The 133,237-nt window shown below is 45.2% G+C and overlaps 22 protein-coding genes, 1 long non-coding RNA gene, 1 other non-coding gene and 1 pseudogene across 37 annotated transcripts; 15 read left to right on the top strand and 10 right to left on the bottom strand.

The window, feature by feature from the left end:
• Positions 1-558: 558 nt before the first annotated feature.
• Positions 559-5,810, bottom strand: LOC117864408 (uncharacterized). The gene is made up of 16 exons (XM_034748510.2): positions 5,653-5,810; positions 5,112-5,548; positions 4,310-4,486; positions 4,085-4,209; positions 3,875-4,010; positions 3,614-3,763; positions 3,450-3,503; positions 3,254-3,349; positions 3,099-3,158; positions 2,921-2,995; positions 2,777-2,830; positions 2,229-2,330; positions 1,459-2,145; positions 1,144-1,275; positions 955-1,062; positions 559-821 (listed from the first exon to the last, which is right to left on the bottom strand). The coding sequence occupies exons 2-16, from the start codon at positions 5,520-5,522 to the stop codon at positions 672-674; spliced, it is 2,517 nt and encodes an 838-aa protein (XP_034604401.1). The 5' UTR covers positions 5,523-5,548; positions 5,653-5,810; the 3' UTR covers positions 559-671.
• A 3,379-nt stretch (positions 5,811-9,189) lies between these two features.
• LOC117864058 (kinesin-like protein KIN-14H) lies at positions 9,190-14,580 on the top strand. The gene is made up of 17 exons (XM_034748038.2): positions 9,190-9,544; positions 9,665-9,907; positions 9,988-10,132; positions 10,289-10,398; positions 10,490-10,609; positions 10,728-10,931; positions 11,083-11,292; positions 11,377-11,451; positions 11,553-11,699; positions 11,839-11,983; positions 12,087-12,196; positions 12,673-12,831; positions 12,922-13,124; positions 13,372-13,453; positions 13,659-13,763; positions 13,845-13,949; positions 14,034-14,580. Exons 1-17 carry the CDS (start codon positions 9,509-9,511, stop codon positions 14,211-14,213), a joined length of 2,379 nt encoding a protein of 792 aa, XP_034603929.1. The 5' UTR covers positions 9,190-9,508; the 3' UTR covers positions 14,214-14,580.
• A 1,861-nt stretch (positions 14,581-16,441) lies between these two features.
• On the top strand, positions 16,442-17,923 carry LOC117864059 (thioredoxin-like protein CXXS1). Its single transcript, XM_034748039.2, has 3 exons — positions 16,442-16,669; positions 17,112-17,234; positions 17,528-17,923. The coding sequence occupies exons 1-3, from the start codon at positions 16,562-16,564 to the stop codon at positions 17,684-17,686; spliced, it is 390 nt and encodes a 129-aa protein (XP_034603930.1). The 5' UTR covers positions 16,442-16,561; the 3' UTR covers positions 17,687-17,923.
• Positions 17,924-19,236: 1,313 nt separating this feature from the next.
• Positions 19,237-20,398, top strand: LOC117864260 (uncharacterized protein Os04g0629400). The gene has a single exon (XM_034748293.2). The coding sequence runs from the start codon at positions 19,791-19,793 to the stop codon at positions 20,169-20,171; it is 381 nt and encodes a 126-aa protein (XP_034604184.1). The 5' UTR covers positions 19,237-19,790; the 3' UTR covers positions 20,172-20,398.
• Positions 20,399-20,697: 299 nt separating this feature from the next.
• LOC117864259 (helicase-like transcription factor CHR28) lies at positions 20,698-27,413 on the top strand. The gene is made up of 11 exons (XM_034748292.2): positions 20,698-20,883; positions 21,547-22,281; positions 22,393-22,547; positions 22,649-22,726; positions 22,812-22,886; positions 23,298-24,369; positions 24,817-24,947; positions 25,227-25,448; positions 25,657-26,148; positions 26,238-26,447; positions 26,921-27,413. The coding sequence occupies exons 2-11, from the start codon at positions 21,720-21,722 to the stop codon at positions 27,023-27,025; spliced, it is 3,102 nt and encodes a 1,033-aa protein (XP_034604183.1). The 5' UTR covers positions 20,698-20,883; positions 21,547-21,719; the 3' UTR covers positions 27,026-27,413.
• Positions 27,414-27,640: 227 nt separating this feature from the next.
• Positions 27,641-31,329, top strand: LOC117864854 (helicase-like transcription factor CHR28; annotated as a pseudogene).
• A 945-nt stretch (positions 31,330-32,274) lies between these two features.
• LOC117865852 (probable protein phosphatase 2C 41) lies at positions 32,275-35,613 on the top strand. Its single transcript, XM_034750094.2, has 6 exons — positions 32,275-32,509; positions 32,658-32,833; positions 33,245-33,487; positions 33,566-33,842; positions 34,872-35,026; positions 35,127-35,613. Exons 2-6 carry the CDS (start codon positions 32,795-32,797, stop codon positions 35,265-35,267), a joined length of 855 nt encoding a protein of 284 aa, XP_034605985.1. The 5' UTR covers positions 32,275-32,509; positions 32,658-32,794; the 3' UTR covers positions 35,268-35,613.
• Positions 35,614-39,803: 4,190 nt separating this feature from the next.
• On the bottom strand, positions 39,804-41,121 carry LOC117865604 (mavicyanin). The gene is made up of 2 exons (XM_034749824.2): positions 40,454-41,121; positions 39,804-40,332 (listed from the first exon to the last, which is right to left on the bottom strand). The coding sequence occupies exons 1-2, from the start codon at positions 40,557-40,559 to the stop codon at positions 39,998-40,000; spliced, it is 441 nt and encodes a 146-aa protein (XP_034605715.1). The 5' UTR covers positions 40,560-41,121; the 3' UTR covers positions 39,804-39,997.
• A 110-nt stretch (positions 41,122-41,231) lies between these two features.
• LOC117865196 (mavicyanin) lies at positions 41,232-42,153 on the bottom strand. The gene is made up of 2 exons (XM_034749337.2): positions 41,849-42,153; positions 41,232-41,740 (listed from the first exon to the last, which is right to left on the bottom strand). Exons 1-2 carry the CDS (start codon positions 42,009-42,011, stop codon positions 41,424-41,426), a joined length of 480 nt encoding a protein of 159 aa, XP_034605228.1. The 5' UTR covers positions 42,012-42,153; the 3' UTR covers positions 41,232-41,423.
• A 3,746-nt stretch (positions 42,154-45,899) lies between these two features.
• Positions 45,900-50,014, top strand: LOC117864251 (histone-lysine N-methyltransferase ATXR2). Of its 3 annotated transcripts, none has more exons than XM_034748285.2 (15): positions 45,900-46,129; positions 46,401-46,476; positions 46,586-46,671; positions 46,767-47,074; positions 47,303-47,460; positions 47,590-47,621; positions 48,018-48,136; positions 48,465-48,552; positions 48,778-48,826; positions 48,924-48,978; positions 49,088-49,157; positions 49,247-49,313; positions 49,397-49,473; positions 49,568-49,624; positions 49,712-50,014. In XM_034748285.2, the coding sequence occupies exons 1-15, from the start codon at positions 46,034-46,036 to the stop codon at positions 49,823-49,825; spliced, it is 1,452 nt and encodes a 483-aa protein (XP_034604176.1). In that variant the 5' UTR covers positions 45,900-46,033; the 3' UTR covers positions 49,826-50,014. The 3 variants fall into 3 exon arrangements, with proteins under 3 accessions (XP_034604176.1, XP_034604175.1, XP_034604177.1); XM_034748284.2 differs by having other exon boundaries at positions 45,901-46,129; positions 49,244-49,313; XM_034748286.2 differs by having other exon boundaries at positions 45,903-46,129; positions 47,348-47,460; positions 49,244-49,313.
• A 178-nt stretch (positions 50,015-50,192) lies between these two features.
• On the bottom strand, positions 50,193-53,350 carry LOC117864252 (peroxisome biogenesis protein 22). The gene is made up of 9 exons (XM_034748287.2): positions 53,051-53,350; positions 51,727-51,957; positions 51,588-51,635; positions 51,449-51,505; positions 51,263-51,364; positions 51,050-51,115; positions 50,836-50,937; positions 50,610-50,729; positions 50,193-50,511 (listed from the first exon to the last, which is right to left on the bottom strand). Exons 1-8 carry the CDS (start codon positions 53,192-53,194, stop codon positions 50,616-50,618), a joined length of 864 nt encoding a protein of 287 aa, XP_034604178.1. The 5' UTR covers positions 53,195-53,350; the 3' UTR covers positions 50,193-50,511; positions 50,610-50,615.
• Positions 53,351-55,681: 2,331 nt separating this feature from the next.
• Positions 55,682-57,431, bottom strand: LOC117863137 (cyclin-P1-1). Its single transcript, XM_034746734.2, has 2 exons — positions 56,686-57,431; positions 55,682-56,154 (listed from the first exon to the last, which is right to left on the bottom strand). The coding sequence occupies exons 1-2, from the start codon at positions 57,081-57,083 to the stop codon at positions 55,812-55,814; spliced, it is 741 nt and encodes a 246-aa protein (XP_034602625.1). The 5' UTR covers positions 57,084-57,431; the 3' UTR covers positions 55,682-55,811.
• A 2,214-nt stretch (positions 57,432-59,645) lies between these two features.
• Positions 59,646-67,413, top strand: LOC117865620 (uncharacterized). Its single transcript, XM_034749843.2, has 20 exons — positions 59,646-59,951; positions 60,062-60,150; positions 60,745-60,851; positions 60,937-60,991; positions 61,278-61,366; positions 61,520-61,586; positions 61,667-61,729; positions 61,861-62,031; positions 62,130-62,223; positions 62,318-62,397; positions 62,504-62,576; positions 62,661-62,704; positions 62,835-62,902; positions 63,317-63,402; positions 63,486-63,643; positions 63,730-65,038; positions 65,527-65,816; positions 65,903-66,121; positions 66,207-66,363; positions 66,791-67,413. Exons 1-20 carry the CDS (start codon positions 59,840-59,842, stop codon positions 67,096-67,098), a joined length of 3,639 nt encoding a protein of 1,212 aa, XP_034605734.1. The 5' UTR covers positions 59,646-59,839; the 3' UTR covers positions 67,099-67,413.
• Positions 67,414-67,779: 366 nt separating this feature from the next.
• On the top strand, positions 67,780-71,415 carry LOC117865621 (zinc finger BED domain-containing protein RICESLEEPER 2-like). 3 transcript variants are annotated; one of them, XR_011898833.1, is made up of 4 exons: positions 67,780-67,904; positions 68,195-68,551; positions 68,745-70,959; positions 71,060-71,415. XR_011898833.1 is itself a non-coding variant. In XM_034749845.2 (4 exons), the coding sequence occupies exons 2-3, from the start codon at positions 68,197-68,199 to the stop codon at positions 70,862-70,864; spliced, it is 2,475 nt and encodes an 824-aa protein (XP_034605736.1). In that variant the 5' UTR covers positions 67,781-67,904; positions 68,195-68,196; the 3' UTR covers positions 70,865-70,868; positions 71,060-71,415. The 3 variants fall into 3 exon arrangements, 2 of the variants coding, with proteins under 2 accessions (XP_034605736.1, XP_072151317.1); XM_034749845.2 differs by having other exon boundaries at positions 67,781-67,904; positions 68,745-70,868; XM_072295216.1 differs by lacking the exon at positions 67,780-67,904 and adding an exon at positions 67,935-68,105 and having other exon boundaries at positions 68,745-70,868.
• Positions 71,393-72,925, bottom strand: LOC117864853 (NDR1/HIN1-like protein 10). The gene has a single exon (XM_034748934.2). The coding sequence runs from the start codon at positions 72,163-72,165 to the stop codon at positions 71,521-71,523; it is 645 nt and encodes a 214-aa protein (XP_034604825.1). The 5' UTR covers positions 72,166-72,925; the 3' UTR covers positions 71,393-71,520.
• Positions 72,926-73,051: 126 nt separating this feature from the next.
• Positions 73,052-75,231, bottom strand: LOC117865622 (peroxidase 1). Its single transcript, XM_034749846.2, has 4 exons — positions 74,796-75,231; positions 74,512-74,700; positions 74,043-74,211; positions 73,052-73,681 (listed from the first exon to the last, which is right to left on the bottom strand). Exons 1-4 carry the CDS (start codon positions 75,090-75,092, stop codon positions 73,257-73,259), a joined length of 1,080 nt encoding a protein of 359 aa, XP_034605737.1. The 5' UTR covers positions 75,093-75,231; the 3' UTR covers positions 73,052-73,256.
• Positions 75,232-79,318: 4,087 nt separating this feature from the next.
• On the bottom strand, positions 79,319-81,134 carry LOC117863154 (polyubiquitin). Its single transcript, XM_034746751.2, has 2 exons — positions 80,985-81,134; positions 79,319-79,942 (listed from the first exon to the last, which is right to left on the bottom strand). The coding sequence occupies exon 2, from the start codon at positions 79,940-79,942 to the stop codon at positions 79,481-79,483; it is 462 nt and encodes a 153-aa protein (XP_034602642.1). The 5' UTR covers positions 80,985-81,134; the 3' UTR covers positions 79,319-79,480.
• A 331-nt stretch (positions 81,135-81,465) lies between these two features.
• On the top strand, positions 81,466-84,065 carry LOC117865781 (APO protein 4, mitochondrial). The gene is made up of 3 exons (XM_034750019.2): positions 81,466-81,821; positions 81,990-82,270; positions 82,668-84,065. Exons 2-3 carry the CDS (start codon positions 82,011-82,013, stop codon positions 83,392-83,394), a joined length of 987 nt encoding a protein of 328 aa, XP_034605910.1. The 5' UTR covers positions 81,466-81,821; positions 81,990-82,010; the 3' UTR covers positions 83,395-84,065.
• Positions 84,066-84,835: 770 nt separating this feature from the next.
• On the top strand, positions 84,836-85,054 carry LOC117866026 (small nucleolar RNA U3). The gene has a single exon (XR_004642726.1). It is a non-coding gene; the product is annotated as a small nucleolar RNA U3 (small nucleolar RNA).
• A 468-nt stretch (positions 85,055-85,522) lies between these two features.
• Positions 85,523-91,836, top strand: LOC117862624 (CRIB domain-containing protein RIC10). The gene is made up of 6 exons (XM_034746126.2): positions 85,523-85,541; positions 85,645-85,730; positions 85,872-85,972; positions 86,082-86,163; positions 86,839-87,494; positions 87,639-91,836. The coding sequence occupies exons 2-5, from the start codon at positions 85,673-85,675 to the stop codon at positions 87,075-87,077; spliced, it is 480 nt and encodes a 159-aa protein (XP_034602017.1). The 5' UTR covers positions 85,523-85,541; positions 85,645-85,672; the 3' UTR covers positions 87,078-87,494; positions 87,639-91,836.
• On the bottom strand, positions 90,676-91,632 carry LOC117862622 (uncharacterized). Its single transcript, XM_034746124.2, has 3 exons — positions 91,193-91,632; positions 91,020-91,094; positions 90,676-90,921 (listed from the first exon to the last, which is right to left on the bottom strand). Exons 1-3 carry the CDS (start codon positions 91,484-91,486, stop codon positions 90,754-90,756), a joined length of 537 nt encoding a protein of 178 aa, XP_034602015.1. The 5' UTR covers positions 91,487-91,632; the 3' UTR covers positions 90,676-90,753.
• Positions 91,837-94,499: 2,663 nt separating the features above from the next.
• Positions 94,500-95,680, top strand: LOC117865582 (ABC transporter I family member 1). Its single transcript, XM_034749804.2, has one exon. The coding sequence runs from the start codon at positions 94,831-94,833 to the stop codon at positions 95,506-95,508; it is 678 nt and encodes a 225-aa protein (XP_034605695.1). The 5' UTR covers positions 94,500-94,830; the 3' UTR covers positions 95,509-95,680.
• Positions 95,681-97,300: 1,620 nt separating this feature from the next.
• LOC140223362 (uncharacterized) lies at positions 97,301-102,017 on the top strand. Its single transcript, XR_011898765.1, has 4 exons — positions 97,301-97,531; positions 98,320-98,424; positions 101,115-101,272; positions 101,617-102,017. It is a non-coding gene; the product is annotated as an uncharacterized lncRNA (long non-coding RNA).
• A 4,647-nt stretch (positions 102,018-106,664) lies between these two features.
• LOC117865503 (homeobox-leucine zipper protein ROC2) lies at positions 106,665-113,640 on the top strand. The gene is made up of 11 exons (XM_034749732.2): positions 106,665-107,257; positions 108,181-108,446; positions 108,931-109,048; positions 110,565-111,209; positions 111,322-111,423; positions 111,526-111,726; positions 111,820-111,994; positions 112,087-112,358; positions 112,444-112,539; positions 112,643-113,057; positions 113,167-113,640. Exons 1-10 carry the CDS (start codon positions 107,162-107,164, stop codon positions 113,015-113,017), a joined length of 2,346 nt encoding a protein of 781 aa, XP_034605623.1. The 5' UTR covers positions 106,665-107,161; the 3' UTR covers positions 113,018-113,057; positions 113,167-113,640.
• A 167-nt stretch (positions 113,641-113,807) lies between these two features.
• On the bottom strand, positions 113,808-127,997 carry LOC117865504 (uncharacterized). Of its 10 annotated transcripts, XM_072295221.1 has the most exons (20): positions 122,443-122,548; positions 121,204-121,265; positions 121,030-121,118; positions 120,645-120,949; positions 118,713-120,530; positions 118,456-118,602; positions 118,015-118,106; positions 117,823-117,919; positions 117,585-117,628; positions 117,376-117,464; positions 116,632-116,723; positions 116,407-116,553; positions 116,161-116,308; positions 115,988-116,064; positions 115,382-115,453; positions 115,157-115,208; positions 114,898-115,021; positions 114,650-114,816; positions 114,346-114,540; positions 113,808-114,147 (listed from the first exon to the last, which is right to left on the bottom strand). In XM_072295221.1, the coding sequence occupies exons 5-20, from the start codon at positions 118,839-118,841 to the stop codon at positions 114,077-114,079; spliced, it is 1,743 nt and encodes a 580-aa protein (XP_072151322.1). In that variant the 5' UTR covers positions 118,842-120,530; positions 120,645-120,949; positions 121,030-121,118; positions 121,204-121,265; positions 122,443-122,548; the 3' UTR covers positions 113,808-114,076. The 10 variants fall into 10 exon arrangements, 1 of the variants encoding a protein (XP_072151322.1); XR_011898834.1 differs by lacking the exons at positions 113,808-114,147; positions 114,346-114,540; positions 114,650-114,816; ... (10 more) ...; positions 118,015-118,106; positions 118,456-118,602 and adding exons at positions 122,685-127,371; positions 127,483-127,749; positions 127,839-127,997 and having other exon boundaries at positions 119,651-120,530; positions 122,443-122,542; XR_011898837.1 differs by lacking the exons at positions 113,808-114,147; positions 114,346-114,540; positions 114,650-114,816; ... (10 more) ...; positions 118,015-118,106; positions 118,456-118,602 and adding exons at positions 122,685-127,371; positions 127,483-127,749; positions 127,839-127,997 and having other exon boundaries at positions 119,651-120,530; positions 120,645-120,900; positions 122,443-122,542.
• Between the last annotated feature and the right edge of the window lie 5,240 nt (positions 127,998-133,237).

Genomic DNA, 133,237 nt, shown 5'->3' with positions numbered 1-133,237 from the left:
TAACTTATTTTACAAAAGATTTAAATGCCTAATAAATTAAATGCAACTTTAGAAAACCTTAAATCCTTAAACACAAGCAATTAAATTCTAGCAAATTCTAACAAATTTTATTAATTATCGAAGTTTGAAAATTAGGGTGTTACAGAGGTGGCGATGGCGGCTACCGCCAATGTCAAAGATAAGAATCACACGACAGTTGAATAACCTGAAAAGATAATTGGAAATAATTTTTTTACCGAGGCTACCGTTGTGTCAAAGGTAAGAATCGTTCTGAAATAGACGTCAGAAAAATGACGTGACAAGATAATTGGAATTTTGTACCAAGGCCACCGTGCACGTCATTATATGGACCCGCCTGCCTCGAGCAGATTGAGTGCGATAATATAAACATTTTTTCTTCTTCGATTTTCCAAGTGAATCGAGAAGGAACAAGGTGCCGACTTCTGTCCGTCTGGTAGCATCAAACAGAAGAACCAGTAAAAAAAATCATGCCTCGTAAGATGCTGCAGTGCAAAGCAGGACGAATTGCAACCCGTTGAAGACAGTCACACGTGGCACTGAAAAATAAGATCATCCCGGCCTTTCTCATAGAATCATGGACTTTGGTATAGAAATACATGAAGAGTCAAAAATTTGGCCACTGGGCTACATGAATTGCCAAGAAGCAGCTCTCATTTCCAGGCCTTGCGGCCCCTGAACTGATTCCCGGAGCGCTTGCGCTGCTGCTTCTTCTCCTGCCGAGAACGTGCTGCCTTGGCTCTAGTTGCAGCCAGAGGCATCCTCTTCTTGTGTTGCTTCTGCTTATTGCTCAGTCCACCAGTCTGCAAGACAGCAGCCATGCTATCAGTCATAGGTATAGGAGAACAAATGATCAGATAGTAAGCAAAGATTTGACAGAACTGTGCAAAGCCATGTTATCAACAAAAACAGAGATGCAGCAGCCTAAAATCTTACCTTTTTCTGTTTCACAGCTGCCCTCGCTACGTACTGCCCTCTATCCTCTCTTCCAGCTTTCACCATCGCTAGTCTTTCCTCTTTTGACATCTTTCTTCTGACGTGAGCCTGCATTATAAAGGGTATGCGTGTCAAGCATGTACGTGGGTGTGTCAGTGTGTCCGCGTGCGTGAGAGAGGGAGAGAGCACCTCAAGCTGAAGTGGATCAACACGCTTCCTACTGAGCTGGTCAGAAGACGGCATCTTAAAGGTTGCAGATTTCGTGTCAACACCCTTGATTAGTCCATGTTGAGCCAAAGCCAGCTTTGCTTCTTTCTTTGCCTGAAACTCAAAATTTCCATTAAGACATGCATAATCAATCTAACTATATCTGGTAAAAACAGAATGCAAGCAAATTTATATTTTAGACGTAAGTAGCTTCTCTTTCAATACCAATTTTTGCCAACTTTACAGTTTGAACACAACTATTGGAGATATATTATTAGCCATCTGAAAATCACATACCTTGAGCTCTTTGATGCGCTTAAAATCTTCATCCGATAAAATTTTACCAGTTTCATCTGATGAAACTTGAGCATTCTTGGCTCCTGCTAACTTCTTCAGCGCACGAAGGCTTGCATCAGCAGTATTTAGCTCACCAATATAATCACTCAACTTCCTCTTCTGCACCTTAGAGCCACTGCCATTAGACTCATCTTCCTCATCACTGTCTTCGTCCTGGTCTGAAACTTCATCCTCTGAACCATTTATGCTTTCCTTAAGTTCATCATCATCATCATTATCCTCATCAGACATATCAGTATCAGCATCCATATCAGAGTCATCATCTAGTTCTTCATCAATTTCATCACTATCATTGTCAGAGTTATCTTGACCCTCATTTGTACCATCTTCATCAGATGCTTCATCATCCTCTTTGGTATCTTCAACGGCATCAAGTTTGTTTGCATCAGAAGAACCCCCTATATTTTCTTCTGTTCCAGGAGGGGCAGATGGCATGACTGTCTCATCATCAGAATCAAAAGCATCAGACTCATCGTCTGAGTCTTCCCCTTCTGATGAAATGTTTTCATCTAGCAACTCAGCACCAGGCACATCGCTAGCGACAGTGACTTCACCAAATGCTTTGGGCCGAGCCTTTGGATCAACAGGACGGCCACGATCTTTCTTGACTAACAATGAAGGGCAGATCTGAAATTCAATTAACAGATGTTTAGCGATAAGGAATTCCAACATACAGAAATACATCGGAAATTTGCAAGAAAGGACCTGACCTCTCTGAACAAAGTGATCAGCGAACGAGCAGCAATGGAAACAGCTTTCTCATGGGACTTTTTGTATAAAACGAGGTCTTGAAGCAGATCCTCATTCATCATCTGCAGGTTTCCCGGATGAGTGGATAAAGTAAGCAAGATAAGAGCAACAAATATAATAAGTGTACATTATATCAGCAACAGCACCAATAAAAAACTGTCCACCACAAAATTGGCAATAATGGCAGAAAACCACTAACTAAAACAGTTCAAAGGTTTATTCCTCTCCATTACTGACATGATTAGAATTTCTAGTAGCACAAATGTTGCAAGCTTTTCAGTCTATCAGTCATTAATACAAAAAACAAACAACTTTTTTTTTTCAAAAAATGACCAATGTTCCCTCTGCTTGTCTGAGTCTGTGCTGGACACACGGAACTCGTCGCATACAAAACACAACTAACAAAAGCAGTAGAGTTCAGTAAATCCAGCGTCTTAAGGGATGTCGGACCAGTAGCATTGCAGACAAGAGTACAGTTTGAGGTATCCAAAAGGATTAAGGCACCTACCAAAGGCATCCTCATGCAGATCTCTCTCACGACATTCAAGCCAACAGCAATAGCCTAAACAAAGTAAAGTCAGTACATGCTCATGTAATCATGTTAGCTTGAACAGCACATATGATCCATATGCTGAATAAGAGTCATGCAAACCTCTGGTCGAGATCGGTCATGCACAAACTGATTTACTATCTGCTTGAACAGTGGTTCAACAGCATCCGGAGGTACCTAAAATTTAAACATATATTTTTTGCATTTAGAAAAAAATGTGAATAAGTGAAACCATTAGATGCAAAAAGAATGAACTTTTGAAGCAAGACATAAATTCAACCATATCATGGCAAGCCTGAACTGCTGCAGCAAGTAGAGTTGTCACATCTCGTTGATGAGGCTGCAGCATAGGTATAGAAAAAATATACCAGAGTTACTAACTAGGCGGTGTTTCAAAGGTTGGTGCAAACAAAATACAGAGTTAAATTAACATACTTGAACATATCTTTGAAGATATGGGTAGAAGTTCAACAAAACCAAGTGATGCAGCCCAACAGTCCTCGCAATAACTTTTAACATCATCATTCTTACCTGCAAGGAAACAGATTTTCCTAAGCTTTAATTTTCATTAAAGATAAGGTGGAAGAAAGTATTGGCTATGTTACAATGATAAAAAAACAGAGAGGATAACCTCAAAACGTTCATTGCATTTCTGCAGCCGAGAAAAAAGCTTCTCAGCAAAACCCTGCCAACAAAAACATGAACATTTTCAGCATAATAGAAGAGCGCATTTCAGAGATAACAAGTGGATATGCCATCTATGGTGATAAAAGCATGAACAGAGGATTAACGCACCTGGGCATCCTTTAAATACGTCAGGGGTGAATAGTAGCTGGAACCAGCATCCTCAACAGATTTCCGCTGTTGCCTTTTCATGCTACGAATAACACGTTGTAATTTAGCTTTCTTCTTTTTCTTACTAGCAGCTGTACCCTTGTGATTTGCCTGAGAATTCATATGCCAATAAAAGATTATGCATCAAATCAAAATGGGCAAAGCAAATCAAACATATCTAAATACTATCAGTTGAGGCATGATGATAACCAGTTAAACTACCTTATAAACATCCTGTTTGCTAAGAAGAACTTGTGGGTTTTTATCTGCTTCATCTTCACTGCTTGAAGCATCACTGTCATCCTCTTGTTCAGCATTTTCATATCCAAGAAGGAATGAAATAGCAGCTATCATAATCCTGCATAGTCAAGACAATCATTTAGGTAGGGAGCAGCTAATAGAAAAAATCCATGATATTCTACCAGCATGTACCTAGAAGAAGGATGGAAACAAGCATCGCATATTGCATTTGTTGTGCGTTCATCAAACCAGACCCTCCGACGGTGAAGATCACACAGGATAGTAAATGCCCTCTTTGCCCGCGACTCTTCTTCAGCCTGAGAAACAGGAGGCATAATTTAAAACACAAATACATACATGTTTTCCAATATGCTAAACCTGATAGTACTGATCATGCTCTTGCAAGATGTAGCAAACCTGTAAGAATTTAAAAAGGATGTTCTGCAATTTACGATTCCTGGTATCATTCTTATGTTTCTGATTCATCCTCCTGATACTGTGTACAATATGCGAAAATGCTAGCTTTTTCACAGCTCGATCTCCAATAACCTGAAGCTCCACGAATAACTCCACTGTGTCCTCAAGATCAACAATCTAAACATTTTTTCCAAAACAAAAGAGAGGGATGGCATAAAAGGGGATCAGATTTCACTGTGACAAAAAAAAAGTTCAAATTAATCAGTTAACGAGCAATGACAAGGTGAAATATTTTCACCTAATTAATACCCATCGAAAAAAATCTTGTTTGGGACACATATTTTCCCATTGCTTAGTTGAATAAGGGTACTTAATGCTATAAGTCTAGCAGAAGTCACCTAAGACTATATCTAAAGGTAGTAGAGCCCACGTCTTTTAATGACAATCAAAGATCTATTGATGTTAGACCTTCAAGATACAGAAAAAGGGCAACAAGATATCATATCAAATAACGGAATTTTCTGTTTTGCAGATGATAAGAATGACTAGAAAGGAACATGAGGTTATCATTTTGCAACATCAGCAGGAATTATACTCAGTGGAAAGCCATTAGCCTAATTTCTTGCTATATATAAGCCAACCACGAGGACATCTAACTCCACAAAATTGGGCCAATTTATTTCGTAATACTAAACATCACTTAGCAAACAAAATGCCTAACCATCATCAAAACAAAAGAGCCTAAATCAATTGGATTTTGATAAAAAAAAAATAATACCAACGGGTAACACCAAAATATTACCTTTCGATTCACCAGAAGTATTAGCGCCTGCACGAGGTGCGCCCGGAGCCCCGGCGGCAGCCCGCGCGCGTTGGTGTCGAGCAAACCCCCAATCTGGTCGGGCAAGTCGGCAAGGTCATCAGGGTAGAACGGCGCGACGTGGGCGAGGAACAGGGCCAGGTCGCCGAGCTCCTTCGCCACCTCCCCGCCGCCGCCCGAGGAGGAGGTGGTGGCCAGCGCCGCCTGCTGCTGGAAGAGGAACACCGAGGACTCGAAGTGGCGATGGAGCTGGCGGAGCTCCTCCTCGTAGCCCTCCGGGTCGCGCTTCATCTTCGCCTGAAGCACCGGGAGGTTATGAGGCTGGCCAGCCCCGGTGGACGCGGAGGCGGAGGCCGCCTCCGGCGTGAACGCTGGCGCGTGCTTGCGCGGCATCGTCGCGGGAAATTTAGTCTGCGAGTCTAGGTTTGCAAAAAAGAGAAAAAAAAACGTAGTTAATACGTAAAATACATAATCAGATCCGAATACAAATTTCGCAGAGCGGGAAGGGAGTGGGCGGGTATACCCTTGTCGGATGCTCGTCGCCGGCGAAGCGTCCGACGAAGAACTGTCAAAGGGCGGCGCCACTCGCCCTGGCGTCGCCGCTAGGAAGGGAGGAGGAGCAGGGGAGTAGGGTTTTTTGTTTCCACGTCGAACAAGCCCACGGTCCAATAATTCGTCCACATCATTCAGTAGCCAACAGACAACAAAGCAGCAAAGCAGGAGCAGAAGGCCCATTTTGGCCCAGTGCTAGAAAAGGCCCATTTTTTCTGAGAGGTAAAAAAAATAAAGCTTAGTTTTCTTCTTTTTTTTCATGTCTTCTTTTTTATTCCATCTTTCTTTTAGACACCTTTTTCTTTTAATACTTCTAATAATTCATTGTTTCATAAATGTTTGCCTTTCAAAAATTCTGAAATTCTTGATTCAAAATTCGTGCAAGCTATTTGAACAATTTTTAACATAATTTGCAATGTCGGAATGCTGAAAATTTTGTGGAAGTAGCTCATGTTGTGACGCGCAAGCATGTGTCGCCTAAACGAAGGGCAGTCGCCTGCCAAGCTGCTCGGCCAATTTTCTGGGCGTCCTGATGCGAGCCTAACCCCGATCGACATAGGGTGAAATAGGTGATGGACTGATGGGTGATGCATAGGGATGGCAATCGGGTCGGTCAGGATTTAAGATCCGCGGGTTTCAGACCCGACAGGGGTGGGGGTAGGTTTGGAATTTCCTCCACGGGTCTCAGGTTCGGAGACCCGACACATGGCGGGTGCATGGCTGGGTTAAAGATTTCCCCCGCGGGGGCCTATAGAGCCCCGAATTTAGCTCATGAAGCACAACGGTTGCTGCTGCAACGGTCTAGTCATCACTCCCATGCATCGGCCGACAGTTCCCACATGCCCACACCTCCCTCGCACGGACCTGCTCCACGGCCTCTAGCCCTCCACCCCTTTCTCGTCTCTCACCCGCTCCCCCCTACCCCTGCCAGCCTCCACCCCATCCCCACTCCCCAGCGGTGGCGGCGACCGGCGCGTTGCCACAAGCCTCAGCCGCGCTGCTCCTGCCCCGCTCGGGTGACGCGGCTGCACCCGTCTTCTCCATTTTACCTGCCAGCTATCGCTTCCCTTTCTCCCCCATCTTCCCACTCCACCGCATCCCCAGCGGCAGCAACGGCGGGTGGCAACAGCGACATGGACAACATCGCGAGCCCATCAAGCTCTGCGATGCAGACTGCGCGCCCACCAGTGCCGCCAACGCCTCTCACGACATCTTCCTCCGCCAGCCCATCAAGATCTGCAGTGCGTGTGCATACCCGTTGCTCCCCCTTCTGCCACTCTCGCCATCGTCCGTCGCCTTTGTCGACGGCTCAGGTGTCGGGCCCCATCGGATTCAGGGGTGGGTGAAGTTTTTTACCCATTTGTTGTTTCGGGATCAGGACGAGTTTGTGGCTCGGGTTTGGGTCCGTGGAAACTCCACCTGGTCCGATCTGCCCCGTTGCCATCCCTACTGACACACTGGACACGCACCGCCCGTCCGTCTCATCTCATGGATGGGCTTGCTCCGGGGCCCTATGGTTCGTTCGCGTTTCAGCCTCTCAGGCGGTGTCACGCCTGGGGTCCTCGATCGGCGCACCTCGCGTCCGCCCCACTGCTGCGCGGTGCGGTCGTTCAACTTCTCCCCGTGCCCGACTGCCCGTGCTCGATCGACCCCTGTATCGATCACGATCAACCAACGGTGCCATGCGCTGCGCTTCCTTGCCCCCGCGCGGCGTTCGGTGCGCCCGCGCCCTCAGAGTTGGGAGCCCGGGCACGCGCGCGGTCACCGTCGCCTTCGTCACCGGCCAGTGACCCCCGCGGCAGGCAGTGTCACCGGCAGCTGCTGGTGATGTATGCATGCATCCCTCACCGACTGACCTGCGGCCGGGCTAATCCTAATTTGCACCGCATGCACTGCACGCGCCCGATCGGTGCCGTGCGACGCACCCCACACCCAACCCGATCGTGCGCGACGCGCCTCCGCCGTGTCGTGGGTGTGTGTCGGCAGGGGGGGGCTCGTCGGGGCGACGGGTCGGTGCGGTTTCCACGGCGCTTTCCGCAACCAAACGCGCGCGCGGTGGCCGCGCACCCTGCTTGGTTTCTCCGCCGCGAGGTGGTGCGTGCTCGTCATCGCGACTTTCAGGTTCGAATCCCTGCTTTACTCCTGCAGCGATCGGCGAGCTGAAAGTCAGTCTGTCCGGCGTCAGGAACCCTTTTCTCGGAGAATTACCACCGATCACGATCAGAGTCGGCAGTGATCGAAGAATTTAGGGAAAAAGACTCAAAATGGCTTCACTGGTGAAGCTAAAAATAGTAATTTCATCTGGCTTCCAGGTTTAAAAAATAACTTCACGTTAAGTGACTTGTTTTGTGCAAAATAGGTGAAGCCGAAGTCTAAGATAAATCCTAAAACTTTTGTGATGCAGGAAGGTTGTAACCAGAGTCAACTCACGTCTCGAACAGTCAGGACTCAGGACCATCCTTTCCTGCGTGAAGTACACGACAGCACTAGCTTCACCTGCAAATCAAAGCAGCATGTAATGTGGGGGCCGCGCTCAGCTACTGCCCTGAACTGGATTGCAAGTCACACTATTATACACATCTAATGATGGTGGCGCGGTGCCCCAATCCAGAATCCGAGTCGCTAATCATTGCATCCCAGCACTGATACTTGGACAGTACTTAAAGCACGCACGTACGGCATCCTACTACACTTTTCCATCAACTCGTGAAGCTTTCAGAATTCAGAGCTTCATCAATAAGAAAAGGCCTCTCTGAAGGTCGATCTGTGTGGCCCGTGTTTGGATTGGCAACGTCGGTGATTTGGAGAAAACCTTCGCGTTTTAACCTTTCATTGCAGCTGAACTGACGGACAAACAGGACGATCGCCGGTCACCAACCCCAAGGACGCCAAAACAGTGAAACTGGCGTGCAGATCGCAGATGGGGAGTAAAATCCAGACCCCACAGGCTCCTAACCTGAACAGTACACTGATCTGTCCCCAGCAGTGAGCAAATCATCAGAAGATGCTAGTTAAGCACTTAAGCCCCCGACGCCACGAGACAAAAGGCAGCGATTAGCAAGCCGCTAATGGCGCCACGGCGTCTCGTCGTCGTCATCGTCGTTCTCGTCCGTACAGACTACAGTGAAGTGAAGTGAAGTGAAGTGACTGAAAGACGCCGCACCTTCGCGCTGCTGAGGACTTGCCTGCCTCTTCTCTCTCGCCGGAGAGCAACGTCGCAACACGCTCGGCCCGGCCCATCTCGAGGCCCGCGCTGCGACTCGGAAGTTGACCGTTCATCGAGATTGGACGTGCCGGAACTACCCGTCGCGTGTGAACGAAACCCCGAGACCGCCACGGGCCCAGGCCGGCCAGCCACTGTTCTGCCCCGAGCGCCGGCGGCCGGCGCGGAGTCACAAGGCCACCTGCCGCGCCGGCCCGCACCACTCCCCAGTGGCAGGGGAGTAAATAAACCCGCTCTGACACATCGGGCCGGGTACCCCTTGTCGTTTCGGGTTCAAAATATTTCGAAAAAGCTCCGCCGCCTCCCCTCCCCTCCTCCCTCTCCCCTTCCCTCGGCTTCTCTCGCTTGGATCCGAGCCAACGGAAAAATCCCTGGAAATTCGACGGTGATTTTCCTCCAGGTCCGTTTGAGCTCATCGGCTCCGCGATTCTGCTGAGGTTTTCCGGAGCTTTTCGGGCCCGGGGCGCGAATTCGTCGGCGCTTCAAAGCCACGAGATTCTTTGCCGTCGAGTTCACTCCACCCCGCCCCAAGAAAGCTCCACCTCCCCCACCGCCGGGGAGAGGAAACCTAGCTATAACCCCTAATCCCACCAGTAATCCCACCATGGCCTCGTCACTGCCGCCTCGCAGCTCCTACCTGGTGATTTTCCCCCTCGCCTTCCCTGCAAAACTTCTCTTTGTTCCTGGGTTACTATTCGCCTCTGCGTTGCTTGGGATTTGAAATGCGGATGTCGTGACGGTGGTGCTGCTGTTGCCGCAGAAGAAGGAGAACGCGGGCACCGCGCGGCGCGAAATGGGGTTCAAGGTGACGCCGCGCCGGAACGTGCTGTCGGCTATCAACAACGGCGAGGCGAACGGCGGGACGCCGTCCGCGCCGGCTGATGGCGGCGGCGGCGGCGGCGGCGGGGCGGAGGCGGCGCCCGTGGTCGAGTTCAGCGGGAGGGAGGACGTGGAGAGGCTGCTTGCCGAGAAGATGAAGGGCAAGAGCAAGAACGATTACAAGGTTGGTTTTGAGGGGAATTTATTGGTGCGTTCTTGTTGCAGATTTGGAGGCGTTTTCTTGAATTCGTCATATTTCTGCAGGGGAGAGTGGAGCAGATGAGCGACTACATCAAGAAGCTCAGAGCGTGCATCCGGTGGTACATGGAGCTAGAGGATGGCTATTTGGTTGAGCAGGAGAAACTCCGGGGTGCCATGGATGCTGAGAACACCCGTCATACCGATTTGGGTAATAAATCCTAACTCTCATTCTGTTTGGCTGAGTTCATGGGGAGGAAAATTGAGCCTTTCTCAGCCTCTCAGCGCATTGTACTAAAGTATCTGAAGATTCTGAATTGTTGTCTGCGCCACGGTATTTATTGATAGAATTCAATTCTTGTTGTAGAGGCCCAGCTCAGCACTGCAATTGAAGAGTTGAAAGCTGCTAACTTGGACTTGACAAGACGATGCGAATTTCTAGAGGAGAGCTTGAACAGGGAGAAGTCTGAAAAATTGGTGAGGGATACTCTTATGTCCTTGTTGCCTGATAATTGATATACTTCCAGTTCTGGTTAAAATTTTATTTACTCAATTTTGTAAATGGCAGATTGCTGTGGAGTCCTACGAGAAAGAAAAGCAGGAAAGAGAATCAGCTGAGAGTTCACGAGATGTACTGACTGTAGATCTAGAAAGGGTCACTCATGACGCCAAGCGGTTTAGCGAGCAGGTAATGGTTGACATAATGTGTTCCCGGGAAATAGTTAACCTGATCTTATGGACTATTTTTTACATGGTTTTGTATCCTGAGACCTATCTGTTAACATATATATGTCTTGAACTGCCAGCTAAAAATGGTTCAAGACACGAACAAAAGGCTTCAAGAATACAACACCAGCTTACAACAATACAACAGTAATCTTCAGGCTGATGCCTCAAAGAGTGGTGAGACTATCTCAAAACTACAAAAAGAGAAGAGCGCCATGATGGAAACTATGGCCGCTCTAAGAGAATGTAACAACTCAATGAGCAGCCAGCTAGAATCTTCTAGAGTAAGTACTTCCATGAAAGATTTTTTTACCAACTATTTATTGAATTTTGCATGTTTCCCTAATGAAAATCATGGACAGTTCAATGGATTTGAATGATATGTGTATCTCAGCATGAATTACACACATATGTATTTTTTTAATATTCTCTTAGGCTTCTCAGCAAGAGTCCATTAGGGTGAAGGAAGAACTCAGGAAAGAAGTGGAGTGTCTTAGAGCTGAGTTGAAGCAGGTTAGGGATGACCGTGATCATTCAGTTGCTCAACTGAACAATTTGAACCTTGAACTTGCTATTTGCAAGGAACAAATTGGTAAATCTTCAAAAGAATGCGAAGGCTTGAGTACAAAAGTATCGGCACTTGAGGTTTGTAGCTGCAGATTTGTAGTCATATCTGTAGTGCGTAACTGTTGGGCTACTGTTGGGCTTAAAAGTATTCTTTATTATTAGGAAACGTGCAATACACAACAAGAACAGATTCAGACTTTTCGGAAGCAGCTTGCAGTGGCAACACAGAAGTTGAAGGTTAGAAGTTGAAGCATTTGCTACTAGTTTTAATGATAATTCTATGAAACAAATGCATTGTTCCATTTTTTATCGTTTGAAACAATTATTCATCTATGCAGCTTGCTGATGTGACTGCAATCGAGGCGATGACAGGATATGAAGAGCAGAAGGAGAAAATAAAATACCTTGAGGAGCGTTTGGCACATGCAGAGTCTCAAATTGTTGAAGGTGACGAGTTGCGGAAAAAACTACATAATACTATATTGGTAATACTTGAAAGCATATTATCTCTTTGTTAAGCTGTTAGTTATTAGTATCTCTTCTTTGTAAATACTTTGGATGAGCAATTGAAGTATTATTGTATATGCTGCACTCTCTAGGTATTGATTGGCCTCATATTTGCAGGAATTGAAAGGAAATATCAGGGTTTTCTGTCGAGTTCGACCGCTTCTTCGGTTTGATGGTGATTCAAATGGTCCAGAAGGAGCGTCTATCTCTTTTCCAACATCAGTAGAATCTAATGGGCGTGCTATTGATTTGATGAACCAAGGTAAATTATGTCTTCAACATGGTTTTTTTGGGTCGCCTACTTAGTTTTATATGACGATACTAATGTGGTGTTCCTTTGTTGTTATTTTTTTTTCCTTATGCAGGCCAGAAGCTTTCCTTCTCATATGACAAGGTTTTTGACCACAATGCTTCACAGGAAGATGTGTTTGTGGAAATATCGCAATTAGTCCAAAGTGCACTTGATGGATACAAGGTATTAACTTTGAATCGCTACATGGTGTGCTGATGGATAGTTACAAGTGTTCATCTTTAATGGTAGCAAACATCCTTCATTTCCTTCATGTACAATGGCAACCATATGTGTGAACTGTTAGCCTTTTGAGTTTCTAGTGATGCGGTACTCTCATTGTGTTTTTATTCTCTGAAGACATTCTAAATGCTTTTTTAAATTGATTCCATATGTGGTAATTTTTTTCATATCAACTTCGACATATGGTAAGAAACAAACCATATTAGCATTATTTCACATCTTTACAATTGATCAGCCTTATGCTTTAATCTTGTGTGTCAAAATATTATTACATAATCCATGCACAGTCAAGTTACTACATCCTTGTGAAGCTTTCAGTTCATATGGATTGTCACTTATTTTTACAAACTTCTTGGTATAGCTGCTGTATTTTTTTATTTATGAAGTAATTTCTCATGTTTAACGCCTTTGCAATACAGGTATGCATATTTGCCTACGGTCAAACCGGATCCGGTAAAACTTATACAATGATGGGCAGACCAGTCATTGATCAGAAAGGCATAATACCTCGTTCTTTGGAACAAATTTTTAAGACAAGTCAATCTCTAGAATCTCAAGGATGGGAGTATTCTATGCAAGTTAGTATCACACAGCTATTTGGCTTATAAATGCTGCATTAATTTGTGTTGTTACTAACACAAACAATGTATATCTCACTCATTGTGTAGGCATCAATGTTGGAAATATACAATGAGACAATTCGCGATTTGTTAGCACCAGGTCGCCCAAATAGTTTTGAGATGACACCCAGTAAACAATACACTATAAAGCACGACTCTCATGGGAATACAACTGTGTCTGACCTTACAATTATCGATGTCTTTGGTATTGCTGATGTGACTACTCTACTAGAGAAAGCATCCCAGAGCAGGTGGTCCTCTTTGATTGCACATGTGTATATGGCCCTTATTTCTTGTTGAGCATTGGCATCTGTTGGTACTTGTTTGGTTAAATGGAACAGACTTACTGGTGCATTGTTTATTTTGTGCAATGGGTAGTGTCAATATATAGTGAATTGCAGGTTTTAATTGTTCATCTAAGCTGTTTTTTCCCTACATGTCTATTTATGTGATTACATATCTCTATTGCATCTAATGTTGTCTTTTGCATTTTAACAGATCCGTGGGTAAGACCCAGATGAATGAACAATCTTCTAGGAGTCATTTTGTGTTCACACTAAAGATATCAGGATCAAATGAGGTATGCAAAGTCTCATAGTCACAGCTTGAAGTGTACCAGGAACTATGTAAGAAAATTAATTTGACTATCATGCCAAGATCTACCAAAATATAGTGTGGTTTATGCTTCATTTTCTTATGGATGTTAATCCTTTTTTAGATTACTCAGCATACTAAATAAACATAAATGATCGGAATATATGCCTTCTTTTTTCATTTTCTTGCAGAACACAGGCCAACATGTCCAAGGGGTCCTTAACTTGATCGATTTAGCTGGGAGTGAGCGCCTTGCTAAAAGTGGTTCCACCGGTGATCGCTTGAAGGAAACTCAGGTGTGCACGCACTTCTTATGATTTCCAATATTCTCAGTATTTGACAGTGGTGTGTAATCATGTTTCTTTTTCATGTTTTAGTCAATCAATAAAAGCTTGTCAGCTCTGAGTGATGTAATCTTTGCGATTGCAAAAGGAGATGACCACGTTCCCTTCAGAAACTCAAAACTTACGTACCTATTGCAGGTTAGTGACACAGGACATCTACTTAAAGTTGTATGTTCAGGAGTCCATTTCAAACAATTTCTTAGCTATAACTTGACTTTGCAGCCTTGCCTTGGAGGAGACTCGAAAACTCTTATGTTTGTCAATATTTCACCTGAGGCATCATCTGTTGGGGAGACGATATGCTCCTTGAGGTTTGCTTCAAGGGTGAATGCTTGTGAGATCGGGATACCAAGGCGTCAGACACAAGCCCGTTCCTTCGATTCTAGGCTGAGTTATGGGTGAAGTCGTTGTAGCCATCACTGTAATGTGATATATAATGAGTTGGTTTGTGCCACATTTGGCCACAAAGGCGATGTGCTGATGTGCAACAGAAATCTTGTAACCTGTACAGTGTAGGCAGTGGAGATGTGCTGAGAGCAGCATATGTTGGAGCGCTGACTTCTTGTCACGCTTTTCCTTTGGGTGTAGCAGATTTGAGTAATATTAGTTGTGACGGCGGGTTCATAATTGAAACTACGTATTTTTTTTTCTGCCAAGCAGAATTCAGCTGCTGGCTTATGGTAATAGCACAATACTATGCTAATATGCTACAAAGAAATCACTTGGTACCTTGTAACTTATGAAATGTGCAGTGCACCGATTTGTTCAATCTTGAACACGTTTATATTTTTTTTCATTTCTGTTCGGTTGCTTGGGTCACGAGTCATGAGTGCTTGTTCTTTGTGCTGATGGGTTGCCTCCACAGGATAGCGCAACAAAACTTAAGTATTGCATTTGAAGCAACCATATTGTCTTATCATGGAGGAATCTTTTGACGAGCTAATGCTAGTTTCATCAGTAGCTCTAAGTTCTTTTCCTTTTTCTTTCTTCCCTTCGAGATGAAGCCTCCGACCTCCCTCCAGTTCCTCTGGAAATCTTACTAAAAAAAAAAGTTCCTCTGGAAATCTTGAGCTCACCACGCGCGGCCCATCCTCGTCCTGGGCCCAGGCACACGCGCAGCTGCGGCCCAAGTTCAAGCCGCGCGTTGCAGCGTTGTGAGCTCGTCCGAATCCGCGGCGGCTTCTTCCCCGGCGGCGACCGGAGGCTTCGACGGCGCAGCGCCCTGAGACCTCGAGCGCTCTCCCGGCATCGATCATGTTCTGGATCGAAGCCAGCAGGCGGCAGCCATGAGCAGATTCCTTTTCTTCTATGTCACTGTCCAGAATCAAGGTAATGACATGGATTGTTTTGGGTAGAATTGCGCTACATTACGCGTTCGCCTTTTATAGGAGACAACATGGAAAGCTTCATTTCTAAGCTTTACAGGACTGTTTAAACAACGGTGATGGTATTTCTTATAGTGTACGCTTCCTTGCAACTACGGACAGGGGTCGTTTCATCCTGAATCAGTCATCATGTACGAATGTACGATTGATTTCGACATTCCATGCTTGTGCAACTATGGGTTAATCTGTTTTTTTTCAAACTCAATTATTGCTTATATAATACGGAATCATCCATTAAGCGCAGGCAGGGGTTGTTCCCCTCCCCCATCTATTTTGGATCTTAGCCGTGTCTGCACTAAGGATGCAAACACCGGGTATGGATTGGATAGGTCTGTCGGATCATCTATGCTTACGTTGCATGAAGTTGAAACTACTAGAAGCAAAACAAGCATAAGGAAGATTCTGGATTTGTGTTTCTGCAGCAAGTTAGAGGATAGGTTCAAGGTGCCTTGTCTTGATTCTTTTATTCCCATTTCGTGAAGAACTTTTCTTATTGGCAAAAGCACCCAAAGTCATACTGATATTATAGGATGGAGCTTTATAATACTCCAGAGACCAGAGTTATTATTCATTGGATAATTCAAGTTCTATTCAACATCAAAATATACTAACTAAAGGAAAGTAAGAAACTAAGAACCTATGTACAATACTCATCTCCATGAGTTTTTCTTGGGGAAAAAAACACAGCTGGAAACTTATTTTCCTTGTCTGTAGTTCTTATATAGTCCAGAAAATGATACTTTTCCGTTTCTAAACACACTGGGGTCCGTGAAGTGGCACTAAAGTAATTCTAACCTCGTGAGGCCCATGTTTTTGGTGATGCTGTGTGCTATCCACGCGGTGCTATGTGCCATCTTAGGTAAGCAAGCTGCTTTTTTCTCCTCAGAGGAAGATAGCAATGCCGACGCCGCAGAAGAATGATGTCGCACTGCCAGCAACACCCTTTGATGTGGATTTGACTATGATGGACGCATTTTACAAGGATGTTTAGTTAACAAGATCGAGTTGTGGGCTTACTTTCCATCATTCACATGATAGGCATTGTATTAATATTTCTGCCTCACATGTTCTCACCTGATAAGCATTGTATTAATATGCTGTCATTTGTATGCTTCTGTTATTTTACTATGGATTTTAGAATACCGCATAGGATCCTCCCAGACTCCAGAAAAATCAGATCAGCCAAAATAAGGCTGGACCCACCATCTGTAGAATATATTCCCATGCTTATCTTAGCAGAGTGGATTGGCACACCTTTCTTCCGTAGACAATCTGTAAATCTTTTTCTTGCTGGGGAAGGGGTCAGGGAGGAGGAGACCAAGAAGAAGAACAGAGAAGGGGGAGAAGCTTGTGTTCTCAGGCCATATGGAGATCCAGCAGCCCCGGGGGGTTGGCAATTCGAAGGTCGTGAAGGTTCAGAGCGAGGAGGCATGGGAGCTATTCACCAATCAAGCAAGCAACGAAGGCCGCCCTGTGGGTTCCCCTGCTTTCCCTTTCCTCCCCACCTCTCCTCTTTGGCCTGGTTCTTTTCTTCTTGTTGAGATTCGGTTCAATTTTCAAAGTTCTAATGATGCTCTCTGATGTTGTGGGCTCTCAGTTATTTCCAGTTTGGTCCATTCTTTGTTTCTGTTTACGATTGTGCTAGAATGATTGATGTATATCACAACGCGTTGCTTTTGTGAGATTATACAATTTTTATGCAACTTGGTTTTTGGCCAAGCTCCTTGTTCTTCCTTTTGTTGTTCGTGTATCTGTTACATCTTTTCCTTTGGTTATAGTGGGCAAAATCAGTAGAGTTGGGGATAGATTAGCCTGACGGTCGGTGCTTTGCCTTTCTAGTGAACAGCATCCAGATCCTGTTTTTCCATCCACACAAAATTTTAACCATAATAAAATTATCCTCCATGCCATGCAGGTTGTTGCCCATTTCGGGGCATCATGGTGTGTGACGTCCCTGTCCATGAACTACAAGTTTGAGGAGCTAGCTCAGACCCACCCTGAGGTCTTGTTCCTCTATGTGGATGTTGACGATCTACAGGTAATCACTATTTCTTCTTACTTGTCTTGTGTCTGGGCTTTTTATGATCCAACCTCTAAGGAAAGAAAGGAACTTGCTCCGTCACATCACATTTTTCTTCCAAGAAATAGAAGCACGGGGTAAAAGCATAAATTGATGCTTGATATAGAATCTTTAAAATTTCTTTAGGTCTTGAGGATCCCCAATGTTTTATTTTATTTGGATATTATGATACAAACATATAGAGAAACTCACTCTTCTTCATACATGTCTGAAGAAAGCCTGATTAAGCTACACCACCATGGTGAATGCAGAGTGTTTCATCCAAGTACGGAGTGAAGGCCATGCCGACATTTTTCCTCATCAAGAACAAGGAGGTGGTTAGGAAGATGGTTGGGGCGAATCCCGATGAGTTGAAGAAGCTGGTGGATTCTTCTACTGATCCCTTCGAAACTCAAATAGTGGTGGAATAGACATTCGTTGCCGTCATGTCCTCTGAAACTGCTCTGTGACCGTGAGCACTACCTGGTCAGGTCTTCTGAAATGCGTCTGGATGTTCCAGACTGTACATTGTCGCTCGTGCGACTCTGATGGCTGTCGATTTGTAGCTCAGTAGTCTTACCTGTTGATCCTGCAACTGTGAACGCAGTGGGTGTGACTCTGAATCGTTGCTTGTGTTTGGGGTTGAAAAATAAAGGTCACTTCAAGCACACTTGCCTGTTACCATGATATGAGGATACATGTCACTTTCAGATGGCAGTGGTTGATTTATTAGCGCCAAATTGCTCTCTTCTGACAATGGTGTATTAAATTGTTACCACCTCTGCAGCATTGCAAATGTGCAAATCCCCATGATCAAGCCCTTGTTCACTTGGGAAATTTGGGAGGTGCCAAATTACTGTAGCAACACTGTAGCGTTTCGTTTGTATTTGTGAATTATTGTCCAAATATTGACTAATTAGGCTCAAAAGATTCGTCTCGCAAAGTACAACAAAACTGTGCAATTAGTTTTTGATTTCGTCTACATTTAGTACTCCATACATGTACCGCAAGTTTGATGTGATGGGGAATCTTCTTTTTGCATAGTGCAAAAGTTGGGAGTTTGGTGGGAAGTGAACAAGGGCCAAGTGTGATGCAATCCCAGATATGCTGGTAGGTACTTATCATGTGCAGAGTTAACTTGTAGGTAGGATTATCATATTTGAAGGCGCCAGTGCAACTGCAGCTTTGCTATCTGCATCAAAAGAATATACAACAGAAATGGACCTGACCAGAGGCACCACATCTAACCACCCTAGGATAATGAACAAAACTGCAGGCTGTGCTGTGGCCCAATGCAACATGTGAGCAACTATTGACATGTCACAGGTTGGCTTCAGCTTTTCGCTCAATGATACTCTTATCTTCGTCCGGGAGGCGCTGAAGAAAAAGATGGAAAGGAAGACGAGGAAGGAAAGGCAAATCATTGCTGGGGAGACACCATGGCATGTTGCCATGGCACCATGGACTGTGTTGTACAGTGCTCTCTCCATGATCTGTGGCTCTCTGAAGCTTCACTCTTACTGTCGCCTTGTCCAATATACCCCCGGTTTTACTTGTGACCAGGAGTGTCGGCAGAGTTAACTACTGTTGCTGACAGGCTCAGCAGATGGTAGAAGTGTGCTTTTGTCGCCTGATAATCTCTGCTTGCTTTCTGCAATTCTGCTGGTATCAACTGGCACTTGATCACTTGAATCTGTCAGTGTCGAACATACCCCTGCAGAAAATGATTTTATGTTGCAGTAATCTGACCTTTCTGTTCTGTTATACAGATCAGATAGCACAGATCAGGATTCAGGCTGATGACCACACTGACTGCTGAAAGCCTGAAACTGAGCGGCACTGAATAAGATAAAAAGTGCTTGCCACACAATCAAGCCCTTGTTCTCTTCTCACAAAACTCCCAACTTTGACACTATGCAAAAAGAAGATTCCCCATCACATCAAACTTGCGGTACATGCATGGAGTACTAAATATAGACGAAATCAAAAACTATTTGCACAGTTTTGTTGTACTTTGCGAGACGAATCTTTTGAGCCTAATTAGTCAATATTTGGACAATAATTCACAAATACAAACGAAACGCTACAGTGTTGCTACAGTAATTTGGCACCTCCCAAATTCGCGAAGTAAACAAGGGCCAATTTCTCGTGATTGTCTGTTAATTGCTTATAATATTGTGTGTACTTCGGTAACAGCAACTGACAGTTTCTTCAAAAAAAAAACAGCAACTGACAGAACTTTTTCTCACGCTATCCCGCTCTCTCTCTCCTTCACGTGTAGCCATGCACGAGCGCTAATCCGACAACCAGCACCAACACCAAAAACAAAAGCGAGGTGGCCGAGTGACCCCTTCTTCCTCTGGACTGGACCCATCTCGCCATCACTCACTCTCCAGTCTCCATATCTTCTCTGCTCTCCTGCATGTTCTTCTAGTGAGAGATGAGAGTGAGTGGTAGCTAGCAGAGGTCGAAGAAGAGAGCAAGAGCAGGGAGGAGGAGGAAGACGACGACGGAGCAGCAGCTGCTTGCCTTCCAATGTGCTGCTACGTGGGCAAGGCCACCAAGATCTTCCTGTGCCTCGTGGCGGCGCTCCTCGTCGCGGGCCTCGTCCTCGGCTTCGGCCTGGCCCGCCACACGTGGGGAGCCAACAGAGCCCAGCCAGACTGCCACTGGCCGGACTGCCAGCAGCAGCCGGCGGAGGAGGGCCCCGTGTACGGCGACCCTCTCCTCCCGGCCACCTCCGGCGCCGCCACCACGCCGCCGACCAACCCGCTCACGCAGCCTGCCGTGGCCGCGTTCCCGGGGGTCGCTTCGTCCTCCTCCTCAGGCTCAGCCGCCGCGCCGCCCACGGGCGTGCCCTACTTTGGGCCGCCTGGGCCGTTCGTCGTGGGCCTCGGCCCGGCGGCTCACGCTTGACACTCATGAAGTCAGGAATATGAGTGGGAAAGCGAGTGGGGTTTTGACCATTTTTTTTTGTTAGTTTTCTGGATTTTAGCGTCTGAATATGATTTGTTTCCATTTTTTGTATTTCCACTTGTTTTTGACTCGTTTCGGTGTACAATTGGGTAAATTACTCGGAGTCTGTATCCGTTGTTTGGTTCGATACAGCTAGTACGTATTAAATTATCACCATACTTCCTTCACTTGAGTTTCTCCGGTTTATTTTTTTGGGACTTTTGCGCTCTTGCTCCAAACGGTCGTGCAAATTTCGGCGAAATTCCCGTGAAATTTCACGTACCACTTGAGTCGTTATCCGCCGTTCCGTCGCCTCCCACACGTTTCCTTCCGCCGTAAGCTTCGAAGACCGTTTCCCGTTCCCAGCCAATGAAAATATTTTCGTTTTCCCGCTCGAGTGCTCCCACTGACAAGTGAGCCCGAGCGTGCGGGGCCCGCGCCGCAGGCATACAAAGCTCTGCAACGAACGCCGCGCCACCCTCCCAAATCTCCTCCCCCGGTCTCGGTCGCGCACGCCCGCCTGCCGTCACGCACGAACCGCCTCGCCGGATTCCCCTCGCCGCGATAGATTCTCGCCGATTCCGCCGCCACGTGCTCCGCAACATCCGGCGCCGCGCCGGCGTGCAGTCGCCCGTCGATCTCCGCCCGCGCCCACTCGCCGATTTCGGAGCAGGTAACAACGATGCTTGACTTCGCTCTCCGTAGTGTCTTTCTTGACTTGTGGCTCTTGGTCTCCTGGACGGAAATATATTTTATTATAATGGTTTCTTTGGATGTAAGTGCTTCGATTTACGGGAAATTTAAACGGTATTGATCCCGATTGTGATGGAAATGCGGCGGCTTTGCGCCGATTAGGTCTTTGGGATTGGTTGGAAACGGGAGTTGGGGAAGGTTTAAACGATCGTGGGTTCGATTGGGTTTGCGAATTCCGCAGATGTTGCCTAACGGGATTATACTGGTTGATTCTTCTTGGTTTCTGTACGTTCGTCAGTAGCTCTGTAGGTTCACGGTTTGTACCGATGCTTGGCAGGGGAAATAACAATCTGCTGAAGTTTTCCTGTTGCTGTTGTGATGAATCTACTCCGCCTGAACATTGAGTCTTGACCCTTACAAAAATTCGGCTCCTTTCATTTCGTTTTCTTTTTGACTAACAACAGGGGGAAAAAGACATTTTGCTAACTTCTTTGGAGCTGGCATCTTGCACTTAACTAGCCAAATAAATTTCTTATTGTACAAGTGTCTTTTTGTTATTAGAGTTTCACTTTAGAATTTGCATTATTTCCAACCCTGACACGTGTAGCTGAAATTTCGTTTGCCATCTTGATGCCACTTGCAGGCTAACTGCTGCCTGCTGAGATCTGTCACTGAAGCCTGGTGCATTATTTGTTCCTAGTCACAAGTCATTGTGCAGGAGACTGTCCTCAAGCGTGTTGATGTTAATTAATTTGATTAATATCTGGTGATTAAAGCTAAGCATAACAGAAATTCGACAAAGCATATTTAACGTGCATGATTGTAAGCAATATGGACATTATTGACTTAAGTTCAGATAGTGAGGGAGACATCATTGATCTGTCTTCTGATAGTGACGGCAACAATGAGTTTCACTCATGGAGAGAAGATGATACCGATTATGAGGATCCTGTTAGTCCTTTTGAACTGCCTCTTTTTCCTCTCAGCACAGCACTTGACCAATACGATAATTGGCAGATCGCAAAAAAAGAATATGATGATTGGTTTAACAGTAGAAATGCTTCATCCTCTTATAGCCCTGTTGAGAATAGATCAACCACTGAAATGAGCAGTGGGGTGAGTAATGATATCAAGAGGGATATTCCATTATCAATAACATATGGTTCTGCAGCAAAATCTGAACCCTTCCATGGTCCAAATGTTGAACATCAGTTTCCACAATCTTTCACCAATGGAAACTTCAGTCCTCAATCATTTGCATCCAATCATTCAAGTTTAGGTGACAACAGAATCAAGGAAGAGCCTGCTGTGAAGTTTGGTGGTTTTCAAAGATGCACTGCGAATGGAAATGGGATGTCTTCATCTACAATACCAACAGGTGCCATTTCATTTACTATCCATGAAAGATTTTGATTTGAGCAATACTACAAAAATGATTTATATTTGTGCAAAGTGTGGATATTAAGACAATGCTGTCTTAAACTGTCAGATGATGTCTTTGTATGTGGAGGTTCGCGTTCACATAGGATCTTCCCTCCACCAATGCCACCCAGGACTTCTGTTAATGATGCAAAAGATGATGATGACATAGAAAAAAGGCTTTTCGGTTTAGATGAGAGAGCTGTATATGAAGAAGCCCTGAAGGTATAGATATTTGGTTGATTTATATAGGCATGGCACCTTTCCATTTTCTTATTCATTTTTTAATCATACTTGTATGAACCATGCTAATGTTCCCAAAACAGATGCAGCATATCATTCAGGAAAAAAGGGAAGAAGATCTGCCTGAAGGTGTTATGTCAGTATCACTGCTTAAGCATCAGGTAACCTTTTCTTTTATCTCAGTTATCCAGATATTTTACTTATTCTGGAGGCCCTCTTCACTTTCATGTTCTTTTATTTTGAAAGAAAATTGCATTAGCTTGGATGCTTTCGAAGGAGAATAGTTCACATTGTTCAGGTGGAATTTTGGCAGACGATCAGGTATGTTTTACTTTTCTACCTTATTCAAGTAGCTTTTATTCTTCCTGCCAGATTCCTTTAAACTTCCTCCTGTCACAAATATAATCCCATTATGACATCAACAGTCTTCAATGTGTAACTGACAGCAAATATCATTATGACATCAACAGTCTTCAATGTGTAACTGATAACAAATATCTACATATTATCTTAAATAGAAAGAGTTATATATTATGAAAGCACATTTCATGGTGAATTTATTTAGATCAGCCTTATATTATCAATGTATGTAAGTTCTTACATATTGGTGGTCAAAGCTATTCTTACATTTTTTTGGTCAAAGCTAAAGAAAGTTTGGCTTTGGACAAATTTTAGATGGACTTATATTTGTGATTGGAGGAAATATCAGGCAATTAACTTTCTATGATACAGGGTCTTGGGAAGACAATATCAACGATTGCCCTTATACAGAAGGAGAAGGTTAAGCAGTCTAGGTTCATGACTGCTGGTTCATACTGTACAAACGCTGTCCCAAACATTGATGATGATGATGATGTGGTCATTGTCATGGACAAGAAAGAACTGAAGGTTGAACCCTTGAAAAAGCTAGATGATTCTGCACGATTGAATGTTTCCAGCAGTCTTAAGCTCTGTGATGATGATGTGGTCATTGTCATGGACAAGAAAGAACTGAAGGTTGAACCCCTTGAAAGGCTAGATGATTCTGCAAGATTGAATGTTTCCAGCAGTCTTAAGCTCTGTGATAGTCAGTCAGGTGCTGCTACTGATATAGTTGAATCAAGGAAGAAGACCAGAATGAGGTCCTCTGCATCAACCTTGAGGTCCAAGACTAGACCAACTGCAGGAACATTAGTGGTGTGCCCTGCTAGTGTTCTTAGGCAGTGGGCTAATGAGTTGTCTGTGAAGGTCACGGAAGGCGCTAAATTGTCAGTTTTGGTTTATCATGGAGGTTCAAGGACTAGAGATCCAAATGAGTTGGCAAAATATGATGTTGTTGTCACTACATACATGACCGTGGCAAATGAAGTGCCTAAAGAAAACTCTGATGATGAGAAATATGACATTGAAATGTCTGGAATTTATCCGGAATTTTGTGCTGGCAGCAAAAGAAAACGACTACCAAAAAAGCAAAGCAAGGCAAAGAAGAAAAATAAACCTAGCAATTCAGATGGTGGCCCACTTGCCAGGGTGAAATGGTTCAGAGTTGTGCTTGATGAAGCTCAAACAATAAAAAATTACCGGACTCAAGTGTCAAGAGCTTGTTGTGGACTGATGGCAGAAAGGAGATGGTGCTTATCAGGAACACCTATACAAAATAAAATTGATGATCTATACAGCTATTTCTGTTTCTTGAAATATGAGCCATATTCTAAACTTAGTTCTTTTAAAGATAAGATCAAGTACGAAATTACTAAAGATCCAGTTCGTGGATATAAGAAACTTCAAGCTATCTTGAGGATAATTCTACTGCGGCGCACAAAAGGTGAAATAAAGTAACTCAACCATATATAATATCTGTCAGCATTTTGTACTTCTTAGCTACACCACGCTTTAATGCTTTTGCCTACAAAACTTACTAATTCCCTACTTAATTTGCAGTGGCTTGCAACCATGAAGCTTTGTTTGGCATCTTTGACTCTGTTTGTGTTTCAGTACTTAGTTTTTCTGAAAACGAATTCCATTTGTGTGGCGTATATCTTTATTTTTCAAGTTTTAGTTTTTCTGAAAATGAATTCCATTTGTGTGGCGTATATCTTTATTTTTCAAGTTTTAGTTTTTCTGAAAATGAATTCCATTTGTGTGGCGTAAATCTTTATTTTTCAAGTTTTAGTTTTTCTGAAAATGAGTTCCATTTGTGTGGCGTATATCTTTATTTTTCAAGTTTTTTCAGTTGTGATATTTAGTATTAACATACTCTTGAACCGTTCAGAAACGCTAATAGATGGAGAACCAATCTTAAAACTACCACCGAAGACAATTCAGCTGAGTAAAATAGATTTCACCCAAGAGGAGCGAGCTTTCTATTTAACACTTGAAGAAGGCTCTCGACAAAAGTTCAAGGTACCTTCAACTTAATTGCTTAAATCTGATGCCTGTTTTTTATTTGCATTCATGGTGCATCATATTTATCTAGTCTCAGCAGTATACTTGATGTATGCTCCTTATATTTGCATTCACTTTACTGACGTTAGGTCTAGCAGTTTATAATCAAATAAGAATAGCTTACATATTGAATTATCCCATTTCGGCTTATAATTTCCCCCCTTTCAAATTAAGGTTCAGTTGCCCAGAATTTCAGCACGAAATGTCTGATGCTTATTTGTTGTCTTTGTGATACAGGCATATGATGCAGCTGGAACAATAAATGAAAATTATGCAAACATCCTTGTGTTGCTGTTGCGGCTTCGGCAGGCTTGTGACCACCCTCTTCTTTTGAAGGGGCAGGAATCAGATCTTGTTGACACTAAATCTATAGAAATGGCAAAGCAACTTCCTAAGGAAACAGTGACAGATTTGCTTGAAAAGCTGGAAAGAGGTCCTGCAATTTGTTCCATATGCAGTGTAAGCAATTAGATCACTCAAAATTTGTTACATGCACAGTTTTTGGAATATTTTTTATGAAGCAAAATAATTAAGTTAAACAAGAGATATGTATGTCAGTGTGCGACGAAGCATTAAAGAGTTATTGGTTTATTTGATTTTAGCTTAAATGTTATCTTAGCCCACAACTTCTTGATCAGGACAATAATTTGATTTCTCCATTTTGCAGGATCCACCTGAGGATGCTGTTGTCACGACATGCGGTCATGTTTTCTGCTATCAGTGTGTACATGAGAGCTTAACGAGTAATGGACATGTCTGCCCCTCTCCACTTTGTGGGAAGAAACTAAGTGTTCGATCTGTTTTTACACCAGCAGTATTAAAGCTTTGTACCTTGCCAAAGTTGGAGCTTGATGTAATATCTAGTTGTTCCACTGTGGATGACAAACCATATTCAATCTGTGAAAGCAGTTACATCTCCTCGAAGATCCGACAAGCAGTGGACATACTTAAATCAATCATCACAGTGGGGGATGCTACCGAAGCAATTCCAAGCGAGATGGCCCCTGTTAAGGCAATAGTCTTCTCCCAGTGGACTGGCATGTTGGATTTGATGGAGCTTTCACTGAATAGCAGTGGCATACAATTTAGGAGGCTAGATGGAGCAATGTCTCTCAACTTGAGGGAAAAAGGAGTGAACGAGTTTAAAAATGATCCCAAGGTACTTTCCTGCATCCTATCCTTTTCTTATCCAGTAATTTTTTGCTGACATTTGATAGGTAAATATAGATAATCATTTTCATTCTTCAGGTGAGAGTAATGCTTATGTCACTGAAGGCTGGCAATCTGGGTCTAAATATGATAGCTGCTTGCCATGTGATTATGCTTGATCCTTGGTGGAATCCTTATGCTGAGGACCAAGCTGTTGACAGAGCACACAGGATTGGTCAGACCCGTCCTGTTACTGTTTCGCGGTTTACAGTAAAGGACACGGTGGAAGACCGCATTTTAGCTCTGCAGGTAATACTTTGGCTCCTGCATTTTCATTTCGAGATCATGGTATTCTTTCTTTTTTTAATTAGAGGATACATGCCTCTAATCATATCATATGCATGTTTCTCTCATTTCAATATAGTTTTGTAATCTTGAGGTGGTCAGCCAACTTTTAGCCAATACCACCAGTACTTCAATTTCGTGCCACATCTTGTATTAGGAAATAATGATTGGCGTGAAATGATATAGCAGCTACAATGAACAATGAAATGATGATGAATGTGAGGCTAATAATATATATTGAAGCAGCTATTATCTATGCACATCATATGCCAGTGTCGATCTCTTTGTTTCCAAAATGATTCTATGTTAGCTAGAAGGTTTATCCATGCTATTAATCTGACACTGCGGATCAGTTCATCGGCCATCTTACCATTGTTGTTTTTGTCTTCTGCCTTTTCCATGTTTTTATTGACAAATTGTGTATATTTCCCTCCCAGGAGAAGAAGAGAACGATGGTGCAATCTGCCTTTGGCGAGGACGGTTCCAGTGGCAATGCTACCCGACTCACCGATGAAGATCTCAGATACCTCTTCATGGTGTGATGGCGGACTTGTAATCATTCGTGGGGCTGATGACTTTTTTTCTGTGACAATCTTAACACATAGGCTAGGTTAGAGTTTGATGGTAGTATCTGGCACTGTTATTTATGCAAGTAGGCATTTTGAAGCTGAGGTAGTGTATGCTTATGCACCTCACCAATGGCCGATGCTCCAAGCCCACATTTGCACTGTTGTTGCAGTGGGTGGACAGTGTAGCGTTCTGCTGGTTTTCGTAGTTGTGAGAGAGCTCTTCCATCCGAAGGAGAAGATTTGTACATGGATGTCATATAGATATCGTTGCATTTTTGTTCTTTTTTTAGCCTAGACACGAAACCTGTAACTGCTAATTGTGGAACAGATGCTTTTTTTGTGTGATAATTGCTCTAGTCAACTTCAACTGTTACAAGTCGGGCAGGGCCTTATCAGGGACATTTTCTTTCCTGTTGACGCAAATGCAATCCTCAAGTTACCAATAAGGGCTGGAGGGGAGGATTGCTGGGCATGGGAGATGGAGAGGCACGACAACTACTCTATCAAGTCGGCATACCGGCTGCAGGAAGACGTGCGAGACCAACATGAAGGTAACCAGTCTGAACCAGGTGGTTCGGAGGAAGGGCAATGGAAACTGGTTTGGAAACTAAAGTTAAGGTGTTCTGGTGGCGTGTTCTACATGACTACCTGCCGGCAAGGAAGGTACTCCATGTAAGACACATTGAACCTACTGCGCATTGTGAAACATGCGGGGCAGATGAAGAATTGGTATGGCATGTCCTGTTAGAATGCACTGTGGCAAGAATGTTCTGGGAGCAGGCAAAGAAGATCACTGGAGTGAAGCTACCATGTCTCCGGCCGGATTCATGGGCGAGTGATTTGCTACAGGATAATGTATGCTCAAGGAAAGATAGAGCAGTGATCATATGTGGAATATGGTCACTTTGGATGCTGAGGAACCGGCGTCGCCATGGTGAAGCCGGGCTGCCAATTCGTCAAGCAGTTATGCGGGTGCGTGATACGGCTTATGATCTATGGCAACTACTCCACCCACAGAAAGAGCAGGTGCCGAAGGTGTTGCCTAGATGGAAACCACTGGAGGAAGATTGGATCGAATGTAACTTTGATGGCGCCTTTTATCTGGATGGAAGTGGAGCAACAGGAGCTGTTCTGCGAGTCACAATATGGCTGTTTTCAGGGAGGTTCGGCGAGATGGTATGATCTCTGTGTGGATGCACTAACCATGGAAGCGTCAGCCTGCAGAGATGGTTTGATTCTCGCGAGGAAACACGGCGCCACAAGAGTGGTATTTGAGACGGACTGCCAAGAACTTGTGCGTTTGTGGTCGTTGAAAGATGAGCAACGATCGTCAATTACGGCGATTCTCAGGGAGATTCAAGAGCTTTGTAACTCTCTAGTTAGCTTCTCTTTGTGTATATGCTAGTAGAGTTTGTAACTTGGTAGCTCATGTGCTGGCCAAGCAGGTTTCTAGTGTGTGTGATGGGCGAGTGGCACCAAGCCCCGTCATGCGTACATCGATACCTCGAGTCAGATTGTAACCATGCTCTTGATCAATGAACGAACTCCCTGGTCTCAAAAGAAAAGAAACTTCAACTGTTACAAGCGCGTGTCGTGTTCGTGCTCGTTGCATCTCAGAACAAAATTTTCGCATTCCATCGTCTAAAAAAGAATATGAACACCAAATTTTTAGCCACCGTGGCAGCGTACGCGCTGGCAAATACGATCTGATCAGGGTGACCCGCCGCGATCACACCTCATCACCCTTCAAGGCTCCAAGTTTCCTTGGTTGGTTTCCCGGTTCTCGGCCGCCGCATTCCCGTTTCAATTTTCCGATTCAAATCGTCTCGTCCAACGGTACCCCACGCCGCCAACAAATACCTCGATCGATCACCATTCACCGATCACTCTCCATCATCGAAATTCCGCCCGTTCGAACTGTCCCCAGTCTGCAACCGCGCCGGCCGCCGGACTCCTCCGACCGCTCCTTTGACGACGAGGTAAGCCGCCGGTGCCAGTTTCACTATGTATGGTGGTGGTGGACTGGTGGTGGTGCCATTATCGGGTGACTTTCCTCGACATGGTTACTCACGGTAGATTAATTTGAGTGGTGCCATTATCATGGATACTGTGTGTGTCTGGTACTTTGTTTTGGTGAAGGAAATCCCATCATGTTCTGCACCCTAACTTTTAAAAGTTTTCAGCATAGTTGGCGATTACTTGGTTCATTTCTGGTTGTGATAGTTTTTTCATTGATCTAAGTTTGAACTCTTTCCATATAGAAATGCTCCTTGATGGCGAGCCAATCATAAAAATACCACCAAAGACAATTCAGTTGAGTAAAATAGATTGCACCAAGGAGGAGCGAGCTTTCTATTTATATCTTGAAGAAAACTCTCGTCAAAAGTTAAGGGTAATTGCCAGTCTACATACTCTACTATATTCTTTCAATAAGTAGTCAGTAGTTTTCCCCCATCCTGTGTTGTCTTACATGATAAATGTTTCAGTCCAGCAAGGTTACGTACTTACGTCAGAATAGCAGTCCACATGAACATGAGTTATGGAAGATGAAGTGTTGATGAGCATGAGCTAGTTGCCCACATTAACTTTATGAAAGATAGGTTTCGCATGCAGTTCACATTTAGGTTAAAATTGATTCTACATGTTCAGTTCAAATTTCTGTTTCCAAACTAAGTTTCAGTTGCACTGAAATTTCAGTGTGCAATACCTGATGCTTGCATGTTGAGTTCATTTTACAGGGACGCTCTAAAGAGTACATGCAGAAAAACTATGTGCACATCCTGGCGTTGCTGTCTCAACTTAGGCAGGCTTGTAACCACCCTTTCCTTCTTAAGGGGAAACAATCATTTGACCACTCTCTAGGATTGGCAAAGGAACTTCCTGTGGAAGTAGCGGCAAATGTGCTTGAAAATATGGAAAAAGGTGCTGCAAAATGTACCATGTGCAGTGTAAGCAAATAGTTCACTCAGATTCGTACATGCAAATTTTGTCGCCTTGGAATAACTGCAAGCTCACTTATTCTCGGTATTATTTTGTTCTTGCAATTTGCCAATAGTGTCTTTGTTTCTGTAGGAACCACCAGTGAAAGCTGTTGTTGCAACATGTGGTCATGTTTTCTGCCGTGACTGTGTACATGATAATTTAATAAATAAGGAGGTTGAAGAGAAGGTCTGCCCCGCTCCTCCACATTGCGGAAAGGCAATAAGCCCCGAATCTCTTTTATTAGCTTATGCTTTGAAGTTCGTTCTCTGGCCTAAGCTGGAGTCTGATGCAACAAGTTCCTTCACATCTGAGGACCAACCATTCTCTATCTGTGAAAGTAGTTACGGCTCTTCGAAAATCCGGGCCACCATCAACATACTCAAGTCGATCATCAACCCAGTGGACTGGCATGCTGGACTTGCTAGAGCATTCACTGAGCTGCAACAATATTGAGTTCAGGAGGCTAGACGGGTCCATGCCTCTGAACGCAAGAGAAAGAGCAGTGAAAGAGTTTAATACTGACCCAGAGGTTCGTTTCTTGCCTTCTACTCTCTTTTTTTTTTCCGTTTCCACTGCTAATTATTTACCTTTTTAAGTTTGACAAAGTAATCCATTTTCATTCTTCAGGTGGGAGTGATTATTATGTCACCGAAGGCTGGCAATCTTGGTCTGAACATGGTAGCCGCTTGCCGTGTGATCATGCTTGATCCTTGGTGGAATCCCTCAGCTGAGGACCAGGCAGTTGATAGGGCACATAGGATCGGACAGATCCGTCCTGTGACTGTCTCCCGTTTAACCATCAAAGACACAGTGGAAGACCGCATTTTATCACTGCAGGTAATATTCAGTTTCATGTAGTCTCCTAGCGCTCCTTCCTTAATTCATTTTTATCTGTATTTTACAATGTGGTGATTAAACATTACAAACTTTGAACAAATTAACGTGCTTATAAAATGTCAAACTTCAGTGCATGAAAGTACATCACCAGATTTTTCAGTAAAAAAATACTTTATTATATCAGAGTTTATCAAAACTAGTGATCTAATAAAGTAAAAAAGCAAAGTAATTGGCTCAGGGTTTTAAAAATATCAAACAGAGCATAACAGTGGAGTAGTGATAAAATCTGTTTAGTGCAGATATACCATTTTACAAACTGATGATGAAATGTGTACTCTTTGTTTTGCCAGGAGGGAAAAGGGAAGATGGTCCAATCTGCATTGGGCGAGGACCAATCCGATGGCATTGCAGCGACTCGGCTTACTGTAGAGGATCTCAAATATCTTTTCAAGATATGATGGAACCATGTAAAAATGCAAGGATCCTTACTAGGTCATGAATATTTATTGCAACGATAAATATGCAGGCTATAGGTTACCAATGATTATTACAGTCCAATAACTTTGCTAGTTATGGACCTGAAGTTGTGTAGTTCAAGGTCATCATGGTTGATGCTTAGCTGAAGCCCACTTATGCATTGCACCAGGTTGTTGAACAAATGAATTAGAGCATGGTGTTTTGCTTGCTATTTGTGTGTGATCTTGTCATAGATGCTATGGAAAACTTTGTTGGTCGTGTCCGTGGAGTTGTGCTCACAAGGGTCACAGTTAGTGATGGCAAGACGTCTAAGTTCTGGCAGTGCTCATGGTTAAATGGGCAAGCACATAGAGACTTTTTTTAGATAGAGTGTCTAAGTACCTTGAAAGAAAGCAGTTTACAGACACAATACGATGAAGCCAAGCAGAGCTTGATCAGCACGAGAGCACAAAGGACCAAAGAAAAAGAAACATTTAAAAAACACACAAACAACTACCACACGACACGAAGCAACAAAATGCAACAAACAACTACCACACGACACGAAGCAATAAAATGCAACATAGAGACTTTGCACCATCCTTATACAAGCTGGCTTGGCGCAAGAGTAACTCTGTCTGTGACGACATACAAAACGCGAAGTGGCTCTGGCGTATGTCAACGGTGGAGCAGATGGCTGAGTTCCCTGCCTTGTGGCACGCAGGAGAGTAGTGCTCTGCTCACACGCTGTATCGTCTCTCTGAAACTCCCAAACTGAAGCTCGCGTGTGGAGAATCATCGCAGCCGCAGCGGCAGTTCCGTTGGGCTGTGGTTTGGGTACCCGTTGGATCATCTGGTCGGGTCAGGGGCAGGGCCAACCCGACCCGAGACCCAGAATAAATAAGGTTTGTTGGCTAGTGAGTGCGTCAGGGTCAAACTAGTACTTTTGGGTTGACCCGTTCCAAGCCACCCGCACACCTAGCGGCGACGGCTGGGCGACGACTCCTGCGCCACCACCAGTGGCGACCTGCAACTGCAATCCTCGACCCACCTCACCTCCCTGCTGTCCCCCTCCACTCTCTCCTCCCTCCCGCCCGCCTTTCTTGGCTTTCTTCCTTGCGGCCACGACTAGGCCGCCGCCCTGCGCCGGGTCTTCGCCGGCGACGAGCACCCGCGCACCAGGTATGCCCGCCCGGCTGTGCGAAACCGAGCACCCCAACCCTAATTAAGCTTGTTTGTAACCGGATCTGACTATGCGTAATTAAGCCTGATGCTCTATCTGTATCTGACTTCGAGTTTTTCTTGTAAAATTTATCGGCTGTACACCCAGGTCCTGTACGGGCTCAGCTCCTGGTCCCAATAGAGGTGTCTCGGTGGCTGTGGGTACTTGCGAATTCGCCCTCTCCTTTTTGTTTTATTTTTAAAATTTCAGTTCCTGGATTGGAACTGAGAGGGAATTACCAAGATATGGCAAGGTTATGCTGCTTCGGCGCCAGTTGCTCGGAGGTAATCCGTTTCTGCTGGCACATGCTTTGTAAATGTTTTTCGCCATATACTAGCATCTATGGAATTGTTCTGAAGATTTTGTCAATTAATTATGTATTTTTTGTGGTACTAGTAATCACTAATCACTACTACCTCCGTCCCAAATTATAAGTTGTTTTAACATTTTTAGATTCATAGATTTTGCTATTCACATATATATATATACGCTATGTCTAGATGCATAGCAATAGCTATGAATTTAGAAAAGCCAAAACGACCTATAATTTGGGACGGAGGAAGTACTATTTGCTTGTTGGAACACAATATCATCACTAATTCTTCACCCTCCACCCGGAGCTCTAACAATTGCCATCTATCTCATGTTAACACTCCAACCACATCACTCGTGCTGATTATTCTGCTTCGATACAGTTCACCGGACATGGTTCGACAGCATCTGGTAAAGGGAAAGGCTGTCAGGGGCAGGTCAAGGTCTGTTATGGCTATAATCTTGTAAGAGGGATGACGAATCATCCGATGGAGGACTATCATGTCGCCGATCTTGTCGATGTGAAGGGAAACGAGCTTGGTCTTTTTGCTATTTTTGACGGCCATCTAGGAGATACCGTTCCCGCGTATTTACAGAAGAACTTGTTTCCAAATATTTTGAAAGAAGTAAGTTTTTAGCTTTTTTTTCAATGAGGATTAATTCGCCAGCAGTGTGGTGATCTTATTCTTATCGGGCTGTTTTAGGAAGAGTTTTGGACACATACAGATAGAGCAATCACAAAAGCTTATGAAAAAACAGACCAAGCTATTTTGTCGCATACTCCGAATTTGGGACAAGGTGGCTCCACTGCTGTAACTGCCATTCTTGTAAACGGCAGGAAGTTATGGGTAGCTAATGTCGGGGATTCAAGAGCCGTTCTTTTGAAAGGTGGTGAGCCCATACAGATGTCAATAGACCATGATCCGAATGTTGAGCGCAGCGTAATTGAAAATAGGGGTGGCTTTGTTTCGAATATGCCAGGTGTGCCCTCAATTTTTTACTCTTTAAGCACGGTACCTTGATTTAAATGATTGGGGTGCCTGGTCAATTTTTCAATGTTTGGTTCACTGGTCTCATTCAGAGCATTTAAACATCTCAAATGCACAATCTCAGTAATTATTTTTGATGGTATCTTAGTAAAAGGCTTTTAGGTATGGGAAAATGCAACAGGTGCCTACAAGCCAAGTTCAGTGACATGATTACTTTATTTTAATCTTTACAACAAGTCATATGCAAATGTTTATCGTACAACAACATGTGGTTAACTTATTATTGAGATGGTTAGAAGTAAGTTTTGCTGTAAATTCAATGTAGCAAGTCATATTTAATAAAAGCACTCGTTTTGTAACAAAAAGGATGCTGCTAACAGCTTCATGATGCATTGCACGTCAAAATATCTGAAGTATGGCAGTAATCAATGTCTGCACTTTCTCTTAAGGTTCAAAAGTAATTCTTGTGTGGTTACCAGAAGGAATCATTTGAGATTGAAAAACTAATTTTAGCACTGACACATACTAGCTAATTTTAAGGAGTTCTAAATCCTAAGTGTAGTGTTATATTCTTAAAGTAGAAATACTGGTCCAAAATTTTTTCCCTAAACAGGATTAGTGTTCAAAAGGCTGAAAGGTTCCTAGTTTTTTTTGTGGGGGCTGGTAAATTGCAGCAGAACAAATTCTGGGGGTAGATGGTATACTAGAGGCCTATGACATCTGTGTGCGCTCAACTCATTGGTTACTGAAACAGCATTAATATTTGGGGATAATAGCTGAACTCATATATCATTTTACCTAGAAAAAAAAATGAAAAGCTACCATATGTTTTAGCTTCCAGTATAATCATTATTGCAGGAAGATCAGATATTCTTCTTTTGGAAACTCCATTGTAATTCTTATCCTTTAGTAACTCTAGATAAGCAATTAAGCAGTAATATGCACCTTTGAAAATAGGCAGAACTGTGTGATTTTAAAGTTCTTGTTTACAGCATATTGAATCTAACACTGTAAATTTCAGGAGATGTTCCCCGAGTATGCGGTCAGTTGGCTGTCTCCAGAGCTTTTGGAGACAGGAATCTAAAATCACTATTGAGATCAGAGCCCGATATAAAAGTCGAAGACATAGATCACACGGCGGAGCTACTTGTCCTCGCGAGTGACGGCCTTTGGAAGGTGTGGGTTGTTATTTCGAAATTTCCAAATGGCCAGAATAAGATCAGAAGCATATCCATGGCTGCATTCTTAATACTTTTGCTTTTATTGACCGTGACAGGTTATGAACAATCAGGAGGTTGTCGATTTGGCCAAAAGGTACAAGGATCCATATGCAGCTGCCAGGCAATTAACTGCCGCTGCGCTAAAAAGAGAGAGTAAAGATGACATATCATGTATTGTTGTTCGGTTCAAGGCGTAAATGGATTGCAGGCGACTGACGGAGGATTTTCATCAAGAGCAGAGAAGGAGTAAATTAGGCCGACGGTAGTGGTAATCCAATGGATGAATAATTACAGGGGGCGTTGGTGTAAATGATTTGTTGGCTCCAGTGTAAGTTCATAGATAAATGTATTCTAGGATTGTTTGGCTTGGCAATTTCAAAGGTACAGGTGTGAAGGCCCGAGAGCTATCTAAATATAGCTATCATTTGTAAATAATGGTTGCAGATATTGGAAGTTTACCGTGCTCCATTGTGAATTTATGAGAGTAGATTGAGCAGAAATTTGGATTAGTTCTAAAAGAAAGAATTGCAACTTGCAAGGTTATATGATCGGAAGGTTGTACAGGCGTGTTCTACTAAATTAAATCCTAATGAGGTGAAACAGGAAAGAACTGGATCTTCATTCTGCGTGGAAGTTTGGAAAATCATGAAGGAAATGGATAGGAACTTGTGAAGATTCTCGATATAATGGTCTTCTAAAACCTACGAAAGGAGCTGCAAACTGAGATCTCAACAGAAGCTCGATGGGATAATTCTCACGCCGCTATAATAAATAACTAACTGCGTGAAATTCAGGCATAACTCGTACTAAGAACTAGTAATTAAGATCATTTATACTGTCTGCACTTTCAATTGCACACCAAAAACACAGTAAAATCTTCGTAACTGCTGAGGTGTTCTCATTTTCTGATAGAGGCCATGTTGAATGTGGCGTCGATATAGCTGACGAGAAGGGCCTAGAGGTAGAAGGCGATGACACTGCACCTCGCGGAGCTCGTCGGCGTGGCGCGGCCCCCTGAAAGCACCGGCACAGGAAGCGCCTTGTTCAGCTGCTAGTCTCCGATCGCTGCATGAGCTAAGAGGGCACGATGGCGACTGAGTTGCGGAAGGAATGTAACTAGGACCACGGTTCGTCAAGAATATAAACTGGTTTTGTGATTGCCAACTACACTTAACAATCAACATTTTGCTCTCACAATGTCATTGCAAGGTTTGCTATGTGTCTATATCGAGTTATTGACATAACTAATAGAGGAAACACATGCCTTGTGAGTAGTATAAAAGCTCATGATTTCGAAGTGACAATATCAGAAGAAGGCAGTATATATGTACCTGTAGATTTAGAATGCGTTCTTCAACCGTGCATTTAGTGAACAAGCGGTACACATTTACAGGATGGGTCTGACCAATTCTGTGTGCTCTATCAATCACCTGTTTCTCTACAAAAGGGTTCCACCAAGGATGAACCATGATCACATGGGAAGCGGCAGTCAGGTTCAGACCAAGACTGGCGGCCTCCAGAGACAATAGAAGTACTCTCACCTAAATATCCGAAATGAATCTCGACATCAGTTATATTGGTAGAATATCTATAGGTAACAGTTAAGGCCTCTTCAGAACACAGGAATTTTACTGGAACATGGTAAAGTAGTTCACTGTTCCAAATGGGGCCTAACTAAGCAAATGCAAAATTCAGGTACTTACAAACCTCTGGGTTTGTGTCAAAGTCTCTCACTGCTTTTTTTCTCGGTTTGACTTCCATCCCCCCATCTAACCTCCTGAATTGTATATGATGACCAATCAGTTGAAGCTCCAGCAAGTCCAACACTTCAGTGAAGCGAGAGAAGATCAGCGCCTTCTCAGGAGCTGTTTCACTTGAACCTGATTCCATAGCATTATCACTCTCAATAACGGCCTGTCCGTTAACAATGGAGTTGAGTATATCCATAATTGCCTTGATCTTAGAGGATACATAACTGTCCTCAAAGATTTTAGAACATAGCTTTCTAAGATCCTTCCTTCCAATGTACGCAAGAGAAGGATGGTTACAAGCCTTTTGAAGTTTTGCCAGCAGTGCTGAAGGTGTTTCCGGAGTGTCTTTTATCCAATTGCTCCTTCTTGTGTTCTTCAAAAAATAATATTTCTGTAGTATGAACACCAAATCAGATACATTTGATTTCCTAAATTCTGGATAATGGAAACTTGCTTTGACAGATTAAACGTTAAAAAGGGCACTTATTTGAAAGATTATAGTGAATGTGAAGGCGTAAAAACTCGAAACCTACCTTGACCTTTTGCCGACGGCATTTTATAATACACCAATAGAGATCTAGCTCCTCAGGGGTGAAACATATTTCCCTCATATGAATAATCTTTGGTGGTATCTTTGTGATTGGCTCTTCGTCAATGAGTGTTTCTATACGTAAACAGTTCAGAAGTACATCAATGCCAGGGACAACAAAACCAGAAAAGAACCAAGATACAGCCATAGGTACCCGATGAGCACATTGCATTAACGATACACATACAAAATCAATACGTGCATAGTATCAAAGTATTAACAAAATAGGCGACTTCAACAATGCCCTCTCCAGTTTTTCCAGCATTATGATCTATTTTGTATTGTGAGGGAGGAAAAAAAAACATATTTGGAGCTTAAAGACCAGCTGAGAAACTGGTGAGGTTCATGTAATCATCTATACCATGCTTAGTCCATAGGAAAGCAGAATGTGTATAGGTAGACCGGAATGCTCCATAGGGGAGATGGTAGATGGTACAATATTAATATACAAAACTGCAGACATATGTACATGTTCAGTAAAAAAAGACTGTTTCACCTTTAATGTGGCGTAGACTTGCATCTTCACGTTTCTCACGGACAAGACTTGCATTAGCATCAGTTTTCGTCTCCAACAAAGAGCTGAACCGGATGTTATTAGAATAAGGTTCGAATCCCAAGAAGCGCAAGTAGCTGTTCAGATGTTCCATCTTGCCTTGCATGGGTGTTCCTGATAGACACCATCTCCTTTCCGCTTCCAGTCCCCAGCAAGCTTCCGCATTTTCAGACGATGGATTTCTTATAGTATGAGCTTCATCAAGCACAATTCTGAACCATTCTACCTCGTCAATGGGGTGATCGTTGCGCACGGCTCCGTACGTGGCGAGGACGACATCAGCCTTTGCCAGCTCTTCTGGGTCTACAGTCCTTGAAGCTCCATGATGAACCAAGACAGACAACTTAGCACCCTTTGTGACCCTCCGAGCAAATTCATCTTCCCATTGCAGAAGAATGCTTTTGGGGCAAACCACAAGCGTTCCTCCTGCCGGCATGCCGCTGGATCTCAAGGGTGCGGAAGACTTGAACTTAGACTGCTGAGGCATCTCCTTGAGGATAAGGGCGATCGATGTAATTGTCTTCCCAAGGCCCTGTTACAGGTACAGCAGGGATAACTCCCGGTGTGGCCAGTGCAAGAGCAGGGCAATCATTCATAGCTGCTAATTAACATTGTTGCGCTACTAATATTGTGGTAAGCTGGAAACAAACAAATCAGAAATGACCTGTTCGTCCGCCAGAATTCCACCGGCGCAATGTGGACTTTTCTCCCGGAAACGCATCCAAGATGATGCCTTTTTCTTTGAGATCACCACGGGAAGTGTACATGCCAATGAGCAGGGCATCAGGAATGAACAAAAGAAATAAAAGCATAGCGACTGACTAGATCTACCTGGTGCTTCAAGAGTGACACTGTCATGCCGTCGTCAGGAACATCTTCTTCTCCTCCTTCCCCGCACTCCCTACCTATGCACTCCCTAACGATGCACTGCGTGACAATTCAGGCAGACAACGTTTTAGTGATTCATCTCCTACAGCTTTATCTTCTCTGATGGCCACCTAGCATTGATAATTCATATGCTAAAAAAAACTACTGCTCCGTGGCGGCAATTTGTGTGCGCCAACTAGATTAACAAGAGCCCAGAGGTCCTGTACCCGGAGGTATTCTTGGTATGCAGCTCTCTCGTGAGGAGAAAAAAAGTCCCCTTCGTCGTCCTCGTCCTCGTCCTTCCCCTCCATTTCTTTCGCATGGAACCGTATGCTGTGGTTGGGGCTTGCGCCGAAGCCCGCCAACTGGATCTGCCGCTGCTGGCCGCCATTGGCACTGGCATCACCTGACAGTTTCACTACAACATGCAAGGAACGGGATGATCGTGTAAGCGACATGAGTGACAGTTTATGCCGGCACGGCGGCAGCGGCACACGGTATCCATCACTAACATTTCCACTACCGACATCTCAGCTTACAGGCGGCGGCGGCGGCGACGAAGTCCGGGCGAGCTGGCAAGGGCGCGGCGTCGGGGGCGGCGCTTGGCTCGCTGCTGGGCGCCTCCGGCCGCGGAGGGAAGCGGCTCTGGAATCTGGCGCGCTTCGACCGCGATGTGGGGCGGCACCGGCATCTCCTCAAGTACTCCTGTGCTCGCACCGGTTGCGCGCGGCGTCGCCCCTTTATAAGCGGAAGGTAGCGCAGCGCTGCTCTTTCCGCCTTCCAAGTTCCAAGAAAGCCTCGCGGGCCGAGGCGCCGAGGAGACGGTAGCGTCGGTAGCGCTTCGTCTTCCACGGTTCCACCTAGTCTGCTGTACTATAAAAGTTTGAACGAATTTGACTAATTACCCGCCAAAGCATAACGATTTTCTAACATGTATATCATGAACTGCAATTATTTCGACACTTTTGCGACGAAAATTCAATCTCATGAATTGCAACACAGCGGGAGCGTCAGAAAAAGAAAATTTTCAAGTCCTAACTCCACAACGCATCAGGAATCCGGATACACAGTTACACACAACACACACTGCGAAGAGCTATTACTGGACACGGAACGGCACGGCCGGTGCAAGTCCAGCCACACAGATCACCAGCAAAAACCAAGCGCTCAGAATGCAGCAAGCAAGGCTCCTCCTACGCCGAGTAGTCCGAGCGCCAGCTTCACCGCGACCCCCGCCGCGCCGGCCACCGGCGCCGCCGCCGAGTTCCCCTCCGGCTTCGCGGGGCTTCGCACGCTGGAGCCCGTCACCGTGATTGCCACCTTCTGGCCCCGGGCGCAGTGCGACCCCGTGACGCACGAGAAGTACCACGTGCCGGGCTCGTCGAACGTGAAGCCGGTGCCGCCGCTGCTGTCCAAGAACACCTTGCTGCCGAGGTTGCACGCCTTGTAGGCCGCCTCCGACGACAGCTGCGCCACGGTGTGCGGCGGCGCGTACTTGAACACTGCATACCTCGCCATGCCGCCGTCATCGCCGGCGTATGTCGTCTCGATCAGATAGACAGATACAGCATAGAGCCAAAAAAATTCGCCGACATAGAGACCAGGATTCGTGATCAAGCTCACCGACGGTGTCGCCGACGCTGACCGGGTGTGTGGCCGACCAGTCGCTGTAGTTCCCGCCCACCGACCACTGGATCGTGTAGTCGAAGGCGGCGGCGAGCGCAGACATTATATTCTCGAGCAAGCAATGGAAGAGGCCGGCGCTCGCTGCTGCAGAGGAGTCAGGAAATCTGCGAATTTATGGAGCTGCACGTCGGGTGTGCGGTTCGATGACTGGATCGTGGATGACGACGACAACGGAGTTGGAGCTTTGGCGGCTTGGCGGCATGAAATATCCCATTTCCGTTGACATCAACAGGATGGCACGATCATTACGGTATCTGGTGGTTTGATGCTCTGATTGAGTCCTTGTCATAGTTCCTTTTAGGACAGAGAGGCTAGTTCAAACGGAAATCTCAGTTGACGGGTCATCGTATTTGTACTCGTATATGCATAATACATACTCGTTCTGCGACTGCCAACGATTTGATTGCAAGTAATTGGGGTCGGAATTTCTCCTCGTTCTTCCATGTTCGAGTTGGTTTGCCTTTCCCACCAGTATCTTTTCAAGTGAACAACAGTTGTTCCTTGTTCGCGAGAACGCCTGAACGACTTCCGATTCACAAATCACCACCGGTATTGCAACCTGGTTTGGTTTTCAACTTGGCGTGGATTTCGTTGCAGCTGGGGGTGGATTAACCGAGTCCAAAGCTTGGGTTAAATCACATTACACGCTCCATCCGCTTGCCAACACAAAGCCATTACGCGCGTCTACGAGACCGTGTTGTACACATGGCGAGGATGATCGAAATACCAATCCATTGAGTGACAAATAACAAATTAACAGTACACATATTGCGTATGCGCAATTCTCTTGCTTATTCGAAAAAAAAAACATATTGCGAAGCGCCAAAGTGGCGGGCAAGTTGGCAACCGTGCTACTGGACGCGCAACGACCCACGGCCCAACCAACACGAAGAGGAATCTCGATCGATCAGAAGGCGGCAAGCAAGGCTCCTCCGACGCCGAGGCCGAGCGCCAGCTTCGCTGCGAGCCCGGCCGCGCCGGTCGCCGCCGAGTTCCCCTTGGGCGTCGCCGACGAAGCGCCGTCTGTGACCGTGATGGCCACCTTCTGGCCCTGGGTGCAGTGGGACCCCGCCGCGCAGGCGAAGTACCTCGTGCCGACCTTGTCGAACGTGAAGGCGGTGCGGCCGCCGTCGTCCGACGACAGCTTGCCGTCGAAGCTGCACGCCTTGTAGTCCGCCTCCGACGGCAGCTCGTCCACGGTGTGCGGCGGGCCGTACGTGAACACTGCACCCCCGCGCCGTCCGTCGCCGCGTCACGGTCAGATGCAAACACAAAACGGAGCCAGAACAGGTGCAAATTAAGACTGCAAGGGTTATCCGTTCGTGAGCTCACCGACGGTGTCGCCGACGCTGACCGCGTTGGAGGCCGACCAGTCGCCGTAGTTCCCGCTCACCGACCACTGGATCGTGTGGTTCTTGGCGGCGGCAAGCTCGGCCACGGCGGCTATCGCCACGAGGGCGACGACCAAAGCCTTCGCCATCGCCAGCGCGGACATTCTCGGGCAAGCTATGGAAGAGGCGCTCAAAGCAGCAGAGGAGTTGGCGAGATGCTTGCGGTTGCAGGCGACGACGACGGCTAGCACCAATGCCACGGCCAAATGGTGAAGCTGGCAAGCGAATATATGGTGAGCGAGCTGCACGTCCGGTGGTTGGATGACTTGAGGATTTTGGATGACGACGACGACGAAGCTACCATTATCATATTCCCATTTGCTCCGCAACCAACAGGATGGCAGGATTATGCTACCCAACGGTTTGATTGGGTCTTTGTGATGGTTCATGAGCACTGTAGAGGTTAGTTCAAACAGAAATCAGTTGACGAGTTATAAATTGCATTTGTACTCGTTTATGCGTACTATACAATAGGATTGGAAATAGTTGGGGTCGGAGTTTATCCTTTCATTAACAAGCTAGATGTGTGCTTGTGCAGAGGTTGCATCTGCGTTTACTACCTCCACGGGTTGATTCATCTCGAATGCCCAAAAGACAACTGGGGGATGCTGGATACCCTACTAATCTATAGTATATCAGTTTGATCCCTTCCTCAAACTTAAAGTCATGAGCTGAAGTTCTGAACATATCCACGCCCAGGCATTATTAATTACTCTACTGGAATTATGATCAGAACCACAGAAAATTATGATACTATACCATTTTGATGCGACGAATTTAAATTTGACCAGAAGCTACTAGGACCCTTTCTCTGTTTTGTTATTCAGTGTTAAGAAAAAGTACCATTACACGTGCAGACATTTGGGTACAAACTCAGGATCTAACGTCTGAAATCACCTATCCAGGAAGCTCATGAATGCATGAATGGTTTCTCTGTCTATACCACTCTAAAAAGACACCAGCGTCCGCGTCGCCAAACCATGATGTCTCTGCCGGGCAGAGCCACGGGCGACTCTCGCGGCCTCGCCTCCCCAACGGGCAGATGCAGCGGACAGCGGCGGAGGTGGCGCGGTGTCGGCGGAGCGGCCCGTCGGGGCTGGAGCAAATCTTGATGTCGGCGACGGAGGGTGCCTCGAGCCCCGCGAGGAGATCGTCGAGGGCATGGTACCGGTGCTGGTGCCGCTCCCCATCCCGGACCTCGGTGGGGAGGAGGCGAACGCCTCGTAGAGGGCGAGCTCGTGCTCCCCGCGTGGTCCTCTGCCTGGAGCCGTGGAGCGGCTTGTCCAAGAGGCCGGTGTCGTCGACGAGCGGGCCCAGCTTGTTGGGGAAGGCGCGTTGGCCGGCGACCTGGTGCTTCAGCGGGCGGCGGAAAAGAAGCAGCAGCGTGCAGGTAGCAGTAGCCCTGCAGCAATGGAAAAAAATTGTGTGGGGACGGTCCCATACTCTTCCGCGTGAGGACCCGTTCCAAATCTTTGCCGTGTGGACACCTGGACGAATCGGCGCTCCTGCTTCGACACTCGCTCGAAACTCTGCTCGACTCAGCTTTGTACGGGGAGAAACTCAGCTTGCGGATAGGTACCGCATGATAAAGGAGAGAGGGCGTGACCTCACCATGGCGCAGGCATCACTACGGTCATGGGCGACTCTTCCTCGTAGTTCTGTAGACGATGTCCTTCTCCAATCTGCTGCTCAGGTGTACAAGGAGAGGGGTGCAGCGGCAAAATGGAACAATGGCAACGAGGGCACTCAGTTTTGGCGGTTAGGAAGGAGAGGAAGTGGAGTACAGGGAGGGGGCAGCCATGGATGTGTCAGAGGGGAGGTCGGTATGGAGGAGGTCCTCCTGATCTGATTTGGGAGAGACGAGAGGGATGGGGGCTGCGACAATTAGGGTTTTCCGCGAGCTGAGTTTCTCCCTGTACAGAGCCGAGCGGAGCAGAGTTACCCGCGAGCGAGCGTCGAAGCAGGGAGCGCCAATTCGCCCAGGTGTCCACGCGGCAAAGATTCGAGATGGGTCCTCACGCGGAGGACTATGGGGACCGTCCCCACACAATTTTTTTCCGCGCAATGTATAGCTTGTGGCTTGGGCAGTGGAGAAGATAAGAAGGCCCTGTTTTGTTTGACTGAAAGATGAGCGGATAAGTAAGAAAGAGAAAGGGAGGAAAAAGAAAAAAGTAAGAAAAAAAAGAGAACAAGAAAGCAGGAAAAGAAAACGAAAATATTAGTCTAATCTAAAATTATTGGTAATATTAATCATATTTATTTTATATGAAATCATATTACAAATTGAGAGAAAATGTAGATCACCTATGGGCATATTAGACATTTAATATATTACATGCACTAATGAAAAATAGAAGAAGTCATTTTGCCAAACTAGAGATCTGGTAGATAATTTTAGAATGAGATCTTGTAATATAAAATTAAAATAGATCTGGGGCATGTAAGATATTAGAGGGGGCATGTAAGATATTAGAGCTATGTGACCCATATCATCAACCAAGACCACAAACAGATAGATCCAGATTAACTGGATTGTTTCAAAGTACTCCATTCTCTTTTGATAACCTATTTTTAAAATTTATTTTTTCTCTTCTAATAGTCTTATTTGAGTTGTCTCGGATGAACATGGACGGTTCTCGTGCACGGTTCTCATCTAGAAAAAATACCACGTGCATGTATATGATGACATCAACACCGAGAACTTCTAGTGTAATCCACTAATGAGGAGTATGGAATGGCATGATTAATTGGATAATAAGCATGGTCCTTTTCCAGTTTCCTGGGTCATTTTGCCAAAGTGAAATAGGTATATCAAAAGCAGTGTTTTTAAAATGACAAGGCAACCTATGATGAGCTGTGTACGCCTAGCGCCGCCTAGGCGACAAGGCGGACCTATTAGCCAAGACGAAATGGGTCCGCTCAGGCGACGCCTTTGAAAGCCTGATCAAAAGAATGGAGGGAGTACTTACTTGGGTCTACCATGGTTTTTAAAGTGGTAAGGCGTGATAAGGCGACACGCCACCGCTCATACACCTAGGCGCTTAAGGCGTGAGGTGAGTCGACGCCTTACACACATATACACATACACCTACCTGTAAAAAAATAAATAGAGGACTAGTGGACCTAAAGATGGAAAGAAGACCCATCAAATTAGCCCAACTCCCCCACCTTATCCCTAGGCTCCCAACCTCCTACCACCTTATCCAGTACTCCTCCCGGTCCCCTCGACTCCGCCACCGCCCACCCCTGCCTCCTCAGCCGCCCATCCCTGCCTCCTCCGCCACCGGCCGTCCGCGCCATGGCCGCGGGCTCTCTCCATCCGATCGAGAACTGCCACAGGCCGCCTCAATCACGCACCGCACAATGCAAGATCGGAGGAGGAGGAGGAGGAAGGATAGGAGGCGGTGGCATGACTCCGTCCCTCCGATGGTGCAACATTGAATTCGGCGGCCAAGGCGACGGATCGTTAAGCAACGCCGACGCCCAAGTGAGACTTTAGAAACCATGTGGTCTACGTTTTTAGACAATCAAATATCACTTGTGGGCACGAGCGCTCACCTGTAGTAATGAAGCTAAGAAATTTGTTTGATATAAGTCCATTTGCATGCATGAGCGCTCACGAACGTGTGGCAATCAAACTACCTAATCTGTTTTAAATACATGATATTTGAAATAATATATTCTTAGCAACCATGTTCATAAGAACTGCCTATCCATTTTAAATATATCATATTATGATAAGCTAGGACGTTTAAACTAATTGACTTGTACGAATAAGTACTGTTATAATTTACTCCATGATAATATGATATTTATTTAATCATGATGTCAGCCCGATGTACAATTGTACTCGAGTCATCCGAAACCAGAAGGCTGGAGGTTATTTGAGACAGAAGGATCACTTTACGCTTTCGCTGCCTAAAGGCGTAAGTTCTGGTGATACGTCTTCATGTGGAGAACGTGTATCTGCGCGCTACCAATTCCGTCTGCTTACCTCTCTGCGTCTGCTGGTGCTGGAGGCTTGAGCTCAAACCCCAAAAACCCCAGCGACCAAAGCGGTGGCGGCGCGGCGGCGAGGAGCTGACAATCCCGCCGCGAGAAGCTCCGATTGGCACCAACCGACGGTATGGGTGGGAGCGGCGTCAGTCCGTGCGATCTGGACAGGGAGTTCGCGCCCCAAATCGCACAGCTCCTCGCCACGCCTCCTCTCCAATCCGCCCAGGTACTTCTTTCCGGCACTTCCGAGGCTACTAGGACCCGTCTGGTTGCTTGAGAATTCCTTGATTGAACAATCCCGTGCCGCGATAGTTGCTAGTTTTATCGAAAGATGGCCAATTTTAGGCTCTTCGTGGCGTCGGTGTGATATCGCAGGCTTTGATGTTGTTTGCTGTGAAATTGTGAGAAGGATCTATATTTGGGCGGTAAAGTCAGTGGTTTGATCCAGTGCTTATGATAGGGGTTGTACGTAAACATGCTGCCTTTTGTTTTCTCAGGAATACTATGATGAACTCATACGGTCCAAGAAGCATGATGGCATAAGAGTGAGCTACAGTAGCAAGCATGGGAAAGGTATTGATTGGTTCTTGAGAAATTACTTTAAGGGGACAGCAATCCAGTATGCTTGTGTAAAAATGGCATAAGGTGAAAGCCTGCAATTTCAACAAACTGGTTCTTGCAGGTGTTTGTGCAAACAGGGACTTTGCTGAAGAGGACCTTATTCTAAAGGATCAAATGGTGGTCGGTGCTCAGCACAGCCTTAACAAGGTTCTCTCATTTGATCGAAAGTAACTGTTTCATTACGGATTTCAGGTGAATTGTTTCTCTGAAGTGTTATGTTGGTTTTATGTGCCTTTTTGCAGATTGACTGTGTTGTGTGTAGTTACTGCTTCTGCTTCATTGGTTCTATAGAGTTCCAGATTGGGCGTAGATTGTATTTGCAGAGCATTGGTGCTAGCATTGACAGCACGTCAGAGAGACATTGCCACGGAAGTGATGTCGGGTCAAGTACCGGTTGTTCTGGTTCAACAAATGGAAATAGTAATGATGTGCCACAAGGGGTTGTAATGTCGCTTATGGATGGTGATACATCACTGCCTTTCACTGATCAGTTCCGTTTGCCATCAGTTGTTGCTTGTCCTGGTGGATGTGAGGGAGAACTCTACTGCAGGTTTGTGTTCCTAAAATTAGCAAAACCCTTCTCTCTTTGCAAAGTGATATTAGAGATGATTATGTAGGCCTGAAAACTAACTTCTCTTCATGAAACATATGACATCTATTCTTCCTCACATATTATAGTCACATTAGACCTTCTTGCCTCATCGGAAACTTGTGTCTATAGAACATAAAACATATTCTTTGTTATTTCTTGGATACTTCATATTTCTTATAAATGTAGCCTTGAGAAGGAAACGTGGTTCATTGATATTGAAATTTCGCACAGCCAATCATGTGCGGATTCTGATTGGGATTCCTACCACTCTTTGCTGTGCACTGGATCCAAGACTGAACCACTACGGAGATCTGCCCTTCAGAAATTTGTACAGCATGCTAATGGTAAGTCAGCACTAACTATTCATGGATCTGTGTCATTATAGCACAATGCCCATTGTTCATTAGGATTTGTGATGGTAGTTCATTTAGGTTGTAAACCTATTTTCTGATGATAAATATTCTTCATTTCAGGAACCAATGATATTTTCTTGGTCGCTGCCAAGGTAAGTGACAGAAATATGCATAATATCTAGTATCTAGGCATCCAAACATCACATCTAATGACTTTATTTGTTTCTCATTTTTCCAATATTCTCCAAATGACATGTTTTTATATTCAAAAGCGCAACTTAGCTTGGTCAGATGCAAACAAAAATTTGGGTGTCAGACTTAAGAGTTGATACCGATCGCCAATATCTGTCAGAAAATCTGTAAACCTTCCAAACTTTGGTGTACCTGATCAGACCAGTGCACTATAAGAAGATGAGTAGAAATATAAGGAATGCTAAATTGAGCAAACCAAAGAATCAGTCTGTTTCCTTTTCTTCTAGATTTGTATGTTGCAATTCATTTAATATTTTTTTATTCTCATGCACAAACTTGTAAATTGTATATCTCAGGCTATCACTTTCACCTTGTTGAGGTATAAGAAACTTAAAAGGCAGCCTGCATCTCATGAATCAAGCTTTTCGCTCCTCATGGAAGCCTGGAAACCACTTTCAATGGGATTCAAGAAGAGGTAATAAGGATGAGCTTATTTAGCTGTTAGTGTGTCACTAAGCAACAGTATTGCATGATATAGCTGTTGCCAAGCACGATATTTTTTTCTTCTTTTTTTCCAATACGTCAGTAAAAATTCAATGGATTGAGTCAATGGCATGCCCCTGGCATGGCTAGAGGCTTTATTCTTCCCCTCTTTCTTTCCCTTTTCTGGATTTTTTACACTATATACCAGCCAGAAGGCTAGTTTTGCATGGCTTCCATGTACCCTGATTGGATACCTCTGTTGTTGCGCTGTGTGAACTGTGGTCTGCTACAAACTTGTGAAAAAGAACTTGTGCTTGCAGATGGTGGGAGTGTGTTGCTTTGCCTGAAGACATTGATTCCAGTGAAGAAGATTCATTCAGACAGCAAATGAGGGATCTGGCGTTTGAGGTAATTATGCAGCAGATCATTCACTTTATGGGGCATTATGAACTGTCCATTTTCTACTGATGATGTTGTGGTCTGGCCACTTCAATGGAACATCTTTTCATATAAGTTTAATATATCGTATGAGGAGAAATTAGATAACTTCTAAAAATAAGTACAACTTATTCTGATTGTGCTGTATCTAATCGCAGTCACCGATGCGCTAATCTTGTCATCTGTATTTTGCAGTCACTGCAGCTTCTCAAGGATGCAATTTTTGATCCTGAGTGTGCACCCTGTATCCTTTTCAGTAGTCCACAGACCTGTTTGACATGTATAAGTTTCCTTGGCATTATTTTCTCATCCAAATTTGAAGTTTCCTTGACATTGACAAGTGTTTTCGCTTGATGTCTATGGCCATATAATTGGCATGTTTGAGCTGAACAATCTGTAAGTGAATCCATGTTACTATTTCTCTTTGCACCTACAGTGAACACAAATATACATGCTGCATTTAACATCATAGTATCTGAAAATGCTCTCTTCTCCTTTGTTGCAGTGATTTAGTTGTTGCATCGCCGGTTGAAGACTATTTCATACACATTGATGATCTTCCAGAGAGTGAGAAGGTTTGTTAAGGGTTGGTCGTAATTTCTGAGATTTTTTATCTGAAAAAACCCAGTAGTTTGTTAACCTGAATTGCACTGTGCCCTAGGAGGAAGTGGAGAAGGTAACAGGACTATTCCTAGATGCTTTAGGTGAAGACTATTCAGTTCCTTGTGAAGGTATGCACAATTCCTCCTGCAGTAAATGTTTCTCTTTTTTTCAACTGTATAAAATCCTCTCCCTGACAAAATTTCATTGGCAGGGACGGCATTCTTCCCTTTACAGAGCTGCATGAACCACTCATGCTGTCCAAATGCTAGAGCATTTAAAAGAGATGAGGTGCGTGCGTGCATATCATTGAGCTGATTAATTCATTTTTCCTGCCAATTTGCCGTCGGTGATGCAGATCTGAGCTGTTAAACTACTACTGCAGGACAAGGATGGTCATGCAGTGATACTTGCTCTCAAGCCTATTAGCAAGGGTGAAGAGGTACCCTGTTTTTTTGGTCAAATTGTTTCATTTATGTCATCAAGATAAAAGGCTATGATATGCTGACACCTACTAACGGCATTTCAGATTACCATCTCCTACATCGATGAAGATCTTTCATATGAGGAGAGGCAGGCGCAGCTTGCAGATTACGGATTCACATGTGCATGCTCGAAATGCCAGGAAGAACGACCGATCTGAAAGGAGCCAGACAATTTGAACTTTGTTCGAAATTTTGTGGCATTTGGATCTTCATGAAGTTTATTTTACCGGGGAATTTTGACAGCTTGGAAAAGGGGGATAGTGCACTAAGAACGAGACGAGATACTCTGTTTTGCCGTTGCAACTACATGATACTAGTACGAATGAATACCAATGTTCAAGTGAAAATGTTACAGCCGATCACCTTGGAAAAGTTAAGATAGGGCGTGCACTTTTAAGCGGCTGCAACAAGATGTCTTGTTCGAATATTGGTGCTCATGTTAAAATGTTACAGTTGATCAGTCGTTAGCATCATTCTTGATGCTCCCTTTTCGTCAAACTGATTACTGTAGATAACAGCCTCATGGAACAAAGAACGAATGGCGGGAGGAGCAGGTTGACAATTACAATTGTTTTGGTTATACTTATACATGAACACAACTCATACATCAAGTATGCAACTACAGATGCTATCTCCTTGCATAGCTCATGCCTTATGGGGCATCGTCTCCTTGCATAGCTCATGCCTATGGGGCACATTACAGAGGGGTTACTAGTACATGCCACAAGGCTTTTACACATGATACAAGAAAATCTAGTTCCACCATTCAAGCGAGAAGAAAAAAAAATGAACAATGATGTTCTCAGTTCTCACTAAACCACGGCTTTGTTGGATTGAGTTTGATCTGCAGGTAAAGAATAGGCATTAGGGCATGTCTGCTAGGATCATGTCTCATGTTGTCTTATTGTTTGGAAGTCTATGCTAAGTATAAGAGACTAATACCTCTAATCATCTCTGATCCAAGCCTCCAAAATACTGCTCCAAGCTCGGGGAGCTGAAAACGTTGGATGCTATTCTTTCTGGTTGCTGCGGCGAAATGTGCAGTTGATATTTGATAAACCTCTGCAGGAAAAAGAAATGGCAAATTAGAAAAATATTTCAAATAGCAAATTTAAAAACTACTCCAAGAATGTGTCAGAAATATGTCCTTGTAACTACGAGTACTTACAGATAATTGGTGAACAATTTCCGGACTTGTGTCAATGTGCCAATCAGGCTCGAGTTGCCGAACAAAAGATGTACGGCCATTCTCTGTACTACAGAAGAGAACCTACAGATTTCAATAATGATTTTTAGATACATAGCAGATAAAAGATGGCTACAACCAGAACTAGAATAACAATCAGTCCTCTTTTGCAGACTGGCATCATCTTGCAAAATACCTTGTCATTTATCAAGGCACCATTAGCAAAAAGTCCAGCTTCGCTCAGGGCAGATAAAACCTTTTCCTGCAGACATCATTCAAATTCTAAATTTGACAATGGGTGGTCCATGTAGATGGTAATGTAAACACTATGAAATCCAAAATTGTAAACCAAAGTGCTATTGATTCATGTGCACTCATCAACAAAAACTTGTTGCTACTTAGTACTTACCTCACTTTCATCATCAAGAACGCGCTCCATCAAATAGACATCACAGAATTTTGCAATTTCTAGAAGAACCTCCATAACAGAAGGCCTCACTGTGACATGGTTCTGCAAGAAGATACATAATTCCATTAGTTAACTAGTACAAACTGAAGTTTCTTTTGGCAGCAATGCAGCATTGTTACAGCCCACCTGAAGCTCCTCTGGAGTTGTTTCCTCCAAAATCACACCAAGTAAGCGGCATGTGACCTAAAAATGGAAAGCATCTGTCAGTATAACACTACTTTACAAATCTGATAAATCTAGCGAGAAAGAAGTTATAGCAGAGTACCCTTCTTCCTTCGCTCAGCTTATGCCTGACAAGCTGCTCAAGAGTCAACTGCAGAAGAAACGAGCAACTATCAAACCAAAGGGTTCTAGGAAAAACAGCTGCAGCATTTCAGTATTCAATAAATGAAAACAAGCAATACATTTACTGGCTGGAAAAGCTGATTGACTGCTTCATGTGCTCTTGAATCTGCTGATGAACAAGCATCTGTTGCGGCTAAAGCACCTGGTCGCAATCTACTGCTGGTGTTGCTAGATGAAGGGGCAGCCCTCCTACGAGGCCTCCGAGGTTGCTCTTGAGGAGCTCTCAACATTTTCCAGGCAAACAGAAGTGTGACCGAGATTGCAGCAAGTGTAGTAAGCGAACGAAGTTTCTAAAGCATAAACACAAAGAAATTCAGTGATTCATGCAGCAATGGCTCAAACAATACATCATAAACATGCCAGTGGTTAATTTGTTCATGCAGACCTACAAAAAACTTCTATGTGTTTTGTTCCGACAAAGTAATACAAGTTGGCATCAACCAAAGATCATCCCAGATGACAGATTTGTTTTTTTTAAAAAAAAGATGTATCTGGTACAATGCTTTAATTTTAATTGTCCAGGGAATCCATACCAGCATGTTATTTGATTGTACACTGCTAGGGACACTACATTGCTGCCAACCAAACCAACCATGCAAAACACTTCAGGTGCATGAACTGTGCAATTCAAAACTTCGCATCGTATCAATGTTTAAACTGTTGCTATGCCAAAGACCTTGGCGTTTTACACAAACTGTTTTTACACCCATTGTTGCTCAAGTCTAGGAGCAAACAACACATTACAGAAAGTACAGAATATATGGAAAACTAACTTGATAGTACCTAAATAATACATTGCACTAAGAGAAGATGAAACAAAACTGTGGCATTAAACAATTCTCATCTCATTCAATGATTGATCACAAAGGTAGAACATTTCTGGACACCACACGAACAAAACAACTGAAAACTGTTCATTTTCTTGAAGAGATCTTTGGCTTCCGAAAGTGGTTCACATGAAAATTGGGGTCCATTTTGCAGTAATTTTAAAACAAACTGAATCCAAAAGACACATCAATATCACAGGGGCCACAACAATCACCTAACCTTATGCCAAAATCGATCGCATTTCTCCACAGGGGGGGCGGGTAGGATTTTTTTGCGGTGAACACCTGAAATCAACAGCTATGTGCCCAGCAATGCATACAGGTGGACCCCAAGCATTCACAAGAGCTAAAAAGGCACTACCAAATCGATGCTTGGGAACCTACAATTCGATGAGAGAATAGCGCAACACCGAACCTAGACAGTAGTAGTAAAAGCCTGACTTTTCCCAAACAAGAAGCAGTCTTTGGGCGCCCGGACCCCACAAATCCCCCACAACGAAGCATGGACCGGTCAAAAAAGCATCAGCGCACGGGGATCACAGATCCGAGCGCGAACCTGGCGATCGAGGTCGAAGGGGAGGCGATCAGCGTAGCGCGCGAGGGCGTCCACGAGGCGCCGCACCAGATCGGCGAGCTCGTCGTCCTTCCCGCCCCCGGCGCCTGCCCCCGCCGCCGGGGCCGGGGCCGACGCCGACGCCATCGCCGCTGACGAGAGGAGAACGGGGTGGGCGGGGAGCGGCAGCGGAAACCCTAACGGCGCGCGCACCGGCGAGAGGGGAGGGGGGCAGTGTAATTTCGGGTATTGTACGAGGGGGTGGGGCGCGAGATGTCGGACCACGACGGGGAAGAAGACGAGAGAGGAGGGAGCTGTGTGCTTTGCGTTGGTTTTGTCAGGAAGAAGGAGGCGCGAAATTTGCAGTCGAGGCCCTCAGGATTGTGATTATTTTCTAGGGTCCCTGGTGTTTTTTTGGGTCCCTGGTGGTTTGAGCCTATTTGTGGTTTAATTTGGTATTTTGGTAGGACTATGCTTTTGGGATTTACTATCGCCGTAATTTGTCAGGTGAAAAGCTGGCTGTCGCCCTTGCTCTATGCGCAGCTGTTCTAGGAATTGCACTAGAACGTTTTTCTTGGCAAGGATTGTTTAGCGAACGAAGTTTCTAAAGCATGAGCACAAAGAAATTCAGTGATTCATGTAGCAATGGCTCAAGTAATACATCATAAACATGCCAGTGGTTAATTTGACAGGATCATAAATGAAAATAGAAAAGGAAAAAACATTAGAGGCTCTATGTTCTGTACTTTGTTAGCAAGTTGTGCCTATAGATAATTCATAAATATTCAGATCGTGCAATTAGTAACAATTATAATAATGAGGGAATTTTGAAGGCTAGAATAGTAATTTGGATGATGAGCAGCTGCACATCACTATACCTACTTAAGACTTGTCCATCATAACAATTATCACGCGACGTGCAAGTTAAAACTAGGATATCGTAATTGAAAGGCTAAAGACTCGCTAGGATAATAGTAACAGCATAAGATAAAAACATGCAATGAATTTAGTGGAATGCAATAGCTAGTGTCGCGCACAGTACGTAATCGACTGAGGAAAAATGTGCTTCTTTGACATCTACTTTTCTCTTGTCCATGGATCCTACTAATAAAAAGCTAAGAAAAAGAAGAGGGGCTCAAGGATCTGCGAGGGGAAGGGAGGCTCGAGCCTCTCCGTGATATAGTCCGTGACGATAATACACAAAGCACCTATACACCAGATCCATTGCATTAACAAAATCCATCCGTACATGATTCTTTACAACTAACTTAGTGGCGACGACATGAATACTAATTTTGGACTTATAAATCACAAATAATTAAGAATAATCATAAAGTCTTAGGTGTATTTACTCACCTCAGATTGGGAAAGATATGCGCTTCAACCAAACTTAAAGTCCTCCCTTTACTCCTTTGCGTTAATGGCTATATGTAGATCTGTTCAGCTGTTGAGGATTTGAATTCATCAAAACTCAAGCCCCAAAGGGAGGAAAGGTCGAGAGGCATGACTATACGAGTACCTAGCATCTGTGGGATCGATGGAGAAGAATGATTGACGATGCCGACGGATGGTGCACCGGGAACAAGAAAGAAGGACGGTGAGTCGGCGACTAAGAGGTAAGAGGTAGAGTAGATGGGAAGGGATCGTCACCGAGCCAAATAGAAAGTAGTGTGTGGTACCGGTAAGTGGAGTGGCGGCGGAGGAGGTAGGGGTCGAGAGAGGGGCCTATGTTAGGGTTCGAGGGGTGCTGCGCTTATATACAAGTGAAGGGAGAGATCGACGGTCTAGATTTCTTAACTAAGGATCGTGCAGATGAGCCAATGATCCGTTTATATTTAGAATTAAATAATATTTTTTATAACATTTTTACAGTTTGGGATCAATGCTAATCTACCTTCTATTTGTGCCATTCGACACCATACTGAAATCAATACTCGCCTATAATATGGTACATTTCAGTATATAAAGACCCAAAAGAATGTATTTAACTATATTACTGCTGTTATAAGAATGTATCTAACTATATTACTACTTTCTAATTACTGTTGTTATTCACCCCTGGAGTGGAGACCCCGTCCCCAAGCAACAATAAACCCAGATCAAATAAGCCCAATCCCGGAGGGCGTCGGTGCAATATGTCCTCGATGCCGTCCACGCCAAAATGGAATGGAAAGGCAACGCCAGCCGTTTCGCCATTTTCCGGAGCCCACTGGAATCAGCACTGTCGTCTGTGCTCGTCACGCCTCCGCCCCTTTCCTGCCCTCTTTCGGCGCCGGTTCAGTTCGGCGTATTCGACCTCTTCTGCATCAGCTTTCCGATACCCCGACGAGGAACACTCCGTGCATTTCTCGCGGCGTCCGAGCATGCGTCAGCCTTGGACCGGCGCAATGCAGCGTGCAGAGCGCATGACTTGCTTGGCCAGAGTTTGGCGCCACAACTTCCAACCAACTTACCTAACCCAGAGTCTTTACTACCAGTACCCTTCTCGACGAGCGTTGGCTGGCTTGGTTACCAATCTGCCGTGCCGGTGAGACGCCGCGATCGAATCGAGCTCACTGCTGATTGCTCGCCCCATGGAGAACATCAGCAGCGAAGTGACGTAACACGACTGTTAGTTTCGATGAACACATGTAATTCATCAAATGATCACGCGTGATCTTCGCACCGTTCCATCCGATCACCTGCAATTCAGGATCCGTACATGTATGGCACATCGGCAAACAACTCTGCAGCTTGCCCACATTGTTGCTACTACCTGCTACTGCTATCTAGTAATCGAAGCCTCGAAGGCCCACAGCTCCCGGAGTGACGCCGTGCTCGCCGGCGGCATGCCGCCGTTCGGCAGCGGCTTCCGGTCGTGGTCGTCGCCGTCGGCGCTTTCCGCCGGCTGCTCCTCCGCCAGCGGCGGCAGGGGCTTGATGGCGGGCTTGGGCAGGCCGTGGTGGTCCCTGCGCATCTCCTTCTCCAGGTGCTCGCGGTACCTGCCGTAGGCGCGGTGGTCGACGGCGACGGCGAAGTCGAGCACGTCGAGGAGCTCCAGCTCTAGCTTGTTCATCTCCGCGTTGCTCACGCCGCCCACGCGCGCGAAGAAGGCGTTGCTGTGGTGGCTGCGCGCGGGGCGAGAAAACCACGGCACAGATCAGTACAAAGTTTGATGTCTCATGGATGGATGCTTTGCATATACAGTATCAGTATGTGACAGTAATACTCTGAACTTTTATGTCTGGAGAGCAGCTATCATGCTCTGCGAATATTTGACGACATGTCTGTCTGATGTCGTTGTCAGAGTACAGCAGCCACGAAATTAGTGTGACAAGAACTAATCGGGTGCATAGAAAAATCCGGGTACTTTCTTTTCCTGGCTCAGGAGAAGTCTCAATTTAATCTCGAAATATTATCCTTTATTTTTGCGGTGTGTAATCGTCGATTAAATGTGGTCGTGATCGATATTGGAATTCGTTTGTTGCAGCAGTAAGATCACCGAAAAGTGAAGTGTACGGACGGAATTAAAATGATGCAGAATTTTTTGTGTTCTTCGTAGCATGATTCTGAAGTTTCCCGCGAAATCCGTATATAGGTAGTATGAAGGTCTTTTTGTGTATGGAATCATCGGGATGGAAATGAATGGAGGGACTTACAAGTCGTCAAGGACCTTGGAGGCGACGAGGAGGCAGGCGAGGAGGAGGCGGTGGACGTTCCTGGACGCGACGGCGGCGGCGGGGCGGCGGTGCGCGGCCATGTCGACGTAGGCGTACGCGACGACGTAGCACTCGGGGTCGAGCCCCGCGTAGCGGTGCACGCGCTCCAGGTACTCGGCGACGCCGATGCGCGGCGCCGGCGCGCCCCTGGCCGCCTCGAACGCCCTCAGCCCTCCTCCTCCGCCCCCGCGGCCGTCCGGCGCCGCCACCGCGTCGTTCCGCGCCACGAGCCGCTGCACGGCGCGCGCCAACATGGCCAGCTCCGGCGGCGGGGGGGAGGACGGGGAGCGGTCGCCGTTCGCCGCCGCGGCGCCCGTGGGCAGCGCCACGGCCGTCATTAATTCTCGGCTGCCGGAGGGAGGAATGCAGAAGAACTCAGTCGTGTGGGGGCCTGGCCTGGGGGGCGGCTTGGCTCGGCGCCTCCGCTTGGCGCTTGTTTAACGTGGGCATGGACGGCTGGGATGGACAGATGGTGGGGCCGCGGCCGTCGGATGCGATGGACTTCGACTGGTGGAGCTTTCTCTCGTTGGGCGATCGACCGGAAACGGATAGGGTATTACGGTCGTGGGCCTTTCCTTCTCTCGATCTCCGATGCTGACATCTCGGTCGGAGGAAGAAGTCTTTGTTCGTGCTTCATCATCCATCATCCATCATCCATCCTCCTCGTTCGATTTTGTCGGTGGATCATTGCAAAAGCGCGAACCCTAAATGATTGGGCTCAATTCGATCTCGTGGTAGTGTTGCGTGTTCCTGGGCTTTCCGTCATAGCCCAATCTCATTTGAGCCCGAAGCCTGCTGGTTAGGCCCTTATTCGTTCCTTTCCTCTTTTTTTTTCCTGCTTTCTGCTCCATTCAGCAGGAAGGAGTTCAGGAAGTTGAGGTGAGACGAGGTCTGAGGATCGTACCAACAAACAGTAGAGCCGAATTGGCTGTCAGAGTTCATCCGCGACCGGAGCTTGTGGCAGTAGTTGAGGCTTGGAGCCACCTTCCCACGCACGGCCGGCCACCTCGAGTTCAAAGCGAGGGGATCGCTTTCTCACCAGCAACAGCCAGCAGCACACGGCAGCGAACCATGGAGTTGAACGGGCATGTCAACCTGGGATGCCACTCCACTTTGTGTACCAAGGACTCCAGAAAAAAGATCAAGTGGGGTGGGGGAATGCCGCCCGCACGTCGTCCTGCCTGCCCGGGCACCGGTAGTTTCCGGCCTCTGACTACCGTAACCCAGCAGAGTACCAGACCACCACCGCTGGCCGCTGCTGCCTGAAAGCCACCTGCCAAAAGCTTCACAATTCTCTCCGGGCTCCGGCAGACAGCCGTTTCCTTTTGTGTGTGTGTGTGGTTGCAGGCACCTGCTGAAAGCTGCTCTGAAATCGTCCTGGTCCGATCGGCTGATGAAATGACTTGTGTTGTGAATGTGATTCCTGATGATGACGATGGTTCAGACAGAAATCAAAACGTTTCTGGGTCGTTTGCACGAATGAACCCAGACAAGTCGACATTCATAAGACTATTTCCAATCTACCCTGGAAGGATTACTTGAGTGTCCTAGTACCAACAACCAGCTGGTCCTTGTCCTTGCACACTCATAAAAACCATCCAAACCATCGACAGTGGGCCTGTTCGCTTCAGCTTATTCAGCCGGCTTATCAGCCACCAAACAGTATTTTCCTCTCACAACAAATCAGCCGTTTCAGCTTTTCAGCCGGCTTATAAGCTGAAGCGAACAGGCCCAGTGTTTCCACTCGAACTTCCCGAGCTGAACATGCAGGCAACCACGGGCTCCACTGTTTGCTTAGCAATCAGCACAAGATGATTATCACCCGGTCTGAAGAGTTGAGCGAGGGGGAATAAACTTTTGCGCGATCCATCCATCTCACGTGCTGCAGGCCGCAGTTCTTGGTCCCATCCAACCCATGGCTGCCTGCATGGGTTCCCACTGGGAACAAACGTCCAGATCTGCCTGCCCACCGTCGGCGTCGCATCAACCAGCAGCAGCAGCAGTAACAACGATAGATAATCCAAGTGATTAACCTAACCAGCCCTCGTACTCGGTTTCGTTTCGTCCTTGATGGCCGAGCAGGGAGATCCGGGCTCCCCTCGCGGGGGTTCCGATTCCGAGGCCGATCGATTCAGCTTTGCCGCGAGCTGAAGCTTCGTGCGGAGCCAGCGACGACTGACAGACTGATGCGCGCATGGTTCCAGCTTGCAATTGCTTGGGAATTAACTTACTTTAATTTGAAGGTTCCAGTAACTTTTTTCGCTGCTGGTTAGATTTGTTCTGTAGCTAGCAGTAACATGGTCACCCAGACCGCTTTTGCCGAACAGGGTTGAGGACTTGAGGTTGATGGGATTTTAAAATGGATCATGTGGGGGGGAAAGTGGTTTGTCAAAAAGGTACGGGTAGGAACAGTAAGAACTTGAGGCCGAGGTGTCTCTGTCGGTCGAGTGAATCTTCTCTGCCTTTGCTCATTTCGTCAGTTCATTATACTACCGGTAGCTAATTCTTTCCATAAAAAAGTAGCAACTAATTCTCCACAAAAAAAGAATCCCTTTCCAAGTTTAATCACCCACACGGTTTAATTTAATTGCCATCCAAATTATTTACTCCAAAGAGTTTTACCCAGATACTTCTTCTGCTTCTTGGTTCAATTACTCATGTTTCCTTAAAAAATGTATAGCCAGCAATGTAAAAGAAATCTAACTGAACTACAAATCAAACACACTCAGAAAAGAGTTGATCCCCAAGTACACAATACCAACCTTAGTCTATACCCAAAATAGATCCCCAAGTAAAGGATCAAATCGATGCAAATGTCCCAGTGACACTCTTGCACCAAGAAGGAAATAAAAAAAGGAGAAAAAAGAGAAAAAGCTTAAACCAAAAGGAGTCTCAGTCTCAGACCTAAAAGGGCCCACCATCTCTTCTCACATCCTTCCACCCCTCCACCTCCTCCCTCCCCCCTCTCTTTCTCCATCTCGCCGGAATCTCTCACCTCCGATCCGGCGGCGCGCCACCACCGACACCGGGCAAACCGTACCGCCGCCGCGCCGCCCCGGTAGAGACGTCCGAGGCGCTCTGGGAGGTGGGGAAGATGGAGTCGATCATAGCGCGGGCGCTGGAGTACACGCTCAAGTACTGGCTCAAGTCCTTCTCCCGCGACCAGTTCAAGCTCCAGGGCCGCACCGCGCAGCTCTCCAACCTCGGTAGGATCTCTTGTCTCTTCTAAAGTCTTCACCCCGGGTGCCGATTTCATTGGGTTTTGTGATTCCGGTGCTGAGTTTTTGGTTTCGGGTGTGATTTGGCGGGGTCCCAGATATCAATGGCGATGCGCTGCACGCGAGCCTGGGTCTGCCTCCGGCGCTCGCCGTCGAAACCGCGCGTGTCGGGAAGCTCGAGATCACGGTAAGATGCCGCTACCTTCCACTCGCAACTTCGTATATTTTCAGCTGCCTTACTATTTTCCCTCGGGGGCTTATGGGCCGCATTGTTGGTAGATGTTTGTCCATGCTGCCGCCAACTCACCGAAGTTCGATATATTCGCCTGAATTTTGTTATTCACTCTAGTTGTGCTCGTGGGCAGCACAAAACAGCAATTGTGCGTGGTGCAGTTGTGACTTTGCTTGTTGTTGCGATAGATAATCTTCGTGGTGGAGAAAATTAGAGTCGTATGTTCGTGCTTGTGTTAGAATGATGATTTCATGAAGTTATTCTTTGTATTTAGCTCGGCATTTGTGTTAAATTTGCTTCGCTTCTGTTAATTTTTGACATTTTGTCGGAATTATGGAATCTACAGTTGGAACGGAGAGGGTCTGGTGATTTTGTAGTCCAGATGTTATACAAATAGTGTCCAGGGGGTCATCTTGGCTAGATTTGGACACTAGCGCTAATACAGCAGTCAAGCCTGAGCTTGCAGTTAGCGATAGCCTCATAGTATGGATAATAAACTTGAATTTTTTTTTTGCTTTGGTAACGGAATTCTTGCGTTTGTCACTGCAGTTACCATCTGTATCAAATGTACAAGTGGAGCCAATTGTGGTGAACATTGACAAGCTTGATCTCGTGCTTGTAGAGAAGGATGATTCTGAAAATCTCAGCCCTAGCAGGTAATTTCATTTCTATATGTTGCGATTTAGTGCCATTGTGTGACAATTCAGTAACTGTAGTTTCTGTTATTTCCACCCCTTTTAGCACTGCGTCATCTCCATCAGCAACTAAAAGCAGCGGATATGGTTATGCTGATAAGGTATGTTTTCTTGCACTTGATGTTTAGCGCGTGTGCACATTCCAAAAGTTTATGCTGTAAAATCATCAATATTCTGATGTTTGCTCTGTGAGAACTGGAACGCCAGTTCCATGATAACTGACATTAAACTTATCCATTTTCTCTGAGATCTTATATTTCCTCTTTTATTTTCTGCCATTTTATTATACTGCTACCCTGTTTTAGACTATAGCTAACTTTGTTGAAGCAATATAAACTTGCAAGAACTGAACTAGGAATGGGATTTAATCTTCTATATTGGGCTTAGATTGCAGATGGAATGACAGTACAAGTAGGTATTGTGAACCTGCTACTGGAAACACATGGAGGGGCTCGCCGTCGAGGAGATGCAACATGGTATTTACTTATATTTGAGCGACTTTGGAGTTTTATTTACCACGAGTCCTTTGCATACTCAATTCTTGTCTGTTTATCTTATTTTTCCACCAAGTAGACTTCGCTGCAAATTTTTTTCTGGGAACAGGAACACTAATCTCTTCTAACTATCAGGTCACCGCCCCTTGCAGCTATCACATTTCGTGATCTTGTGCTGTACACAACAAATGAAAAATGGCAGGTACTCATTCTGATTTTAAATTATAATTAACTTAATAAACGGTATTATGGCATTGCCTGATTTCAGTGCCATGTTTATAGGTAGTAAACTTGAAAGAAGCAAGGGATTTCTCCAACAACAAAGGATTCATTTATGTTTTCAAGGTTTGATGCTCCCTACTTGCTTCCAGAAAATTATTGCCTGCCTTTTACTGCTTCCTGATCTATTGCAAACTAATAACACTTTCAAAGTCATAAAGGATCTCTGATCTCATATATTTTCTTAAAATTCACAGAAACTGGAGTGGCAATCACTGTCAGTTGATCTGTTACCTCATCCTGATATGTTCACCGATGCAAGATTTAACTCTTCTAGCAGTCAAGATAACAAACGAGATGACGATGGTGCAAAACGAATGTTCTTTGGTGGTGAAAGATTTTTGGAAGGAATATCAGGGGAGGCTAATGTGAGTGCTTTGAGTTGTGTAAAACTCATTAATTTGTTCTTTTGTGTTGAACTTCCCTTTTCCGGGCTGCTTAGCTTACACGTTGATTTGAATGTTAGATCACGGTCCAACGGACAGAACAAAATAATCCACTTGGGCTTGAGCTTCAGCTGCATATTACTGAAGCTGTCTGTCCTGCGTTAAGTGAACCTGGTAATCAGTTCCTGTCCGTGAAGCTTGACCACTCTGTTTAGTACTTCAATTTCTGTTTTGCATAATTTAAACTTCTAAAAAATATTTTTGACAGGTTTACGGGCCTTTCTTCGGTTCATGACTGGGGTCTCTGTTTGCCTAAACAGGGGAGACGTGGATCCAAAAGCTCAGCAGGTTTACCTTTTCTTCCATGTACTTTCGTTATTGTGGTGCATGCAGTAAGGTGTATACAGTTTCATTTGTATTCTTATTCCCTTTCCTTTTACTATTTCTCGACCAGCTTGCAGAAGCAGCAGGATCTTCCTTGGTGTCCATTATTGTAGATCACATATTCCTCTGCATTAAAGATACTGGTTAGTAGTAGTGCCAAATACTTTAAATATGTTACTTTTAGTCCTGCTATAGTGACCTGTTTGTCAAATCATTTGTATGAACAGAGTTTCAACTTGAACTTCTGATGCAGTCTTTGTTCTTCTCCCGGGTAATTTCCCCTGATTGCCATTGTTATTTTGTAGTATGATTTGGTCACTGGTGGAGTCTGCTGATGATATGATTGATTTAGATGTTTGACCTCTTAGAGGATTTAAATTGAGTTTTTATTTATCTTAAAGGCGAGCATTTCAGATGGGGAGTGTTCGAAGAACTTGTCTTGCATAAAGGTCGGCGGGCTGTTTCTGAGGTACTATGTCTGTCCTTGTTTCTAGTGACGGCTCAAGTCCTGATGTTTGTAGCCATTCACTTAACTGTGCTAAAATTGAGAGCATTGTCACGCTTCATGTCTAAACTATCAAATGGCACTGAACAAATCTCTTTTGGATTATGCACTACCAATGGGAGATAAAACAAGACACATGCAATGCTGAATACAGGATAATGAGTCTGTTCGTGTCAAAAGCATCTGATGGCATAAAACCACCATATATATTATTATATTACTTATTACTTATAGGTTACTCAAGTTGCATACAATATCGAAAATAGGGTACTTTAAAATTTGACTTTGAATTAAAGTACGGGAATTTGTGATGTAGCTGAGTTCTAGAAGCTATTGAAAAACCATTACTGGCCCTAATGTATGGATATGTTGCTGCAGAGACACCTTTTCTCGCCCTCCATGCACATTGATACAGCCATCTATGCAAGCAGTTTCACAAGAGCCTCTGCCTGTGCCTGACTTTGGTGACTTAACTATTTCTAATTCTTGTAACATATTAGATATCCTTGAACATTGTTGAGTCTGATCTCAATGTTTGATTTATCAGGCCAAAATTTTTGCCCTCCAATCTATCCATTTGGGAATCAACTATTAGAATTTGCTGCTGGGGTTCCTTTGTTTTCTCTCTATTGTCTCCAGATCACTCCTTCCCCATCACCTCCAAAGTTTGCTTCAAAAACTGTGATCACATGCCAGCCTCTTACGGTATGTCTCCTTCATATATGCAGTGAAGGTTGTTCTTTTAGCGTTTTCTGCTTATTTAAATATTGCTTGTGCTTCTTCATTCTTAGGTGACCCTCCAGGAGCAGTCCTGCTTAAGGATTGCCTCATTCTTGGCTGATGGAGTTATGCCCAATCGCAGTACCGTATTGCCTGATTCTTCAATCAACAGCCTGTCATTTTCTCTTAAAGAGTTCGATCTCTCTGTTCCATTAGACTCTGAAGAAATCACAAGGTGCAGTGGAACCAAGAACATGTGCCCACAATCATCATTTTCAGGTGCACGACTTCATGTGGAAGACCTATACTTCTGCCAGTCACCATCAGCAAAATGTCCATTGCTGAACCTTGATAGGGACCCAGCTTGCTTCCTTCTCTGGGAATATCAACCTGTTGATGCAAGTCAGATGAAGTGGGCTACTAGGGCTTCTCATTTAAGCCTCTCGCTCGAAACTTCTAGCGCTTCAAATGGACAGAGAGCAGCTAGGGACTCCTCTGCAAATTTGTGGAAATGTATTGAACTAGATGACATCCGATTTGAGGCAGCTATGGTTACCGCAGATGGTAGTCCTTTGTTGGATGTGCCACCCCCCGAGGGTGTTGTAAGGATTGGTGTTGCTTTCCAACAGTTTACGTCCAATACCTCAGTTGAACAATTGTTTTTCGTCCTAGGTTTCTATACTTACTTTGGTCAAGTTGCAGAGAGTATTTCAAAAGTCAGCAAAGGTAACAAGTCTGGGGTGAGCGAATCCTCGGCTGAGAAATTTGAGAATAAATTGCCGAGTGATACGGCTGTGAGCTTAACTATGAACAACCTCCAGCTCAATTTCTTGGAATCTTTGTCAGCACATGACATACATATGCCCTTGGTTCAATTTGGGGGAGAGGATCTGTTCCTGAAAGTTTCTCATCGCACACTAGGTGGTGCCTTTGCGGTCACAACTAACTTATTGTGGAGAACTGTCAATGTGAACTGTTTGGAGGGAGAGAGTGCTATGATTTGTGAGAATGGCATTGCAGTGACTGGAGAACACAACATTGAGGTGCATGAAAATGGGCATCCCAAGATGAGAGCAGTCTTTTGGGTTGATCATCGGAGCAAAAACCAAGATAAAAAACCTCAGTTTATTGATGTAAATATTACTCATGTAATGCCTTATGACATGCGGGATATGGAATGCCATAGCTTGAATGTGTCAGCTAAGGTATCTGGTGTTCGTCTTGGAGGTGGAATGAGTTACACCGAGTCTTTACTGCATCGGTTTGGAATCCTGGGGCCTGATGGTGGTCCAGGGGAAGGCCTCTTGAGGGGATTAAAGGATTTATCTTCTGGCCCACTTGCAAAACTATTCAAATCCTCTCACCTCACCGAGGAGGAAAGTAAGTGTTTGCAACTGTGCCATTCAATTCGTTACTTCAAGGAAACTTTGTATTTACTCCTGAGTCTTGATTGTTTGTGCTCAGTTGTGAGATTTGAGGTGTGATATATGATATAGGCATATCCATCATTCCTTGGGTACCCATGATTGTTCTATGTTCTAACCACATATTTTAGAATGAACTGCTATTGACTTCTCTCCACATTATGATTGTGTTTAAATTCACAAAATCTATGGTTTTCAGATTGATAACCATTATTTATTTCCACTATCCATTGACTCGTCTCCTTTGCATTTCAATCCAGATATGAATTTCATTTTTTAACCGTAACATGCTCAAGTTCAAGTGACTGTTACAGATATAGTGTATGAAGAAAAATACTTTAATCCTTATTTCAGATTCAGTACAAATTCTCAATTTGTTGCTTTCTACTTTGCTAGTGCATTAATCATGATTCATGAATTTATCTTCTTTCCCTAAAATTACAGATGAAAGGTCCAAAGTTGACGATCACAGTTCAAAATTTGATCTCGGGGTGCCAGATGATCTTGATGTGTCAGTTGAGCTTAGAAATTGGCTATTTGCACTTGAAGGAACGGAAGAAGTAGGAGATTGTTTTACTCCAACTCGTGGAGCTGATCGTATCAGTAGAGAAGAAAAATGTTGGCATTCAACCTTCAGGAATTTACATGTCTCTGGAAAGAGCAGTGACCGGCTTAACTTGGGAGGTGCAGGAAAAGTGTCGTCCAAAAGGGCATTTCCTGTGGAACGCTTTACGGTACACGACTGTTATGCCTTTGGATTTCAGTTTGGCATCTCCTTTAGGCTTTAGCTGTTCAATTGTTTGATACTCTGTACTTGCAGGCTGGAATTGAAGGTTTGCAGGCAATAAAACCTCGCCTGAGAGATCAACATGCTGGAAAAGGAACGTCAAACAATCATCAAATGGGCAGTGGATTTAATAATGCAAGTTCTGTTGGTGACCATGGTGTTGATGTTGAAGCTACCATGGTCATTGGCGAAGATGAGATTGAGGGTGCCAAGTGGACAATGGATAATGTTAAGTTTTCCGTCAAAGAACCGGTATGAACACATTTCAGCTACTTGTCTAAACCTGTCGCAAATTTAAACATGCTTCCTGAGCTATTTTATCCATTTGAGAGCACAGATCGAGGCAGTTGCAACGAAAGAAGAACTAGAGCACCTCGCCATGCTTTGCAGATCTGAAGCTGATGCGATGGGGAGAATCACTGCTGGAATTCTTCGTCTCCTTAAGCTTGACAAATCTCTTGGGCAGGGCACCATAGAACAGCTTCGTAACCTAGGTATGGAGCTCTCCACAAGTTATTTTTTGGCACCTTTTGACTTGTCATAATTGATAATTGTTCACTAGTGGTTTGAGGTTGTGCAGCTATATGCAATTGCAAAATATCTAGTTCCTTCTAGGCCCATTTGAAAAAATAAAATAAAATGTTTAATACAGTTTTGCAAGCTTATTAGAACGTAGGTTATTAGAAAATTTACAGGACATGCTTTCTCCTGCCAAAAAATATCCTTGATATTGCAAAATAAAAATGTTTCTACTAAGTTTGCATCATGAAAGACAAGTTCCTTTTTCATGGTTCTTAGTGCCTGTAGGGTTCTTGTAATGTTTATTGTTTCTGTTCTTTCATTCTCTTTCACTTGAAAAAAAAAAGCTTTGCAAGTGTCCATATCTAGAGGATTCAAATGTCTTTCGATGTCCTATTACAGGAAGTGGAGGCATGGACAATATATTTAGCCCCAGGAGGCTGAGCAGGCAGAACAGTTTTGGCAGTATAGGCACTCCTAGGACTCCAACTATGCAAGCGATTGCAGATGTTATGGGATCGAAAAACACACTAGAAGCAACCATTTCTTCATTGCAAGTCGAAATTTCTGAATCCAAGGCTAAATGTGCGGCACTGATTTCCCAGGCAAGCAGCACGGAAGATCAGAACCGCGCCGAGGATATCAGGCAACTGAACGAAAAGCTCGAGAGCATGCAATCGTTGGTGACACGGTTGAGAACTCTGATCTGAGTTTGTACATGGGTTTTTGTGTACAGTACACAAGGTCGTTCTGTCCAAATCTTGGAAGTGGCCAATGCTGCACTTCCTGGTGGCTGATTCAGTTATTCTTTTGTGTACATTTATATATGTTCCTTGGGGTGAGGGTGTATAAAGGCAGAGGGGGGTGGAATAATGGGTTGATAGGCAGCTGGAAGAAAGTTTTGTAGGCAACTGGAAGGATGCTGTGTAGCACTGCATCATGATCAAACGGGTCATTAGGAAGAGTGCTGCACTTATGATTTGTATCGTTATATGTATAATGTGCAGAGAGCTTTTGGCGCACTAGCGTTTTGTTTGTACTGTCGAATTTTTGTAGTTTCATCCAAGTGTCGACACCAAGATTTCTTTTATCAGTTTAAAGTTAAATAAATCAAATGGAGTGGAAGGAGTATATTGGCAAATGACAGCGGTAAAATGAAACTGAAGGAGCATCGCAAAAAAGAAAACCAAACACAAGAAAAATAAAATCGAAAGGAGAAGGTGATGTTAAACAGATCGATCGGCTCAACACAAGCCAACCAGGCTGAAGCCCGTGTCGAAAAAGGGCAAAAAAAAAAAAAAACAGGCTGAAGCCCCACAGAAGAGTAAGCCCATCTAAGCCCATCCATTGGAGTTGGCCCATTACCCGACCCAAGGCAAGGAATGGGTTACCCTTACCCGCCCCGCCCGCCCGCCGCCCCGCCCGCAGATCCAGCTCGATGCCCTAACCGTGCCCACCGGAGTCTCGATCCCCCTCCCAGTGAGGCTCTGGCGCCCCCAAGGTTCTCCATCTCCAGGTGACCCCTCCGCCTCGATTTCGCCTGATTTTCCCAGAAAATTTCTTGATTTAGCAGCCTGTATGCGCGTGTGTTTGCACGATTTGGACTTCCCGTGTGCTGCTTGTGACGCGATCCGTTAGTTTTGGTGATTATGGCGGAGTACTATGCGTATGCAGATCTTGCTAATCGTCTAGTGGTTTAGTGTGTTTTGTTGGAGATGTATGCTCTGCTCTGTCCATTCTGTAGCTAGCAGCATGCTGGTGATTGCATCCACTTGTCTGATACTTTGGTGTTGCGCTGTGTGGCAGCTATGGAGCACCCTATAATCCAGCAAGCTGTGGAGCATCCCGAAGTGCGTGAGGAGGAGGGGGAGGAGGAGGAGGAGGAGGAGGAGGATGCCAGCATGAGAGTGGAAGGGGCATTCGGCGGGGTGCACAGTCATAGTACGTTCAGGTTCAAGCACAAGAAGAGGTCCAAGGTGTGGGAGGAGTACAAGCCAATCTTCCTGAATGGGAAGGTTCAGTTCGCAGAGTGCCTGTACTGCCGCAGCCGAATGAGCTGCAAGGATTCCAATGGGACCAGCCATCTGTGGCGGCATCAGAAGATCTGCCCAGGCAAGGAGGATGTGGTGCGGCGGCGGCTGAAGGATTCCTACTTCCCATGTGGTATACTTCAATTTCCCTTTGTGCGTTAGATTCTAGATGACTTCTGATGTTCTCTTGTGCGACTTGAGTCTATTAGTATTCTGCTGGTTTAAGTTAGCATTGTGTAGATTAGGATCTAATCGCGTAGATATTTCTTTTTCATAAAGGTGATTTTGCTCACGGCATGTATGTAACCTATCTATATTATATGCAGTTTTGGTGAATGAGAATGAACCGGTTACTCCAGGTGATCCAGTAAATCAGATTATTTCAGAGACACTTGATGACATAAACTCAGTGATTCCTGGCAGATTCAAGTCGAAGGTGTGGAAAGAGTTCTCACCTATCTATGTTGAGGGGAAGCTCCAGGCTGCAGACTGCGTGCATTGTCACAAGCGCCTCAGTGCAAATAAGTATGGGGGAAGAAGCCATCTTAGTCGGCATCTTCAGACCTGTCAAGCACGGAGTCAGAAGGGTGTGTTTTACCCTTCTAGTTTACCTAGTTTGAAGTCCAGGGGGCAAGATGAGCTCTCTCCTTCCTTGACAAATGGGAAGATTCAGACTGCAGAATACAACAGCAAGCTCCTCAGGTCTGGTAGCTCTGGTGACAATTCACCTATAGTCCGGCCCATTCAAGTGGTTCCAGCACATCAACCTCTGCCAACGGCAGATTTTCCAAGCCTGAAGAAACAGAGGACCTCATTTATGACTACAACTACTGACATAGGCACAAGGAAGGTTGATCAGGAAACTGCTTATCAAGAGCTAGCCAGAATGATAGCTTTGCACGGTTATCCTTTATCAATTGTAGAGCATGAAGAAATGAGAAGATTTGTAAAGAACCTCAACCCTATGGTTAACGCAGTCTCTCATAATGATATGGAAGGACATTGCTGCGCTTTATTTCAGAAGGAAAAGGCAAACCTTAAAAATAAACTGGCCCTTTCCTCCCGGCGTGTCTCTCTTTCAGCAAGCATCTGGACTCCTGATGGAGCTGAGCCAGCAGTAAATTACCTTTGTCTGACAGCACATTTTATTGATAAAGACTGGAAAGTTAACAGAATGATAATCAAATTTGGCATGTTTCAGTCCTCACCTGCCAATGTGGAAAGGATGATACATTGTAAGGAAGCCTGTGTCCCAGAGTCTGAAAGTGGAGCATACAACGTCATATGGGATGCTATTAGAGATTGGAATCTTGATCAGAAGCTTTTGAGCTTGACTTATGTTGGCGAGGTTAGGGATGATACAAGCACCTCAAAGTTAAAGGAAACACTTGTAGAGAAGAAGTGCCTTCCTATCAGAGGCAAGATATACGATATTGCTTGTGTGGATGATTTCCTTAACAATATTGTTTCTGAAGTGCAACAAAATATCATTCACCTCGTCAGTGACATGGTAACTGAGTTTTTTGGGGTACATACATCTTCATCATCGAAACAACACCAGCTTGTGGAAGTCATTTCGCAGATGAGTTTGAAGTGCCCACAGGAAGATGCCAAGTGGTGGCACAAATTTTATTTTAGGCTTGAAGTTCTTTTGCATTTCAAGAAATCATTTCCTTCTGAAGAAGTGGCGTCTCCAGAAGATATCGGAGTTGCTGAGTCTATTTGCAAGATTTTGAGGACGTTTTATCGTGTTATTGAAGTTATTTCTAGTCCTAATTGTCCAACAGCAAATATGTACTTCAATGAGATATGGAAAGTGAGAACAGTTTTGCAAGAGGAAGCATCAAATGAGCATGGAGAAATTGCTACAATGGTTACGGAGATGCAGGAAATGTTCAATCGGTATTGGCAAAATTCGTACTTGTGGTTATGTTTACCTGTTATTCTAGATCCTAGATTCAAAATCAGTTTCATTGAGTTCCGTCTGAAACGAGCTTTTGGATTAAAATCAGCGAGCTACTTATCTGCCATACGCCAAACACTCCAGGAACTCTTCCATGAATACTGCAATTCTGTGGATCAGCCGAACGGAGGTGCTACAAAAAGCGAAGCCTTTGATGCAGATGATAACGACTCCTTGGACGATTGGGATCAGCACCTCAATGAGCAAGCAAGTAGTCAAAAATCTACGGAACTTGACAACTACCTTGAGGATGGGTTAGTTCCAAGGAAGGATGATTTCGATATTCTGAACTGGTGGATGTGCCATACCACAAAGTACCCAAGGCTTGCTGCTATCGCACAGGACATCCTGGCTATGCCAGCATCTGCTGTTCAATCTGAAGCGGCATTCACCAGCAGCGGACCAGTGATTCCCAAGCACCACAGTACGTTAAGCATCAAGACAATCGAGGCACTTGTTTGTACTCGTGATTGGATGAGATAAGGCAGTAAGATCCTCCTATCCTTTGCTTAATCCTCTTGTATGTATCAATAGAGTTGAGACACTTCTATTCGTTACCTAGAGTCATTGTATCCCAGGTAAATTTTGATTGATCAAATATTACCTAGCAGACCAACACACTCGTGCTAACACATGATAGTTGACGATGTGCTGATCACTTGTAATATTCGATCCCAGGGTATGTGCCATGCCGCAGTGAACTGTGAAGTGTGAACAACTAGGACGTGGTGCAGTTTTGGTCAGGGGATGATCCGAACAAGTCTATGACATGTCTGCAGCGCCTTCTAAAGGTAACCCTGCCGGTGATCCAGTCCCCTGCCTAGGTTGGTGGTGAACCAGAGTACCAGACATGCTAGCTCTTGCTGACTTGTTTGCCAATTAGATGTGTATATATCAGCCCGTGCCATTTGCTTGTTGTAGTTGCAGATGTTTTTTTCATGCCTCTAATGTAATGTCGCAGACATGCTTTGTTGATGAACCCTAGTTCCTTACGGAGCAGTCCTAGGTTGATGAAAGAAGATGCTGTTGTCATCGCTCGTCGTGCAACAAACCACTCGTTCCTTTACAAAATCACGCACGCATGGGGCATCATCACACACTGTCAGTTGTTAATCACTAACAGCTCGTAGCAATGACGCCTAGAAGAAGTCTATGCTGCAGCGCTTCTGCAGGTACTCGGCCAGCAGCTGCCCGTCTGGCCCCACTGCCACCTCGCACCTGACGTGGAGCGGGTGCCAGTGCCGGTTGCCCCAGAACGCCAGCCGCGCCCTGATCCGCGACCGCACCCTCACCGTCATCTCCACCCTGCCGTCGCCCTCCGCCGCGTCCTTCGCCATGTCCTGGCTGGCCGACGGGGGCGCCAGCTCGACGCCCTCGAACGGCAGCGGCGACGTGGTCTTGGGCGGCTGGTACATCGGCGCCGCCGTCAGGGGCCGGTCCTTGGCCACGTCGGCGCCGCGGTACTCCACGGACAGGTAGAACTGGTCGAAGAAGTAGGCGATGTCCCGGTTCGGGTTGCGGACGGAGAGCTGCCCCGACAGGACGACGGGCCCGCCGGACGGGATGCCGGCGGCGGTGAAGGACGTCACGTGGAACCGCGGCCGGTGCGGGCGGACGGCGAGGTAGACGACGAAGATGACCACGCCGGCGACGAGGAGCAGCGTGAGGAACGCCGAGCACAGAAGCTTGGTGCACCGCGTCAGGTGCGGCCGCTCCGCCGGCAGTGGGCGGCGGAAGCGGCCGGCGACGAAGCCCGTCGACGAGGCGGCGGCTTCCGGCGGCATGGCGGTGTACAGCACGTACTGCAGCTTGCGTGCTTGATCTGTAGGCGTTTGTATAGCCGTGCACTCTGGCAGTGCATCCCTGATCGTCTCGTCGTCCAAGTTTACGTGACAGGTTTACTAGTAGTAGCGATTTGTTGCGGCTCCGAAAGGTTTCCTTTTCACATGGTGATTCCTTGACGAGAGGGGAGGGAACTAAAGGCAGAGGAGGAGGAAGCCATGGCGGCTAGGCTAGGTGGTAGTTTTCTTCGTGTGTTGGTGTAGGGCATATTCCACAACTTTCTTGGCTCTTTCGGCTCGGATTGGAGGAGCACACAAAGGTGGTGAAAAAGGCTCCAGTAAAATACAAAGCTTACTTTGGTAACTTATAGCACTTGATTCATCCATCAGTCATAACAGAAGGTAATTCGTTCCTAGTACACCACGAGTGAATGCAAGATAAACTATTATGAACTGTTGATGAAGTAATACTCAATTTGATGGCGATGATCATAGGCTGGAAAGTGCACCTGGGACTCTGGGAGGAGTGCGAGGTAAGAATGAGAAAGTTGACCGGAGGATATGGTCCATGACCATGTGGAGGTAGCTTAACGACCTCTTGGTTCTTATGCTTCATCCCTTAGATAGGGTCACTTCATGAAATAGTATACATCTACTGCACGATGTGCACTTTACTCGCCAAGTGGCCACAGAGAATATTTCATCCTCAAGTTTTCCTATTCATGCAGCCATTGATCGACATGCCCTGTTACCGTCACGGCATCACTCTGTAACTTGTGTGCAAGCTTGCAACTCTGTTGCAGATGTTCCTTCAGAACACCAACAACTTCAGCAGTCCAAGCCTGTGCATTTGACTGATCGAGGCAACAAAACGCCATGGCTTCATCACTGAATTAAACCAAAAGCTGTTTTATTTGATGTCATGAAAATATTACAAATGAACTGATGAACACATGGCGCATGCACACCCTGTAACTTAACACAGCAATCTTTCTACACATGCAAGAAAATCAGCCACTAATCAGCAACCCTCCTCACGATCCACCCACGACACAAATTACCTTACCGGCGGCATCTTTATACACAAGCATCACCTAGTTCACGAACGCGCAGTGCCTCCGGACCTCCCCCTGCGCGCCGGTGAGCACCCCCACGCCGCCCATCTTCACCATGGACGCCGCGAAGTCGGCGAAGAACTCGGCCGGGTAGGCGCCGGCGTCGGCCACGGCGGCCTGCCGCCGGACGTAGGCCCCGGCGGCGGGGTCGTTCATGAGCGTCTGGTCGGAGGTGAAGAGGGACCTGCCCCTGGCCACGTGCCTGTAGTAACTCGCGTCGAACGTCCGGAAGCTGCCCGGGTCCATCTCCACCAGCGTCGTCGTGTCGCCGGGGCTGGCGCACTTGCTCTTCAGCCGCGGGATGTAGCGCTTGTCCAGGGACGGGTCCGGCATGGTCGTGCCGCTGAAGTTGTAGAGCCGGTCGGCGAACTGCGAGCAGTGGGAGGTCCCAAGTGTGTGACCCCCTGTTGCAGATCAACAGACACAGGAGTCTCTCAGTTTCAGTAACCATGCAGATATGAACATGATCATGAGACTATGAGAGAGTACATGATTATATGAACAACACGGTAAGCACATGTTACAGTTACAAGAATTTAATCCCGATTCTGTTGACTTTGCCTTATTTTCATGAACAAGTTGCTTCACAGTTGCTCTACAAAGTATCACCTTTATTGGAGAACGCGCGCTACTACCACGGATTTGTTGGGATCAGCATGGGGTTTAAACAAAAACCAGGAAAGAGCCAGCACCAATCATCTAGGTACTCTCTTTCTTTATTGACGATAATGCATCAAGTTGAGGATGTGGCGAGTAGTGTATTACCTAGTAGAACCACCTGATCCTTTGCGTCAAGGCCCTTGGGGATGAAGAACTGGTACAGGTTCTGACCGGCATTAAAGAAGGGAGGAGGGAGATTGTCCAAGGCATCTTGTTTCACTGATCTCCTCCCATCTCTACGCCCAGTTGGGACATCCCAATGAGGCCCTTTCGTCTGTTGCACAGGAAAAAGGTGAACAGACATTGGATTAACGTCAGTCATTGATTCATTGTCAAAAGTTTTTTAAAAAAGAGTCATTGTCAAAAGTAAGGGAGACTACTGGCCACTAACTACATGAAGACGATCAAACTCAATTCAGTGAAAGATTTTGCTGCCATTGACACAGCCAATTAGGGGAGTCACTTAAGCAAAATAGGTTAACATCTCCTACTTGAAGAATTAACAAGCCAAATTCCCCTAAGAAAAGAACTGATAAACGAAGATCAACAAACAAGACTTGTATTAATCTCTTACCAGTACAACGACATCCCTTGCTACCAGAGCCAGGATATCAGCACAGGACACCACTCCAGGGCAGGCCTTCTCCAGCTTCGCCTTGACGCGGTCGATCGTGCCAAAGCCTCGCAGGCTGAGGTTCGGTATCGCCTCCTTCTCGGATGGTAATCCCCATAGGCTATTCAGCAAAATTGAACCATCACAACCCTGCAGCATAGCGCATTCAATTCTTCAGTCACATACCTTTTGAAGTCTGAACACGGCTGAAATAGTTCAGAACAGAATAAAATGATCACACTTACATTCACAAAGCAGTCATGGAAATGCATCCGAAGCAGCGGGCCAGCGAGACTTGGGACTTGAGAGATGATCTTGGTCATCTCATCACGAACAATGGCCTCCGCATTCGGACATGTGTACTGGTAAAATCCAACCCTCAGCCCCGATGGATTGGGTAGCCCTGACGATGAGGATTGTAGTCCTAATTCTAATGGATTGGCTAGCACTGATAAGGATTGTAGGAATAGGGCAAGGACAAGTCCAAAGAGGAGTCTGAAAATCATGCTGTGCATCATGAGTGATGCAAAGCGACTAGGCATGGTGATTGATGAGAGGTTCTTGCTGAATTTGAGGTGAGCTGGAACTTGCAGCCTGCTTTATAGTCCAGTTGCTTAGGTTGCACATAAATGATAGTGAGCCAGCCATTATCTTCAGTATTAGTGTAGTGGCTCCAGAAGCCCAGATGCCCTTGAAGCTGCATTCTATTCTTATGTGATGAAGTCAGCATATGGCCTAGGAGTTAGTCATGTGCCTAGGGATCGGTATTTCAGGAGCCCTATGGCATGTGTTCATGTATAGGACCTCAACAGTATGTGCAAGTCTTGGGTCAGGTGGAGCATATCTCATTCGGCAAATAAGCACATGATTCCCATTAACTGAAGGGATGCTAGTTTACCGATTACAAATTATGCATCGCCGACAGTATTAGTTCTAGGGTGGAGATTCTTCGTGCCCAGTCACTTGTGTAATTGACACTCTCAAAGAGATGCAGAGAGTACAGCGTTTTGCTAAAAAGTGCCACACCAAAGACTTGAACTCTAAGCTGCTAGCTGTGATCTCACACTGTGTTTCTAGTTTAATATATTTGGGGGTAGATTGATTCTGATGCATACATATTCTCAGATTCCATACCAGACCAATAATGAAAACTGTATTCTGATGGTTATGAAAACTCGAAGATAGATGAAAGGTTAAAAATACTAGTTATCGCACGCCTATAAAAAATGTTAACTTGAAATAATGATGAAATGGGAATTTGTTATCTTAAACCAACTCCAACAAACTATCTATTTTTGACTCTCCATTTGACTCTCTAACCAAGTTGGTAAAAAGATTCCTCTCCATATTAAGTTACTCAATCCAACAGACTATCCATTTCTCACTTTCCAAATTTCAATAGCTAGGTTTCTCTCTAAAATCTACACTTTCCATCCACTCCAACAGCCTCTTCATTTCACACTACAACAGACTCTCCATTTTGCACTCCCCATTTTGGACGTGGGACCCACATTTGGCAAGCCAAACCTACCTACCAAGTTTGGATAGTGTGGGTGAGTATTTGGTAAGCTGGATGGGATAGCTAACCGGATAACAACTCTGTTGGAGCATATTTTTCCAGCGGACTTGACAAATTTTGGCTTAGAGAGTGAGATAGCCTTTCTCTTGGAGATGCTCTATGCTCAAAGTAGCATCGCATTAATGGATCAAATCAAATTAAAAAATAATCTAAAATCAAATGGATGGCATCTAATATTAAATTCAAACAATTTTTTTATCATAATGGTCATTCAAGTATTGTATAGTTTTTTTCTTAGGAATTCACTGACTTTTGGATGTTAGTTGATATAGCTAATGGAATAACATGCTATGTTACACTGATTCTTGGTTTTCATAGAAATAAAAGATATAATTAGCAATGAATGAATAATTCGGTCATTTGAAAGCAAAGTCCAAAAATGCAGTAGCCCAATTCGGTCATTTGAAAGCAAAGTCCAAAAATGCAGTGGGGCTACCACAGATGAACAAAGTATACAAAGTTTAGTTATTATTTTTATATGTAGGAAAAAATTAAATATATTTATACTTTCTTACTATTAAATCCAAAAAATAGAAAAAACATTATCAATAATTTTTTTAAAATATCATGGAACCCACCTGACAGTACAGTGGATCCCACCAAACGATGTTGGTCCCACTTGAATAGTGTCTGGATCCCACGTGGGATCCACCTAAACAATACGTGGTCCCACTTGAATAGTGTGTGGGTCCCACATGGAACAATATGTGGGTTCCATGTGGAGCCATGATGCATGAGGAGGCTCCAAATCTTGGAGCTTTAGTGTAATAGTAGTAGTTAGAAAATGGTTATGGACTTATTACAGGAACTTTTGCTACAAACTTATAAACGATCTCTTGTTTGCATATACATATATGTTTAAAAAAATACTGAATTTTTTTTTGAAGCTTTAGGTACTGAAAATTAAGCATACGGTTATCTACTAAATGAATATTTTCTGGAAGGAAAATAGGCTATGGATTATCACTATATCCTTCAGTGTTTGTTCTGAAAAAACAAATTATGCATGCAAAGGGAAAAGAAATGAAAATGGAACTTTTATCTCCTTTACTCGTTTAAAGGAGTTAATTTATTCAATATGACAGCTACCTTATCTCGTAGGAACCCTTACAGTTCTGGATACCGAAAACATACTATGTCTGTTGGATTATCAACTCCTAATTAAACAACAATATATCAACAAAATATACTGAAACACAAATGCATTGACAAACATATTTTCTTTTTCCAAATAAAATTGAGCAAAAGGTATATTCCTAGCGCATGTTTTTGTAGGATTCCGAGGACATTTCAAGCCCGTGCTGATTGCGCTCATCTCGCAGGAGAAAATCATCAAGTAAAAAGGAGATCACCAGGATAAGATCAGTGTGCTACTTGATCATTAACCTTACCAAGCTGGTATACATAAAGACTGCTTTGTTTTGAAGAAAAGCTCAGGTCCAGTAGTCAAACGTATATGTAACTCAAGAAAGATTGCTTCAAGCCCGAAGACTAACACAGCATAGAGACTTGTGTAACAAATCATACAGAACCTATGCCCTGTCATGAACTCATGATTGGCAAACTTGGTGTATCAGTCGGACTATACAACCACCTGCTACTGATGAAATGTCATCTTCAACAAATATAAGCTAAGTTCACCCATATTTTAACCAAACTTCAGTTCTAATGGTTGTATTTAGACCACCACTAATGAGTATAAAGATATTTTACAAGTGAAACTAAATCAAGAAACTAACAGTCTGATGTTTATGATGACATGAATTGTACAATGCATCCAACTGTTTGTTGAGTAACTGAAACGTGATTGCTTCTGGTTGTTCAAAACTTAAAGTCTAAGTCTTTAACAGATCATACATACTTGTTCAGTTGACCAATCGTGGCTTGCAATGACTGCTTCACTCAACACTAGTTATGGTGTACAAGAGAATTCGTGCCATGAAATTTTTTCACGAATTGTAAACAGCTGCAGGTTCAGTTATTTCCATGGAAAGTTACAGCTTGGTTATAAGACAACAATCATACTTACAGAAGGTAACAGTTTGGTTACTTCCTGCATATCTAGTTGGCTACTGCATATTTCTAGGGAATCAAATTCGATCAAGATCACTCGAATATGAAGAAAGGAATTATGGACCGCCTGAATTTTTCATTGATCAGGGGCCATCGTTGGCCAAACAGAGTGTTACAGAATGCGGAGGACAATTTACAACTATGATAGGAACAATTCAAGACACGAGGAACATAACCATGAAGAAAATTGGCATTCACAAGAATGCGCTTACACTAATGATTCAACCGAGGAGATGATCTGAGTGGTCAGCGTTCAAAGAAGACGCAGAGGCTTGTAAGATATACCTGTTGTGCCTTTTAGGAATCTGAATGAGGGGGTGTTTGGATACGAGGCGCTAAACTTTAACAGTGTCACATCGGATGTTCGGATGCTAATTAGAAGAACTAAACATGAGCTAATTATAAAATTAATTGCAGAACCCTGTGCTAATTCGCGAGACGAATCTATTAAGCCTAATTAATCCACCATTAGCAAATGGTTACTGTAGCACCACATTGTCAAATCATGGACTAATTAGGCTTAATAGATTCGTCTCGCGAATTACACTCCAACTGTGCAATTAGTTTTGTAATTAGTCTATATTTAATACTTCTAATTAACATTCAAACATCCGATGTGACGGGTGTTAAACTTTAACAGGGTGGAGCCAAACAGGCCCTGATTCTAAATTAGCACGAGGTCTAAGCAAGGAGCACAACAGATCATGATCGATGTCCATTGCCATTTGCCAAGCACACTACAACTTGACGCTACAGAGTGTGAAATAACTCTGCATTGCCAAGCACACTCTGTTCCAGAAACTTTTAGAACTTCCAAACGTGAAACTGTCAGGTAGCAGAGAAAGTGGACAGGTTGACAAATGTTAGAACTAAAGTTTTAATAAGACATCACTATTAAAAATTTGGGACAACAAAAATATACAACCCCAAAGAAAGAAACCACAAGAACATGAGAAGCAGAATAAATCAAAATTGCACTGGAATATCACTAATTGCATGATTGCACATCAACAGCTTAAGGTTGATAAAAACAGCACAAAAAAGGAGACGAAAAATAACCACATCAGCACTCGATCAACCATCAAGCAAACAAAAAGATAGTATCGCCAGAGGATATTAAGAACGAACATTGATATATGAAATATAATACTTGTCCAAAAGGCACACACAGCCTTACACATATTGCCATACTAGAACGATGGCCTAAAGTACTTATTTAGCTAACCCGAAACTCCAATTTAACCATGACACGATGACACCATGCACTACAGCAACAGCTCACAGACCACCACGCAGGCGGAGAACGAGGTGGAGGGTGGACTCCTTCTGGATGTTGTAGTCCGCAAGGGTGCGGCCGTCCTCAAGCTGCTTGCCGGCAAAGATGAGGCGCTGCTGGTCCGGAGGGATGCCCTCCTTATCCTGGATCTTGGCCTTCACATTGTCAATGGTGTCAGACGACTCTACCTCCAGGGTGATGGTCTTGCCAGTGAGGGTCTTCACAAAGATCTGCATGCCACCGCGGAGACGCAGGACAAGGTGCAGGGTGGACTCCTTCTGGATGTTGTAATCAGCAAGGGTGCGGCCGTCCTCAAGCTGCTTGCCAGCGAAGATAAGGCGCTGTTGGTCCGGAGGGATGCCCTCCTTGTCTTGGATCTTGGCCTTCACATTGTCGATCGTGTCCGAGGACTCGACCTCCAAGGTGATGGTCTTGCCAGTCAGGGTCTTCACAAAGATTTGCATCTGCAGAAGGCATGAGGTGTACAATTAATGTCACAAGCTCACATCTGAATCGACATGGGTCAGTATAATTATTGTTTGGGAGGAGGGGGCTAAATTTTAGCCCCCGTCACATCGAATGTTTGACACTAATTAGGAGTATTAAACCTAAACTAATTACAAAACTAATTAAACAACCCCTAGGCTAAATCGCGAGACGAATCTATTAAGCCTAATTAATCCATTATTTGACAATGTGGTGCTACAATAACCATTCACTAATGATGGATTAATTAGGCTCAATAGATTCGTCTCACGATTTAGCCTAGGGTTCTGCAATTAGTTTTGTAATTAGCTTATGTTTAGTCCTCCTAATTAGTATCCGAACATCCGATATGACAAGGCTAAAATTTAGCCCAGAAGCTGTTCCAAACTAGCAATAGCAACAAAAAAAAGAAATAAGAGAGCCACATGAGCTACATAGAAGACTCGCCTATGAATGAAATACGAAACCACAACAGAAGAACCAACTCCAGCATTCCAGATTAATAAATTGCAACTAGGACAAAGCTCAGCACTAATCATACATGTCCAAGTACAGTATGAACAGAAGATGAAAATAAACATGAATTTAGGAGCTGTCACAACTAGTGAACTAACTAAGGCCAAGACTAACGAAAAAAAGACTGTAGATAAAAAATCAGCAATGGAGCTCATCGATAGACATCTCAATCTCATATGAAACACACTGCAAATAATCGTAATGTTCTGCTAAACAAAAAATAATCATGATAGACGAGCTAAACAAATCTAAATCTACTCACAATATAATAGATCATTCACAAATTTCGCAGTAACTCTACACAATGATTTAGATCGATCTACACAACCGAGAGATCATATCATCAGATGCCTAAAGCGCAAACCCCGACTGGTTCCCAACAATTTTCAGGTTCTCAACAATTTTCACCAATCAAATCCGGCGAAGCGTTATAACTCGACTGAAAGGTTTGGACATTGAATCGCGAGAAACCTTAAAAGCGGGAGTCTGATGGGGATTAGTTACCTTGACGAGTCGATTAGCTGCCGAAGAGTTCTTTCCTTGGCGAGATTAGACGGTGATTGCGATCGATGAGAAGAGCTCGTGAGGGGCCTCGCAATATATAGCTCGGGTGAGGCGGTGCCAAGAGATTTTCTGTGGGGTTACCGCCTCGGGCACCTCGTGTACCAGCCAATGGGTACCAACCACGTGGCACCAGGTGACATGTCCGTATCCGGCACGGCCGCATCCCCTGACGGAGTCGGCAGGGTCAGATCACAGCCGTTCGTATCCTATCAGACCACCAGAGAAGCTCGCGGCACGCCATGTTTGGGCTGAAAGACTGAAGCTGGGAGAAGTTATATGGACTGGCCCAGGTGATTGGCCCAATTACCTTGCCCATGCAGCCCAAGTAAACCGACAGACTGCAGCCCAACTCTCTCACGGCTCCATCGATCCCTAGTTGGCCAAGCCCATTTCAGGATCCTGCAAGCGCCGGTCCCCCGCCCCTTCCTTCCCGCACGGCGGCTCCCGGCGCGGCCGTGCCCTCGCCGCCCTCTCATCTCTGCGCGCCCGGCGTCGCCGCCCCTCCCCCGAGCACCCCGCGTCCCATCTGCTCACCGCGCGCCGCCCCCTCTCTCCAGCGCCGCCTCTCGCCGCTCCCGGCGCCGGCACTTCCTCGGCTGCTCTCCGGCGCCGACGCGGAAACGCCTCCTGCTGGCGGTATCAGCGAGCGGGCGGCGCAGGTAGCAGAATCGTGCCCTCGAAGATACGACGTCTTCAGGTGGCACCACGCAAGCGGCCTTGGCCTCGGGTCCTCTGCTAGGGGCCTGGCGCGGTTCGCCAGATCGACCTCCCCGACCTGTAAGTTCTTCTGATCCAGTAGTGTTTCTTAGTTCTAACATAATCAGCCGTTGTAGGAAGGAATTTCTATCTATGTCAATACCCTTCAGCGTTTGTTTCATCCGCTTATGCAAAATTGTGAACTTTCTTTTTATAAAGAAATTGTGAACTACATATGCAAAATTGTAGGCTTGCTGTTTATGGTCTCCAATGGCGTTTCTTGGGCGAAGAGCCAGGAGCTACATATGCTTGGAGCTATGCGGTTCAGTTCTGAACCAGAGGCGGCACTCTTCTTCGAGGGTGGATTGGAAGCAGCTGCGGCCGATGATTCTCAAGAGAATTAAGAGCCGGTCGAAGGAGTACCCAATCAAGCGGATGATCCCGGTCGCGGAGGAGGTCATGAGGGCTAGGGAGATTGTCACTGAGGGCGTCTCCACACTGCTCAAAGCTGTTCCTGTGCATTCATGCAAGTAAGGGAAAGAAATGTGAAATTAGTAGTGTTCTTGTCTTAACACAGAAATAATAAACTCAGTAATATATGTTTGCTAAAAAAATGCTTTCTGTGAAGTACAGCATCTTTGATTAGGCAATCTCCCAAAAAAAGGTAGAAATGGCATAAGAAACTTGAGTAGAAATACTACTGTATTCATAAATTAGTGTTGGTGTTGTGTATCGTCACAATTTTAGGTTGTCTGATCCAATTCTCGCGATACCAAGTTAACAGTTCTGTGATATTTATGCCTGTTCTCAGTGTTGATTCGCCGGTCAAGGTTCTGTCTATCTGATGTCAGTTTATTGATTCCTGCCCTGAAATTTTCTGCATCTTATGAATCCTTTTAACACCTTCTGTGCTGATTTGCGCTGAAGGTTTTGTCCTGAAGTTCACATTGGAGCAACGGGTCATGAGATGAAAACATGCCATGGTTTCAAGCGTATGATCAAGGACCGACCACATAAATGGGGTCCTGGCAATTTGAATGACATCCTTATCCCTGTCCAGGCTTTCCACCTGAGAGAAATGTTTCAGGATGAGATAAAGCATGACCAGAGGTTTGACTACGCCCGAGTCCCAGCTGTACTCGAGCTCTGCCATCAGGCAGGTGCAGATATACCTGATGAGGTTTTATACAGAAGTGAACAGCTATCTACAACGGTCAGAGGCCACAGCCAACAACCTGCTCCTATTTTGCCAGATCAACTCAGATATATCGGTCAGACAACACTGGATGCATGGGAAAGCCTGAGATTAGGTGTCACGAAACTCCTTTTGGTGTACCCATCTAAAGTTTGTGAGCATTGCTCTGAAGTGCATGTCGGGCCATCAGGGCACAAGGCCAGAATGTGTGGAGTATTTAAGTTTGAGGGCTGGAAAGGGATGCACAAGTGGAAGAAGGCCGGAGTGGATGACCTAGTTCCTCAGAAGATCGTGTGGCATCGGCGGCCTCATGACCCACCAGTTCTGGTGGACGGCGGGAGGGATTATTATGGCCATGCGCCTGCTGTCATTGAGCTCTGCATGCAAGTTGGTGCAAGAGTACCCCCGAAATACCATTGCATGATGAAGACACACGGCTTAGCACCACCTGTTCGATGAGACCAGATGTCTTATAAAGTTGATTGCCTAGTTAGATTTATATTTGGTGGTAGACAGGAACTGTATAGATCGGACACCAAAATATTTTTATTTGTGAAGGATTTCAAGGGTGCAGAAGATTGCTCTGGTAGAAGCCATCAGTTAACAGTAATGGCCAAATAAGCAGATACACCATTTTGAAGTTCTCAACTCTCAAGTGTATCAGAATTCAGAAGGTTCGTACTAAACAAAACTACTGATTTGAAGATCCTCAGACAATAAGGGAAAATTGTTTGTGTGTTGTAAAATATTAGAAGAGATCACTTCGTTGCCCTTCATTTGTGCAGTTTTTCACGCTTCTCTAGAATGGAGGTAGAGCTTTAGGACTAGCCTGCTGTCTGTTCTTCAGTTACTCAACTCAGCTACTGTAACATCAGTGTTTTCATTGTTATCTTTATTTTGCAAAGAGTATTACCTTGATTGGTCATGTCACCACAGTGCTGTACCTTAGATTGTTTCCCCTCCTCACTCGGTTATCTGCTTGTCTCTGCTAGCCTTATGGGCAATTTTGTTGTGTGCAAGCCATGTGAACATTCAAGAGAATTTGCCATATTCTGTATTATCTATGTACACTGCTGTCACAATGCGCAGCAATTCATTCTTAAAGCTGTAATTTTGCATGCAGGTTTTCACTTGTGTTCTTTTTGCTGTACTGAATACTGATGATTCCAGTCACATTTGCTGACATCTGTAGTCCAAAGCTGCAAAGCTGAATGATCTTCTTTGTTTACTCGAAAGCTGAATGAGTTTTGTTTACTCGAAAGCTGAATGAGTTTGATATATGACAAGTGTTTCTGCTGGCAATGATGCTAATCTATATGATTATATATGAGATAAGGAGAAAATATTGTGCACTGGATTTGATTTGTAACTTGTGACTGTACATGGCATCTGTCTCCGCAAGGCACGCCGTAATGCTTCGTACATAAACATAGCGCAGAGATACTAATGTCTGAATCTCTATGGACCTTGGACAGTTCTAATGCTGTCGTGCAAGCTTACGACATTGGAATACTTGATCTAATTTCGACTTTGGAATCAATTTCGAAAAAATTCAGACAGTGAGTGAATCTAAAAGTCGCAGACTGTCAAACTGCAATGCAAAGGCACATCGTTTTCTTGCTTGAGCCTTCGCTTCCAACAGCACGCGATGCGAATGCGGTGGACTGGATTTGGCAGTGAGGCAGTGACAGAGTGGGGAAAATCTGTATCTGCCAATTCTGCTGCTGGTGGATTGCCTCCAAAGGCCTGGGCCTTTTTACCGAACCCTGTGGGCTGTGGCCCAAGATAGAATGCTAGCTAGTAGCACTGTGAGCTGAACCCAGACGAAACTCTTAGTACCACCTCGGAAGCGCAGACTGGTTTCGCCCTGCTTATATGGCTGAGCCTCGGCTGTTGCGTCACGACCTTACTTGAACAGGATCTGTTCTATAGGATCGTACCGCTGCATCCTTGACTAATAAGGAGGCAAGCACTTAAGCCTGGTTGATGATTCAAGACCTGTGGGCCAGAGCGTGATTAACGGCCTGGATTGAGCTTTGATGCTCCATCCACGGCTGTAGAGGATCGTTCCTGGTCAGGCTTGCCTTACTGGGGTGGCCCTCAGGTTGTCTGACAGGTTCTTTTTTTTTTTTCCTTTCTTTTTTTTATCTTGCATCTTGTGAGTAATCATGGCAAAATACTTATATCCTCGTGTAGCTTGCAAGCTGTGTTTCGTTTTGACATAAATTTGAATCTAGAAGGGGCAACCTGTCAACTACGAAACCCATTAAATTTTGCTGTCAGTCGCAAAAGGAGTTGACAGGATTCTACGATGATTCTGCCTTCTAATGCAAGTTTACCATTCTTAATTATTGGTTGCTATAGAATTTTCGCTTATCACCAATCTTTCAATATAAGACTAGAATTCCGCGAGGCGATAAACAAAATAAATAAATAATCACGGGTGCATACAGAATTATTGTTTATGCAAATCTTTCAGCCGAAACAGCTGATGTCAACATCGCCAACAACTCCAGAGGATGCAGATCAGCACTTTTGCAGACATGTATCACCAATCCATCACTGTGCGTGCGATGATAACTCATTCTTCAAGGTCACAAAACCAGGTTGATGCTGCATCCTTGTCAGGGCCAGAAAAGCCTTTGAAACTTTGGATTACTGCCTCTCCTTGCTCAGAGCCCTCTCCTTTCTGCCTCCTTGTTTCTGCAGGCCACCGTGCAGCGTCGCCTCGCTTCCAATGGCGTTCAAGGCGAAAGGGTTCTTCAAGGGCATCAAGGTCATCTCCCGAATGTTCGGTAAGTGAATCCCGTCCTTCACATGTGAACTCTGAACATTGGCCACGTACGGCGAACAAGGACAGACAGAGGCCTGCCTACCTGCTCGCACAATGCACATCTTGTATCTTCAGTGACTGCTCTCTGCATCGTTCTTTGCAGCGGCGAAGGAGCACGAGATGGAGATCGGTTATCCGACGGACGTGAAGCACGTCGCGCACATCGGCTGGGATAGCGCGGCGGGCAATGCATCTCCGAGCTGGGTAAGCACGCCACGCCACGCCTGAATTTTTTTCAGTGCACTGCTGAACTTCTTGTTCCAAATGTCTGATTAGTTTATATTTTTTGCTTTGCGTATCTTGCATACCCTAGATGAACAACATCATGGCTGCCCCCGACTTCTCGTCGCTGGGCAACTTCGCAGCATCAACAGGGACCTCCTGGGCTTCTCAAGGTATGGCCATGCGTCCTGCTCTTCAGTACAGAATACACTGCTCCGTTCGGTGTAGTTGCAGCCTATTTCTTCTAAGGAACACGTGATTGTCACCGTGTTTGGCAACTTCTGTGTTGGTTCCTCGATCCCGTATCTGTAATCGCAGAGCACATGTTAGTAAGAAAAAAAAAATCAGGCTTCATCAGGTTTCTGAAGTCTGAACTACCAGCAGCATCTCTGAATTGCTGGTGGTAGGCAATGGGTCGTGCAGACAAATGGCGATTGACACGATTCTTCTCGTGCTTTATGCAAACAATGGGGGAGACTTCTCTTGAAGATATCTTGGTTCTTGCTTCATGAGACGGTAACGCAGGCAAACCTGAAGCTTCCTGTGATGGGGACACGATCAATTGGTGTCGTTCATGCCTGGGTTCCCCAAACGCTTGGTCCTGACGCGGTCCGACTCCAAAGAGAACCAGTGGTTGGTGTTTCAGACGACAGGCGCTGACCGCGATCAGGCAACCGGCAGACATCCTCCGCCCCTCGCGCGGGGACGGGGCGGCAGGCCAAGCACATTGCTTCTTCCAAGATCACACACTGATTTTGTTTTTCCTCAGCTTCCTAGATGAGCAAGGGCTCGTTTGTGTTCTTTCTTGCCAGTCGCTGACACGCGTTCTGTGGCGGCTGTTTTCACAGATTTCGACCCGCAGCCATTGGGCACACCGGCTTTCGGCGCGGTTGCAGAGAGCACCGGCCGGCAGGACACGGCTACGTGCCCGGACGTTCCAAAGCCGCCGAGGAAGGCGAGGGGGAAGAAGCCGGAGGACGGTTCACCGGCGGCGCCGCCGACGTCCACGGACGAGTTGGCGCCACCACCGCCAGCAGCCGTCGAGGCTGAGGCTGCCGTCGGCGTTGCTGCAGATGGCACGCAATGATCCAAAACCGTGTTCCGGTCTTCCGTGTTGTTGTGTTTGTGTAGGAAATGGTACAACGATTGTTTGTCTCGACTTTGTTTTACTGGGATTGGATTGCAGATGAAAATGGAATGAATGCAACGGAATGGAGTGTCACAAACTGTTTCCCCCGGAACTGGGCATTTTATCGTTTCTTCAGGTCCAGTCTGTTCATGGTCTTTCTTTTAGTCCGGGAGAAAAGAAGAATCAGCCCATGGCCTTGTTATTATGGGCCGGGTAGTCCTTCTGACGGCCTGGCTCGAGTTATTTCCGCGTTGGCCGGCCCATCTTTTACTGAGACGACTCCACCCCTGCCCCGAAGCTGGAACCGCCGCCGGCCGCCGGAGCTCGCTCCGTCGCGCGGTACTCCATCCCGCCGTCGGCGAATAAGCCACGCAAGTGAGTTCCACTCTCGCGCTCGTGGCAAGTAGCAACTGTCGATCCTCCTTTCTTTCCCCCATTTTCTCCTTGTCCAGTGGAGCGTGGGGTCCCCATGAGTCGATTTTGAATTGTTGCTCCATATTTTCCTACCAACACTTGCAGATTGGCGAGCAACCTGCTAAAAAGTATGCTCTCAATGAGTGGATCTGTGACTGTGAGCTTACTAAATATTTGCCTAGAGCCAAGACGTCTGGAAAGATTATTACAATACATGTTGCAAATGGATTAGTGCTCCAAAACCATCCACGGATGCGGCGGCAGTCGAATACTCATGTGCCAGCGCGCCGTATGGTATGAGCCCGCATCGGCTGCAGCCTCCAGCGATGCGCGTGGCGCCAGAAAAGTACATGGCTTGGAGCAAGTTGCGAGGGGATCGAGATTCGTTCAAACGATGCGGAAGGTTACAAAGTTCTAACCACTGGACTGGAGGCTTTCTTTCTTTCTTTCTTTCTTTCTTTTATGCGAATTATTTTGTCAGTTCCAACACATAATCGGTTCCTTGTCTCTTTCGGAGCCGGTGATCCCTAGCCGTTGCTGATTCCGATGCCTTTGGTTGGCTCCGGCACCACTGCGTTCTATGAACCTGCCCCGGCTATGGTTGGCCCTTGTGCTATATCATACCAACGTCTGGAGTATTATGTTAGTCTGTTGCCATCTTGACTAAGGAGAAGGGTCTAGCTAAAATTCTCTTCTTTGGTCAACGATGAGTAGAAAATTGACAGTGGCCTTTCAGTTCGGCATCGGCGGTTGTCACTGGCCTGCGATTAGATTCACACTTCAGTATGTCCCAAGGTCACCTACTAATTACAAGTAGTAGCAATGTGACACTGAACAAGGAATCCCTTTTAGATAGAGAAGAACCCTATGCTTGATGTACTCCAGCTTGGTAGTAGCCAATATTCCAAATTCTAACTTGGCATATGCGTTGATTAGTATTTTCAGTTAAATGAAAGATGCCCTTCTCTGTATTAGCCTTTTGTCTTTCTTTCTTCATTTTTCTCGAATGATACATTTTCGCATTAAATATCTCTGAAATGCCTCACTATTCAGATTGTTGGCACTTTAGTTCAGTTGTCAACTATAGTGATTATCATGGACTCCTGTAAGTGACTATGTATTCTAAAGAACTTCCCAACAGCTGTGATGTTTAAATCTACAAATGCTAGGTTGGCACCAAAAAGTCCATCGAATAGATGAATACTGAGGATGCCAGTCAGACATGCCAAGTGGGTTTTTTTAATTAAAGACTTATCCAATGAGCTCTTCTACGGAAAATGTCCGTTTGGAAACACTAGGGATGTATAGTGGAACAGAAAAATAGTCACAACTTGCAAATTAAAATAACCGTTGCCTTTTCCAGCTAGCTACTCTACTCAGTATAAGTGTTTTGGGACATCAAAAGATCACAAATGCACAGAAATGTGCCATGCAATGTGCATATTTATCTTTACCATGGAGTAAACTAGTATTTGAGCCCATCTTTGATTCTGTTCTGCATTTGAATGCTAGAGTGGCGCACTCGGTTGCCAAACTTTCAGAACTCTAAACAGGTATTACAGTCAGAAAGGTTCATGTTCTTTCGAAAACTGAAGGGCTTATGTAAATTCCAGTAAGATGAATGAGAAGCATGTCTCTAGGACACGCATGTCCTTTAAAATGCCAATGCTTGGTACTATTTAGGGGAATTCCGTAGAATATTCTTACTTGTCCAGAATTCATGGTCCACTTGATGCTAACTGTCTCCTTGTAGTAGCACATGCAAATATCTTATTTTGTGAGAGAAAAATGTTGCTAGTTGGAACCTCTGCAATGAGTGTATGAATTATTGAACAGAACTTTTCCATGAAGACTAAATTACTTGTTTTGATTTGGTCAGGACTTTGTATTTTTGGAAGGTCAGAGATGCCGCTTATGCTTATTCTAACTAATTAAGCAGGTTTTTTGTACTAGCCACTCATTAAAGATATGCTAGCTTCCAGTGTCATGAGGTCAGTATTACAGCTTGCTTCTAGTTGGTCATCATATTACTGACGTGTGCACAAACGCAAGGGAATCCCTAACCATGTGGACTTCAAACTGACTGAAGCAGCTAATCATATTATTAATTTGTTAAGTTCGTGATTCACACCGTAACTAAGCTGTTACGCTCTACTAATTGCTGGTTAATCACCTGTGTTTCTGTGCGATGGGCATATATTATACCATAAAGTTTGACAAATTTCTCTGCTGATACATGTTTCGAACTTGCAAGCAACCAACGCGTTACACTGCACGGTTTACCCTCTAAGAGAGATCGCCGACCTGTTGGACAAGCGGCATGATGAACCTCGGATGAAGACTTTACTCCATCGAAGCAGATCTGACAGATGCTAAGCTAGCGGCGGATGCCGAGTCGGCGAAGGAGGCGGTGGAGTCGGAGTCCACCGCTCCCGAAGCGGAGCTGGATCGGATTGGCGAGGAAGTCCTTTATGCTCTCGGGGAAAATGACGCCGGGGCGGTATGCCATCGAGCTCGCTGGGGAGGATCTTACGATCACCCCTACCTGGTGCGCCAACTATCAGATTTAGTCATCGACAGTCCACCAGGGGTACTCAGGTGGTAGATTTGTAGGCGGGAAGATCGTGAGACCAAGAGCTCGAATGTTAACACAGGGGTGCAAGGTTTAGACAGGTTCAGGCCTCCGGAGGGTAATACCCTACGTCCTGTGTTCTGATGGATTGTATTGCTGGTATGGGATGCGAAGAGTCGATCTACCCTCAAGGGGCGTCTATAGGCTGATGACATAGGGTTACAATCGGATAGGATAGGATCTAATCCTAGTCGGTTGTTACATGGAAAGCAATCTGAGTCGGTTTACAACAAGTATCCCGTGATATACAGGCTGAATTGATTCGCCCGGTCTCCTAGCTTGTGCTCCACGCGTCTTCATGTCTTAGCCCACACGGCACGGTCGGGCGTGATCGGTGGGGGCCTGTGGGTACCCTCATCCCTCGAAAGTTTTTCTCACTACCATGTACTCGATTATCTTGTTTTGCTTGTTTGCTTCTTTTTTTTTCATAGTTGAATACTTCTTTTCCTCTTAGTTTGAATGGTATGATCAGAAAAGCTCAACAGCTGGATGGGAGTAGGTTCTCTTAGCTGACAGAAGAGTGCGATGTATGAACTATTATATAATTGTATACAATTACATTGAATAATGGTAGTACATGAACTTTAATCATCCGAGATAGTTTATCAACATGGAGATAGGGACCAAGCAAAGCCCTTTCTTCCTTAGCTCGTTACTCTCATACAGTGCCTTCGCGTTGTTACTATAACTATTGATCAGTTGTTGATCCGCTTTGGTCACTGGTTGTTGTGAACCCACAGCTTCAAAGTACTTGGCCTGCAATATCCCAAGAACACACAAATGTAAGTAAAACTAGGGGCAAGCAATCATCATCTGCAAAAAGAAAGTGAAGAGACTGTTTCAGAAGCATATACCAGCTGGGGCATGTTGAACTCTTTCGCATCCATGATTGGCATCGCCTTGATATCAAAATTTTCCATGGTAGCTACCTGTGTATATACAAACCTCAATCACGTTAGAAGGCAAGCTACGTAATGTTGTTGTTTGACAAGCTATGAACTAAAGAATCTTTTCCAGTTTTGCTAACCTTTGTGGCAGCTGCAGAAGAACAGGCAGTGTCCTGTAGAGACTCATCTTCTTCGTCGTCATCGCACATCAGCTCAGACGTGATGAAGGATGCATCGTCGTCGAAGGAATTGAACGAAGAAGAGAAACCGGAGGAGAAGCTACCACCAGAGACTGCTGCTTGCTGATCCATCCCTCTGTCTTGCGGTGACGACGCGAGGAAGCTTGCGATGTGCACCGCCCAGCTGCTCTCGCCGGCTGACATGGTGGATGTGGGTGCTGGGCTGACGCATGAGGATGGTGATTTGTTCTCCATTGTTTGTTCAGCGCCTGTATGAATGAAGTAGCAGAAGAAGAAGAAGAAGGAGCCGAAGCTGAAGCTTTTCTTCTCTGATGTTCTGCTTTGGTAGCTCTGGATGTCGAGTGAAGGCACGCTGCAGTCCGTGGCTATTATAGCTGCAGGGAAGGAACAGGAAAGAATAGTGGATGCAGTACATGAGTATGAACAGTCTGTCAGTGGAATACAGTTGAAAAATCCCTCTCCGAGAATCTTCCCGTTGCATACTTTATTCTGTAATGATCGAGAATTGTTCTAGGCACAGTACCATGTGGCGTATATTGTATCGGTTATAATGATAATAACTATCATAGTGTACTACTTTTCCAGCTGATTGAGTCGATCGATGAGGCGGTTGTGATGTATATCAGCACTGGCCAATGACGTGTATTCCCAGTGAGAGCTCCACTTCACCTGCTGCTGCTGCTGCTGCAGGTTTTCTGGTCTCTGTGATGAATCCACGTTTCCTTTTCCCTTGCTGACTTTGAACTGGATTATGAAACAGCTTTTGTTTTCCCATGTGGCCATACGTTCCATCAACTCGGTCGGAAATTGAGCAGGATCGGTAGTAGTAGTAGCAGTGCAGTAATGGCGAAAAGCTGCCTCGGACACGGAGCGGAAGAATCAGGCAAAGATTCAGAGGGGGCATGGAGATCACGATGCGCGGCTGTGGGCGATCGTGCTGGTGGAGAGCCGGCGAAAGGAAACGAGATCCGGGGGTCACGTCCATGGGGGCATGGGGGCGGCGACTGATCGAGCACGTCTGCGCCCGCGCGCGGCACCTAATCCGATCCGGCGGCGATCACAGCGGATTGCATTGGTGGATCACGTTTCACGCAACACGCAAAGGATATACACGAGTATTATCTGAAGCTAGCCAACGGCCGGCCGGACGACGAATCCGTATGGCACTGTGCTCTCGCGGTCGTCACGCCCCTCGAGAGATCGCCGGCGACGGCGACGGCGACTTTAACAATGCCGCCGCAGCCTCTCGATCAGAACTTGCCGAGATTTTCCTTTTGTTTACTTGCTGCTGCCGCTGAAGTGATGGATGGGTACGGTTCTAAAAAAAAAACCATCGTCTGTTGCGTTCAATTATTAACGACCACGAGGAGCTCTGTCTCTGAGGAGGTTACTGTCGATCGATCGCGTAAACACCGCGTCAAAGTCCCATCAGGTCTCGCTCAGAGGTGGCCATCGCCGTGGATTCAGCCACGCCAAGCGATCGGCCGTGTATCCCTAAAAGGTAGCAACAGTCAGCTCCGATCCTTTTCTTTTTTGGCCAAGCAGCAGGTGTCGACGAATTCTTGGGTTCCATGTACCGCCGGGGAATTGGCTATTGGGACCTCATGGGCCACATTGCATTGTGTACTAGCATATGCATGTGTATATGTGTACCCAGTCCACATGTCTGCCGCACCAGGTCCAGCAACCAACGTGGCCTCCGCTGCCTACGTCACGCACGCATCACGGCTGACTTCATCCATCATCGTCACCTCGTCTCACTACATGCTCCCCCCGTGCATGCTCTGGATGGGCACAGCACCATGCAGATAGAGCCCAACGGCTAATAATAACGCCCAAATCATCGTGCGTGGTATCATAACCGATGGATCATGTTAGCTGATACCCGTCCATAACTCACCACGTACGGCCTCAAATTGGCGCAGATCCTTGGGATCTCTCGCGATCTCGCCATGCACCTGCCATTCTCATGATTAAGTCCCGGTTGGGAGAATCGAAATCTACGAGATTTTCCAACCAGGACTACTGCTCGTTTCTCTACCGGTAAATTTGCACAATATGCATTGCAAGTTAAACTAGCTAATGACGTGATCATCATCGTAACCTTACAATTCAAGTTCAACCCGTAAACTTAACTTTCATCTTCATCATGAATTCAAGATAAAGGTTCTTATACTACCTGCTATTGGGTCATGCAGTAGCCGTCTACATTCACTGCTATTTTTGACAACTCAAAAGCCATCTTCAAACTTCAGTATTACTACGCCTTTACAATCAAAGGATGAGGCGCGCGCGTACAGACACGCCTGTTCAGCTTTGTTCATGTCAAATCTTTCTGTTTCGAACTTTAGTACTTAGCTGCCATTTTTTATGTCTATTTTCATCTCAGATCGTCAAATTGCAGAAATGTTAATGTTTTTGGGCCCTGTTCGCTTCAGCTTATTCAACCGGCTTATCAACCACCAAACAGTGTTTTCCTCTCACAACAAATCAGCCGTTTCAGCTTTTCAACCGGCTTATAAGCTGAAGCGAACAAACCCTTAAGATTTGGGAGAATGTGATCCAATTACCATCCCCGCTTTAGACCTAATTACCAAACTACACTGAGCCCACCCATAACCAACCAACTCGGGCACTCCGCAGTCCCCACGATCCAACACCGGCCTCACTCCTCTCAGTAGCCCTCCCATACGGCCTCCCACGCGCCGCCCGCCGCCGCACTCCCCCAACCATCGCCACCGCCTCCACCCCGGGTAGGGATGGCAATCGGGCAGGTTTAAACCCGAAACTCGTGGGGTTTGGACCCGATGAAGGCGGTGGTGAGTTTGTGTTTCCCCCACGGGTTCGGGATCCGAAATGGGGTGGAGGCCGGGTGGGTTTAAAATTTCCCTCGCGAGTAATCCATGGATCCCAAGTATATATTTCAGCCCAACAATTAGATATAAGCCCAGCCCAACGAGAAACATGTAATCTCCAACCACCCCCACCCCCACCATCACTCGCTCCGTCTCCACCACTGGCCGCCAGTGCGCCGCGAGCGCCGCCGGCCGGCCGCCCTCGCCCCCTCGCCGGCCGCCCGCGCCCCCCGCCGGCCGGCCGCCCTCGCCCCCTCGCCGGCCGCCCTCGCCCCCTCGCCGGCCGGCCGCGCCCCCCGCCGGCCGGCCGCCCTTGCCCCCTCGTCGGCCGCCCTCGCCCCCCGCCGGCCGGTCGCCCGCGCCCCTCGCCGGCCGCCCTCACCCCCCGCCGGCCGCCCTCACCCCCCGCCGGCCAGCCGCCCGCGCCCCCTCGCCGGCCGCCCGCGCCGCAAGCGCCGCCGCCCCCCAGTCCCTTGTGGTTCACTGTTGCTCGGGTCTCGGGCACCCGCGGGTTTCGGGGGCGGGTGCACGTTGTCATCCGAAATGAGGTTCGGGTTCGGGGCGAGTTTTATTCTCCGGTTTCGGGGGCGGTTCCGCTGAAGCTCCACCTGACCCCGACCCGCCCCGTTGCCATCCCTACCCCGGGGCCACCCACCTCGCCGCGCCCGTCCGTCCACCTCCAACCGACTGACCGGCTCCCGAGCCACCCGACCACTCGGCCAGATGCCGCCGCTACGCCCCCCGCCGCCGCGGCTCCTGCTCAACAACGTCTCGTGCATGCGGAACGCGCAGACGGTGCTCCGGGACATCAACCTCAGCGTCCACGACGGCACGGCCCTCGTCCTCACCGGCGCCAACGGCTCCGGCAAGACCACCCTGCTCCGCATGCTGGCGGGCTTCTCGCGGCCCTCGGCGGGGGAGATCCTCTGGAACGGCCACGACGTCACCTCCTCGGGCGTGTTCCAGCAGTACAAGCTGCAGCTCAACTGGATGTCGCTCAAGGACGCCGTCAAGGAGAAGCTCACGGTGCTGGAGAACGTGCAGTGGTTCGAGCTCCTCGAGGGGAAGGACGGCAGCAGGGCGGGCCCGGCCATCGAGCTCATGGGGCTCGGCAGGCTCATGAACGAGAAGGCCAGGATGCTCTCCATGGGGCAGCGGAAGCGGCTGCAGCTCGCTAGGCTGCTAGCCATCGACCGCCCGATCTGGCTGCTGGATGAGCCCTCCGTCGCGCTGGATGCGGATGGCACTAGGCTGCTCGAGTACATCATCGCGGAGCACCGGAAGAAGGGTGGGATCGTGTTCGTGGCCACGCACCTGCCCATCGAGATTGAGGATTCCATGTCCCTTCGGCTTCCGCAGAGGTTCCCCCGGAGGAAGACGCTGGTTGATCTTGTCCATTGATGTCAATGTGACCACAGGAATTTAGCTGTATCTCTCTAATTCTTCTCCGGCTATCTGTCTGAATGCTGTTGGAGCAATTTTTGACTGGTGCTGCGTTTGTGATTCTATATTCGGGAAAACATGGACAACACATTCACAATGTTGATATATGTGGAGCTGTTCTTTGTGATCATGGTTTTGATGCATTGGTCCATGTGTTCTACTTGCTGGTGGAATCTTCTTTTGTTTCCTATTCATGGTGCAGTAGGTTTTACTGATGAATTGCTTATCCCATCTGAAGCTTCAAGTGGTGCAAACCGGGAACCTTGACCAAATTTGCAGACCTCTGTACAGGATCAGGTAACTGATGTGTGGTTTAGGAACATCTGTTTTCTCACACTTTTATGCATCGATTAACATTGATTTATGTCCTAACATCCGCGTTCAGTCTGATCCTGTTTATAATTTTACAGCTTAGAAATCTTTGTGCAGCTATTCCTGTCACCGCAATATGTTCAGTACAAGTGGCTGGCTGCATTTCCAAAATGTGATGTCGTGTTTAACGGATAAATAAACGATGTTTGATCTGCATTTAATAGTTATCCACTTGGTTTATCTCTTCTGGCAGCCTTAGTTTACATATCGTTTGTGCTCATGGGAATCCTCTGCATAAATCAGCAAGTTTACTTCTCTAGCAAGCTAATCCTAGTTTTAATTGTACAAGCAGAATTCTGAGAAATAAGTCATTTCTTCAAGTTGAGGCATTTCTATTTTTTTCGAGTGCTATGTGTAAGTCAGGATAGGCAGTACCTTGCAGATTTACTGAGAACTTACTGATTGGATATTAAACTAAGTATCAAAATCAGTCGTCCAACTGGACTTGTGCTGTAGTGAGAACCACATTGCAAAGTGCATGTCAGAACATAATAAGAAAGATCAATACATTGTCTCCATGTCATGTAGTCGTGCAGACTATTTTTATGGTGTCTGATTGGCAATTGGCATGCATATTTTGCACACTCTGGACAAAATGGAGCCACAATAGCATTTTTTCCATTGGTACAATGTGTACTTGGTTATTCAGTGCTCCCACCCATCCTTGTCTGCTGAAAAAGATTCTAATATGGTGTGTTCGTAAATAGAGGCCACACGTTTTCTCGAGGAAGTAGCTTGCTCTTCAAATTTATTAAACAGTTCTGACCCCCTGTGTACCATCGAATACCAATAAAATTTCTGTGTTCTGTAAGCTGTTTCAGGTGTCAATCCATAGCACGCTGTTTAGGGCACATTCACTTACATTTCTGCCAGAAGTATCTTTTCTCTTTCTTGAATGTAGTTTTCAAACATAATGTAATAATTCTTATATATATGTAGTTGTCCTATGAAGTTGAACTTCTCAGCAATAATTGAAATGTTCTGATTCTGGAAGCAAAAGCTGATATAAAAGCAGAGTGACTTCCTTGTGGGAAGTTTGAAACTTTGAATAAGAAATTGATGTCGCCAACCAATGCCAACCATGGAGTCGATAGAAATATAGTCTGTATATCTATGTAAATTCTTTACTGTTGATTTAATAGATGGTTTACCTGCCAACTTCTAGCTGTTCCAAGTTTAATTAACACCTTCTGTTATTTATCATTCTGGATATATTATCCTTTTATTATATGTACAAACAGCTTGATATATTGTGATTTCTTTTTTCAACCATGTGCTTCTTTCTAACCTTTAAGAAATAGTATCTGCAGAAATTTATACATCATGCAGAGATCTGTCTTCATACAGCGAAAAGAAAGCCAAAGAACAATGTAAGTCTTATAGAACTCTGCACATTATTGATATGTTTTTGTGATTTTATCTGAATTTCTTTCTTTATCATCCGATGTGTGCATTGGGTATACTAGATTGTCCTGTGTTTGCTCTCACAGTACACTGGTGCAGGCTGTAAGAAAAGAGCAGTGAATGCAGCAGAAATAAGTCTCTGGGGACCATTGGATGTGCTCTGTGACCCCATTCTGGAGGTAGCTGGTCCACTATTCAAGACAAGGTATAAATTACTTCCCAGGCCAGCACGGAGCCACCAATACTACATAAATGCATGCTGTTCTTATGCTGTATTTTGTTTGGTTGTCACCACTTCTCTAGGCCCCGGTCTAGAGGTTTCTAGTGTCGAATCTTTGTACAATGGATCAGGATTTGAACCAATCTTCATATCGCAAATGATCAGGTTTTGCCTGGATCTTGGTTAAGTTGACTGCTGCTCATTCTACGTTCAAAAAGAAAATGGCCTTTTTGTGGATGAAATTTTATTAGGATTTTGGCTATCTGGTCCAATATGATTGAAGTTGAAAGGCTTTAGCAGTTTTGATTACTTAAAATTAGATCGTCTCTGGTGCGCTTGCCTTGTTTTGTATCTTTGGTCAACATTTCTTTTCTTTCATCTTTTACTATTTTGTATCCGTGCAATACACAACACACCAGAACTAAGTTGAGTGATAAAATCACCAAAAAATAGCTTAGAATGCCTTGGCATATGAAAATCCATTTATTATAGACATACCGTCACAATTAGTTACAATTAAGGGTTCGTGGATCTGGAAAGAGTGGTGTGAAAGGGCGGAATGCATATAAGCACCAAGAGTACATGACTAGGAAAGGGATGCTTCAGAAGAGATTCATTTCGTTTCTTGAAAAATTGCAATGATTGTTTTGCTTACTCTTGTAGGTCATGCATATAGTTAATATATTCAGAATATTTTCCTTCTAGTAATTCTTCTTTAAATTTTCCCTTCATATATTAGGAGGTAAATTTACCTCTTTTACTATTCTTTTCAGGACATGAATCTTAATTATGTTTGACTTGTGAAGTAAAGAGAGAGAACTCACTTGACTGAAAAAGGAAATTCCAAGGTCCAAAGATGCACAAGTTTTAGATAGCAGGTTAGCCTCTTAGTGTTGATTTTCCTTTCTAGCCTAGCTTCTGCAACCCCAAGTGCTGATTGGTTGTAGTTTGATATAAACTCAATATTTGCATTTGTACCTGCTTGCAATTAGGTGAAACTATAAACTAGGAAAGAAATGATTTGCCTTTCTAATGCTGATTAACCTTCGTATTACTTGGCAGCCTAGCTTTGATTTGGATAGTTGAAACAGTGTTGGGAGTTATGTGGTTGTTTAATTCATCAATTGAGTAGAAGGAATATGACAATGATGCCTATACTATATTTATGGAGCTAAAGCAAATGTTGCTGGCATTCAAGTGTCATGTTGATTTTGCTTTAAAGGGCGATGATCCAAAAGGGAGGGGGGGGGGGGGGGGGGAATCTGTTTTTGATTAAGTAAACAATCATGGGCCCAACCCTTATAAATACGACCAAGTGAAATTGATCATCATGCCGGCCTTTTGTTAGGACACTCTTTAAAGACTGTTGTCTTTGACTATTACATCAAACATTTAAGCACAGCCTTGGAATCCTATACCATGGAGATTCCTTAAAGGGAGGCAAATAACGGGTGCACAGAGAAGGCCTTATTAATACACATACTAATGTGAAAAGGTGTAGTAAAGCGCTTGATCCCCCAAAAGTCTAGGAGTGAGACACGAGGCATAAGTCATAATGTATTGCTTTTAGTACCTTCTCTCTAGGGCATACTATAATAACTGCAGGGGCTCCAGTGTCAATACCACTCTGTTTCTGGATATAGAGTTTAAGCAACAGAAGAAACAGCAATTGACATTTCTACTTCAGCCAGAACAATAATACAATTTAGTGGTCCCAACATCTCAATGCCAATGTGACATTATTCATGGTACAAGTCGAATTATGTATGGATTAGGAAGCAATACTTGCAGCTTTATCATCTAATCAGATCTATCATCTGTGGTAAGATAAAAGTTATGATAAAAGTTACCACATAACTTATGATAAAAGTTTCTTCAACAAACCTTTAGTGTTGGCTTTACGCAATGGTAGTTTTTACTCTGTTTACTACAATCATCTGCATAGTGTGTGTTTATTGTGATGCTGACAGCTAGGAAATATACTTTATATGCAAAGTAAGAGAGAACTATTAAGCTGAATTTAGGATTGGCAATTCCTGGTTATGGGTCCCAGGACAGTAATGCATGCGCAGAATGCAGCCACATCTTCAGGTCTAGACTTCTAGCCATTTTGGAGAAAAGAAAGATGGATACGTGCCTGATAATTAGAAGCTACTTGTCATGCACTGCATCCATGGGTTAACTGTATGGAAATGAAGACGCCTTGGTGTGCTGGTTGGGTGGAGAATAGGGCTTGTTTCACTTTCTGGATTTATTGTCCCCCCTTCATCATTGAATATTTCAATTCTTGACAGGAATTTATCCATTGGAGCAAGTTGCACTCATGAGCGGTAGATATCACCATCATCATGGCTTAATGCTAGGGTTGGTTAGAGGTTTCTCTATCTGAAAGACTGGCGTACCTAGCCTACCACACACTTAGCGATCTCTTTTGAAAATTTCCATAATCGTTTGGAGAAATTGCAGGACCAGCTGTATGAGTTTCATGCAATGAAATAGAAAGAGAGAGAAGTAGATTTATATTTGTAAACGCCAAGCCAACTGAATGGGTTCCATCTAAATCTAGGTTGCTTGATGCGGTAGAGAGGTCTGCACACTAGGATTATGCCGAGTATATTTCATAGGTAATGGTTTCTTGTTGATGAGTGTTGCTTGTTGATCTACATACGTGTTCGCCTACAGGGTATCTGAGAATGATCTGTAGCCTACAGTTGTGTGGTTGTGTTATGCTTTCTAGGTGCGAGTATCTTTTCCACACATTAAAACTCTATACCTACACGCTATGACATAGAGTAGAGCCACAAAGTGTACATTTGAATCATAAGAATGTATTGTTGAGTTGTTGGTAATTACACTATGTCACCAATATCATTAGAATCCCGTTAGGCCATCTCCACGGCTGGTGATGATGAATGGTCCCGTACAAAACAGATGGATTCCATCGCTATGGAAAGGTATGAAACAAGCACAGTGAGATTCGTCAACAGAGACAGCTATGATAGCTAGTGGACTGGACATACAAATGGATATTAGGGACTGTAAATATACCGTGTATATGAAGTGTTGTAATCAGTAAAAGTTGCATATAAAGGACAATTCCTTTTCTTGGACTAGACAAATAAATCTAAAGTAGGAAGTGTATTCATAAGTGTAGTGATCAGTAAAGATGGCTAAGAAACCATGCTATTTGAGCTTCAGCTGTCTGCATATTTTTCTAAAAAAGTTGATCTTCACCCAGTCAGTTGCCTGTGACGGTACTAATCGATGTTAAATCATTCTGATCTATCTATTCTCAAATCTCAACTATTGATGGGTTAATGGGTATCTGGTGGAGCACTTAGTACTCAGGCCTATTAATTATCCGTTACTTTCCACAATCAGGTGCTTTGATCATTGTACCTTCCACATCAGTTTAATTCTGATATTGTTTGTACAATGGCAATCTGCGAGCCTTTGTTAGCCGCAATGCCCTTTTTAAATCCCATAAGCTGTTACAGTTAAGAAGTCCAATCAATCATGCAACTGATGTCAGTAATGGCCTGTAAAGGAGATTTATTTCTTTTGACAGGACACGTGTAAGGACGGATTTGCACAGGGAGCTTGCATCCAAGGAGAGGCGGCGAAGGGCAATGGCGAGGGAAGCACGGCCGGCTGCACTGAACAAAAGGAAAGGAAAAGACAGTCCACAAGGGCTCATAGCAATAATAACTTCTCAATGAATGACAAGTAAGCATCCTGCGATTCTTTCTCCTCAATGCAATAAAATCCTATTCCTTCCAAAGAAAGCCTAATGGTGCCATCATTAGTTGGATCATATAGCCCCGTACGGCCTTCTGACAGTCCTTTCTTGATTGACATCGACTCCACATATTTGACCGTGATAATGAAACCTGATTATCGGGCGGCACTACTGTATAAATGTTGAAACTGAAACCTAATCGCCAAGTACACTAATCACCAACCCGGCTTAGTTGAGAAGCTAGCAGTTGACTCTCATAAATGACAGGCTACTACTATAATGATCAACACTCATTTCTCTTTCTTCCCTCTTGTTTCCATTTTTTCTGCAGAGAGAAAAGGAAGAAACCCTTAAACAAGGACTCTCCAATTCGATGGGTGCAGCTGGACCGGACCCTACATTGTAAATGTGCCCTTGTCCCATTGTTCAGATGGTCAGAGTGTGGTATGGGTCCATGCACACATGCCCGAAGATTGATGCAATGTTGACGGCGACCAGTGAGCCCCCACTGCAAGCGTTCGCAGGCAGGCAGGCAGGCGGCAGCGTCCTTGAATTGAGGCCTTGTTTAGTTGGGGAATTTGGGAGGTGCTAAATTACTGTTACAGCACTGTAGCACACTGTAGCGTTTCGTTTGTATTTGTGAATTATTGTCCAAATATTGACTAATTAGGCTCAAAAGATTCATCTCGCAAAGTACAACAAAACTGTGCAATTAGTTTTTAATTTCATCTACATTTAGTACTCCATGCATGTACCGCAAGTTTGATGTGATGGGGAATCTTCTTTTTGCATAGTGTCAAAGTTGGGAGTTGGGAGTAACTAAACATGGCCTCAGATGGATCAGAGAAGCCGATGCGAGCAGCAGCCGCCAGCCGGCCGGTCTTGCGAGCCGAGCACGCTCGGGTGGGCTGAGGTTCTAGACGGTGTACGTGTGCTCGAGGCAACTGGATTTGCGAACAGGTTTTGATTTTGGAGTCGTCATTGGGGGTCCAGATCGGTTGGAAGGCTGCAGCTTTCTGCAGACGGTGCGTGTGTGTGCCTTCTTGACCAGGGGTGTTTGTTACGGACATGGTGTGTGCCTGCCTGACCGAGTCTGCCTTGGCGGTGCTGCATGGGGAAGAAGATTTCGTGGCATACGATGACCTGGCCGTCGCCCTCGTCGAAGGGAAAAGGAAAGAGGCTTCTGGGTACTGCAGGTAACATGCTTGCTGTGATGTAGTATTTCATCTGAAGAAGTGTACTTGCGTTCATGTAATGAGAGCATTTCACCGGAAATTTGACCTGTACAGTGTACACCACCACCTGCCATGGCGCAAACTTCGAGGTGGAGTGGAGTGGAGCCTCGCATGTTTCCGAGAGGAGGCACAGGTATTGGTACGGAACGGGAACAATGAACTCAAGTGTTCTATTGGGTGAAAATCCAATGCCATTCGTCCGATCATCTACAGTGTCAGCAGCAGTAGTCCAGGTTAACCTGAGCTCGACCGATCGTGCAGCCACTGATCACGCAGGATCGATCGATTGACCCTTTCCGAGCTTATTAAAATTTGATCGATACGGTTGAAGTCAGTGGAATTCTTGGCACAGGTGGAAAGAACGTTTCAAAGTGAGGTCAATGCCCGATCCACGAAATTTGGAGATAACATTTCAAAGTGAGGTCAATGCCCGATCCACGATATTTGGGGGAACCTCGTAGTCAGAGACTACATATGCATTGGACGATTTCAGGAGAAATCTTGGGTGTTTGTTTCGACGTACGACTTGGCCTCATGAATCTGGGTGAGATGAAAACGGCCGATGGAGGGTCTCGACCTCGATCAGAAACGCGCATGCACTGCACGAGGCCGCGGCGATCGGTACTGGCGCCACCGGATCGGCCGAATCCCGTGGCCAGGCCCCTCCGATCCGCGGCGGTGCGGGGCCGGGCTGCCGGCGGGTGGTGCCGTTGGGCGACGCGGGGGAGGCATGAACGCAGTTAATGCTGGCCGGGCCGGCTAGCCTAGCCCCCCGGTGCAGTGCTGTGCCCGGCGGTCGAGTAGGGGTGGCTGGTGCTGGCGACTGCGTGGCGTGGGCTCCCACCTCACGCGGTGTTGCTCAGGAGGCCATTCAATTCAATGCGGTGGACTGTGGAGTCAGGAGAAGGGGGGAGAGGGGGGGAAATAAGCGCGGCTCCAGCTCACGCCGAGCACTACTCGTACGTACACTCACCAGCACCTACCGTCCCGTACAGAGCGACAAAATTTTAGGGAAAAATGTAATGATGTTTTGGACGAAAAAAGCGTCTAGCACAGATTTCGATACTGGGATTCTTAGTGTAGTATGTTTACCAACTAAAATTGAAAACTAGTAAACTGTTCAATGCGTGTGGGTACTTTCGTTTCATCACAAAACCAAGTATGGCCTCTGAATGTGGGTACTGGATTGGGTGCATGTGTACATGTGCATGGACACGTCTGTATGTTTCGAGAAAATTAAATTAGATGACGGCTTGACGCTCATGCGTAGTGACACTGACACAATGTAAACAGACATATATTTTTTAAGAGAGAGAGAGAGAGAGAGCAAAAAAAAAAAACACAAGGAAGAAACACAAGAGGACGGTGCACGGTCAACGACGAGCCAACATGCATCCATATGCACCAAAAGGTTTAAGATTGACATTCGTTTCCCTTCACACACACGCACACATGCATGATTAGTTTGGTACGTAGGATCTCGCCGATCGATCCGTGCGAAAAAAGACAAATGACTTGAGCCAACAGCCCAACACGGCAGGCCAGGAGATGATGGATCGCTAGCTATTGACAAAAGAAGGAAGTACTTACTCCAAATGAAAACATTGACGACATGACGTCCATGCATGCCCACACCTGTTTGGTGAGGCCGGGTTTATGTGTGTTCTGATTGTGGTTTCTCTGCCACTTAAATGATGCTAGCTTGTACGTGCGAACAGATTAATTTTGACTATTGCGTTGTTTGTTTCGACCACACTAAGCGCATGGAGTAATCTTGAATGTTTTTTTCCCGGCTGGATCGGAGCTCTTGTGAATTGTGATGACGCTACGGGTCGTGACTGAACGACGGAAACTGCTAGCGTAACTATAGAATTCTGGGAAGGATAGGCACGTCGTTTTTCAGTCCACTCCGTACAGCGACAGAAATAGACGCCTTTCAAAAAATCACTGCAGGTATAATGACATTTACAGCCACGAAGGATCGTTTTCTTTGCTATGCATACTCAGGTTTTTCTCTACGTACGTATACTAATCTTTCACTAATTTATCTCTGACCAGTAAAAGGCTGTGTTTCCTATTGTGCGCAGAAAGATCAGAGCACACGCCAAGAGCCGTGCCGAGGTATATATGGAAACAGTACACTACTATCTGCAGCAGTGCAGCATCGATTTCTTCGCCCCTTCTCCTGAAAAGTCGAGATATAAAAAGATGGAGGAAACCTCGGTCAAATTTGGATCAGTTGCATGCATGCATTTCTCATCGCGAGGATTACCTCCGTTTTAAAATGCTTGACATGATTTTCAAAACCACATTTAACAATTTTGTCTTATTAAAAAATCAATATATTATGTAAAAATATAAATTATATTTAAAATATATTTAATAATAAACAAGTCACAATTAAATAAACTATACTCCTTACATAGGTTTATAGGTTTCTGAAATCTGAATAAGACGATTATCATGTGTGCAGAGTCCAAACGTCAACGGTGTAAAACACTTGAAACCCGAAGTAAATATACCGTCATCCAACAGCATTGATAATACTACTACTTCCTCCGTTTCAAATGTAGATAATTTTAGCTTTTCTAAATTCGTATATATTATTATGCATCTAGACATACACTATATCTAGTGCATAGAACAACTATGCACTTAGAAAAGCCAAAACGACCGGAGTAGTAGTTGCTTATCCAAGATGATTAGCGAATTGCATCATAGAAGTGGATAAGATGCTTAAATTTGCACGTACTTTGCTACACATGGTAGCTTTCATCATGGGAATTAACTTCAAACCGCTCTTATGACCCTTCAAGTACTTGTGTTTAAGCACACACCTTGCATTTTAGATGCCATAATATACATTTTTTGTCCTTTTTAAGGCATTCATTTTTTTTAGTTTTGACTTGTTTTGTTATTGTATTACTATCACAAGCCGATGATGCATCATGCATGCAATAAGCTGACCTATTTCATTCAGGCTCTATTTCTAGTGGAGAGTTTCATCACACAGTTTTCAAGAGTGGCATATCATCAAAAAAGGTTTGAGTTGATGAATGAAATACTACCCCCCGATGCAGAGTTTCATCACACAGTTTTCAAGAGTGGCATATCATCAAAAAAGGTTTGAGTTGATGAATGAAATACTACCCCCCGATGCGGAGTTTCATTTCACGTCTATACCATTTAATTGTGAGGCATGTGATTGGATATGCTAAGATGAAATGAAACTCTATAGCCCCAATGCAAGTTTCAACAGGTTTTGTAATCTTGAAAACAGTGCATACACAATTTCATCTTGATAAAACTCTTTCCCTCTCTCACTTCATAATTACCTTGTCATGTCATCAATGTGTCATCGTATTTAACATACATGAAACCTCTATCAAACTTGCATTGGGATTAACCTCACTCCTTAGTATACTACGTGTAACCACAAAGGACTAGCTTTTTTGTTTTTGCGAAACACCATCGACATCGAGAGCAGTGCTTAGTTGGCTGCTGTTCACACATAGATTAGGTCATCAAAGAAATGAAGCACTGCTTTAAACATTTGCTCTTATCCTTGGCTACACTGGAAGAGGCACCTAATTTGGACGCTCCATATGCTATACGATGAATGTAAAAGTAGCAGTGGAGAACCGAGAACCTCTTCCTTCTCCATCACTCAATAACTACGGCGGTTATCTAGTCTTAAAAATTTGTCAACAGTGCATTATTCATGAACAGGACGTACGTCCACTGCCAAACAATCTCGTAGCCGGAAATTAAATAACCAAGAAAAAAAATGAAAAATACACCGGCAAATTAAATTATGTAAGCCTATCTTTACATGGAAAAATGCATGATTGGGCTTGCTAGCTGCCTTCGTCAATTTTCTCCTTTATGGCTGTACATATATAGCTTGAAATAAATTTCTATGACATGCAGATATATGAACGTTTATTTTCACATTCTTCCAGAAAAAAAGTATATAATGACGTCCAATAAATCCAAAATACATGACATATTTTGCATATTTCGCCGTATTGTAACACACACATTGTTGACGAAAATAATATAAAAATCATGCACCCGTCTCTCTCTCTCTCCCCTAGCAATTACGATACGCCCTCTCAATAAATGCGGATTGCACCACCTCAACACTCGTCCGCAATAACTCCTTCCCCTCTTCCTCCACATTCTCTTCCACCTCCGTTCCCCTTTCTTCTTCTCCTCTTCCTCCTCCTCCTCCCTTCCCCTTCCATGGCTGTCTAGCTCCTCAGGATCTCTCCGTCTCTCCACTTCCTGCTAGCTACCCTTCTGAGCTTGCACGCGGTAAAGAATCATCTCGAGAGCTGCAACTTGCAGGCAGACATAGAGAGAGATCAGAGTTCTATTTTTGCAAAGGCGCACAACATATATAGTTCTTCTGCTAGATCTCACTGCCAGTCTCACAGAGCGAAGGTTTATTTGGGCTAGTTTGCCCCTAGATCTGTTGCTGGCTGTGTTGTTGCTTGGCAGGCAAGGTATCTCTATATAGGAATAGGATTAGCGCCTGTTCTTTGGCTGTAGAGAGAGAGAGGGGTCCTATGTGTCTCTGAAGAAATGGAAACGAATGAGACGGCAAGAAATTAGGGTTTGCGAGGTGGTCAGAGGAGAATGATGATCCCGGCGAGGCACATGCCGTCGATGATGATCGGCCGGAACAGCGCGGCGGCGGCGTACGGGTCCTCGTCGGCACTGTCACTCGGTCAGGTAATTAATTCGTGGCTTTCTTTTGAGCTGAGTGAGGCAAAAGCAAATTCTTTTCTTTCCTTCGGAAAGATCAGCTTGTACTTGTTGCCGTTTCTTGTTTCCTTTCGTCTTCTCTTTCTCACTCTTGGTAAAAGGTTTCATTTCAATTTGAGGTTTCAGTTTCAGAACTTGGGATTAGCGATAGAACAGAAGGGTCATGTCTGCAATATACTCCTACATGTACTGATCCTGCGAGGATTAGTAGCTTTTTCCTTGGAAACCGAGAAGTCTCAGGAGAGAGAGAGAGAGAGAGAGAGAGAGAGAGAGAGAGAGAGAGAGGTGTTATCTCAAGTACTGCTGTTCACACATAGATTAGGTCATCAGAGTACATGAGCCCCATTTCTTTAAGACTTGCTCCTATATAAAGGGGCAGATGAATGGGACAGATGCTTGGAGAGAGGTGAGACTTCGATCCCTTGGTTCCTGGTCTTACACACATACACAGAGGCTGTGGAGATCAACAGGTTGGCGTGTAGCTCTTCCAGCTGCTCTTTGGGTCTTGTGGCCCTTCAACAAGAACGACCTACCATTTCTTCCTTCTTCCCCCTTTGCAAGCTTGCTTTCACATCTCCCTCTCCATCCCCTTTCCTGAAATTATTTTGGAGCAACTCCTTCATTTTATCTGACTTGCTTCTCTCAATGGAATCATTTATTTTTCTTGAACAAAATGCTTTTTTTGCAACCATTATTTTCCGTTTCTCTTTTCCCATGAAACTTTAGCCACTACAAATTAATGGCGAAGATGAAACGCACGGAATGCCCCAATATGCATGATAGGCAAACGTCCCAGTCCTTGGCACTTAACTGGTGTATCAATTTCAACTGATTTGTGCACCAGTACAGTGATTTGGATTTCCTAAGTTCTTCATTCCCCTTCATTGCAGCCAAACCTGCTGGACAACCCGCAGCTCCAGCAGGCGCTGCAGCAGCAGCATCTGCTGGACCAGATCCCGGCGACGACGGCGGAGAGCGGCGACGACATGATGCGCGGCGGCCGGGGCTCCGACCCGCTGGGGGACGAGTTCGAGAGCAAGTCAGGCAGCGAGAACGTGGACGGCGTCTCCGTGGACGACCAGGACCCCAACCAGCGGCCCAGCAAGAAGAAACGCTACCACCGCCACACCCAGCACCAGATCCAGGAGATGGAAGCGTAATGACCATACCCTACTGTACTCATTAATCTGCTCTTGTTTCCTTAATTCTGCTTAGATTGTTCTTGGAATGCTGTCCATGTTTAATTTTACATCAATTTCGTCCATCAGTGTTTAGTTTGGAAAAATTATGCATAAAATGTTGGTGGTTTGCTGAAATTAATGAGGAGAGGACAAGGGATAGCCAGCAGTCGGTTACTACTAGCATTCACTGAGACTACTGATGTAAGCTTGCGAACAAGTCAAATTGAGTTCTTGCTCGTCCAGATTCTTCACAAGTATTGTATACGTTGACCCAAACCGTTTTTGTTCCTTTGCTCTGAACCAAACAAAGCATTCAAGAAGTAGGAGTGTAGGACTGTATATAGCGTTCACACTGAACTTGTCTCATTCCATATTTTTCCTGGAACCATTTTTGATTCGTCAGTCAACACTCACAAAATACTCATTATTCTTTTCTCTTTGAAATTGATTGATTGCCAGTTTCTTCAAGGAGTGCCCACACCCGGATGACAAGCAGCGCAAGGAGCTGAGCCGGGAGCTGGGGCTGGAGCCACTCCAGGTCAAGTTCTGGTTCCAGAACAAGCGCACGCAAATGAAGGTGATGATCCTTAATCTCAATCAATCAGTTCTTCACTCCCATCATTTCTCTGGAGAAAGGCATATGCATTTCGATCGGAAAAATTGCTTCTCCAAGCCGGCATCGTCACAACTACTTCATTTAAGCCTCTGACCTAGCCTCTGACAAGCTGCATTCATGGTCATGGCCTATTACTATAACTGGACAAAGGTTGCCCACACACCTCCATGTCCTCTTCTGCATGCACACTGCCAAATGTGCTGCCACAGCCCAGGCTGCATGCCAGGCAGTGCCACCAGCCATAGTCAAACCCCACCCCATGCAAGTGTCTTCCTCACTCCTGCTGCTGCCTACCTGGCATACGTTTACAGCACTGTTCATCTGACCAAGGCACAGCTAGCAGCTGCACATAGCATATATGCATATGTTGCTGTTAGGGGGTGTTTGGATAGTAGGTGCTAAACTTTAGCACCTGTCACATCGGATGTTTGGACACTAATTAGGAGTATTAAACATAGTCTAATTACAAAACTAATTGCACAACCCCTAGGCTAAATCGCGAGACGAATCTATTAAGCCTAATTAATCCATCATTAGCGAATGGTTACTGTAGCACCACATTGTCAAATCATGGACTAATTAGGCTTAATAGATTCGTCTCGCGATTTAGCCTAGGGGTTGTGCAATTAGTTTTGTAATTAGACTATGTTTAATACTCCTAATTAGTGTCTAAACATCCGATGTGACATGTGCTAAAATTTAGCACATGCCTCCCAAACACCCCTTAATCCTGTACAACCTGTGCTAAATGCTCAGGTGTTAACCACGAGATAGTTCAGGTACAGATACTCCGTCATGTAATGCATGCTTGTGGTGATCAATGGCATTGTTGTGACCAAAGTACTAAATAGCCGCGGTAGCGGTCGCAATAGCGGCCGCAATAGCGGTAGCGGCCTATTACCGCTATCGCTACTAGGTAGCGGTCGGGCTGTTGCGGTTTGGAACTTTGCGGCCGCAATTGCGCTATAGCGGGCCGCAATTGCGCTATAGCGGACCGCAATAGCGGTGTAGCAGGCCGCAATAGCGTGGAAAAAAAACCCTAATAGCCCAGCCCACCAGTGGACCCCCATCGGCCATTCGACCTCGCCATCCAGAACACGCCGCTGCCACCCGTGTTGGTTGCCTGCCGCCACCACCCTTTGCCGGTGCCACCGCCCTTCGCTAGCGCCGCCGATTCACGTACTCGACTCAAGCTCCTCCTAATCCTCATAGACCTTTGCCGTTACACTCTTAATTTAAGCATGTGAGACATCAGTTGTTTGTATGCAATTAAATATCTATTTATACTTATTATTCATGATATATATAATTAAAATTACGTGAGATTATTAGGTGCCGCTATTGGAACTTATCGTTCGCAATATCGCCCGCTATCCGCAATCCGCTACCTCGACGTCAATCCGCTACCAACCCGCTATTCGCTATTTATTACCTTGGTTGTGACTGAAGTGTGTGTGTGTGAATGGCTGACTTGCAGAACCAGCACGAGCGGCAGGAGAACTCCCAGCTACGGGCGGACAACGAGAAGCTCCGGGCCGAGAACATGCGGTACAAGGAGGCCCTGAGCAGCGCGTCCTGCCCCAACTGCGGCGGGCCTGCCGCGCTCGGCGAGATGTCCTTCGACGAGCACCACCTCCGCATCGAGAACGCCCGGCTCCGCGAGGAGATCGACAGGATCTCGGCCATCGCGGCCAAGTACGTGGGCAAGCCCATGGTGTCCTTCCCCGTGCTCTCCAGCCCGCTGGCTGCGGCGCGCGCCTCGACGCTGGACATCGGCGTGGGTGCCGGCGCGTATGGTGCTACTGACATCTTCGGTAGCGTCACTGCTGGTGCCGGGGAGCTGCTGAGGGGTGCCGTGCAGTCAGACGCAGATAAGCCCATGATCGTGGAGCTGGCCGTCGCAGCCATGGAGGAGCTGGTGCGTATGGCGCAGCTGGACGAGCCGCTTTGGAATGCGCCGGGGCTCGACGGATCGAGCGAGACGCTGAACGAGGAGGAGTACTCGCGCATGTTCCCTCGCGGGCTTGGCCCTAAGCAGTATGGGCTCAAGTCTGAAGCGTCCCGCGACAGCTCGGTGGTTATAATGACACATGCCAACCTCGTCGAGATCCTCATGGACGTGGTATGTGTGGACGAGTGCAATGCTTTGAAGTTTGAATCTCTCGTGTTAAACATCAGGATGTTCTGATGGGTGCCTGTTCTTATTTAATTCTGATTCAATTTATGATGTGCAGAATCAGTACGCGACAGTGTTCTCGAGCATTGTGTCGAGAGCAGCGACACTGGAGGTGCTGTCCACTGGCGTGGCCGGGAACTACAACGGTGCATTGCAAGTGGTGCGTGTTACTACAAATATCTGATCAATAATTCTATAGCTGAGGTGATGCGATCTGATAATGGCTGAAACGAGTCATGTCTGATTTTCTTGTATGTTGCAGATGTCAGTGGAGTTTCAGGTGCCTTCCCCGCTGGTGCCGACCAGGGAAAGCTACTTCGTGAGGTATTGCAAGCAGAACGCTGATGGGACATGGGCTGTCGTTGACGTCTCGCTGGACAGCCTGCGCCCCGGATCAGTCCTCAAGTGCCGGCGCCGGCCATCTGGCTGCCTGATCCAGGAAATGCCCAATGGCTACTCGAAGGTACATGCCCGAATTTGTCAGTTTTCACACTTTCTCAGTAGGTAATGGTTCAGAGACTGATCATGATATTTGTACTTGTTGTCAATGCATCAGGTGACTTGGGTTGAGCATGTAGAGGTGGATGACAGGTCGGTGCACGACATCTACAAGTTGCTTGTGAACTCAGGGCTTGCCTTTGGTGCACGACGATGGGTCGGGACGCTGGACCGCCAGTGCGAGCGCCTCGCCAGCGTAATGGCCAGCAATATACCAACCAGTGACATTGGTGGTGAGCTCCCCGCTCTTCTTCAAACTTCATTTGGCATTTTAAATGTTTACTAACCTGCGTGTCTGTCATATGGATGCATTGTTTTGTTGCAGTGATCACAAGTACGGAAGGGAGAAAGAGCATGCTGAAGCTGGCAGAGAGGATGGTGATGAGCTTCTGCGGCGGCGTGACTGCCTCTGCAGCACACCAGTGGACCACGCTGTCAGGCAGCGGCGCTGAGGACGTCCGTGTCATGACCAGGAAGAGCGTTGACGACCCAGGCAGGCCGCCGGGCATCGTCCTCAATGCAGCCACCTCCTTCTGGCTCCCCGTCCCACCCAAGCGCGTCTTCGATTTCCTCCGCGATGAGAGCTCTCGCAGCGAGGCATGTGACAATCACATCAAATGAACTCATTACCAACATGTATGCATAGGCTTGACACATTTTTTCTGGAAATGATCTTTTGCAGTGGGACATCCTCTCCAATGGCGGTGTTGTTCAAGAAATGGCTCACATCGCCAATGGCCGGGATCATGGCAACTGCGTCTCGCTTCTTCGTGTCAATGTAAGCACATGCATATAAATAGATTATTTGATTCTTCATCTGTGCATGCGATAACACGTAGTTGGTAAGTGTTAATTGTGTTTGCTGATGCACGTCGTCGCAGAGCACAAACTCGAACCAAAGCAACATGCTGATCCTGCAAGAGAGCTGCACCGACGCGTCGGGTTCCTATGTCATCTACGCGCCGGTAGACGTTGTGGCCATGAACGTTGTCCTCAACGGCGGGGATCCTGACTATGTGGCGCTCCTGCCATCGGGCTTTGCCATCCTACCCGACGGCCCAGCCGGGGGCAACATGCAAGGCGATGGTGGCGTCGGCTCAGGTGGCTCGCTCCTGACAGTGGCGTTCCAGATACTAGTGGACTCTGTGCCCACAGCCAAGCTCTCGCTGGGGTCAGTGGCAACGGTGAACAGCCTCATTGCTTGCACCGTGGAGCGCATCAAGGCCGCGGTCTCAGGCGAGAGCAATCCCCAATAGCTTCGTTGAATCTAAAAATGTTCTTATCCTTGCATTGGAGGTACGCACCATGTTAAACCACTACAACATGTTAGAATATGCAAAATTTCATCATTTTGGTTTCGTCTGAATACAGAATACTGATGAATTTACCAATAATCCTTTTGCAGGAGCAGCAAATTTTAGAGCTTTCATCAGTGGGAAGTCAAGAACGCACCTCAGACTCTCCTTGCCATGTGGTGCTCATAGTTTGGGTTAATTTTCGCCTAGTTTCCGCAAAATTTCCGGAAATTCCAAGATATGTTTCAGTTGTCAAAGAAAATGCGTCACCACTACGCAAGGGCAGTTGGTTCGGGTATTGACTTCCTCTTCATGTTGGCCTCTCGGATGCTGCTACCTGTGATTTTTAGGGTTCTTATCTTGTGGAGTACAAAACCGTAATTTAGCCTGTAATTTGTGCTGCTGCTGCTGTTAATTGTTCAGACTTCTCCAGCATCCTGGTAGGAGTTCCAGAATAGATATTTGTGTGCCTTCAGTTCTATACTTTGTAGCGTTTCTGGTGTGGGGCCACCATTTCAATCCCAAATGTGCCGTGCTTGATGTGCTTGCAATTGCATTGCTGCAGCGTGCCTTTGTTGCTTCAAGTTGTTCTCGATTTATTCGGTTATAGTGCCATGACCATGGAATGCCAATTTCTCAGTTATGTTCCCGCAGTTTTAAGGAAAATCAGCCTTATATTTGTCACAATATGCTATGCTGGGTAAAATGATTGCATTCCATGGCCATGCTACCACTTCAATGTCTGAGACTATTTGCCAGGCACCTCAGCATGTTTAGGAGCCGTTTCATAGACATTTACAACACTGTTTTCCCCTCAGAAGAAGCAGGAGTCACTTCATGTACAAACTCGAGTGCTGAGTGCCTCTCAAATAGTCAAAATCATGTAACTGATACAATACAATTCCCTTTCTTGAAAATGAGCTTGGATCTTCAGCATGCTATGATCACGAAATAAGTTCTCTATAGACATGGCATTCTGCTAGCGAAATCAGTGCCTGAACCATGGCCCTCATGATATGTTCATGAAGGTAATTTCTCTTCATTCTGTCCTGGGAGGAGGTCCGCAAATGAAAAATCATGAAATGGTGGACCTGAAAATATTTGAAGCAAGAAATAGCAAGTCAGTTTACAATGCAGCGTTCTTCACTTGATTCTATAAAACTTTAGTTTTATCCTTAGTTAAAATGCACAATTTTTCATCTCACTGTACTTATCGCAAGCATATCTCTTAAGAAAATGAAAGGATGGTCATCCTGCATTTAACTGCTGAAGGGTTTGCAGAATTTTACCTTTTTGCTCGGCTAAAAGGTAAAAAGGAACATGAGCTACCATCTTTGTTCCCCCTTCGCTCCAGTCAACAATACCAGGACCATTTCCTTGGGCAGTGGACGGTCCCAGTACAGATAAACAGATGGCCGGTTCATTCATGAGCCCCAAATAGTCACAGGCACATTGCCAGACTCTCCTGTCTGAGGTTCGGGTACAGCAACCTGCAGGAAACAAAGCAGTTAAGATGCTGTGCGAGAAGTAACACTGATGGATGATGTAAACACATCTAACACTGATCATTTATCACATAAAGGAAGGACTGAGTCAGCACCTTAGCCAATGATACACGTGCTCTCGGAAGCAACTCACTGTGGCATGTTGCTAGTTTTGCAATGGCGGTCACCACAAAGCAGAGGAGCCTAGCTTGGGATGATTTTCTAGAAGCTGCACCCATTGAATCAAATACTGGTTCCTGGCTTAATCCCAAACGACTTGACAAGATATAAAATAAGTCAAATCATGTGTCATGCCATGCAAGTATAGAAAACAAAGACAGTAGACTGCGGCCTCACCTAGTTGCCAGGTTTTCATACAGTAACAATTCCAAATTTTCAAATAGTTCACGAGCTACATCTGTGCGATTTATCCCTCCAGCTCCATGCTCACCGATGGCCCAGCACAAGTGCAATGCTAATTCTGTCTGCATTGGTCAGCCCATAAGAAAATTCAGATGCAGTGAAAGGACATAACAGTTATTTGAGCAAGTGATGATGCAGCAATTTCAGTGGTACCATGAACTCGAACATAGATGTAAGAACTCGGAAGATATACTTGCCTTTGCAGGATCATCATAAGCCTCACCAAGCCTGTCAGTAATAGGCTTCTGCAGAATGGTCGAAAGTTATCATGCGAAATTGTTAACAAAATTCTGCATATAAAGGAAATTCTTAAAGGCCTCCTTATTGCTGCTAAGTATTACATAAGATGGGCATTTATTTGGTTCAGACTTCGGAGTTCTGACTTGTATGTATAGTTAGAAATATTTACACCCATTACCTTTAGTATCGCAATGATGTCAGGAGATCGCTGAAAGGCAGCCAATATGAAATCCGACAGTCTTTTCCTAACATACAAGAATGTAATATCAGGGAACCTAGAATATACAATTGGAAGTTGGAACTTATAGAAGTCATGTTAGGCAAATAACCAAGTCCAAAGCCAGACAAGACATAAGAACATAGCATCATTGTGGATTATGGGTGAAGGTGGGTATGTCAGAATTTTTAACTTTTAAGTTTTGTACTTCTTTCATTTAGCTCTCCCAACATGTTCCAACAAAAAATAGATGGACTTAACATATCACTGCTCCATCAGTTGGTCAAAGGATCATTTAGGATGGCTTTCAGAATTATTAAGTTTGGCAAAAACAAAAACAACAGCTGCAATAGTTCAACATATATGATGAATCCTTCAACTTTATCTTGCGACATTGTTTACTAATTGTTTATCAATTGGTTTCCAACAGAATTAATCAATTACGTCAGATCAAGCAAACAGAGATATTGGAAAAATATCCTTGCTTGCAAACCGCACCCAGCTTAAAAAACATCAGTATGACACATAAGAGACAAGGAAAATTCGAAATAAATTTATGCTGTCTACCTCGAATGAGAAAACCTTGTCTGGGAACATCGCAGCATATCTTGACATAACTACTGGAATAAGAGCACACAACAGCGCTGAACCAACAAACACAGAATTTTCACATGAACAATGTTGGTAATTTAATCTGTGTATCAATAGCAATCATAATTTTAAAAAGATAGTAAACCTACAGTCGTTAACATCCCGCAATGCAGTTGCAAAATATAAAGAAAGAAAGTGAGGTGCCATTTCCAGTGACTGTTTTAATCTATCTGATTGTGTGCTGTTAACTGCTGCTTGTAGTGTCGAAGATATTGTAGGGGATATCCAATGTTTTGCCTGAAGGAAACAGCAGAAAAAGATACCATTAGTACTAAGAATTAAGGGGGAATATAGAAATATCGAACATACACTATTGTATAGGAGAAACTGCTTACAGCAATGCCATCATTCTCATCTTTTAGAAGGTCTAGGAACATCGGGTCAGCGAGGTCTAGAGGGCTACTATCATCAGAACCTGAAATACCACTAGAATCTTCTATTGCAGAACCAGTGTATGCCTCATCCATCAGTGCAAGAAGCATCTGCACAACAGAAAAGGAAAGTGGCTTAGCCAATTTGGACTAGGTAATTCATACTTCGTGAATTCATTCGATGATAACCTCAGGAGCAGCGCTCTTCTGAATTGTAGCTATACTACTACCAATAAGAGTTCCAGAACTTCTTTCCACCTTCTCCAGTGCCACCACCAACACTGGATGCCCCAGCAGTGAGAGAGGAACAAAGGAGTTGAAATCAACCGTTATTACAGAACAAAGACCAACAATGCATGGTTGAAAGTTAAAAACACTCGGAAAAAGAGATAAATATCAAAAGCAAACCACCATTTTTTGCAATATCTAATTAAGATCAGCCAGAGCTGCTTGATAATGTGTGCAGCATATTAAAACTTAAAGATAAAAAATAGTTCTTTATTAAAAGAAATCTATAGTGTGACAACTAGTCTTGTTCATGTTCATAAATAAAAAGTGAATCATGACACGCAGGGACTAGGTTATGTAATCATGCTATACCCATTCGCAAATCCCTCACACTTAAGGATGCGCTCCTGATGAAAGCAGAAACAAGAATTTAATTATGCGCTCCTGATGAAAATAGAACAAAGACCAACTCATAAGCTAGGGGCGAAGCTAGGGCACCTAATGACTGGGGTCGTCTTCACTATATGAATGCAGGATGGGGGTCAGTTACTGTGAACCATGGTTTTCCATTGAAATACAAAAATCATCAGGGTCAGCTATAAACTGCCCTGGCTCCGCCCCTGTCATAAGTTAATTAGCTGCTAAAATCATGCAGCTTAAAATAAATTCAAGGAAGTCCTGAAAGCACATAATCAACAGGCTTACTTGGCAGATCCATAAGGGACAGGAAGAGCGGAAGAAAAGATCCTGCTGACATCATTAATGGAAGTACTTCCAAAAACTTCTTTTCCAGTCTAGAATGTTAGCAAACAAATTAGGCAGCTCGACAGGATTCATATGAAATATTTATGCTACCAGTGTCAGGAAACATGCACATAAAACTCTCAGAAGTTCCAGCAATAAAGGGGACATACTTCTCACCATTTGATGCAATTAACTTCAACAGCAACGGATAAAACTGCATATAAACAACAGTACACAAGCATTGTCAAATGCTAACATGCTTAGATCAATTTGGAAAATAGAAAGAGAAGAGATACATATGCTTAAAAACAAACAAGGAGGCTTAATTGACACATAGCAATGCTTTGCAACAACATGAGCTGCATTATTTACTATTTCGAAGTAAGTAATCATTTCGCGTGTATGCACCTGTGGAATCAAGGTGGGAAAAGAACCAAGGATCTTTGTCTTGTTTGCTATAAGGAATTCAAGTGTGCGCTCTGCAACAATAGGATCTGCGAACTCCCTATTTATAAGAAAGAAAATTGGAGTGATTTTAGAAGCTTTTGAAAGCAACACATAATATATACATCAAGAGACAAACACAGAGAGCAATATTACCTACTTAAGCAAGAGCGGAAGAAGGTTTTCAAACTACCATCAGCATCATGCAAGACTGCCTCCCCAAAGTTCAGGAAGAATTGCAGAATGGTCTGTGAAGGAAAAATACATGTCTCTAAAGTCTAAACAATTCTTGCTAGAAGTATAACTGAATTCTTTATGAAATAAGGAAACATTTAAAAGTAATCTGACACCAATAACCGTGCAGATAAAATTGACTGTTGGGTGAATCAGGAAGTAATGCATTTACCATGAGCTTAGCAATATATTAACTCTCTCCCCAAATGATATACGCACGTTACTGAGAAATTTCGATAAAATTGTAAGGGAGAAGTACAGTTCTACGGAAAAGGACCCATAGTTCCTGACATCCGAGCATTTATCCATCAAAATGTTAAGAATAAGATCTTTGCAGAGCAAGACTGAGAAAAGTCTGCTTACAAGAAGCAGCGCGCCGGTGGAGGCCACGGCCTGCGTCGGAGCGGCGGCGCATCGCTGAAACAGCTTGCTCATCACCGGGAACGCCCGTGCCACCATCTCGTCCCTCGCCTCCTTCGCCTCCCGGCACATCTCGCACACCTTCCTCACCTTCACGCGGGAAAAGAAAAATGGCGCAATAAGCAACAAACTAAAAATCCGTATGTATACATCCAAGAAACCGGACATGGGGAGAAGGGTTAGAAGGGAGATGCGATTACGGATTGGAGGAGGTTGGGATCGGAGGCGGGGTCAGCGGCCGCAGCGGAGTCCCGTGAGGCTGCCGAGAGCGAGCGGAGATGGAAATCGTAGCTGCTGCCGTCGCCGCCGCCGAGCTCCGGCGAAGCCATGTCGTGGCGTCGTGTAGCGTCTTGTCGTTGACTTTTTTTAAGGCAGAGTTATAAGAGTTACATAGGGCTGACGGATTTAACAGGCAAATTTGTCTACCAAATTCAGAGAACGTGGCAGAGCATCCACGTTGGAGCGTTTATTTTTATGAACAAAATTAGCAGTGCTAAACTACACTACTATAGTATTTATCTTCGTGACAATATGACCATGAGTAACCAATTCTTCCTCCTTGGTTCCTCTTATTACATTAACATTATCCGAGGCTAGCTTGAAATGTTGAAGCATGAGGTCACTCATCAACACCAAGCCTTCCCTACAAGCAATAGCCTCGACGATCTCTGCATCTAAGAGTCCACGAATCACTAGCGCAAATGCTCTCAGAAAGTTTCTTGCAGCGTCCCTAGAAATGGCAGCCGCCACCACCTTTCTTGAATTCTTCGAAGTGGCTGCATCGATATTGATTTTAACAAGACACGGTGGTGAAGGATCCACTGAGGTGGGACACCTTGAGTTCGTCACACCGGCACCGCTTGCACCGTCTTGATCATCTTCAAGTCAGCTATAAAAATTGTTCACAAAACATTAAGTAGATAATGAACTCTAAAAAGAGCAGCCGTGGATCGTCTTCCTGCGAGCATACCAGATAGCCCAAAGAGTGACCACCGTCCTCATCAGATCCTTATGTTTTAGCGAGCTGACAATAGCCGCTAACCATCCCCTAGGCTCAGTCTCTTGAATTTCGCTCACCAGCTCTGTAATTTCCTCGCATTTCAGAACCCACACGTATTTCGTTATATTGCACTCACAGTCCCAAGAATTAGGCACTCTATTAATGAGTCTGCTATTTGGACTTCGTCGGCGTCGTTTGAAAATCCGGGCGCGTGCACAGGGGAGATCCCTGCGTATGCACTTAAATTGTTTGACTATCATGTCAAGACCTTTTTTCCCTTCATATGCACTTAAATTTTGGGGTTACAGGACGGATGAAAGATATCACATCGGCGTTCTGCATCGGCGTCAAGATGAAAGCTATACCAGGAACCCGCGCCGCTCAGAGCTTTGTATCATCACGGCAGGAGCGCATGCAGCAACCTGCGCAGTACCCCACGCGTGCCCAGAGAGCGAGAGCTGTCGGACACTGGAAGATGATGTGTTCCGTCGTTTCTTCCAGGTGGCCACAGAGGTCGCACCTGGCGTTCGGCACCATGTGCTTCTCGGCCAAATTGCCCCTGCACGGTAATGGTATTCGTTCCTGGACCAAGAGCCAGATGAAGAACTTCACTCGTGGCGGAGCACGATTCTTCCAGACGTAGGAGGCGAAGTAGCAGGGAGAGAGGTCCGTGGCCGCCATCAGAGTGGCTCGCCGTGGGTTCCTTGCAGCGGGCAGCACCGGGTGTCGTCCCCGTCCCTCAGTTGCATGCCGTTCAGCATCAACTGCACCGTGGCGCCCTGATTCGTAGGAAGCGGTCGACGCCCCCTTGTAGAACATCGCGCACCGTAGCGCCCGAAGTGACCACATGGCTGTAGAGCGCCGGGAGAACGTCGCAGAGCGGCCCCTCCGGAAGCCATGAATCTTCCCAGAATGCAGTGCTCGAGCCATCCCGCACACGGACCAGTAGGTGGGCAGCAAGGCATGCAGGGAGGTACAGTGCCCGCCCTCAATGTCACCTTCTAATGAGACATAATTCCTGCAAGCAAGGTCACCGAGGGAAAAAGCTTGATCAATATTTCTCCAGGAAAAGAACGGCATTTACAATGTCTACTGGCATCACAAAGGACCTCAGGGAAAGTGTAACAATCACCTCGTATATAAGCAAGCAAGTGTGAGCAGCATAGAATGCATGAAGCTACTCAGTCTTGGAAACTTTTGGAACCAATCGGTTCCTAGTTTTAGGTAACCGAAATCTGCTAAAACCTGAAGAACCGATCGGTTCAGTTCGGTCAGACTGAGCGCCCACCCCTAGCTACTCTGCTGATCTAGATGAGTGCAATGTGAAGGAACACTTTGTTCACAGCTGCTTAAGATGGCACTGGCCGGACCTGCCAATCATAGAACCACTAGGAACATCTGAACATCTGCTTAAGATGCCAAGCTTGATCTAGAAAACTAGAGGAACAATATGAGAGTTTTCACATTAGCTGACTATGATATTTGTAACTTAATTCAAAGATTGAGTAGGCTCTTACTGTTGTCAGTAGCAACAGTTAGGCAGGTTTACACTTGTGCAGTTGAGTAGCATACATTTCGTCGCTTATCAGAAAAATAAATTGCTCTCCTGTGACATGGAAAGGTTAACACTTAAAACATAATTCATGGTAATTAAGAAAAAACTATGAAGATCTAACTATCTGTAATGCTACCTTAGGTGTTTGAGAATGGATATCTTATAAAACCTTCGTAAATATTTTTCCATCAAGGTTCACTGCATTGAAGAAAGAAAAGAAAAACTTGTGAAAGGAATTCCGATTGAATTATCAAAAAGTGAAACTAAGCATAAAACAGGATTTCTGCAGCAATACCTCAGAAAACAAAGAAAAAATTAGTCAAAAAAGGTCCTAAACAATCCGAAAAGTACTATTCTGGAAAACTGGCAAAATCAATAGATAAATTCAGAGTTAATATGTTGTGTATGCAGCCTATTTCTGTAGCAGTACACCAAGACAACTTTAAAGTTGTTGGAGCAGCAAGCGGTTCTAAAACTGCTAAACTCACACATCAGTGTTCTGTGAGTGAGAAAACTCCCCATCAATAGTTTTTTATCAACTATAATACAAAAAGTTTAAACTACTCAATAATTATAAGAAAAAGACATCCAAATAATTAGCAAAATAAGTTCCAATGGAGACTTTTTTTTGGAACTCTATGTGGCAGTACAAAAAGAAGTTTATATTTTGCTTTCTAGGTTAGCTTCTGCCACTTCTTTTGCTTACATATGTTCCAATGGAGACTTTTGCAGATACTAAGAATACATATGGACATAAGTCCATCAAACTCCAATAAGTATGCTGACTTGGAATACAGAAAATGAGACATCGGTGATACCATGTTGGTACAGCAAATTAGTCCAGCATTAAGCAAAGAAATTAGGATATCAGAAAAGCGTAAGGATGCAATATTTTGTGCAGCAATAGATCAGAAAACAAAGGCAAGTAGTCAAAAAAGGTCCTACAATCTGAGAAGTACTATTCTGGTAAACTGGCAAAACCAATAAATAAATTCAGAGTTAATATGTTGGTCCTACAATCTGAGAAGTACTATTCTGGTGAACTGGCAAAACCAACAAATAAATTCAGAGTTAATATGTTGTGGATGCAGCCTATTTCTGTAGCAGTACACCAAGACAACTTGAAAGTTGTTGGAGCAACAAGCCGTTCTTAAACTGATAAACTCACACATCAGGGTTCGGTGAGTGAGAAAATTGTCTATCAATAGTTTTTTATCAACTCCAATACGAAAAGTTTAAACTCCTCAATAATTATAAGAAAAAGACATCCAAATAATTAGCAAAAACAATTGGCAGAGGATTAACAAAAAAATATGGATCAAATTTGTAGATATTTTGTGGGACTCTCGGATGATTTTGCATACAGGATACTAACCAGTTTATGCACAGCGTGTTAGATATATCCTGAGATGTTCACGCTTGACAACTGAGAATCATGTTTGGGTACAGTGAAAATCCCAATTCGAACAACAGCCCTGCACCATAGGTGAAAACAAGTGGGTTATTTGGAAGGAAACCATAACTGTAATCAAATAAACAAAAGGAGAATAACTGATGTTCATAGGGTTAGGAAAAGCAAGGGAAATTGGTGACTAGGAAGTTCCACCTCTTTGTTACCTTTGGGTAAATCAGGCTCTGACTATTGGAATGGTTCCTATCGACTTGCGGCAATGCCTTCTTAGTTCCTCGCTGTTCCCATCAGCGACAACCAATTCTCGCAGCGAACTTGGAAGGTATTCCACCTTTGGAAGAGACCGGATGCCTGGACAACTGTCTATCTCCAACTTTAGCAGGGAACCTGGCAGGCCATCCTTGGGCAGTGATCGGATGGCTGCACATCCGAAGATTCTTAATCTCTTGAGGTTCGGAAGTCTATGCAGCCCTGCAGGGAGGCACTGCAGCTTGTCGCACTGCCTAAATCTGATCCCCTCGAGGGAGGTGAGGAGCTGAAGGGCCTCCTCTTGCTCCTTTGTGAAGCGCTCCACCTCTCTGACCCTCGAAAAGTCCAATTGGGTGAGCGAGGAAGAGAGCAAGGCACAGATGGGCGCAGCAAGGACACCCGCGACGTCATCCGTGTGAAGCTCCTGCAGTTTGGATGAAGAGGATGGAAGCTCTTGTTCACGCGGCAGTGAGGGCTCGGAACCAGCGAAGAAATTGGGGGTTTCGAGGACAGTTAATCTGGTGAGACGGCCTTGGGCGAGGAGAGACTGCAGTCCCTCGCCTTTAAGATCCCCACATTCCTGTATGTCTAACTCTGTGAGAGAGGTGAGGTTCGAGAGAGGGAGCAGCGTTTCCATGCCCTCCACGCTGCTAAGATAGAGAGATTCCAGGGAGGTTGGGAAAGGGAAACAAGAAGAAGAGGACGACGACGAATAGGAGGAGAGGAACCTGGGGCATCTCCTTATAATTAATGAAGTGAGGGAGCTCAGACCTTGGAGGCCTCCGGTTCGTCCTTCGTCTTCGTCGTGGTCGAGTAAACCTGGGCAGAGGACCAAATTTTGGCAGTCCAAGATCAACAAACTTTGTAATTGGTGAGGCAGCAATAGTACCCCTTCTGATGTTATTTCCTCCCCTGCTCTTGCGCCCTGCTGCTCGTGCTGTCCAACTTGTGCCTCCTCCACTTGGTTAACTGAAATTGACGGCGGTCTTGGCAGTGCTTCCGTCCTCTTATGCAGGCCCACAACGCCTAACCCTGTTAACTTCTCACACTTGAACAACCAGAACGTGCGGAGGTTTGGGAAGTAAGAGAGCAGTCGTGTCAGTCGCTGCCCACTACCACCATATCGCCCAATCGTGATGCGTTCAACTGGAAATTGATATCCGGCATGACCATCACTTTCAGCCGAACAAAAGGCCTCACCCATATCATTTATCCAGAGGCTCTCTAGGGATGATAGCTTTTCGAGGTGAACCAGTGACAAAGGAGGGCATGTCGTCACCCACAATTCTTCAAGTTTGGATAGGTTATGAAAGGCTAACACCCTCCAAAAAGCACTATCCAATGTGTCCTTTCCCTCAATTTTCAACCTATCTCCACTGAAAGACAGCTGCTCAATACCCGAACCAGCTTGTACAATCTCAGCTCTGCAAGTAGAGCTAGACCATGGAACACAAGGCAATGATGATAGCTTTGGACAATCTGCAATTTCGAGCTTTTCCAGTTTAGGAAACCAGGTCATGTTATCCTCAACGTGTTGTCCATATCCAGCACAATGTGAAAATGGCAACTCCATGAGTTCTGGGCAGTCTTTGATGACGAGTACTTCCAAGTGAGAGAACAAATCAGAAGGGCCATTCCCAACCCATTTTATCAATTTTGGTACCTTTTCCAGTTCTAGCCTCTTCAATTTTTTGAAGCTTTGTTCTGGTATACAGCTTTTACAATGTTCACCGACAAACCACATCTCTCCTAGAGATGGAAATGTTTTCCAAGATACGTTACTCAGCCGAAGAGATTCCAAAGTTTTTACCGAGAGGTTCGTACCAAGCCATGAAGGGCAAGTGTCACCTCCATGCCCAGCAATAGATAGCTTGTAGAGATTGCTATGTGGCATAAGACTTTCAAGGATATTCTCTTCTCCTATAGGATCCTTATCGGAGCGATTAATATCCCAATCTAGTACGAGCTCTTGTAAATGGTGTTTTTGTATTAGTTTTATTGCAACTGCTTCTTCCTTTACTTTAACCTTTTCAAGATTGTAAATGCCCAGTACTTCAAGCTCTAGTAGTTCTGCTAGTTGCTTTAACTCAAAACCTTTATTTTCTTTCTTAGCTTCAAATCTTCTTAGTTCTCGTAGAAGTTTCAGGTTTCCCACGTTGAGAATGTCTGAGTGAAGGCTATTATTGCCAGGGACAAGAAAATGTTGCATGCTTACGAGGTTGCTTAAATATCTTGATGGCATAGGGCAGCTCGAGGAATCTTTAATGTCTAGGATCTTCAAGTGATATAGTCTTGAAATTGTTCCTGGTAGGTCTGTTTCCAGAAAATGGTAATCCCCCTTAATCCTTAGGTAGCGAAGGTGGACAAGCTTTGAAAAGTTCTGCCACATATCCTCCACAATATATGATGCTCCAGACAAAAAAATAGCGCGAAGGGCTCCAGCTTTCTTAAACAAATTACCAAATGTTTTGGAAAAACTCTGCACATTTTCACCAAACAACATCAATGTACGTATGTTTTCAATTTGTAGCCTTTTATCAAGTGCACCAAGATCCTTCTCAAAGTCTTTATAAGTAATTATATCCTCAACATCTTTGTTATCCACAATGATAGACAAGTGGCGTACTGATGCCGGGATATGTGCAGACCTCACTTTAGATATTTGTATGCTAAGACAATCGTACCGTGAAACTTTCACAGCCAGCTCATGTAATAGGTCATGGATAACATAATAATGACAGCCATTGTCTTTTTCGTTCCTTTTGAAAAATCCATAGTTGACCAAGTCAATCAAATAACTCTTGCCAACATCTTCTATTCTTATGCTCTGATCACCCAGATGTAAAACATCTAGTCCTATCCAAAAGTGAACTAACTCTTTGCTGTCAAATTCGTAATCTTCAGGAAACAAAGCACAATAGGAAAAGCATTGCTTTAGGTTAAGTGGAAGATAATCATAGCTAATCTTCAACGCTGGCATAATGTCATTGTCACTGGTTTGGAGTTCCCATTCTTTGCTCTCTAGAACCCTTCTCCAATGCTCCAAAGTGAGCTGTTTTCTTAGTAATCTCCCTACAGTTTTTGCTGCAAGAGGATTACGTTTCAGTTTGGCCATTATTTCTTTCCCAGTTTCAATTAACTCAGTATGATCTGACAATGACTCATGTTTGGTAAATACACATGCGTCAAAGAAATCCTTAAAATCTTGAGCTCCTAAACGATCCAATTGTATTTGAGAATCACCTGTCTTAACCATTTTGGCCACATCTGACATTCGAGTTGTGACTATAACCATATTACCTTTTCCTCCACCTTTTCCAAATGGTGCTAGTAGTTTTTCCCACTCATACTCATGACATTTCCATATATCATCCAGGACAAGCAAAAACCGTTTACCTTTTAATCTTTGCTCAATTAGCTCTTGATCACTACCAATTTTGTTTTCATCTTTAACTTCAGGAATCTTTTTCACAGCTTCTTGCGCCAATCTATCTGCATTGAAATCCAGAGAGACGCATATCCAAATTGTAACTTGGAAATGGCTCCTCGCTTCTTGGTATACATGTTGTGTGAAAGTTGTCTTCCCAATACCTCCCGGGCCAACAATTGGAAGCACAGTAAGTTCATTGGCAAAACATTCACCATGGGTAATGGAATCTACAACACTCTGTAGCTCTGTCTCCCTCCCATACAATTTAGGCTCTGTAATTTCCTCACTGGTTGTGGGCCGTTCCATGGTGGCAGTAGTGATACCTTTGGAGCCTATCAGCTCTAGATTAAGAACGGTTGAGACCATAGCACAGATGGGCTTGAGCTTCTTTACGATCTCTGTCATCCTTGTAGATACATCCACCCTATCAAACTTCAATTTTGGTATCTGTGCAGTTTGTCTTCTCTGCGGTACCTTGGACGGCCAGACACCACATAGAAATCGTCGTCCACGACCATCGACAAATATGGAAGAGCAGCATGGGAGGCGTTTACCGACAGCATTGGCAGTGTTGCGTGCAGCAGAGGTGACCTTCGACATGCAACCGGCATCAGTACCGACCTTGTTGTCGCCATGGTTGGTGTGTGTTGTTGTTGGTGGTGGTGGTGGTGGTGATGACGAGCTGTCCGCCCGTATGCCACACGAGCAGAGGACGCTGGAGAGGCACCCATGTCCTTCTGCATCATCTCCTTGCTTGTTAGGAGCACCACGAGTAGCATCAGGCGAGCCTGAGGAGAGCTTGAACTTATTGGCAACGTATCTTCCAGTGTGACGAGCATTGAGGAGGAGGTCACGGGCGTATCCCCCGGCGTGCTCGTTAGCGGCATGGTAGGTGCCGTCGAGCTCGTCCTGGATGCGGAAGTAGTCGAGCTCGTCGAGCACGTCGTCGGCGTCGTAGGCCAGCAGACGCAGCTTGAGCAGCAGGTCGTTGAGGGCCGGGTTGTCGATCTCCCTGCCACGGGTGTTGTTGAGCATGGCCTGCGCGTACTGCAGCACCGTCATGAGGCCATCGACCTCGGAGCCGAGATTCTTGCTGGCCGCCCACGCCTCCAGGAAGCCGTCTGCGACGGGGGCGAGCGCCTTGCCTACCACCCACCGCGCCGCGCTGAACGCGAACTCCATCTTCACGAGTCACGCGGTGGTTCAGGTTCCTTCTGGATCCGAAGGCAGAGGGAAAGGCATTTGCAATCGCAGAGAACAAATCAGTAACACGTGACAAGGATTCATTCGAGGAACATGACAGAAAGAGGTGTACGTGTACCTACCACAAAACGGATGCACACCAGGGCTGGCACTCAGCCAGAGCGTGTGCTCAAATCTGTAGAGACTTCCTCAAAAGAGTAAGATCCGGCAGAGGTGTTGGAGAAGACACCCCAGATCCGAAAACAGGATGTACAGCAGAGGACCGGGCCGGGCGGGGCGGAGAAGACGTCGTCGGACAAGGAGTCGTCGATGCCAAATCCCTCCTGGTTAGTAGTGCCATGCCATCTCAATTCTCATGGGCGTCGCTTCGGAACAGAGGAGGCTGGAATCTGGGAACGAAAGATGGTCTGGAATCAGGCAACATTCAGCACCTACGAGAGGCCAAACTAGCTGAGGAATGAGGAGGATGCAGACTCACACGACGAGAGGACTAGATGAGAGCGGCAGTGCGTTGAGGCATACCGCATACGTTCCCAAGGGTGCAGTGCTGAGAAGTGAGAACAATGGAGATGGCAGCGTGGAAGGACTGAGCTGATGAACGGAACCAGCTTCCAAGTGAAGCCACTACAGCCAGCTGCTCCATTATTAGTGCCGGGTCGCTGTCATGCCAGCGCGGTGATGGTGAGGCATCACCTTCAGGTCTCGCTGGCCCGGCTGGCCAGCTAGCCGCTCCATTACCGGCAGCCACAAGCCGGTGACGGGCCGCTGTCAAGCCATCGCGGCGACATGTCGCGACATAAAAAATGAGGTGTCTTGTCCCCCCCTGACTCCGGCTTGTCCATAAAGCTTATGGGTCAGGAACTCGACGTTACAGTATGTAATTATAGGCATGTGTCAAGTAAAAGTACATTGAGATACTTCGGGGATGGCGTGATGCTTGCCCTTGGTGACCATATAGGCTGCTCTTGATCCTACGTTCTGTTGTCGCTTTGTTGCTTAACAACAGTGAGCATGATCTTCTCTTTTTTTTTTGCGTGGGCACGGGCTGGGCCCAACGTATGACAGATATTGTCTCGGTCACCGGATGGTGCAGCATGTGTTCCATACTTCCATGGTCCGCCTGATCATCAAAATATCCCAAAAGCAGATGGGAATTTTAATTTCTCGCGTGTTGATGACCGACCACAAATGACAGATGCTTGGTCGAAAGATCTTTTCCTTACCACTTGGTTTGTTGCGCAGCCAATATTCCGAATCACGTGTACTCACGCAACGCACTGATGTCAACCTCAAGAAGCGAGCTGGGAACAAGTGCCCAATCCTTCAATTAGGAGATGCCCCCCAAAATAAAAGCTTTCAATTAGGAGACCCTGCTCAACGTCCGGCTAGAGATCCGGAAAGAAATCTCTTTGCCTAGCAGAACGTCCTCGCGTATTTTATTTTGCTGCTGGACTCTTGCCCCAGTTCCCCTCCCGCTGCCGCAATGAGGATGGAATTGGAATGGGGATTCGAAGCTGCGTTCCACGTTCTTGGTGCGGAGCAACGACAAAAAAAAAAATGGCTGACCTGGCGTAATAACTGTAAGTCTGATGGAGGCTGTTAGGAACTGGGATGCAACGTAACAACTACTATCCACTGCACACACCAGATGCATTTGCTAATTAATCAGACATAGAACAGACCATTTTGCCTATATGCACGCAACGCTTAATCATGCATTGGGTGGATTCAAGTGGAGTAGTATGCAACTTTATTTCAGAGTTCGGGCAGTGCATGAAGGTTTAATTTAGAATTCTACACCTTCAGAGCTACTACTGTCAATATGGTTTTCAAGTTTCAACAACCATATAGGCAACCCAAGAGCACTAGATCTCAAAGTCCAGAAATATAGAATGGTTCATGTCCCTAGTTTTTTTCCCCCGGAAAGAACATTAAACAATAATATGGAGTACCCATCATCGGAAAACAGAAACAGTGCAACTTTGTGTGAGAACATATTGAGCATGCTGGTTTAATGATACCTCAATACCTGAGGCGACTCCATGCATGTCTAGATATGGACCATTCACCTGCTATTTATTAGGAAATGTCATGGCGCAACAGAAAATTGTGACTTTAATTTCCATTAGTACACATCATTATAGAAGAATTCGAAGCATGGGAATTGGGAAAATCAATAAAAACTCAAAGTGGCATGCACAAAGACAAGTGATTTGCGTGGAAAAACCTCCTCAATGCAAGGAGTAAAAAAACATGGGATCGCATCTTACTATTACTAATTGGAGGCTCCTTTTGAAGCCTTCAGGTGAAGCCACCTAGGATCTTAGGTGGACACTCTAAAAAAATAGAGAAATCCTAAAAATTCTTAAAAAAAGCAAAACGTCCGGCAATCAATCGATAGACTCAAATCATCATTACCATTGGATCTATTATATTTTCTAAAAAATTACCCACCTCTGCCATTATGAAAATAGCCTAAAGTAACCTCTGAAATCTATCTAAATAACCACCTTTGTCATTATATAAATAAACTAAAGTAACCCCTAATCTTCATCTAAATTACCCACTTATGCCATTATAAAAAAATTAACATAACTCCCTAAATTTTCAACTAAATTGCCCACCACCAATACTTAAAAAATAACTTAAAGTAACCCCTAAATTTGCATCTATATTACCCACTTATATCATTATTAAAAATAATATGAGGTAACTCTAAAAATGAATCTAAATCACATTTATTAAAAATATACCCCATGTACACCAATATATGATTTTAAATTATCTATTCTTACACCATTGGTATATAATACAATACTTAAGGTATATACACATGATGTGTGTCACCATTTATAAATACATAGAGAAACTGGTGAGAATATAGATTTCTATGTTAAAATTATAGCTCAAACTTAGGATCCATTAAAATTAAACAAAATTCAAGCTCATGCACTTATTTGGAATTCATGCATGGTTTAGCAGAGGTACATTCTGTGTACACATGGGTTACTGCTAGTTTGTTTGTACGCTTATCGAACCCGAGATGCAGATGTCGGATATTCTTATAACGTTTCCCTTTTCTCTGTCATTTGCATGAGACAGGTTATAGTATTTCTCAGGGAAACATCGTGACTGCCTGTTCCTTTAGATTAGGCATGATTTGTCATTATTTAACTCACAGCTACTACGAGTATTGCGTCGCTATTGTAAGCTTTGTTTATCTCATCCTGGTTGATCAGGACAAGACGCAGAGACGACGTTCATGCATGTGGCAGAGTTTTCTTAGTTCGACTACGTTTACATTAGTATCTAAGCATTTGGCTACGCATAGGATTTGAAGCAGCTGCAGATTTCGATGCATGCTAATTATTTTGACATAGAGCAGTTGAGTATGCGGCCACAGAATCAATTAATGTAGCCGATTTTATAAATTGAGATGATGCTAGTTGATGCTTCTGCTAGGCAATGGGGTGCATGGGTAGGAGACTACTAAACTGAACTTGCATGCATGCAGACGATGCAGCGCATGACTGTTTCTTTTGACGCCATCTATCTAATAGTTTATACAGAGATGATCGTTTCTTTGGAGGTGGTTGATCGACCTGCTTTACTACTAACAAGACAGTATGCTCCAGTATATAGGGAGAGCCTACACGTGTAGTATACATAAGGCAACCACTTGTAATCAGCATGCAGGTAACTTTATATGTGTTCTTGCCGCTGCCACTCGCTGCAGGGATTCATGATGAGCGAACCCGTATACGGATCGGAGTGCAGGGAGAGCCTGGTTCAACCGCTTTCAACATGCAGTCATTAGCACTTGTCCATGAGTTGGTATCAACAGACCGAATCGAAGAACAAGAGCTCATCCCATCCTGACGTCGTATCTATCAACGGACCGAGCCGAGGATTGGGGCCTTCTTGCATCCCGTTGTGGTTTGTATCAAAAGACCAAATCGACGGGCAGGGCCTTGAGCCTTCTTCTGATTTGCATCATGGGGAAGCAAGAAAGAGGGAGGACGAGGGGAAGATGATCAGAGGAACGCCGGCCATCAGGCTCCTCACCTTGCCGGATCTCCTTCCTCACCGGTGCTTGCTGGGGTGGTGTTTGCCGGTGCCGCTCTCCGTCAAGGGATCGCAGCAGCCTGGCGGCGGCGTTTCGTGTTTAGCGTAGCAGCCTGGGATCGATTGCTTTCCTCTCCAAACTCCATCTATTTATAGGCCGAGGCAAGGGTCGTCGGTTCTCTGGCTTCGTTCAATTTTTGTATTCGCTAATGGTGCCGGCGCGCGGTCATTTGGGTCAAAACGCGCGCGTATTTGCAGAACGTGGGTTCGTGGAGTCTTCTATTTGGACTTCGTCGGCGTCGTTTGAAAATCCGGGCGCGTGCACAGGGGAGATCCCTGCGTATGCACTTAAATTGTTTGGCTATCATGTCAAGACCTTTTTTCCCCTTCATATGCACTTAAATTTTTCTTGATGAAATGTTTTGAAAATATTGTAATTCAAAACTTTAAGTATCGTACTTTCTTTTGTGAAAGGTCGACACGGGGGAGACTCCCCCACCTGAAACTTCCATTAGGATCTCAGGTCCGAAACAGGGCTATATCAGTTCAGGCCTTATTTAGTTTCCAATTTGGGAGTGGCAAAATTAGCATTTTGCCACAAATGCACAACTGTAGTGTTTCGTTTGTATTTGTGAATTATTGTCCAAATATTAACTAATTAGGCTCAAAAAATTCGTCTCGCAAAGTACAACAAAACTGTGCAATTAGTTTTTGATTTCGTCTACATTTAGTACTCCATGCATGTACTGCAAGTTTAATATGATGGGGAATCTTCTTTTTGCATAGTGTTAAAGTTGGGAGTTTGAAGGGAAACATGGACTCAGTTTACAGCAGTTTGGGGTTACAGGACGGATGAAAGATATCACATCGGTGTTCTGCATGGGAGAAAAGAGCGAGCACCAGGAACCCGCGCCGCTCAGCGCTTTGTATCATCACGGCAGGACGCATGCAGCAACCTGCGCAGTACCCCAGGCGTGCCCAGAGAGCGAGAGCTGTCGGACACTGGAAGATGATGTGGTCCGTCGTTTCTTCCAGGTGGCCACAGAGGTCGCACATGGCGTTCGGCAGCATGTGCTTCTCGGCCAAATTGCCCCTGCATGGTAATGGTATTCGTTCCTGGACCAAGAGTCAGATGAAGAACTTCACTCGTGGCGGAGCACGATTCTTCCAGACGTAGGAGGCGAAGTGGCAGGGAGAGAGGTCTGTGGCCGCCATCAGAGTGCGATATAGCACGGACATTCTGATTTCTGAGCTCGCCGTGGGTTCCTTGCAGCAGGCAGCACCGGGTGTCGTCCCCGTCCCTCAGTTGCATGCCGTTCAGCATCAACTGCAGTTTCACCTTCTCCGCCGCAGCCACTCTGGCGGCCCTGTTTCGTAGGAAGCGGTCGATGATGTGTATAATATCTGCAGGTACATTCTCAGACTTGCATGTCAGGACAACAGGATTTGCGGGTCGTTTGGTCATCCATGAATGCTTTGACGATTATCCCTGAATCATTGTTTGGTGGTTAGGAAAGAACAGGAATGACGAACGCAGAGGTGTAGTTTTCCACATTCTGAGCAGATATTAGCCTGTCCTTGCCACAAGCTCCATCAGTGTGCTGCAAAACACGCACCCGGCTTGATCCATGACTTGACCATTGCAGATATCCGAGGGGCAAACAAAAAGGTACACTTGATACAGGATAGAGCAATACATTTGTCTGGCGTCAATCATGCAAGTGCCAATAGGGCATCACAATTTAGTCATCTTTTTCTCAACTTTGACACTATGCAAAAAGAAAATTCCCCATCACATTAAACTTGTGGTAC

The sequence above is a fragment of the Setaria viridis genome, chromosome 7 (assembly GCF_005286985.2).
Source record: "Setaria viridis chromosome 7, Setaria_viridis_v4.0, whole genome shotgun sequence".
NCBI lineage: Eukaryota > Viridiplantae > Streptophyta > Magnoliopsida > Poales > Poaceae > Setaria > Setaria viridis.
This window is presented reverse-complemented; position numbering and strand designations above follow the sequence as displayed.

Excerpts from the sequence above, each read along its gene's own strand:
- LOC117864259 (XM_034748292.2), top strand. The coding sequence starts at position 21,720 with ATGATTGTAAGCAATATGGACATTATTGACTTAAGTTCAGATAGTGAG. Across the intron at positions 22,548-22,648 it reads TATATGAAGAAGCCCTGAAG|ATGCAGCATATCATTCAGGA; the intron begins GTATAGATATTT and ends TTCCCAAAACAG. Across the intron at positions 26,448-26,920 it reads ACCGCATTTTAGCTCTGCAG|GAGAAGAAGAGAACGATGGT; the intron begins GTAATACTTTGG and ends TTTCCCTCCCAG.
- LOC117864260 (XM_034748293.2), top strand. The coding sequence starts at position 19,791 with ATGTGCTGCTACGTGGGCAAGGCCACCAAGATCTTCCTGTGCCTCGTG.
- LOC117864853 (XM_034748934.2), bottom strand. The coding sequence starts at position 72,165 with ATGCCGCCGGAAGCCGCCGCCTCGTCGACGGGCTTCGTCGCCGGCCGC.
- LOC117865504 (XM_072295221.1), bottom strand. The coding sequence starts at position 118,841 with ATGGCTTCGCCGGAGCTCGGCGGCGGCGACGGCAGCAGCTACGATTTC. Across the intron at positions 116,309-116,406 it reads ATGAGAATGATGGCATTGCT|GCAAAACATTGGATATCCCC; the intron begins GTAAGCAGTTTC and ends TGTTTCCTTCAG. Across the intron at positions 114,148-114,345 it reads CCTTTTAGCCGAGCAAAAAG|GTCCACCATTTCATGATTTT; the intron begins GTAAAATTCTGC and ends AAATATTTTCAG.
- LOC117865622 (XM_034749846.2), bottom strand. The coding sequence starts at position 75,092 with ATGCCTAGTCGCTTTGCATCACTCATGATGCACAGCATGATTTTCAGA. Across the intron at positions 74,701-74,795 it reads TCCATGACTGCTTTGTGAAT|GGTTGTGATGGTTCAATTTT; the intron begins GTAAGTGTGATC and ends GCTATGCTGCAG. Across the intron at positions 73,682-74,042 it reads GGATCAGGTGGTTCTACTAG|GGGGTCACACACTTGGGACC; the intron begins GTAATACACTAC and ends GATCTGCAACAG.
- LOC117864059 (XM_034748039.2), top strand. The coding sequence starts at position 16,562 with ATGGAGATCCAGCAGCCCCGGGGGGTTGGCAATTCGAAGGTCGTGAAG. Across the intron at positions 16,670-17,111 it reads CAAGCAACGAAGGCCGCCCT|GTTGTTGCCCATTTCGGGGC; the intron begins GTGGGTTCCCCT and ends CATGCCATGCAG. Across the intron at positions 17,235-17,527 it reads TGGATGTTGACGATCTACAG|AGTGTTTCATCCAAGTACGG; the intron begins GTAATCACTATT and ends TGGTGAATGCAG.
- LOC117862622 (XM_034746124.2), bottom strand. The coding sequence starts at position 91,486 with ATGGAGAACAAATCACCATCCTCATGCGTCAGCCCAGCACCCACATCC. Across the intron at positions 91,095-91,192 it reads CTTCTGCAGCTGCCACAAAG|GTAGCTACCATGGAAAATTT; the intron begins GTTAGCAAAACT and ends GTATATACACAG. Across the intron at positions 90,922-91,019 it reads AGTTCAACATGCCCCAGCTG|GCCAAGTACTTTGAAGCTGT; the intron begins GTATATGCTTCT and ends GGGATATTGCAG.
- LOC117865503 (XM_034749732.2), top strand. The coding sequence starts at position 107,162 with ATGATGATCCCGGCGAGGCACATGCCGTCGATGATGATCGGCCGGAAC. Across the intron at positions 107,258-108,180 it reads CGGCACTGTCACTCGGTCAG|CCAAACCTGCTGGACAACCC; the intron begins GTAATTAATTCG and ends CCTTCATTGCAG. Across the intron at positions 108,447-108,930 it reads CAGATCCAGGAGATGGAAGC|TTTCTTCAAGGAGTGCCCAC; the intron begins GTAATGACCATA and ends ATTGATTGCCAG.
- LOC117864408 (XM_034748510.2), bottom strand. The coding sequence starts at position 5,522 with ATGCCGCGCAAGCACGCGCCAGCGTTCACGCCGGAGGCGGCCTCCGCC. Across the intron at positions 4,011-4,084 it reads TGTTTCCATCCTTCTTCTAG|GATTATGATAGCTGCTATTT; the intron begins GTACATGCTGGT and ends TTGACTATGCAG. Across the intron at positions 822-954 it reads CAGCTGTGAAACAGAAAAAG|ACTGGTGGACTGAGCAATAA; the intron begins GTAAGATTTTAG and ends GCTGTCTTGCAG.
- LOC117865196 (XM_034749337.2), bottom strand. The coding sequence starts at position 42,011 with ATGTCCGCGCTGGCGATGGCGAAGGCTTTGGTCGTCGCCCTCGTGGCG. Across the intron at positions 41,741-41,848 it reads CAGCGTCGGCGACACCGTCG|TGTTCACGTACGGCCCGCCG; the intron begins GTGAGCTCACGA and ends GCGGGGGTGCAG.
- LOC117865781 (XM_034750019.2), top strand. The coding sequence starts at position 82,011 with ATGGCGTTTCTTGGGCGAAGAGCCAGGAGCTACATATGCTTGGAGCTA. Across the intron at positions 82,271-82,667 it reads GTTCCTGTGCATTCATGCAA|GTTTTGTCCTGAAGTTCACA; the intron begins GTAAGGGAAAGA and ends TTTGCGCTGAAG.
- LOC117865852 (XM_034750094.2), top strand. The coding sequence starts at position 32,795 with ATGGCAAGGTTATGCTGCTTCGGCGCCAGTTGCTCGGAG. Across the intron at positions 32,834-33,244 it reads TCGGCGCCAGTTGCTCGGAG|TTCACCGGACATGGTTCGAC; the intron begins GTAATCCGTTTC and ends GCTTCGATACAG. Across the intron at positions 35,027-35,126 it reads CGAGTGACGGCCTTTGGAAG|GTTATGAACAATCAGGAGGT; the intron begins GTGTGGGTTGTT and ends TGACCGTGACAG.
- LOC117863154 (XM_034746751.2), bottom strand. The coding sequence starts at position 79,942 with ATGCAAATCTTTGTGAAGACCCTGACTGGCAAGACCATCACCTTGGAG.
- LOC117863137 (XM_034746734.2), bottom strand. The coding sequence starts at position 57,083 with ATGACGGCCGTGGCGCTGCCCACGGGCGCCGCGGCGGCGAACGGCGAC. Across the intron at positions 56,155-56,685 it reads TCCAAGGTCCTTGACGACTT|CCACCACAGCAACGCCTTCT; the intron begins GTAAGTCCCTCC and ends CCCCGCGCGCAG.
- LOC117864251 (XM_034748284.2), top strand. The coding sequence starts at position 46,034 with ATGGGTGGGAGCGGCGTCAGTCCGTGCGATCTGGACAGGGAGTTCGCG. Across the intron at positions 46,477-46,585 it reads CAGTAGCAAGCATGGGAAAG|GTGTTTGTGCAAACAGGGAC; the intron begins GTATTGATTGGT and ends TGGTTCTTGCAG. Across the intron at positions 46,672-46,766 it reads CTCAGCACAGCCTTAACAAG|ATTGACTGTGTTGTGTGTAG; the intron begins GTTCTCTCATTT and ends GCCTTTTTGCAG.
- LOC117865582 (XM_034749804.2), top strand. The coding sequence starts at position 94,831 with ATGCCGCCGCTACGCCCCCCGCCGCCGCGGCTCCTGCTCAACAACGTC.
- LOC117864058 (XM_034748038.2), top strand. The coding sequence starts at position 9,509 with ATGGCCTCGTCACTGCCGCCTCGCAGCTCCTACCTG. Across the intron at positions 10,932-11,082 it reads GCCAGCTAGAATCTTCTAGA|GCTTCTCAGCAAGAGTCCAT; the intron begins GTAAGTACTTCC and ends ATATTCTCTTAG. Across the intron at positions 11,984-12,086 it reads TATTGATTTGATGAACCAAG|GCCAGAAGCTTTCCTTCTCA; the intron begins GTAAATTATGTC and ends TTCCTTATGCAG.
- LOC117862624 (XM_034746126.2), top strand. The coding sequence starts at position 85,673 with ATGGCGTTCAAGGCGAAAGGGTTCTTCAAGGGCATCAAGGTCATCTCC. Across the intron at positions 85,731-85,871 it reads GGTCATCTCCCGAATGTTCG|CGGCGAAGGAGCACGAGATG; the intron begins GTAAGTGAATCC and ends CGTTCTTTGCAG. Across the intron at positions 86,164-86,838 it reads GACCTCCTGGGCTTCTCAAG|ATTTCGACCCGCAGCCATTG; the intron begins GTATGGCCATGC and ends CTGTTTTCACAG.
- LOC117865620 (XM_034749843.2), top strand. The coding sequence starts at position 59,840 with ATGGAGTCGATCATAGCGCGGGCGCTGGAGTACACGCTCAAGTACTGG. Across the intron at positions 60,151-60,744 it reads TCGGGAAGCTCGAGATCACG|TTACCATCTGTATCAAATGT; the intron begins GTAAGATGCCGC and ends TTGTCACTGCAG. Across the intron at positions 61,587-61,666 it reads CAACAAATGAAAAATGGCAG|GTAGTAAACTTGAAAGAAGC; the intron begins GTACTCATTCTG and ends CCATGTTTATAG.
- LOC117864252 (XM_034748287.2), bottom strand. The coding sequence starts at position 53,194 with ATGGCGTCGGCGTCGGCCCCGGCCCCGGCGGCGGGGGCAGGCGCCGGG. Across the intron at positions 51,116-51,262 it reads TTCTTGATGATGAAAGTGAG|GAAAAGGTTTTATCTGCCCT; the intron begins GTAAGTACTAAG and ends TGATGTCTGCAG. Across the intron at positions 50,730-50,835 it reads AAATTGTTCACCAATTATCT|AGGTTTATCAAATATCAACT; the intron begins GTAAGTACTCGT and ends TTTTTCCTGCAG.
- LOC117865621 (XM_034749845.2), top strand. The coding sequence starts at position 68,197 with ATGGAGCACCCTATAATCCAGCAAGCTGTGGAGCATCCCGAAGTGCGT. Across the intron at positions 68,552-68,744 it reads GGATTCCTACTTCCCATGTG|TTTTGGTGAATGAGAATGAA; the intron begins GTATACTTCAAT and ends TATTATATGCAG.
- LOC117865604 (XM_034749824.2), bottom strand. The coding sequence starts at position 40,559 with ATGTCTGCGCTCGCCGCCGCCTTCGACTACACGATCCAGTGGTCGGTG. Across the intron at positions 40,333-40,453 it reads CAGCGTCGGCGACACCGTCG|TGTTCAAGTACGCGCCGCCG; the intron begins GTGAGCTTGATC and ends CGAGGTATGCAG.